Source organism: Panicum hallii, chromosome 9 (assembly GCF_002211085.1).
Source record: "Panicum hallii strain FIL2 chromosome 9, PHallii_v3.1, whole genome shotgun sequence".
Taxonomy (NCBI): domain Eukaryota; kingdom Viridiplantae; phylum Streptophyta; class Magnoliopsida; order Poales; family Poaceae; genus Panicum; species Panicum hallii.
The window spans coordinates 54638276-54761447 of NC_038050.1; the positions used below are offsets into that span (position 1 = coordinate 54638276).

At 46.8% G+C, this 123172-nt stretch overlaps 6 protein-coding genes and 2 non-coding genes across 10 annotated transcripts; 4 read left to right on the forward strand and 4 right to left on the reverse strand.

Annotated features, from left to right (window-relative positions):
* Positions 1 to 47845: 47845 nt before the first annotated feature.
* Positions 47846 to 53060, reverse strand: LOC112878113 (serine/threonine-protein kinase BSK2). Its single transcript, XM_025942517.1, has 10 exons — positions 52788 to 53060; positions 52427 to 52683; positions 52203 to 52338; positions 51740 to 51873; positions 51384 to 51489; positions 50977 to 51062; positions 49776 to 49964; positions 49527 to 49685; positions 48920 to 49033; positions 47846 to 48652 (listed from the first exon to the last, which is right to left on the reverse strand). Exons 1-10 carry the CDS (start codon positions 52870 to 52872, stop codon positions 48401 to 48403), a joined length of 1518 nt encoding a protein of 505 aa, XP_025798302.1. The 5' UTR covers positions 52873 to 53060; the 3' UTR covers positions 47846 to 48400.
* Positions 53061 to 57091: 4031 nt separating this feature from the next.
* Positions 57092 to 61684, reverse strand: LOC112874181 (pyruvate kinase isozyme G, chloroplastic). The gene is made up of 12 exons (XM_025937375.1): positions 61335 to 61684; positions 60419 to 60682; positions 60177 to 60342; positions 59722 to 59856; positions 59536 to 59646; positions 59354 to 59442; positions 58892 to 58954; positions 58584 to 58759; positions 58322 to 58424; positions 57934 to 58109; positions 57655 to 57763; positions 57092 to 57503 (listed from the first exon to the last, which is right to left on the reverse strand). Exons 1-12 carry the CDS (start codon positions 61533 to 61535, stop codon positions 57390 to 57392), a joined length of 1707 nt encoding a protein of 568 aa, XP_025793160.1. The 5' UTR covers positions 61536 to 61684; the 3' UTR covers positions 57092 to 57389.
* Positions 61685 to 62617: 933 nt separating this feature from the next.
* On the reverse strand, positions 62618 to 66962 carry LOC112874182 (NADH dehydrogenase [ubiquinone] 1 alpha subcomplex assembly factor 3-like). Its single transcript, XM_025937376.1, has 6 exons — positions 66765 to 66962; positions 66579 to 66650; positions 63787 to 63903; positions 63568 to 63602; positions 63117 to 63217; positions 62618 to 62952 (listed from the first exon to the last, which is right to left on the reverse strand). Exons 1-6 carry the CDS (start codon positions 66878 to 66880, stop codon positions 62866 to 62868), a joined length of 528 nt encoding a protein of 175 aa, XP_025793161.1. The 5' UTR covers positions 66881 to 66962; the 3' UTR covers positions 62618 to 62865.
* Positions 66963 to 67024: 62 nt separating this feature from the next.
* On the forward strand, positions 67025 to 69109 carry LOC112874183 (tobamovirus multiplication protein 2B). 2 transcript variants are annotated; one of them, XM_025937378.1, is made up of 5 exons: positions 67025 to 67247; positions 67917 to 67982; positions 68054 to 68118; positions 68280 to 68347; positions 68656 to 69109. In XM_025937378.1, the coding sequence occupies exons 1-5, from the start codon at positions 67122 to 67124 to the stop codon at positions 68712 to 68714; spliced, it is 384 nt and encodes a 127-aa protein (XP_025793163.1). In that variant the 5' UTR covers positions 67025 to 67121; the 3' UTR covers positions 68715 to 69109. The 2 variants fall into 2 exon arrangements, with proteins under 2 accessions (XP_025793163.1, XP_025793162.1); XM_025937377.1 differs by lacking the exon at positions 68280 to 68347 and having other exon boundaries at positions 67031 to 67247.
* Positions 69110 to 82091: 12982 nt separating this feature from the next.
* On the forward strand, positions 82092 to 82178 carry LOC112878373. The gene has a single exon (XR_003225703.1). It is a non-coding gene; the product is annotated as a small nucleolar RNA U61 (small nucleolar RNA).
* Positions 82179 to 82333: 155 nt separating this feature from the next.
* LOC112878382 lies at positions 82334 to 82422 on the forward strand. Its single transcript, XR_003225711.1, has one exon. It is a non-coding gene; the product is annotated as a small nucleolar RNA snoR14 (small nucleolar RNA).
* A 7544-nt stretch (positions 82423 to 89966) lies between these two features.
* LOC112873153 lies at positions 89967 to 90752 on the forward strand. Its single transcript, XM_025936171.1, has 2 exons — positions 89967 to 90326; positions 90423 to 90752. The coding sequence occupies exons 1-2, from the start codon at positions 89967 to 89969 to the stop codon at positions 90750 to 90752; spliced, it is 690 nt and encodes a 229-aa protein (XP_025791956.1).
* A 9569-nt stretch (positions 90753 to 100321) lies between these two features.
* Positions 100322 to 103376, reverse strand: LOC112876642 (tobamovirus multiplication protein 2A). Of its 2 annotated transcripts, none has more exons than XM_025940796.1 (7): positions 103192 to 103376; positions 102749 to 103046; positions 102178 to 102277; positions 101758 to 101838; positions 101549 to 101653; positions 100898 to 101110; positions 100322 to 100803 (listed from the first exon to the last, which is right to left on the reverse strand). In XM_025940796.1, exons 2-7 carry the CDS (start codon positions 102976 to 102978, stop codon positions 100696 to 100698), a joined length of 837 nt encoding a protein of 278 aa, XP_025796581.1. In that variant the 5' UTR covers positions 102979 to 103046; positions 103192 to 103376; the 3' UTR covers positions 100322 to 100695. The 2 variants fall into 2 exon arrangements, with proteins under 2 accessions (XP_025796581.1, XP_025796580.1); XM_025940795.1 differs by having other exon boundaries at positions 102749 to 103050.
* Positions 103377 to 123172: the final 19796 nt, after the last annotated feature.

The window sequence follows — 123172 nt, forward strand, 5'->3', positions numbered from 1 at the left end:
ATGATGTGACGACTAATCTTTTGACGAAAACATCTTTTGTGGCCATGCTTATGCAGCTTTGGAATTCAACGAACCCTTCCAACTCTCCAGTGACATCAAGCTAGCTAGAGCGCTGCACACACTGTACTACTGCACCTGTCCTTTGTGGTGCATCTATCGCTTTCTTCCTAGCTAGCATGCACTTTAATAAGAGAACTTTTTTTTTTAATTCGCTCCAACATGAGCAAGCCCTGGTCCATATGGGGCCCAAATGTACTTGTCAGCTGCCACTCTTCACCAAACGCCAAACCTCCCACAACGCAAGGGCAAAGCTTCAGTGCTTCAGTCAAAAACAGAAACCGTCTCCATCTTATCATCACGCTTTGTCACCGTCAGGACTGTAGTTGGTGCTCAACTATCTGCACCTCGCTCTCTCTCGCTTGAGTCTTCACCAAATGCGCGCGAGTGCTTTACCGCGGTGGTTTAGATTCAAACATGGAGCAGAAGAAAAACGCAGCTCCCATGGTTACTTTCTGACTGGGCTTAAGTGTTTAACTGCATGCTTAAGCACACTACGAGGATAATCATTATTCCTCATGTGTTTGTTTCTACTGAATGTTGTGGCTAACAAGATGAACAGTCTATTATTTAGAGTAACTGATTTTAATTTACCGGTTGGCGCAGATATATATAAAAAAACCCAGATGGCAGAATGAAAAAAATTCTTTCAAAAACTTTCAAGAAATTTTTGCTGCTTTTCATTATTTCTGAGAGTTTTGTTTGCTTACCCTAGGTCTCTGTCAGACGTCGTCCATGAGACATGATGCGCAAAGAAACAATTGTCGCCTTTATATTAGGGAACGCACGCACGGATGGCACTCACTAATAATACAATAATATCAAGTAAAGCAACGAGCTAACGAGCTTTCCCGGGTTAGCACTCGTGTCAAGACCAGGAGTGGTTTAAGGGCAGATGACGCAGGCGAGGAGCCCACTCTAATTTCCTAGCCATTTCCAGTTCCAGGTATGAAGTCAAGTGTGAACATGGGTGGGAGCCACTCGAAGACTAGAACTGCTTTATGTGTTCTGAACTGCTTGACTTGGGCAGGCCCGGCTGCATGACCAAGAACACTTTGGGAGGCATCTCTGCACCGTCAGATCCCCATCAGCATGGCACTAAGGCTGGCTACCTCCTGTGCAGCTAAGCCTACTGCTTTTCTGATCTGAAATTATCCTGCCATTGTTAAATCAGTCCAAAGCTAGAAAAATATGGTCTGACAGGACATCAGCATTGGAATTCCAGGGGCTTAGTAGCCTATCAGGTATGAACCCCCACTTTCAGCACCCGGCCATGATGATTTGCCATGCTAGATTATCCTTGTAACTTATTTGTAGTTGCAAATTAAAGAAGATGGAATGATATGGTATGATCAGACAGGGCAGCGTCAGCAGTGGGAAATGCAAGTGCTGGTCCTAGTTTAAAGGTGCCTTAGCCCTCTAGCAAGTGAGCTTACATGATTGGAGGTTCAAGAGGTTAGAAGTGACAAGGGCATCATCTTATCTTGACTGCAAGTCTCTGCAAGGCCTTTAACTGCTGCTATCCCAAAGGATCTCCTGTTTGCATTCAGCGCTGGTCTCTAAAGAGGCTATAAACATTGTAGGGTCATGTGTACCACCCCACATGCAACAAAGACCAAACAGCAGTAGTACCCTTGGTTGATCTCACAATGATTCTGCTGCTAGTTAAGTACACACATAAAAGAGTGCAGCGCCCTCTTGTGGCCTGAAGATTCTGTACAGTGGAGATGAAACAGCACTTTAAGTGACTAGTTGCCTCCTGCTGACACGCTGCTTGGAAAAGTATGGTAGTGCAGTGTGTGTTTTCTTTGAGGTAGCTTCCTTGGTGGCAAAAGGCAAGTGCCCACTGCCCAGTGATAATGTATAGAAGAATGCATGGCATTTCCTTTCAAAAAAAAAGAATGCATGGCATAGCTAGAAAGAAGGCTAGCACAAGAACAATTTAGAGGTCCATCTATCCTAATCAGCAAAGCGAACACTTTGTTGCAAAAACTCAAGAAATAAAAATAAATATAGAAAAGCATGCAGTCAGTGGAGAACCTTCTCTCCTATGTGCCAACAGTCAGCACAAAGGCAATTTATATTGCAAGTGATGAAGAGAATCGACCGCCATAATGCAAGGGAGGAGAGAATGAAGCATGTAGTTACAAGATATACCTTTCCTGTCCTACTGGAATCCTCCTCAAAGTTTTTGCATATTTAACAATAGAAAGGGGATGTTTATGCGCATGATGGCGGTGTAACTGGGCAATCAGGAAAGAGATTCAAAGCTTATGGCGCAAGAGACCAAATAAAAGAGATTCAAAGCTTCGCAAGGGCCACTCAGGAAAGGAATCGCCAAAGAAAGTCCAGTTGTGGGCATTTGCTTGGTTGCTTGCCAATAATTTCAGCAGAGAAAAAAGATTGTATTTCACTCGTCTCTCCACTACTACTAGTTCCATTCTTTTTCTTGTTCTCTTGGGCATCGACAAGGCCTCCAATATAATACATGCCGGACCAACAAAAGCAAGAGAGAATGAGTGTACAGCGTAGCTCCATCTTGGGATCTACCAAGCCATAGACCGTAGACAAACACTCAATTTCTGAATGAATGGATGGACAATAAAATCACACTAAATCAGATTTATGCACTAGTAGTATTTTTCTTCAAAAGGACAGAAAGAGCTCCGCCATAGTATTGTTAGAAGAAGAGAATTGGCTGAACTTAAAAGAAAAAAAAAATCACTAGCTAGTAGCATTTAGTGCTTCCGATTTTGTGACAAATACTTTACCATCACAAATAGACGAATCGTGCCTCTGCCGTCAGCTGATGTGCAACTACAGAGTGGCAGCCCACATCACACACAACTTCACGTGGTACAAAAACATGACGAGCTGTCAGTCAGCAAGCTAGCTAGTTGCACGGTCGCTTGCAGATAGATGGCAACAGGTTTTGGATCGTTGGAGATGGTCGGCAAGAGATAGATTGTCCGGGGCCTCTCAAGTCGCCGCCGGCAGATGGCGATGGTGGAGGACAATAATGGACGGAACGGGATCGCCGTCCCTGGTCCAGCCACCGAGGGATCGGAGGCATATCGTCCGTTCGGTGAGACGGTCGCCTTCCTATCATCACCAGCCAGCGCAACCTGTGTGCTTCCAAACTAAGTAAACGTGCAACTGCCCCCTGCAGTCCCTGTACCTGCCCATCATTTTCGACGGTTGTTTTTGGATGGCCTCATCAGATTCTCACTTTCAGGTAACCTTTTTTTTTGTTGGAGTTGCACTTGTTGATGATGATTGTATCGTGGCAAAAAAAAAGTTGCTGAAAATGCAGAGGAAACGGTTATTGCGTTGCAGTATTTGAAGTCCAGACGCCGACGAGAGGCTTCGATCATACAGGAGGGCAGGCTAAGATCGGATCGGAGAAGACGCTGAGAGGTAGCGCGCGGGGCCAAGTCGCGACGAGCAGCCGCGCATCGCATTCACCCGGCCCGTCCACATCGACGTGGGCGTGAAGGCAGCTGCCAATCGCTGAACGAAAGCAGGGTTTCACATTTGGGTAGCTTAGGGCAGTTCTACTACTAATAAGTAGTTTTTTATAATTATCATGTCACATAGACAACGAAACTACACTCTCTTCAAAGTAAATTGCTATCCAATCATATCTCTTCTCTCTTTTCTCCTCCTATCATCTCTTCTTTTGTCTTGATTTTCGTGTATGAGGCATGGTTTCTTCGTATTTTTTCTTCTCTCCTTATTAACTCTCGCGTCACCTCAGCTTTTTCTTACATGACAACGTATTTAATGTTATAGAAACTAGCTGAGTTAGAGGGTTGGAACTGCCCTTATCATCAGCACCACTAGCGCTCTTGTGAGAAACTGCTAGCTCCTTGGCATAGACCTATATTTGTGGATCTCATGCTCATGCGGTCATGCCGTGCCAGATATCAAAAGAGTGAACGTATACAACGAATCCAAGACTGCCAAAGGTATATTATGCTCCTAACTACTAAGGGTGGTCTCCGACGATGAGTTTCATTCTCATTTGATGAGATGTCACAACTTCTATGACACATGGTTGGAGGGGTTATTTCACGGGAAAATCCAGTTTTGACCTTCCAATTAGCATAATAGTATGATTTTTAAACTTAAACTATAAAGCTGAACTTGCTATTGAAATCGGATAAATTTGGTGCATTAGTGGTTATGAAGGTGATCTTCTTTTAAAAAAAATTAAAGAAATTAGTATAACATAAAAATTTTAATATTATTTTAAATCAGAAAAATATGCAACCGGCATCATCCTATTCTTTTTTTCAAAAAAAATGTATCTTATCTGTTGGTGCACTATTTGGAGTTAATGGATCTTGTTTGTTTATTCCAAATAGAACAAATAAAACAATAAGAACGTGAACAAATTATATCCAAATAACTCCAAATAGAGCACTAACATATAGGGATTACATTTTTTAGAAAAAATAATACCAGTTAAATATTTTTTAAAACAAAATGATTTTTTATAAATTTATAAATTAAATTGGAATATTTTAATTTTAGAAAATGGAAAGCCGCCTTTGAAATCACTTGAAGAATCATATTTGCCCAATTCAACAATTAGATGATCCTTTTGGTGTTCGGTTTTGTAGTCCAAGATTGAAAGTTATGCTTTCATGACCGTTAGATGGTATAAATTAGATTTTCCTTATTTCATTGATCAACTCAGAACACTCTAGATGATGTTAATTCTTGAAAACAAAAAAATAAAATTTTCCATTGAGATTGCTTTAAGAGCTCCAAATTACGGGATATTAAATTTGAACTCCGATTTCCAATGTATTAACTGTGAGAGGAGACCCTCGCTCTCAACTCAAAATTTATCAATGTTGTATGTGCTCTCTCTTTTGCTTGTTTGTTTAAACCTAATCTATGTAACCATAATTGGCCAATCAAGATGGAAAAGCACTGCAACGTAAAAATATACACCAGTACAGTCATCAAGCCACATCATTATCTGTCATCCATGTAATTTGTCCTGCATTTGTTGCCACCCCTATGCGTCCAGCGTATTGCCACCATATATACAACATCATACATTATGTCAACTTCATCTCATACCCCTAAGTCCGCATATGGGTTCCATGCTACTGGCCACACGGCCAACGGTGTAGTCCCACTATACAAAGTTGAGAATGGTGAAATAGTAGGATGAGGCAAGAGAGAGGAGCAGCATTTTATTTTTTGAGAATGGGAGCCCTCAGGAGAAAGCCTCAAAGCCTTCGCAATGTCCATAGTAGTCTTAGTCAAACTTAGTGGCGGAGGCAGATATGCGATACAGGGGGCTCACTCCTCCAACTTCATCTCCACTCGATCTTCTCTTTTCTTCCTTTTCTCCCCTCCCCTTTGCCTCCAATGGAGTTCTTGGACAACAGTGGGCGGTATGGATGATGGTAAACGTAGTGCTTATGTGACATGCAAGCATATAATCTTCTGTTTCTAGGCTAACCTAGACATAACTATATAAACCGATCCATAAAATTCATTGTGTCTTCTTGCACCTCTGTTGTCATGCTTTCAGCAAGTGTGCCGGTCTTTTATGAAATGTTGAACAGAAAATATTGGTGGGCGAATTTGTTCAGAAAATAAATATTTCTTTATGAAACAGGAAGGGCCATCCAATAAATGTCAACAACAAATGAATTAAAAAAAAAGAGAGGGAGGACTGTGGAGGCAAGGCGCCTGCTGTGTTCTCCCGAGGGCAACGGCCATGCACATATCCTCAATATATGTTCTTAATAAACTTTTGTTTGTTTACTGCATTTTATGGAAGAAATTAAATGATTTGGATTGCGATGACATGAAAAACAGATCGATCATCATCTGTGATAAATTGAGCCATGCCCTTTGCATGCATTTGGGAATTATGGAAAGAGCTCGAGGAATGCCATAATTTTTCAGCATCAAGCGCCCTTTGCAGCCTCTATGCGTGCTGGCACAGATGATCAAGGAGGAAAGCTGGCCAGAATGTGGGTACTAGCCGGAGCGCCTCACTTGGCACGCACCACAATAGCGCCATTGATTTCAGGAGGATGCATGATTCGTCAGTATGCTTCCCATCTTTGGGTTTAATTTCTCCTAGTTGGTTGTAAAACTCTTCTGCTGTATTCATTGAAGCTTGCACAATTTTATGTGGGTTCGTACATAATTTCCATGAATATGCATGATATGATAAAATAGAGATTAATTACTGCTTGAGATTTTCTAGATCATCAATCCAACATTTTGCTCAATGCCATACACTTGGCTAACCTTTTTTCACGCTTGTGCTTCATTCTCTAGCCCGCTGGCTGCTGCTCCGGCTGACCACGGTAAACCATTACTACTTCGTCATGCGCTGCACCTTCATTCTGGTAGCTGCTGTCAATCACTCGACTCTTCTTCTTTCCCCTTAGTGCATGCCATGCCATAAAGTTTCCATCTGCATAGACGGCTCTCTGCTGGCTTCTTTCTCAGCAGTCAATACCGCATCCTCTGGTTTGGTCCTACTGTCCTAACCTCATGTCTTCTGCAAATTCAGACTATCTTGGTCTCGATATAATAAACACATGGTCGAAATAAGTTCTATCAGATTGAGAGTTCACGAGGTGCACGACCGGAGAAAACACCAAGAGTTTGACTGTTTGAGAATGGAAGGCATTGGGAGAAATCCTCTAAAGATTGCCATATGCACAAGTGAAAGCATCTAGGCTCCTAAATGGTGTTTTGATAGTTAATGACAACTATAAGTGGACTAAGTGGACTAACTATTTCATTGAGTTTTATGAGAGTAGGATAGTCCACAAGTAAATAGTTGAAAAGGAGCATATGACGCAACAATCTAAGAAGAGACTCAAAATGGATAGCTCAAGGCAAAGGTATAACATAGGGATTTCATTTTTTCCGGTCCAAAGAAGAGTAGAGAAGAACTCGACCGGATTTTAGGCTAAATAGCCGTACTATTAAGAGGGGCCGATATTCGTTTGCTTGGAAGTTTGCTAAGTGCCTTATGATCGAGTCTTTGCATTGCATACCTTGAGAAATATGGCATATGAGAGAAAAGATGCACACATAATGAGGTTTCCTACTTCACGCCTGAACCGGACAGTCCGGTTCGTTAGACCGGACAGTCCGGCACCCCCGGACAGTCCGGTTGCTTACATCGGACAGTCCGGTTTATCTCCAGCTTCTGGGACAGAAAGTTTCGTCCTACCGGACTGTCCGGTCCTATATGGCGGACTGTCCGGTTAGGCTGTAACGGCTAGTTCTAACCACGCCGTTTTTGCAACAGTTGACCGTTGGGGGAGCTGGCGGACTGTCCGCCAGTAGCTGGCGGACTGTCCGCAAATGTCGCAGAAAACCCACCAACTCCTCCAAACGGCTAGTTTGTGTTGGTAGGCTATATATACTCACCCCTTGACTGCATGAGAGCTCTCTTGGCACTTGAAAAAGACACTAGAACATCTTTGAGCTCTCATTCACTCATCTCTCACTCACCATTGCTTAGTGATTGCATTCCTATGAGTTAGAGAGTGTTTAGTGCATTGCATCAAAGAGGTTGATCATTGAGGCACTAGTGGGATTCCAAGCAAGCGTCGTTGGCTTGTTACTCTTGGAGGTTGCTGCCTCCTAGACGGCTTGGAGATCGTGTGAGCCACCGAGCACTTAAAAGGAGATTGTGAAGGTGCCGTGGCCAAATTTGTGGGAGGTTGAGCTCACCTCACCGGAGCGGTGAAGAGCATCCTAGTGGAACCGAGGTTTGGAGAGATTCTTTGATCGATTGGCTCAAGGACTAAGTGAAGACTTGGTAGAGAAGCAATCGATTTCATTGAATCCACCTCAACGTGGATTAGGGGTGACCGGCAAGTCATCGATACCACGGGATAAATTCTTGTGTCTTGAGAATTGGTTCTTACCTTGCAATTCTTTATCACATCTACTCTTGTGCAAATTTACATTTCTAGATTCTAGCTTTGCTTGATCACCCTAGGTTGCAAACCCAACTTAGCTCGACTTAGGCTAGAAATTTAAATCTCTTGTTGTACTAATTAAATTTCCCCTAAGTGATTTGTTTTTAGTTAAAACCGTCTATTCACCCCCCCTCTAGCCGGTGTTCTTGATCCTACGAGTGGTAAAAGAGCCGTGGACTCCAATTTATAAGGATTTAATCATCCCGGAGTAGGACAAATGGCTCTAGAGGGAATAATCATATGGGGAAACCTCCATTCTTTGATGGGAACAATTATGATTATTGGAAGACTAGGATGACGGCTCGTCTTAAGGCAATGGGAAGGAAAATATGAAAAATTGTGATTGAAGGTTATGTGATCTTAGATGATAAGAACATGACTAGGCAAGATGAGGAGAATGAGCTATTAAATGATCAAGCTGTGAATGTGTTGTACGGTGCTCTTGATATTGAGGAATTTAACCGAGTCAAAGGACTTGAAAGTTCTCATGGGATATGGGAGAAACTCAAGGAAATTCATGAAGGCTCAAACACCGTCAAAGAGGCAAAATTGTACATCTTCAAGGGCAAGTTTAGTGAGTTTGCTATGAATAGGGATGAAGATGTGCCTACAATGTTCAACGGTTAAATGATATCGTGAATGAGCTGAAGTGGCTTGGATTCGTTGTTCCGGATGAAGAATTCTCTCAAAAATTCCTAAGATCACTCCCGGAGAAGTATGACACAATCGTCACATTGCTTGTGAGATCCGGATTGAAGACCATGACACCCACACAAATATGATAAATTAAATGTGATAAATTAAAATGTGCTTCATGTTGTCCTAGTACATCTAACTTCTCTTGTAGCACAAGTATTAGTTCTTGCACAAGTGATGCATCTCTTATCTTGGAGAATGAATCTTTGAAGAAGGAAGTTGATTGTTTGTCCAAGGATCTAGCTAAATGGTTTGGTAGCCATGCCAAATTCAACTATTGTTGGACAAGTCAAAAATTCACTCTTAACCGCAATGGTATTGATTATGAGCCCAAGAAAGGGAAATCGGCTTTCATCCCTAAGAAAACCATCTTTGAGAAATCTCAAATCAAATATAATGAGGAAGACAAGATGAAGACTTGCTTTATTTGCAAGAAAAAGGTGGAAGCCCATCACATGTGCAAGAACAAGAAAACCATATTCTTTGATGCATCCTATGTGCTTAGAAAGAATGCTAATGGGAGTGTCTATGCTAAATTTGTTGGTGTACCTATTAGTGGCAGTAAAAGAAAATCAATTTGGGTGCCCAAAGCTTTGGTAACTAACATTAAAGGATCCAAGCAAGTTTGGGTACCTAAACAAAAGTAATTCATCTTTGTAGGTGGATTATAAAGCCGGTGGAAGACATTGGGTGATTGATAGTGGTTGCACTAATCACATGACCGGTGATAAGAAAATATTCTCTTATATCGACTATGGTATCTCCGGCTTTGAAAACATCACCTTTGGAGATGATAGCAAGGGAGAGGTAAAAGATTTGGGTAACATAGCTCTCTCTAATGATCTCACTCTTTCTAATGTGCTACTTGTTGATTCTCTAAATTTCAACTTACTTTCAATTGCTCAATTATGTGATAATGGATATAGATGTTCTTTTACTAGTAATGAATTTGAGGTTACTTCTCTAGATGGTAAAACCAACATCTTTAAAGGTTTTAGGCATGAAAGCTTATATCTTGTTGATTTTGCTCCTAAGAAAGCAAGCCTAACCACATATTTGTTTTCTAAGTCATCTATGGGTTGGTTATGGCATAGAAGATCAGGACATGTTGGCATGAAACAATTAAATAGGCTTATCAAGCATGATCTTGTTGTTGGATTGAAAGATGTCAAGTTCGATAAGGATAAATTGTGTAGCGCTTGTCAAGCCGGCAAACAAGTCTCAAGCTCACATCCATCCAAGAGTAGCATGTCAACCACAAGACCTCTTGAGTTGCTTCATATGGATTTATTTGGACCTACTACTTATAGAAGCATTGGTGGAAATAGTTATTGTCTTGTGGTAGTGGATGACTATTCTAGATATACTTGGGTATTCTTTCTTCATGACAAGGCCGATGTTGGTGATATTTTCAAGAGATTTGTCACAAGAGCGGAAAATGAATTTGAGAACAAATTGAAGAAAGTGAGAAGTGACAATGGAAGTGAATTTAAGAATTCAAGAATTGAAAACTTTTGTGATGAGAAGGGTATTAAACATGAATTTTCAACCACATATACACCAGAGCAAAATGGATTGGTTGAGAGGAAAAATAGGACTCTAATTGATATGGCAAGATCAATGCTCTCAGAATATGATGTATCTCATTCTTTTTGGGCCAAGGCAATCAATACCGCTTGTCATGCTTCAAATAGACTCTATTGTCATAGGTTCTTCAATAAGACTCCCTATGAGCTTCTTATTGGTAGAAAATCCAATATTTATTATTTTTAGATTTTCGGTTGCAAGTGTTATATATTAAGAAAAGGTATACGGTTATCAAAATTTCAAGGCAAGTGTGATGAAGGATTTCTTCTTGGGTACTCATCTTGTAGCAAAGCTTATAGAGTATATAACAAGACTAAGGGCATTGTTGAAGAAGCTTATGATATTGAGTTTGATGAAAAAAATGACTCTCAAGAAGAAAAAGATAATCTTGAAGACGTTAGAGATGAAGGCTTGGCAAATGCCTTGAAGACTATGTCAATTGGAGACATTAGACCAAGACAAGAAGAAGATGAAGATGTCGGTGCATCGTGCTCTCTAAGGGGGAATCCACCCTCTTCAACGAATAATAATGATCAAGATCAACCCTCTAATGATATCATTCAAGAAAACGTTCCTCAAGATAACTCTCAACTATTGTCACCATACCCTCCATCTTCATCAACCCAAGAACCAAGTGCACAACCTGGGATTCATCATAATGTTGCAAAAGATCACCCCATTGATCAAATTATGGGTGATATTAGTAAGGGTGTTCAAACTCGATCTCGCATTGCTTCCTTTTGTCAACATTATTCTTTTGTTTCTTCTATTGAACCTAACTGTATAGCTGAAGCATTACAAGATCCGGATTGGGTGAATGCTATGCATGAAGAACTAAATAACTTTACCCGCAATAAAGTTTGGGAATTGGTTGAGAGGCCCAAGAATTACAATGTTATTGGTACCAAATGGGTCTTTCGTAACAAGCAAAATGAAGATGGAATTGTTGTAAGAAACAAGGCAAGACTAGTGGCTCAAGGCTACACTCAAGTTGAAGGTTTGGAACTCGGTGAAACTTTTGGTCCTGTAGCTAGATTAGAAGCTATTAGAATCTTACTTGATTATGCTTGTTCTCATAATATTAAACTATATCAAATGGATGTCAAAAGTGCTTTCTTAAATGGTAAAATAAATGAGCTAGTTTTTGTAGAACAACCTCCCGGTTTGAGGATTCTATGAAGCCGAACCATGTGTTTAAACTTTCTAAGGCTCTCTATGGGTTGAAACAAGCACCTCGTGCTTGGTACGAGAGGCTTAGAGATTTTCTCACTTCTAGAGGCTTCAAAATTGGGAAAGCTGATACAACCTTATTTACTAAGAAGATTGGTCATGATATCTTTATTTGTCAAATATATGTTGATGACATTATCTTTGGTTCTACTAATGAAAGTTTTTGTTAAGAATTTGGAAAGATGATGTCTAGGGAGTTTGAAATGTCAATGATTGGTGATTAAGCTTCTTACTTGGTCTTCAAATCAAACAATTGAAAGAAGGCATATTTGTTTGTCAATCTAAATATGTCAAGAATATATTGAAGAAATTTGGTATAGAAGAGGCTAAACCAATTAAAACACCTATTGCAACAAATGGTCATCTTGATCTTGATGAGGAAGGTACACCGGTAGAATTCAAACTCTATAGATCAATAATTGGTAGTTTGCTTTACCTTACCGCATCTAGGTCCGACATTATGTTTAGTGTTTGCATGTGTGCACGATTTCAAGCTGCACCTAATGAATGTCACTTGACGGCCATAAAGCGAATTAAGAGATACTTGTCACCTAAAGTATACTCCAAATATTGATCTTTGGTATCCGAAGGGAGCTCAATTTGAATTGGTTGGTTATTTGGATTCCGATTATGCCGGTTGCAATATTGATAGAAAGAGCACTTCCGGTGGATGCCAACTTCTTGGTTGTTCTCTTGTTTCATGGTCTTCTAAGAAACAAAACTCCGTGGCTCTCTCTACCGCCGAAGCGGAATATATTTCGGCGGGGAGCTGCTGCGCTCAATTATTATGGATGAAATAAACTTTTCTTGACTATGGTATTGATTTAAAGGATATTCTCTTATTATGTGATAATGAAAGTGCTATCAAGATTGCCAACAATCCTGTACAACACTAAAGAACCAAGCATATTGATATTCGGCATCATTTTCTTAGAGATCATGTTAGCAAGAGAGATATCAAGATTGAAGGAATCGGCACTAATGATCAATTGGCCTATATCTTCACCAAGCCGTCTGATGAATCACGTTTTTGCAAGCTTCGCAATGAACTCAATGTCATTAACTTCTCTAATGTGGCTTGAGACTTGATACATATTTCACATTCATGCTTTTTACCTTTATGAGTAAACTTATCTTAATGCATTTCATACATGTCCCATACTCCATGCATGAGGTCTCAAAATTCTCAAGTTTAAGCAATCTCCTTATGGCCAAATCTTCAACAAATTGGTTATTGGATATCGTGGATTCATCATGAACTTTGAATTTTGTGGTATTGGAAGATTTTGGATTAACATCAGCAAGTTGGACAAGGAATTTGGACTATGACTAGTCAAACTGGACTGTCCGCGAGATTGGAGTTTTCACACAGAAACTTTCTTCAAACCGGACTGTCTGCCATTGGTAAACCGGACTGTCCGCCTATGGCGGACTGTCCTGTCGGGTTTTATCCGGCTGCCCACCAAGGGGTATACCCAAGGTGGTAGGTTTTAGGTTGGGATGCGCCGAGATCAGGAACTCGAAGGTGCAGACAACACAAGATTTAGACAGGTTTAGGCCGCAATATGCGTAATGCCCTACGTCCTGTATGATGGTTTGTATTGCCTTGATGTTGATATGGTGATCTTATGTTTTGAGAGGGGTCCCTGCCCGCCCTTATATATCCGGGGGGACAGGGTTACATGAATCCTAGCCTGATACTAGCTTAGGAATCGTACTCAAGTACAACTCGAGTAGTTTCCTTCTATATCGACTAGTTCTACTCCGCATGCGAGTAGAATACAACATAAATGAGGTACAGGACATGTCCTATCCCTTAGTCCAATACGGACTCCTTAATGTACACAGCCCCGTGGCCCCGGGTCTGACAAGCCCCCGAGCTCTTCGTAGCTGAGTACTACAGGCTCTTCGAGTACTTCTGAAGTAGTCTTCGACTTCTTTCGCAACTCTATGTTGAAATCTTTCTTCGAGTACTCCTTTGGCTGCATCGAAGCTATGAGGTGCTCATGCCCCGAATTCCTTCTTTTATATGGGGTGCGATAATCGCACTCCATATGGAGTAGCCCCCGAGCCTTAGGTTGAATCAAAGAATCAGGCTGAGGGTCAAATTAGTCTTGAGTCTTCTTTTCTTCTTATCCTTCGAGTACTTTCGAAAAATAAGTAGTTGACGCCACGTGTCCCACAGCCCCCGAGCCTTGAATCCAAATCTTTTGAAAAAAAAAGGATCCCAAAGGTCGTGGCAAAAATGTTCCCTTCTGGTAAAATATAATCTAAGAGGATGTAATCAGCAGAAATTGAACTCGAAACTCAAAAAACCTCTTTTTTCGGGACAATTAACCCTGAAAAAATGATTAGTCAAGTACCGGCCCGAAAAATCCACCAAAAAATTACCCATATCCAATTAATCCCATTACGCGACGCTTCATCGTTCACACAGTAAACCGCTGCCTGAACGCTGGTTATTTAACCCCGCAGTCAATTAGGGTTTTTCCTGTGCCTTCAGATCTAACGCCGCCACCAGAAAAAGCAAAACCCCAACTAGGGCTTGTCCTGCCGTCGCCCTTCCGCCACCCTGCGTAGTCGAAAAACTTCGAGCCCACCACCGTAGCCCCCGAGCGTTGTGCGGACAACTCGTGGCGGAAAAGGGGTGGAAATGGCGCCGAAGAAGATCAACCAAAAAGACTTGAAGAAAGCGCAGGCGGCGACCAGCGAATGGTCAATTAGTAAGTGCTCTCGCCAAAATCTTGCAAGGTTGGTGCTGGGAGGTCTGCTTCAAGAGAGGGATCTCATTAATTGGCGCCTTCCTTTCCGTGATCCCTTCCCCATGGAAAGCGTCGATGAGATTGTTTCTTTCTGCTCTTTTTCCGAACGGGGATTCGCCCTCCCCACTTGCTCATTCTTCCGCGGTCTTCTATACTACTACGGGATCGAGCTGCAACACCTCAACCCCAACTCGATATGCCATATCTCCATCTTCATTCACTTCTGTGAAGCCTTCCTCGGAATTGAGCCCCATTGGGCGCTTTTCCGCTATCTCTTCCGCATGAAGCCCCAACCCACCTCAAAAAATCCTTCTACAATTGGGGGTGCTGGAATCCAGCTTCGGCAACATGCTAGCGACAAATACATTTCTTACAAATTTCCTTCCAATGTCCCTGGGTGGAAACACCAATGGTTCTACATTACGAACCATGCCCCCCAACTCCCTGTGCGGTCCGGCAGGCCTCCAGTTCAACGCAGCGAGTGGACATTGGAGCCCAGTGAAGCCGAGATGGACCAAGTAAAAGAGCTGCTTGAGTTGATTGCCGCACACAAAGAGATGGGGGTAACCGGGGCGTCTGTGATGTTATCATTCTTCAAACGTCGAATTCAACCCATCCAACAGCGCCATACCTTAGGATTCGAGTACATGGGTACTGAAGACCCATCCCGTATGTGCGCAAAAGAGCTTGGAGATGATGCTGCGCTTGTTCGTGTGAAGCGAATTCTGCTGGATGTGGATGCCGTCCCGTATGTTCCAGCGGGATTTACAGCCCAGAATCGACCACCAGCAGTAAGTGTTCGACTTCTCGACTTCTTCCCTTGATCTGAAGAGTTGATACTAACGGATTGTCTATTTGTCTTAATACAGGAATCATCAGCACTGTATCGGAGTTACCCGCCACACCCCGATCTGCCCCGGCCTTACCATACGCTGCCCAGTGCCGCCAAAGCACAGAAAGAACAAATTGTAGGCAGCGAATCAGCCACGGGCAGCCGAGCGGCTGGGGAGAGGGTACAAGCCGACGACTCCTCCGGATCATCCGTGGACTGGTCGGACGACGCACCTCTCGTTCCCCGGCGACGTCGGGACATGAGGAAACGCAAAGCCAGCGCCACTGACCTTGCCGGGTAAGTGTTTGTCGAACTATAAAAACTGTCGAGTTGTTTTGCTGAACACTGACGACTACCCTGTCTTGCAGCCCCTCGTCTTCCTTGCTCAGCCCCCAGCGTCAAAGGGTAGCTGAAACGCCCGCCATCGGAAGTGAGGCTCCGGATGCCAGACCTACAAAAGCCGATAGGATAAACCCGGCACCGTCTCATGTCGATGAGGTAACGATCGCCGTGTCGGGCCCTGCCTCAAGAGAACTCGTGCTCTCGACTGAGGCGGCCCTAACATCACCAGTAGAGGCCGCAGCCGCTACCACGCCGACACTGCCAGCCTCATCAACTGGCACGCCTGCCCCTCCAGCCACGAGCACAATGGCGAAGAAACCCTTGAAGCTGATGTTGAGGAAGCCGACAATGACGCGATCCCAGATGTAAGTAATGCCTTGGACCTTGCCCTTAGCCATGTGTAAAGATCGCAGTAAAAATGTTGTACTTTTGTCGTAAGCAGATCAACAGCTGAGGTGACGCCAGAACTCGAGTTGGCGCCACCAGCCCCCGAGCTGTCGCCTGGGCAACCCGACACGCAGGAGCCAGCAGGGAGGGCAGATGTAATCATGCTTGATTCACCACTACCCGAGCTCCAGCACACAGAACCCGAAGCCCCCGGCAAAGAGCAAGTCGAGGCTACCACTGCCGCTCCCGCCGACGGTGCAGGTAAATGATCCCACTGCCTTGTGCCACAATCATTGCTACTTTAACACTTGTCCTTTGCAGGGACCTCGCAGCCGTCAACTTTGGAGGGTGCAGGTGCTTTTTGCGAGGTACCCGAGTTGCGGACCCCTGTAGGAGAAAACACCAATATGCTCCAAGAGGTGCACCTCCCAGGGGATGATCTGAGCCGCCTGCGCCAAATGATCAAGGCGATCGACTCATTTGCTCTGGTGAGTATTGACTGGACCACTGGTAACTGTAATCGATATCCTCTGACGCCCAAAAACATGTAGGACATGAACCAAAAGACTTCAACGAAGCTGGAAAAGTCCACCAGGCGTATCGATGAGCTGCTGCAGGAGCGAGCCGGCTTCGAGCAGAACATCATCGAGCTCCAAGGCCGACTCAAGGAACAGCGAAAAGCCCATCAAGGTATGTTGAACTCAATTCTCGGAGTCATACCCGTAGTCGATAATTTCATGATCTGAAACCTGCTTATCATCGCAGAACTTAAGCAGCTATTAAATTATAAGGAGGAATTGCTTACTGATTTGAAGAACATGCTATATCGCCGCGCAGATGAAGTCGAAGGTCTGCGGAAGGTGATGGCCGACACAGAGAAGCAACTAGTCGACTGCCTCCGGCAGATCAAGACTTTGGGCGAAGAAAAAGAGCAGCGCCAGAAGGAACTCGATGATTTGAAGGTGGCAGCTCAAGAACTCGTAGAGATGGTAGATCCCCAGGAAGACGGTGCGGAAGATGGGCAACCACTACTTGATCGTCTTCGCGGGGCGCCACAAAAGATCCTTAATTTCGTCACCGAGGCTGCCACATCGTACGTGGGCCATGCCCTAGGCCTTGTAAAGTCCTTCTGGCCAAAGGCTCGGCTAAAAGTACTCGCGGAGGGTGCAGCTGCAGATTGTTCTGATGAAAACTTCCGCGAGTATTTGCTAGAGGTCCGGCCTGTAGCGGAAAAAATTGTAGGAAACATGGTCCAGGATTGAACCGTTAGTACTTAAGACTTTTGTAATATAAGAAACCACCTTTGTTCCTTTGTAGCCTTATGTGCAGACTAAAAGCCCCAACTGCTTTGAAGCATAGGCGCGCTACCTCTGAGTGCAGCGACTCAGAGAGTAGTCGATTTAGCCCTTCGCGAGAGCTCACCGGGTGAGCTAGATAAGATCCTGCCAAAAAGGATCCACTCGGACCCGGAACGCGCAGCCTGAGGCGCGACGACTAGGATGCTCATGGCAAACAGTCGAAAACTACCCTTAGGTGTAACCACCGCAGGAGTAGCCGAACGGGTTAGATAGAACCCGAACCGGACGGGCCTAACCAGTTTGAAAGAAACACGATTAGCATCGCGACGACCCATGTGCCGCTGGCAAGTAGTCGATTTTATAAAATTGAAGCGTGGCCAACAGCCGCCACCGTTGTATTCAAGAATTTACATTTCGGGTTGTGTGGCACAAAGCCGCCAAATCGACCCAGAAAAGTAAAACTTGCCATTGACGCATACAGAAATTGGACACGGGTCTGCTTAGGGGTAAAACCGTCGCAGGTGCTGGATGTTCCACGAGTTGGGTACATCCTGACCATCGGTGTGCCGAAGTTGATAAGATCCCGGTCTTGTAACCCTCTTGACGATGAACGGTCCTTCCCATCTTGAGTTAAGCTTGTGCAAACCCGACTCATCCTGAACGCGACGAAGGACGAGGTCGCCAATGCTAAATGACCTTTCCTTAATGTTGCGGTCATGATATCGCCGGATTCCCTGTAGGTAACGGGCTGACTGAACGAGAGCAGAGCAGCGAGCCTCTTCAACAGAGTCCAACTCCAGCTGTCGTGCTTCATCCGCCTCGCCTTCTTTATACATCTCAACCCTTGGGGATTTCCACATGATATCTGCAGGAAGAATCGCCTCGGAGCCGTAGACAAGGAAGAACGGAGTCTGCCCTGTGGCCTTGGAAGGTTGAGTCCTGAGCCCCCAGATGACATGTGGCAACTCGTGAATCCACTTCCCGCCCTTCTTGCTGTTGGCATCGTAGAGTCTCTTCTTGAGACCATCAATGATCAAGCCATTTGCCCGCTCGACTTGCCCGTTTGCCCTTGGGTGTGCCACCGAAACGTACTTGACCTCGATGGACGAGTTTTCACAGAATTCCCAGAATTGGTTGGCCGTGAAATTTGAACCCAAATCAGTGATAATAGTGTTGGGGAAGCCGAAACGATGTAAGATGTCGGAGATGAAGTCGACCACCCTGTCTGGAGTAAGCTTGGCGATCGGCTTGAACTCGATCCACTTGGTGAACTTATCGATAGCCACCAGAACGTGAGTAAAACCTCCCGGCGCCGTTGTGAAGGGCCCAATCATGTCGAGGCTCCAGCAAGCGAACGGCCAGGAAGGTGGTATGGTGATGAGGGTGTGGGCCGGGACATGAGTTTGCTTACCGAAAAACTGGCAGTTCTGACATCGACGTACCAGATCTTCGGCGTCGGACACGGCGGTAGGCCACCAGAAACCGGCTCTGTATGCTTTGCCAACCAGTGACCTTGAGGCGGCATGGTTACCACACACGCCCTCGTGTATTTCTCGCAATATGTCCAGACCATCTTCTGTTGTGACGCATTTCATGAGTACTCCGGATCGTGCGCCACGCCGATAAAGTTTGTCTTCGACTAGGACAAACCCCTTGCTCCGTCGCATGAGGCGGGCGGCAGCAGCGCTTTTGGGGTCCATCCCGGTCGGTAAGATGAGATCTCGGATGAAGTCGATGAAAGGTCCTCTCCAGTCCTCACCGACCAGCAGCACCTCCCGTTCTGGTTGTACGGAGCCAGTGGTGGTGGAAACCGGTGGTGAAGGGCTGATGGACGGATGCGTCAGCTCCTGAACAAATACCCCTGCCGGGACTTGAGCTCGGGTTGATCCCAGCTTGGATAAGGCATCGGCAGCAACATTGTGTTCCCGCAGCACATGATGAACCTCTATGCCAGAAAATTTGTTTTCTAGCTTGCGGACCTCTTGTACATAGGCTTCCATGGTCTCCTTGTTGCAGTCCCACTCCTTGTTGACTTGCTGAACGACCAAAAGTGAATCGCCGTATACGAGTAGCCGCTTGATCCCTAGTGATATCGCCAAACGAAGCCCGTGAAGCAAGGCTTCATACTCGGCTTCATTATTGGATACCTCCCAGAGAATTTGGAGGACGTACTTGAGTTGTTCACCTCGTGGGGAAATGAATAAAACTCCGGCGCCGCCGCCATCGAGCCTGAGGGAGCCATCGAAATACATGGTCCAATGTTCTGGCTTGTCAACCGGTCTTGGAACTTGATTCTCCCTCCACTCTGCCATGAAGTCGACTAGAGCTTGGGACTTGATTGCAGTGCGTGGCTTGAAGTCGATCGACAAAGCCCCCAGTTCTACTGCCCACTTTGAAATACGCCCCGTGGCGTCCTGGTTATGTAGGATATCCGCCAGCGGGTAGTCTGTGATAACGGTGATCTGGTACTCATCGAAGTAGTGACGTAATTTCCTTGAGGTGATCAATATGCCATAGAGAAGCTTCTGGACCGCCGGGTACCGCACCTTAGACTCCGAGAGTACCTCACTGACGAAGTACACAGGCCTCTGCACGCCAAAAGCATGGCCTTCCTCGGAACGTTCGACAACAATGGCACTACTGATAACATGGGTAGTTGCCGCAATGTAGAGTAAAAGGGTCTCACCCGGTAGTGGAGCCGTGAGGATTGGGGGTGACTGTAGGTGTTGCTTGAGATTCTGCAAAGCCTGCTCGGCTTCCTCTGTCCAGTGAAACTTGTCCTGACGCTTTAAGAGTTTGAAAAAAGGTAATCCTCTCTCCCCGAGCCGGGAGATGAATCTGTTGAGAGCTGCCATGCACCCTGTAAGTTTCTGTACATCTTTGATTGTGGCAGGTGCCTCCATATCAGTGATGGCGGTAATCTTTTCAGGGTTGGCTTCAATGCCCCGGTTACTAACTATGAACCCGAGCAGTTTTCCTGACGGAACACCAAAAACGCACTTAGTCGGATTAAGCTTCCATCGGTACTTCCTTAGGCTGGCGAAAGTTTCCTCCAGATCCGCAATGAGGCCCTCGGGGATTCGAGTTTTCACAACCACGTCGTCCACGTAGGCCTCCACGTTCCGGTGTAGCTGATCAGCAAAGCACATCTGAATTGCCCGCTGATAGGTGGCGCCAGCATTCTTCAACCCGAAAGACATCATCTTGTAGGCATAAGTCCCAAACGGGGTGATGAACGCGGTCTTGATCTGGTCTTCTTCCTTGAGAGCGATCTGGTGGTAACCTGAGTAACAATCAAGGAAACATAACAATACGCAACCTGCGGTTGAGTCGACTACCTGATCGATGCGAGGGAGCCCAAAGTGATCCTTTGGGCAATGCTTGTTGAGATCGGTATAGTCGACACACATTCTCCATTCTTTGTTCTTTTTTAATACAAGGACGGGGTTAGCTACCCACTCTGGGTGGATTACTTCTTTAATGAATCCAGCCGCGAGGAGTTTAGCTATTTCCCGTTTGATAGCCTCCCGTTTATCGGGGGCAAAACGACGAAGTCGTTGCTTCTTTGGTACAGCCTGTGGGTATACATTAAGACTATGCTCGATCAGCTCCTTGGGCACCCCTGGCATATCCGATGGTTTCCATGCGAATATGTCTCGGTTGGCCCGCAGGAAACTGATGAGCGCGAGTTCCTATTTGTCGTCCAAGCCTGCGCCAATAATGGCTGTCTTGGATGAGTCCCCTTCTTGGAGCTGGATCGTCTTGAGAGCCACATCGCCTGTCGACTTGACGCTCGATTGGCTCGCCTTCTTTGTCGGAATTTCCAGCTCGGCTTGAGAAAGTTGCTGTGCGGCCGCGAGTACTTCGTCGGAAGCATCTGGCACGCGGGAAGTCGATGCAAACTGGATGGCTTCTTGGTTGCAATCATAAGACTTCTTCAAGTCACCCCGGAGCGTGAGCACGCCGCTGCGTCCTGGCATCTTGAGAAGTAAGTAGACATAATGTGGCACCGCCATGAATTTGGCGAGCGCCGGCCTTCCCAGTATAGCATGGTAAGAAGATTCAAAGCTGGCCACCTCGAACTTGATGAACTCGGTACGATAGTTCTCCCTCGTCCCAAAAGTGACTGGGAGAACGACTGTTCCAAGCGGGTGCGCGGCATTGCCGGGGACAATACCGTAAAAAGGAGCTTTGCTCGGAGTGAGCTTGTTGGTAAGGTCCAGACCCATCTTCTTCAGCGTGCTAGCGAAGATAAGATTGAGTCCACTCCCACCATCGATAAGAACCCGAGTAAGCTTGACTTCTGCGACCACGGGATCCAGCACCAGTGGGAACTTCCCAGGCTCGGAGAAGCTAGTCCATTGATCGTCACGGGAAAATGATATGGGGACCTCCGACCATCGGAGTGGTCGTGGTACCGCTGGTTCAACTGACAGGATCTCTCGTAGCAGCAACTTCTGTTCCCGCTTGGAGCAAAAATCTTCGTCACCGCCAAAGATAACATTGACGGTCTTGGAGGCATCCTGGAACTTAGGCGTCTCAGATTTGTCCTCCTGTTCCTCGTCTTCGGGCTCTTTGCCCGTCGACTTGTTTTTCTTGCCGTTTCCAGGAGAGCCGAAAGTACGCTTGAGCTGAAAGCAGTCGATCGCTGCGTGTTTAGAGTTGACACACCACGGGCACTTCTTCTGCAGAAGCTTTTCAAACTGCTCCTGCGTGGTCGACTTCTTGCCACGCGAAGGGCGTTCCACAGCCGCGACGAGATCGTCTGGCTTGCGTTTACGGGACGAACCCGAAAAGTCCTGCCGGCCTTTGTCAATCCGGTTGTCGTTGTTGCGCTTCTGGTTGAGGTCGGTGCGTCTTGGGAACCTCTCGCGCATCTTTTCTTCTTGTTCGGACCAGTCGTGCATCATGTCGCGTAGTCCTGCAACTGTCTTTGGCCTGTTACGCCCAAAATCACGATATATACCTGGGTCAGTGAGGCCGTTGTAGAAGCAGTCGATGATGTCCTCTTCTGAGATGTTGGCGATGGTGGCCCGCACATCGAAGAAACGGCGGGTGTAGGATCGGAGGAGTTCATTACGCTCCTGCTTGCACTGAGCAAGGTCATGCCGTGTTCCTGCTCGAGATATGGCCCCCTGGAAGTTATCAATGAAGACCTTCTTGAGGCCTTCCCAGGAGTCGATGGAATCGCTGGGGAGACTTTCCAGCCAAGTCAACGGTGCAGGTTCCAAAGCCATCGGAAAGTAGACGACCTTGGTAGTGTTGGAGCCGCCAGCCACCTCAATGGCAGTAGAATAACAACGGAGCCATTGCTGGGGGCCTGCTTGCCGTCATACTTGGTAATGCCAATTGGCTTGAAACCCTCCGGGTACTTATAGTTGTTGAATCTCACAGTGAACGCGGGGAAACGATCGCTGCAGTCAGCATCGTCTCGCTCGACTACCTCGCGCTCCCGTCGTCTCGAGTCGAGGACTGATCGGGCATCGCGCCCCTCATTGATCTTCTGACGAAGATCAGGTTGGTGACGTGGAGGATTGGGCTGCCTCGGGTTGTTTGCCGGAGGTGGCTGTCGCCCCCCACCGGTGATCTGGCTTCCACCCACGCCATCATTGTTGTTGCTGCGTTGGGGTCGCGGGCGATGACCCGTTGTTCGACTTGGGGCCTGGCTTCGGCTGTCTCCGACGTGTTCGCCCCTGACGAGCGATGCCGGAGCCTGCTGGTCCAACTGGACCCACGCCCGTTGGGCGTAGATGAGTGCTTGTCGGACGTTGGGGTCGTTGCTTCGCTCGAGTAGTGCTGTTACCCGAGCAATGTTGGCCACAGGAGTCCTGAAACCACGTTCATCTGCCGCGGAGAATTCGGCGTCGAGTTCGCGCTGTGCAGAACGTATGCGCTCGTTGGCGCGCCTTCTGCGAACCGCACGAGCTCTGTTCCTTGCACGTCGCGCGTCGCGCTCGGCATCGTTCTCGTTCTCGGCTTCTGCGGTGTCTTCATCTTCCGATATGCCGTCAAGTGCACCAATGGGGATGAGGGCGTCGTCGTCCCCTTCTTCCGCCATCAGGACTTGGCGAGTTGCGAGTTCTTCGGAAGGGGCTTCGACTAGCTCAGTCGAGCCCTCGGATATGGCAGCCAACGCCCTGCCCTCTTGAAAAGGCAAAGGCTCCAGATGGGCTACCAATCGGTCTTCATGTCCGAATGGGTCGGACAAGTTCATCCCCCTCCAATGAACAATTCGTCCTTCGGAGGTGGTGGTGATCATCAGCCCGCAAGCAGCCAGGTGATCCTCAGCCTCCCGACATGCGGTGGCCTCGGAGCCTCCAGCCTGGAGCAAAGAGTCCAAGTCCTTCTCCAACGTGGAAAAAGGAACAGTAGAGACAGACGCTGCCTCGGTTTCCCTGGCAGAGTCAGAAAATGGCAACTCGTCGAGATTATCGACAAAGTCGTCGAGCCTTGCGGCAAGTGTTTTTAGCTTGAAGGTGTCGTCGACGGCGTGCCGACGGAAACCGCCTGCGCCGTTAGCGACGCAGACCCACGAGCCAAAAACGAAGGTTGTGCCCTCAAGGAGCACAGGACTGGGGAACTTAAAAATCGCCATCGAGTTCTCCAGCGGATCTCTGATGCGCACCCCTACCTGGCGCGCCAGCTGTCGGGTTTTATCCGGCTGCCCACCAAGGGGTATACCCAAGGTGGTAGGTTTTAGGTTGGGATGCGCCGAGATCAGGAACTCGAAGGTGCAGACAACACAAGATTTAGACAGATTCAGGCCGCAATATGCGTAATGCCCTACGTCCTGTATGATGGTTTGTATTGCCTTGATGTTGATCTGGTGATCTTATGTTTTGAGAGGGGTCCCTGCCCGCCCTTATATATCCGGGGGGACAGGGTTACATGAATCCTAGCCTGATACTAGCTTAGGAATCGTACTCAAGTACAACTCGAGTAGTTTTCTTCTATATCGACTAGTTCTACTCCGCATGCGAGTAGAATACAACATAAATGAGGTACAGGACATGTCCTATCCCTTAGTCCAATACGGACTCCTTAATGTACACAGCCCCGTGGCCCCGGGTCTGACATGTCCGCCTGTTGTTGATCGGACTGTCCGTGAAATTGTAACTTTTCACATAGAAACTTTCTTCAAACCGGACAGTCCGCCGGTAGTAACCGGACTGTCCGGTCGGGTCGATCTTTGCCCTGTAACCCTAGCGCCGGGCACATAATACCTCCTCACCTCTTCATTTGTTCCCATCCACCCCGAATAACCTCTCCTCTCTCTTTTCCTGACCTCACACCACAAGATCCCCTCCTCCAAAAGTCGATTTTTGGCCGGATTCGCGGACCCTCCACTTCAATTCCCGGACACTCCACGATCCCCTCATGTCTTCTCGGTATCCCCTCGTCATGTCCTCTCGGTATTGAATCAAACCCCCCTCTATTTCCTCCGGATTTCTCTCTTTTTCTTAGGGTTTGAGTTGGAGGATCTCTCATTCTATCACACATTTGGATGTATGCTTTAGGACCCTTGTTTTTTATGTTGAGAGCATCGTTTGCCTATGATTTGAGGATTTTCTCACGGTTAAATTTAGAGATCGGGCTAAGTGATTTGAAGAACCCTAAATGGTGAATCATAGGGTTATGGCTGCTCATACTTGTTATCTATGGTCTCTAATTTGTGAAAACTCATTTTGTGACTGTAGTGGAGGGGTCAAGAAAAGTGCAACAAAGGAGGACAATGCTCCCAAGAGGCAACACGTTCGTGATCCTTCTTCTTCCTCCGAGTCTGAGGATGAGGAATATGTTCCTCCTAGCAATACTCCTGTGGATGATCCTTTCGAAGACTATGAAGATGAGGGTGAGGATGATGTCTTGATCAATGAGAAGGCCAACACTGCCCCTAGAGTTTGGACTGCTGCAGCCTATTCATCGGAAAGACGTCCCTATCAATATGGTCTTGAGCGAAACACTAACAATCTTTATTTCCACACAAAAGTGCAAGAAGAGGCATTCTTTGGTCATCTTGTGAACAAGACAGTCTTTACACATCAGACCATTGATCTAAATTATATATCTTCTCAGCCAGTCATATGTGATTTGATCCTGATGCTTCAACGCATCGAATTAAGAGAGTTTCTTACTCACAGGTGTGACTGGAATAATACCATCATCCGACAGTTCTATGCCACAGTTGAACTTGATTTTGCAAATGAGCGAATTGAATGGATGACTGGGAAGACCAAGTATGAAGCCTTTTTTGCTGATTTTGCCAGAGCCATCAAAATCAACTATCAGTTCACCACAGGTCCTGACATTATCAGCCTACAAGACGACCCTGAAATGAGAGATGATGAAATTATAAGCTACTATGAGCCAAATAGAACAGGAATTGACCGTCTCTATGGGCGCATCACCGGTCTTAAGCATTGGCCTGTAGTTTTGAACAAAATCTCTAGGTGCACGCTAGTTCCTAAGAGCGGATATCGAGAAAAATTTCTTGGATATTCAAGGAACTTTGTAGATCATGTGCTCAGGGGTGAGAAGATGGATGTTGTGAGGACAATCATGCATCAAATTCAACATAAGAAGAAAAATCTTGAGGTCAACATCTACTTTGCTCCCTATATCATGTCTTTCATTATTCAGGAGACAAATTATGATGGTCCAAGGCCAGAAAAGCACACACCCTACAAGCCATTCTCTAATGACAGAGATTTTCATCAGAGAGCTCTCACTCCCATTAATGAGGTTGATGATCCACATGCTCCATTCAATCCTCATGCCGGTCAACAAGCTCCTACTCAAGAAGCTGCTCAAGATATGCCTCCTTCTCCTTAACCCGGTCAGCAATTTTGGGAGCCTCCTGCAGGGTACTTTGATCCTTACTTCACTACTCTCCAAAACAATATCAATGTTAGTTTCTCTTCTCATTTTGAGAGTTATGGGGAGCAAGTTAATCAAAGGCTTAACACTATGGAGCAAAACTTATATGGCTATGGGGACAATCGCCTGAATACTTTTGGCCAACACATTCACGATACTATGTATAACCCAATCATGACTAGACTTGAGCAAGTGCACACTGGGTTACACACTGACATTGAGGATCTTGATGCTCGGTTTAATGATATGAATGTGAGTGGAAGTCATAGTGGAGCACATGGTGATTCTTCCTCGAGTTACTCAGATATTGAGGCACGGCAGCAGCGCATCGAAGAAGACATTCACAACATCAATGCAAGTCTCACGGGTTTCTCGGATCATTTCTATTCCTTATTCCCGGCTCCGACTCCTCCGCCATCATTCTATCCTTTTCATCCATATTTTCCTCCACCGCCTCCACCACAAGATGATTGATTTGGGTAAATTGGTGAAGGCCTCTCTTTTTGGTATTTGATGCCAAAGGGGGAGAAGAAGAGAAAGGAGTGGATAGTCTTACAGGGATCTTACTCTTGGTGAAGATGAAGACCCTCTTGCATTTACATGCATGAACTATGAACTTTTGAACTTTTTGCATTTCATGTTTATTTGCTCCGCATGAACTATTTGCTATTTGGGCTTGTAATACTTATGTGTGTGCTTGGACCCCTTTAAAATCGGTTGTGATGAACTAGTTGTGCTTAATATTTATTTACTTATCTATCTTTGGATGTGGTTGATGAGGCTAACAAATTTTTGAATATTGGATATGTATATTCTCTTGCCTCGCTTCCATTTTGTAGGGGAAATTCCGCCAAAATTTTTATATCAAGACATATGTGTGGAATTCAATAAAAAAATTATAGGCACATATGTAGAGGAGTTATTCTTCTACTCTTAGAATTTTAAAGAAGTCTTACTCTACCTTACTATACTCAAATTGAATATGAGTAAGTCTTTCAAAATTCTTTCTCAAGTCTATCTAATACCTAGTGTATGAAATAGGCTTGAAAAACTCATTTATATCACTCCTTTGCTTAGTTGTCATCAATTACCAAAAAGGGAGAGATTGAAAGCATCTAGGCCCCTAAATTGTGTTTTGGTAGTTAATGACAACTATAAGTGGACTAACTGTTTCATTGAGTTTTATGAGAGTAGGATGGTCCACAAATGAATAGTTGAAAAGGAGCATATGGCGCAACAATCTAAGAAGAGACTCAAAATGGACAGCTCAAGGCAAAGGTATAACATAGAGATTTCATTTTTGCCGGTCCAAAAAAGAGTAGAGAAGAACTCGACCGGGTTTTAGGCTAAATAGCCGTACTATTAAAAGGGGCCGATATTCGTTTGCTCGGAAGTTTGCTAAGTGCCTTATGATCGAGTCTTTGCATTGCATACCTTAAGAAACATGGCACATGAGAGAAAAGATTCACACATAACGAGGTTTCCTGCACTTCACGCCTGAACCGGACAGTCCGGTTCGTTAGACCGGACAGTCCGGCACCCCCGGACAATCCGGTTGCTTACATCGGACAGTCCGGTTTATCTCCAGCTTCTGGGACAGAAAGTTTCGTCCAACCGGACTATCCGGTCCTGTATGGCGGACTGTCCGGTTAGGCTGTAATGGCTAGTTCTTACCACGCCGTTTTTGCAACAGTTGACCGTTGGGGGAGCTGGCGGACTGTCCGCCAGTAGCTGGCGGACTGTCCGCAAATGTCGCAGAAAACCCACCAACTCCTCCAAACGGCTAGTTTGTGTTGGTAGGCTATATATACTCACCCCTTGACTGCATGAGAGCTCTCTTGGCACTTGAAAAAGACACTAGAACATCTTTGAGCTCTCATTCACTCATCTCTCACTCACCATTGCTTAGTGATTGCATTCCTGTGAGTTAGAGACTGTTTAGTGCATTGCATCAAAGAAGTTGATCATTGAGGCACTAGTGGGATTCCAAGCAAGCGTCGTTGTCTTGTTACTCTTGGAGGTTGCCACCTCCTAGACGGCTTGGAGATCGTGTGAGCCACCGAGCACTTAAAAGGAGATTGTGAAGGTGCCGTGGCCAAATTTGTGGGAGGTTGAGCTCACCTCGCCGGAGCGGTGAAGAGCATCCTGGTGGAACCGAGGTTTGGAGAGGTTCTTTGATCGATTGGCTCAAGGACTAAGTGAAGACTTGGTAGAGGAGCAATCGAGTTCATTGAATCCACCTCAACGTGGATTAGGGGTGACCGGCAAGTTATCGACACCACGGGATAAATTCTTGTATCTTGAGAATTGGTTCTTACCTTGCAATTCTTTATCGCATCTACTCTTGTGCAAATTTACATTCCTAGATTCTAGCTTTGCTTGATCACCCTAGGTTGGAAACCCAACTTAGCTCGACTTAGGCTAGAAATTTAAATCTCTTGTTGTACTAATTAAATTTCCCCTAAGTGATTTGTTTTTAATTAAAACCGTCTATTCACCCCCCTCTAGCCGGTGTCCTTGATCCTACAACAAGTAGTCGTGAGCCAAGTGTGATGATCCTAGGCGAGAGAGGTGGGTGCCGGCGTCACGTGAGGCCGTGAGGTCGGCGGCACTGCCTCGAGCAAGGTTGGGGAAAGGAGGAAGAAGCCGATGTAGCTAGGTCTGATTCGTTACCCTAATCTGGGTTCCAGCACGAGTACACAGAGTCAGGCTTACGGCCCATAAGGATACACGGGCTCCCGGCCCATCGCGGCACGCAGGCCTCCATAAAGCTATTACATGGTCTCACGCCCACGATGATCCTGACATTTCCCCCTCCTTAAGTCGCAGCTTGCCCTCAAGGTGCGGTTGCACGGCGTCTGTTCTACAGGATGAACATATTCTCCCAAGTTGCCCATTCTGGTGGCCAATCCTTCCACTGCATCGGAGCATACGGTGTAACAGAACTGCCAATCTTTTTGAGGCAGACATCCATTACCTATATGGGGGCCGAGGAGATCTCAAGAGTGAGACATTGCAGCTGCTCATCCGTAGATACTTCAGTTTCAGGTGGTGGTGCCTTCTTCAGTTGTGGCACATGCACGATGGGATGAACTTGAGAAAATGTAGGAAATTGCAATTTGTAGGCCACCTTGCCCACCTTCTGTAGAATGAGGTAGGATCCGAAGTACTTGAAACTTAACTTGTGGTTGGCTCAGTGATGAATAGTTTGCTGTACATGAGGCTGAAGCTTCAGATACACCCAATCACCCACTGCAAATTCTCTTTCAACTTTGTGTTTGTCTGCTTGAGCTTTCATTCTTTGTTGGGCACGAAGGAGGTTCTGTTGTATGGCTTGTGTCATGGCAGATCATGTAGGTGTTTTACCAGCTGCCCACCGAGGGGTATACCCGAGGTGGTAAGTTTAGGTTGGGAGACGCCGAGATCAGGAACTCGAAGGTGTAAGGAACACAAGGTTTAGACAGGTTCGAGCCGCGATGTGCGTAATACCCTACATCCTGTATGGTGGTTTGTATTGCCTCGGGTGTTGATGTTCTCTGCCTATCTAGGTATCCCTGCCCTCCTTTATATATCCTAGGGGATGGGGTTCCTAGTAGGATTACAAGGTTGGACGCCGGATTATGCTGATCCAACTGGATCCAAGCCCTCTGCGCAAAGAGGAGTGCTTGACGTACCTCCGGGTCGTGGCTGCGCTCGAGGATGGCCGTGACCCTGGCAATGTTGGCCACCGGGGTCCTGAAGCCCCGCTCGCTGACGGCAGCAAACTCGGGGTCAAGCTCGCGATGCATAGATCGCCTACGCTCGTTAGCTCTCCTCCGCCGGATTGTTCGGGCCCTGTTACTGGCCCTCCGCGCCTCACGATCGGCGTCATTCTCGTTACCGGCATTGGCCGTGATCTCATCGTCGGAGATCACGTCAAAGTTATCGATGGGGAGATCCCCACCGTCCTCGCCTTCTTCGGCCATCAGCACCTGGCGGGAGGAAAGTTCATGAGAACTTTCGTCGACTAGCTCCGTCGACTCCTCCGCCGCGGTGGCCAATGGCCTACCTTCCTGGAAAGGCAATGGCTCGAGGTGAGCCACGAGCCGGCTCTCTGCCTCGAGTAGATTGGAGAACTTCATGCCCTTCCAATGCACGATGTGCCCCTTTGGCGAGGAGGCGATCACCAAATCACCGGGGCCAGAACAACCCGAAGCCTCCCGACACACGGTGGCTTCAGGGTTTCCGTCCCGGAGCAGCAGGTCCAGATCCTTCTCTAACATGAAGAGGGATCCAGGCGCGTTAGCCTCCTGAAGATCAGTGGCCGATTCGCACAAGCCGGGTTGAGTCCGACCATGCGAATCCCTAGATTGGAACAAGTCCAAACCAAGAGAAGTTGTCGCGACACCAGAGGAAGTCGAGCTTGGAACAGATTCCATCTCGACCTGTGCCGCGGAAGCGTGGAGCGACAAGTTATCGAGCTCGTCGACAAGCTTGTCGAGGCCGCTGCGAAGATCCGCAGCGACGGTTTTTGGCGTCATGTCGACGAGGAATCGCCGAAAGTTGCCCGCACCATCTGCGATGCAAACCCACGAGCCAAAAACAAGCGTCGTACCCTGAGAGGGAACTGACCTGATGAATTTAAAAGATGCCATCGAGCTCGCCGGTGGATCTTCAACGCGCTCCCCTACCTGGTGCGCCAGCTGTCGGTGTTTAACCGGCTACCCACCGAGGGATATACCCAAGGTGGTAAGTTTCGGGTGAGGGAACGCCGAGATCAGGAACTCGAAGGTGCAAAGAACACAAGACTTTAGACAGGTTCGGGCCGCACGGAGCGTAACACCCTACGTCCTGTATGGTGGTTTGTATTCTCTTTGGTGTAGAATGACCTAATGATCCTCTGTTTTGAGGGGGGTCCCTGACCTCCCTTATATATCCGAGGGGTCAGGGTTACAAAGATGCTAACCAACCCCCTCCGAGGGATCACACCAGAACTGGTCTCGAATAGATCCTCTCCGTGTTGGTTAGCTCTATCTCCTATTTAAACGGGATAAACAAGAGATAAACAAAATGAATAAGAGATAAGACGGGCTTAATCTCTTAAACTCCGTAACATGCCCAGCCCGGTGGCCCCGGGTCTGACAAGAAGTCCTAGTAGGATTACAAGGTATGAATCCTAATAGGATTACAGTGGAATCCTAGTAGGAATCAGATTTATTTTTCCTCACGGGTAGCTTCCTTACACCCAGGGGATCTATCCCTCACAAGCCCCCGAGCTCTTCATAGCCGAGTACTGCAGGCATTTCGAGTACTTTCGAAGTAGTCTTCAGCTTCTTCTGAAACTCCGTCTTGAAGGTCTTCTTTGAGTATTTCCTTGGTTGCATCGAGGCTATGAGGTGCTCATGCCCCGAATAGCTTCAAGTCTTCTTTTGTATGGGATGCATTGGAAAATCGCACTCCATATGGAGTAGCTCCCGAGTCTTAGGTTTAATCGAAGAATCAAGCTAAGGGTCAAATTAGTCTTGAATCTTCTTTTCTTATCCTTCGAGTACATTCGAAAAATAAGTAGTCGATGACACGTATCCTGCAGCCCCCGAGCCTTGAATCCAAAACCCTTAGGTTCGGAAAAAAGGTCCAAGAATCGTGGCATTAGTGTTACTCTGCAATCCCGAGAAAAACTCTTCGCCTTCTGCACAGTGAAATTGAGCCTCCCGCTGGTTTATTTAACCTCGCGGTTACTTAGGGTTTCTTCTGCACTCTCAGTCTTCATATGAGTCGTCTTCGAGTAGTTTTGCGGCGTCCAGCCCCCGAGCTTACGAGCCAGGAGAGCCGAAGGAGCCATGTCGAATAGTGTGCATCGCCCAGCCCCCGAGCCTGGGAACTAGCGGAACTGTAATGGCACGCCGTACTGCCTGGAGGGTTGTTGCCAAAGCTTGATCTGAAAAAAGATAATGCATACATTATGTAGCATAATGCGAAGATACCGAGTAGTACTCAGTGATAATGTGAAGACACCAAAATTTATTCGGTGTAAAAGTTGCTGTGTCGAGCTCTTTTTTAGGCCATTTAAATCTCCCGAGTAGTCCACCCTTTACCTAAACCCGGCCCTAGTTTAGCCTTCGCCAAAAGCATGTACAAGTCGCTTAGGTCTCTAGCCTTCGCTCATACAGGACGGGTCACTTAGGTCATGACTGGAGACCCGAGGTTTCACGGATCAAGTCATTTGCTACTCGAGTAGATTAGCGACCGTTAAGAGGAGACAACGAGCAGAAAGTAGTCATCATGCGACAAAGAGGATGCGCAGTGCGCAAAAGGTAGTCGACGAAGTGTAGCTCTGGAAGGTTGCAATGCCCATCGAGAGTCGTACACGGATAAGTAGTCGGCGAAGTGTAGCTCTGGAGGGTTTCATGCCCATCGAGAGATGTACACGGATAAGTAGTCGGCAAAGTGTAGCTCTGGAGGGTTTCAATGCCCGTTGAGAGACGTACACAGATAGGTAGTCGATCATGGTGTAGCCCCCAGGGTTTCATGCCCGTCGAGAGGCGTACCCAAAAAGATAGCCGATCTTGAGAAGAACAAGTCGGAAAAGGTATAAGTCACTTAGCTTGACTCGTGGACGAATGTCGACGAAGCCGTCGAGCTCGTTGATGGAGCTGCAACGGTTTGTTGATGAAGCTCGACTAGTCAGAGTCGATTCCGACTAGTTTTCAAGTCGAGACGAGTAGTTGATGTAGTCGTTGCTATGAGGCTCGCCCTCGACTAGTTTCTAGTCGATACGAGTAGTCAAAGTAGTCGTCAGCGGGCCGCCGATCATCCTCGCGAAGTTGAAGTGATCGCCGGCGGGCCGCCAAGCCTTCTCGTGAAGTCGATGTAGTCGCTAGCGGGCCGCCGAGCCTCCTCGCGAAGTCGAAGTAGTCAAACTCGTCACTGCTGCGCGGACATTGCGGCACAAGCCGAAGTTGAACCAGGTCGACGAGGTCGGCGACTGCAGTGCATCGACGTTGCAGCGCGAGGTAAAGTCGAGCCGAGTAGTCGAGGTCGATGTAGCCGTTCGCTGAAGGATCCAATCTCGAACTCGATGAATCGATCCGCCGATGCATATGTACGAAGTAGCAATCCGCCACCTTGAGTGGATTGATGTTGATGAAGAGGTCCTTCAAATTCACCCAATGATCACGACGATCAGCCCCTACCTGGCACGCCAGCTGTCGGTGTTTTACCGGCTGCCCACCGAGGGGTATACCCGAGGTGGTAAGTTTAGGTTGGGAGACGCCGAGATCAGAAAGTCGAAGGTGCAAGGAACACAAGGTTTAGACAGGTTCGGGCCGCGATGTGCGTAATACCCTACGTCCTGTATGATGGTTTGTATTGCCTCGGGTGTTGATGTTCTCTGCCTATTTAGGTATCCCTGCCCTCCTTTATATATATCCTAGGGGACGGGGTTCCTAGTAGGATTAGGAGGTAGGAGTCCTAGTAGGATTACAAGGTATGAGTTCTAGTAGGATTACAGTGGAATTCTAGTAGGAATCAGACTTCTTTTTTCTCACGGGTAGCGTCCTTGCGGTACCCAGGGGATCTATCCCTGACAGATCGCTCATTGAGCCATTCTTGCAAGTCAGTGATAGAAGAAGCGTCGGCTGGTACAATACCGAAGTGCCTAGGTGGATGCCCATATAATACCTCAAAAGGAGTTTTGCCCAGAGCTGAGTCGTGTTGTACCAATATTCTGCTAGCGAGAGCCACTGTGACCATTTGGACGGACAAGCTTGAACCAGACATCTCAAATAAGTTTCTAAACATTGATTGAGTCTCTTTGTTTGACCATCTATCTAGGGGTGGTAGAAGGAGCTCATGTTCAGTGTTGTGTCTGTAAGCTTGAACAGCTCTTTCCATAGTGTGCTAGCGAATATTTTGCCTCTATCAGATATAATGAAGCTAGGCAGGCCATACAACTTATACACATTGTTGAGAAAGACTTGAGCAACTGACAGTGTTGTATAGGGATGTGAAAGAGGAATGAAATGGCCATACTTGGAAAATTTGTCAATTACCACCAATATTGTATCCCAGGAGTTGGACTTGGGTAAGCCTTCAATGAAATCCAAGCTTATAGTGTGTCATGCCTGAGATGGCACAGGGAGTGGTTGTAGAAGAACGGGAAGCCGACAATGTTCAGTTTTGGCCTGACAACACACTTAGCATTTGGAAATGTATTGTTGGATATCTTGTTTCATGTTTGGCCAAGAAAACAGTGATTTCACTTTGTGTATGTTGCAGCAATACCACTGTGCCCCCCTCCCCCAAGCCACTTGAGTGTAATGTTAACATGACAGCCTGATGAGCCTCTGAATGATTGCCCAGCCATATCTTCCCTTTGTGCCTGATTAGACCATCCACTAAAGCAAAGCCCTTGTCATTGGCGCCAGTGATGCTCAATTCAGTTAGGAGTTGCCTGGTTTGTGGATCCTGATGATACCCTTCCACTATTATTTCCAGCCATCTTGATGTGCTTGCAGACATAGCATTTAGATCAGCAAAGGTGGATTGCCTTGATAAGGCATCAGCTGCCTTGTTGTCCAAGCCCTTTTTGTATACCAGTTTGTATTGGAGCCCCAAGAGTTTGATGAATGCTTTCTGTTGCATGCTCTGGTGGATCTTTTGCTCTCCCAAATGCAGTAGACTCCTGTGGTCAGTCAGAATAGTGAATTCTTTGTGTTGCAAGTAGGTTTCCATTTGGTTACTGCCATGATCACTGCCAAGCACTCTTTTTCATAAGTGGATAGGGCTTGTGCTTTGGGCCCCGGTGCTTTGCTCAAGTATACTACAGGGTGGTTATCTTGCATTAAGATAGCTCCAATTCCGGTTGCTAATGCATTAGTTTCCACTGTAAAGCCTTTTGTGAAATCTAGAAGTGCCAAGACAGGTGCTGAGATTAGTGCTTGTTTCAAAGTACCAAAGCACTGTTGGTGTTGAGGAGTCCACAGAAAAATAGTGTTCTTCTTGAGGAGGTCAGTGAGAGGTCTGCTAATGACTACATAGTGTTTAATGAATTTTCTATAGTAACCAGAGAGGCCCAAGAAACCTCTTAGTTTGTTCAAATCTATTGGGACAGGCCAATCAGTTACTGCTTGGATTTTGGCAGGGTCAGTGGATACTCCTGCTGCACCGATTATATAGCCTAGGTGCTCCAATGACTGCTGGGCAAATGAACATTTAGAGTGTTTGAGCAAAAATTAATTCTGTTATAAGATGCTGAACACTTGCTGTAACTGAGTGACATGGTCCTCCAGAGTTGGGCTATACACCAAGATGTCATCCACAAATACTAAGACACACTTACTGAGCCATGGGGCAAATATGGTGTTCATAATTTGTTGGAATGTTGCTGGTGCATTTGTGAGGCCAAATGGCATTACTTTGATCTCCCAATGCCCATGGTGGGTCTTGAATGCTGTCTTGTGCTCATCCTCTGGCAGCATTCTGACTTGGTGATATCCTAACCTCATGTCCAATTTTGTGAACCACTTGGCACCTTTTGGCTCATCTACTATGGGAAGGGGGTATTTGTTTTTCACTGTAATAGAATTTAGCTGCCTATAATCAATGCAGAACCTCCATGTTCCATCTTTTTTCTTGACTAAGCCCCTAAGCTTTCTCACCTTTATTTTTGTGCACTTGGATACACAATCTTTAATTACAGTCAGTGCAATTCTCTTTTCTTTGTGAGTGAATCTCATCTTCTTCCTCTTCCAATGGACCCACATGGGACTGTGTTTCTCCAACTAGTCCATGCCCAGCACTATGTCATAATATTGGAGGTCAAGTACTCTGGCCTTTGTGGTAAAAGCGTGTCCTTGAACCCACCAAGTCAGATCTAGGACAGTCGTGTTACTGACCAATTTGTTACCATTGGCTACCGTTACTTGCACCTCTGTGGCCTCAACTAGGTGGAAGTTCAGTTTCTGGACAGTAGCAGAGTTGATGAATGTGCTGGAAATACACGAATTGACTAGAATGAGGACTTCCTGACTGCCAATCAACCCTTGCAGTTTCATTATCCTTCTGTTAGTGATTCCTTCAATTGCAGCCAGAGATAAAGCTAGAATTTCTTCCTCACTGGATTCATCCTCTTGCTCTAGTTATTCTCCATCCATGTCCTCAATGTTCATAACCTCCAAGATTTCCTCTAGAATGTGCAAAGGTATCTGATTTGGGCATTTATGATTTTTGTTCCACTTAGCACCATATTTCATGCACAAACCTTGTGCTCTCCTTTGAGCTCTGAGGGTAGTTAGCTTGTCTTCCCATCTAGGTTTCTAAGTTGCGCTTGGTGTTGATGATGGTGTTTGTTCAGTTGGAGTGGAACCCAAAACACCAGCTAGGTGAGCTTGCTGGCAGAGATCTTGGACTAAACTTGCCTGCCTCCTATGGAGATCTTGAGTGATACCTCTTAGAAGAGGCTTCCAGCAGATCCTCCTGCATGAGAGCCAAGGACAGAGTGCCATCAAGGAGTGTTATAACGTTGCTTATGTTATATCTCAACCCATCCAAAAACTTCTGAACAAAGAAAACATCATCGATGTTGGGGTTATGAACTAAGACTTTGTGCTTGGCCTGTTCAAATCTCTCAGCATACTCTACAACTGTTTTGGTTTGTCTAATGGCAAGAAGTTCTCTCATGTAATTCCGGTATAAGTCTCGGATAAATTTGGCTTCTACTGCTACACAAAGATCAGGCCAGCTCTCAACAGAGTGTTGTGCCTCATAGGTTTGAAGCCAAAGGGCAGCATTGCCACTAAAATTGATGGTGGCAAAAGGTGCCCATGGATGCACAGGGACAGCATACATAGCAAGTACTTCTCACACTTTTCTCCCCAAATCTTAGGGTGTTCACCAACAAATTTAGGGAAATCTATCTTAGGCAACTTATACTCTCTGGGCTGATTGTAATGGGAACTTTGGCGCTTCTCATTGGTCTCTGGAACATCTAACACAACTGTATGTTGGGATTGGTTGGCAGACTCACTCTTGACCAGGGTTGATTAGATCTAGAGGTCGATTAGAGGGGGGTGAATAGTCAAAACTGAAAAATTACAACACTTAAAATAATTCTGTCAGTAACTTTTGGAGTCTCCGGATATTTTTCTAGAATCTCCGCAACTTCCGGATATTCCGAAGAAATGTCCAGACACTCCGGATAAACTTGCTGAAATCAAACTCGGCCAACCAAACCTCAACCAAAAGTAGATCAAAGTAATTTCCAAGGTTTATAGGCTTATTTCTACCCTTTTGCTCCTACTGCCTGCAGTCAAAATCTTTCCAATAAATAAACAAACCCTAGAATTCTAGTTCAAAACAAGAATAACAACAAGATACAAAGTAAATGCACAAAGACTCAAGGATTTGTATTTCAAAGTTCAGCTCCCCACAAGAAGCCTACGTCTCCGTTGAGGAACCCAAGAAGAACACTTACTTCTTGAGCTATGAAGCCTCCACTAAGGTCACTTACTATGTCGAGGTGGTCATACAAACTTCCCGGGGCACACCACAAGCTTGGGTGCTTGACGGGCGACGCCTAGCCGACTAGAAGCTTGAAGCTCCAAGAGTAATAAACATGAAATCCACCGGCTCGATGAAGAACCAAGTGCTCAAGAGATGGGAAATCAGCTCACTAGCACTCTCACTTGCTCTCCCTTCAATTTCCCCTCGATCCCTCACCAAATCTTGCTTGGAAGTCAAAGGAGGGAGGGAGTAGGGCTCTTGAATGCTCAAGAATGAGGCAGGTGAGTTTTAGGTCGGAGAGAGTTAATGTGGAGGAGGTGAAGAAGTATTTATACCCCAGCCCCCAACAATAGTCGTTGGCAGGTTAAGTTCCGGAGACTTCGAACAATTCTTCGAAGATTCAGGATAACACCACCGGAGACACCGAAAATGTACGGAGACTCCGCACATGTCCGAACTCTGGACACTCCGCAGAAATCCCATGTCCGGAGACTCCAGAAAAAACTTCGAAAACTCCGGACTTTTCTGCAGGATCACTCTAAGGATAACCCATGTGTTGTGTGAGTGCAAAGGTGTCTCTCATAGGTTTTTTAGATCATCTTGAGCACCTTTTTCTACGCAAAGCGAGTACATTTCTTGTCCCTCTTGATAGTGCGGCATCCCCACACTCAATTTCAAAATATAAACAAATTAAATCTTCATGAATCTTTGCTTTGCAACTTTCATTTCCTTTTTGGTAGTCATATCCTTTCATTGATTCATCTATCATATGTAGTACCTGCTCATCACGCTCATAGATTGCATTAGTCCCACAAGCGTATGTCATTAATCAACTAAAACCTACTAAGCGGGTCTAGATGTTCTTTTCAAGGGTGTGATGGAGAAAGATGGACTTCTCATCGGCACCCTGGTGAATTTGTGCAACGTGGTGGCCGTTGGCCCACCCCCTCTTCCTCGCGTGGCGGGGCTGGTGGCGGAGAAGCAGATGTGGCTTCCTCCAACGCCTTCATGTGCGATGTGAGATTGATGATAGACTTGTTGAGGTTGGCAGCGATCTTGTCGGCGGCGATGCTCCAAGTGTTGATGGCGTCGACGGTGTTGGCCAACTTGAGTTGTCCCGCTTGGAGTGCCTTGACCTCTGTGAGCAGAAGATCGAGCTTTTCTTCCGCTGTGGTCATCCTTGAGGTAAGGGTTGGTGGCTTCTTCTCACGGTGTCTAGGTTTGGGAGGTGGTGGTGGTGGGGTCGGGGTTGGTGAATTGTGTGGTGGTAGGCTTGTGGAGGTGGATGAGATCACCAGCGTCAACAATTCCGGCAGGACGAGGTCGCCATGTCTGGGAATTATAGAATTTGATGGCGAATTGGAAGAAAAATTTTTCTCGAATCGCCCCCAAATTGCACACCGCTCTGGTGGGACTCGGGTCACAACTTAATGGAATTACAGCTCTAGTACCAAATGTGACGATCCTAGGCGAGAGAGGTGGGTGCCGGCGTCACGCGCGGCGGTGAGGTCGGCGGCGCTGCCTCAAGCAAGGTCAGGGAAAGGAGGAAGAAACCGATGTAGCTAGATCTAGTTCGCTATCCTCATCTGAATTCCAGCACGAGTACATAGAGTCAGGCTCACGGCCTATATAAGGATACACAGGCTCCCGGCCCATCGCGGCATGCAGACCTCCATAAAGCTATTACATGGCCTCGGACCCATGATGATCCTGACACCAAGTCAGGTGCCCTTCGCGGACAGATGTTCTGTGTGATATTTGTAGTACAATTCTGGAATGTGTGGCTCACCCGATGCTACGGGTTTGTTAGGTATACCTACGGAGTGTCTAGATTAATTGTATCATGGGTTGGTTCTGGAGTCATCCGATGTAAAAACCGAGCCTACGAATGAATTTGTTTGGTTTTGAGAGCTATGCCAACTCCTCAGCAGCACCGCGCCTTGTGTGATCCCTCAAACCAAACCAAACACGCTGTTATTGTCTCCCATTCATTGCCGGAATGTACGTATTTAGCCATACGCTAGAACAATGCAAACTTTATTAATCTCGCTTGGCGAAGAGGAAGACGTGGGGAGCTTCTTTCGGCATGGAGCTTATTAATCTTTGACAGAAGAGTGGCAACAAGCAGTGGCACATCGTAGTCAAAGGTCCTCCCAACCAATCCACGTTGAGTCATCGACATAGGCGTGAAGGCAGCTATCGATCAATGAGCGAAAGCAAGCAAGGATTTCACATTCGCTAGCTGATCGGCACCACCACTCACGCGCATGCAAGAGACTAATTTACTCCCTCTATTCTAAAAATTTATTAGATTTTATTTATTTAGAGTCAAATAATTATGTAATTTTGAGTAAGTTACACCAATATCTATGTAATCAAATTAGTTTCATTAAATCTGCAATGAAATATTTCTTCATGGTGTATTTATTTTGTATTATAGATGTTATATACTTTTTAATAATCTCGATGAATATTAGAGAAGTTTGAATTTGAATAAAACTAAAGTATCTTACATTTTGAAATGGAGGGAGCAGTAAGTCTAACCTAGATGCAGAACAAACACACTGTCATCAGCTCATAAACATATGTTGCCAACCCTGTCATTTATCTCCCTGCCCATATATACAGACTTACCTCGCCGCCCCTGTTTCATTTCGTTTTCCCTTTTAGTCTACATACTCCAACTTCTTGTTTCAGTCCCGCTAACCACAACTGAAGAGAATGGCAGAACAGAATGAGGTAGGAGAGGACGGGCGGATGTTATTTGAGAATGGAGGGCATAGGGAGGAAGCTTTAGAGCCATGTTAATGATCCAAGTAGTACATTCCGAGAACTATGTGTCTTTCTTGAAAGAAACGGTGTTGTTGATGGCAATGGGCGTACGCGCGCGTACCTCTTCTTATGTTACTGTCTTCTCAACCACATAGAGAGCATCTTACCTGATCATATGTCGTCAGCACCAGCAGCAGTATATGCCTGATATCTCATCCGTACTAGCTGCAAGCAAAGTCATTGGTCTAGCAGCCCCTTTTCTCTAAAATGTTACAAATCTCAAGTAAAAGTAAATTAAAACAAGATGTTATGGAAAAGAAACTATGTTGGGCCAGAGGTAAATTCGGGCATACACTACTACAAATTAATTTTCACTGCTAGAACTAAATCTATTTTCACCGCCAGTTTACGTGCCGGTGGTGAAATATCGGCAGTGAAAATACTCATTTTCACCGTCGGTCCGTAACATAGGCCAGCGATGATAACCCATTTTCACCGCCGGTCCATGTTACGGACCGGCAGCGATAATCCTTCCAAGGCAATATTCTTTTCAGCTCAATTTTCACAATAAAAGTACATTTCAAAGATATAATATGATTCACATGTACTGACATCAAATACAAATCAATCTCACAAAGTAAAATATATCAAATGTTATTACAAGTGTCACATGTTCATACATCGAATAAAATCACAAGTCCATTCTAGACGTCTGGCAAGTTCTATAGGAGTTAATGCACACCTCTGACAAGTTCCATGACATACTGCAGATCTCGAACTCTAGCTGTTTGTCATACATGTGGTTGAGAGCTAACACATCTCTCGTTTCTCCAAACTACATTAGCTTATGAGTGCCAAGGAGCAGAGAACGAGCTCAATCTTCAGAGCTGGGACAATAATTATTGAGGCCTCAAAGAGCATCTCGAGCAGCAATCCTGCACACAATTGCATCGGGCATTGCAGATACCATAGTTCTTGGGGAGGTATCTTGTAATGCTGCCAGTAGAAGGAAAGCCAGTTAGAATGGATAGTTGTTATAAGAACTATACGGTCCATAACATAGGATCAAGTTCATTAACAAACCTTCAGGAACTAGGGGAGCATGCATAGCCAGATTCAAAGTTGCATACAACAGTACCTTATTTAGAGAGCACTTCAACTACAGTCCCATTTGCCAGCTCATGATCACAAAATTATGAAGCATGAACCAAAGTACCAAACACATTGTCAATGCCAACTATTACAAGTTTGTTTCAGGATTGGGTACAGCTTCCAACGACCAACGGGTTCTAAGTTCTAAATTATCATAGCAGCATGCAACTGATGGGTGTGCAAACTTCAGTAAGTTAATACTTTCATCCTAAATCATACCTCCTCATCTGAAGCATCAAAACGAGCTGGAAGGACGTACGTCGTGTCATCGGAGATCCCGCATGGTTGATGCGGCCAGCACAATTGAAATCGTTGATGTTAAATGTTGAGGTGATCCATTAATTCAACAAAATAGTTTAGTAAGATTGGCCTGCATCACGTCAGTTAGCCATCATACGCAGCAGCTGATTCCAAGCTGTAAGAAGAAACATGCCATTGTTTCTCCTTTTGTTTCTAATGTAATGGAACAGAGCACTTCATTCACTTAGAGAACTAGCTGAAGACCAAGGGCGTGTTTGGTTCTCCCAGACATTTCATCAAACAGCATGCATGCATACCTCAGCTCACTTTGGCGTCCTGCGGCCGTGTGCGAGGGAAATGCTGCCTCGGTCCTCGCCGCGGGTGGGGAAGGTTCTGCCAGGCTGTGTGGCGGCCAGGCTGCGCGACGGGCTGTGGCATGGCGTTGGGGCGGAGGCCATCGACCGGGTGCCGCAATCGGGCGCAGTCCCCGCAGCGTCGGACGCAGTAGGACGACGAGAAATTGTGGTTCCGCGGCGGGGTTGGGCATCGATTCGCTGAGGCGGACGCTGCGGCGGCGGTGCCGCTTGCTGTAGGGCGCCGCTGGCGCCTGCGCCCCACCGGCGGCGGCTGCCTCGTCCACGGCCGGTGCTGCATTGCAACATCAAAAATACACATTTGCAACATCAAAAATCAATATTTGCAACATCAAAAAAATACATTTACAACATCAAAAATCAATATTTGCAACATCAAAAAACACGTACTAAAATGCATCAAACATCTGGATGTAAAGAACCACCGCAACATCATATCTCTGTTTCATACAACATCTATTCAAATTTACGCAATATTAAAATAAAACTAATGCAACATCAAATTTATACAGGTGCAACATGGAAAAAAACTGTCTCCACGAAATCAACCAGCAAGAAGAATACCTCTATGCCAATATGAATTTCGACCTCAACATCTTGAATTAACCATTGCAATATTTAAAAAATTCTACTGCAACATCAAGGGGTTCGCCGCCCACGGATCTCTCACCGCCGGCCTGGAGCTCGCCGCCGGGCACGCTGCCGACCTCGTGCATAGCCGCCTCGGAGATCCCACCACTGCCTTTTCGCGCCGCCACCCACGCGGGCGAGGTCCTCCTCGACGGCGTCGGCGTCGACCTCCTCCGTTACGCGCGACACCACGTCGTTGGTGACCACGTGGCCCACGCTCTCGAACAGCGCCGCCAGCTCCGACCGCGAGATCCGACGTCGTCGTTCGCCTCGAACTTGCGGAACACGCGCTCCATCTCGTCCTTCATCTCCACTAGCGCTGGGGTCACCGGCGCCGAAGAAGACGACGGCGCCTTCCTCGGCGATAGGGACGACGGCATGCTGCACGCTGAGGAGGAGGACGGCGAGGATGAGAGGGCGCCAAGCTTGTCGTCGCCGGCCTCATGCGGCGGTCGCGGAGCAAGGGGAGTAAGGGGAGAGGGGGCTGCGCTTGCAAAATGAATGGTTGCAGCGTGGAGAAGCGGCGTGCGGAAAAGGATGATTGGTTTCTTTAATTGGAGGTGCTTTTGACGGTCGACGTGCCGGCTAATTCTAGCTACTCCATCGAACGCCCTGACTATAGCATTCCTAAAGTTATTTTAGCTAGGCACGGGTGGACGCGAGCCATTATGGAAAGGCCTTTCACCGCCGGCCCAAAATATAACCAACTTTGGTAGTGAAAATAATTATCACTGTTGGTCCGTAGTTGGAGCCGGTGGTGATAGTCAATTCTATTTTCACCGTCGGCCCGTGCCACGGACCGGCATAAAAATTATTTTCACCAACAGTTCCAATTGAAGCCGGTGGTGAAAATAGCGGTGGTGAAAATAGTGGTGGTGAAATTAGTTTCTGCAGTAATGATATTGATTTTCGTGGTTGAGCAACAATAAAAGATGTCTCCTTAGGGAGCTACATACGAAGGTCAGTATTGATCTACATTAATTAAGTTATATTAACACTCCATGGCAAAAGAATTGTGCAAGTTGCTACTTTAGTTAGATATAAATTTATTATACTTGACTAAAACATCTGTAAGACTCAATTTTTCATATAGAGCGTTCATCTTGAGCACTGTACACTGGAATGTCTATTTATGTCATTTCGGTAGTAACTAAGAGTGCAATCAAGGTCCTAAAATACAAATTCTTAAAAAGAGATATCGAGAATAGAATGTACAATACCTGGGTTTTTAATTTAACTTGTGGGGGTAAAATCATGCTCTCATCTAGACATGTTGCAGCTCACTTTTCATGGCCATAAATTCGGATGAGAAGAGATGAGAACATGGTTATTTTAGCGGAGGAGTTGGAACTTCACGTTCTTTATTATTTGCGAACTTCTTTTATCAAGTTCGCAGGTGTCATGTTAGATCATGTTAGTGAATTTATATCACATTAGTATTATTTATTTATATATATAAAAAAATTCTTTCTACACGCACAGTACACAATACACAATGTAAGAGTTACATATATCGTTATTGTTTTTCAAGCCTTATCACACATTTGTCGTGTTACACCATGTTAGGCCTATTAGATGATCTAATAGGTTGATTTTTCTCTAGTTGTGATATTTTCTAAAATAAAAATAAAGATAATATATTCATCTATTACCTCCTAGGAGGTAATAATTGGCTATCATAATCTAAATGACAGAGTAAACACGAGCATTTCGATTAGCTGTGACCCTAAATTAATATACAAACTTCTAATAGTTATGCACTTAAAATGCTAACCCGTATAGGAGCACAAATGATTAAACGTTACTTGTGCTTTTTTGTCTGGTTGTTTTTTATTTATTTAAACCTAACTAATGAGTCCAACCTAGCAGTACCAGAGCAACGCACTGTCATGAGCCCATAAACATCTGATGCCAACCCTGCTATTTATGTTGCTGCCCATAGGCACGACTCACCTCACCGGCCGCCCCTAGTTTCATCTGGCTTCCCCTTTCCACGCTGCTGTTTCGGCCCCGCTTAACCGTGGCTGAAGAGTGTGGCAGAACATATTGAGGTAGGAGAGGACGAACCGATCGACGTTATTTGAGAATGGAGGGCATAGGGGTGGAGCTTGAGGGCATGGTAGGAGACTCTAGTAGTCCGCATCCAATACGTGATGTCCTTTTTTGAAACAAACGGTGTTGTGATGGTAATGGACCTATTACGACATTCTTTTAGCTCGTGTCACGGGACATTCTTGTATATCGTCTTTCTCAATCATAGTGTAAAGTTGGTTGGTTGGTTGGTATTAAACTCCTACTTTGCCTAACATGTTACTCACTCCCATCCCAAATTATAGGTAGTTTTGGCTTTTTTTTTTAATACATAGCCTTTAAGATGATGTATCATTTGGAATTGACGGAGCATGACTATTAGCTAAAATAAATAAAATAAAATGCTATGAATCTGAAAGGAACTTAGTGTTGGGGGCAAATAAAAAAACTCACTCTTCAAAAATGTGCTATCAGACGCGCGCGCATCCAAGCCACGGGGAGCAGCCTGTCCGCATCATCCGCGAATCGCCACAACACTCGCATCGCACGCCTCCGAATTAACCAGCGATCACATCATCCTTCAATTTGGTCTCGGCTCTCCCAACTCAATTTTGGCCGCACATATGGTCTAGGTGGCCCAAACAAGTTCAGATTGAGATGGTGAGTCACACGAATTTTGGAGAACAAAATGCACGGCAGGTTGATGCAATCGTGAACGAGCCTTGTCATCGCCGAGGAAACAAATGACCAAGAGAAATTGAGAACGGAACACATCGTGAGAAATCCTCAAACAATTCACAAGGAGTAGTCGGTAGTGACCAAATTGCCAGTCCTCCTTCGCAAAGAAATTATCTCCAGCGCGATGTTGTTGTACAGATCCACCGCGGTCCGCGGATGTGTAGCTCGCCGAATGATACCGGTACGTTGTGATGTTGTTGGTGTGTTTTGGTATCTGTCATCATCATTAGTCATATTGTTATCTGTCGTCCATATGCTTACTATCCATGTGGTTACTCATTAGAATTTGGCATCTAGCTACAATAACATTAACATGTCCCTCCTTCATTTGTTGCCAGCCCTTAAGGATGTAAGTGGGTACCCAATAGTATTTTTTAGGTCAGCTAATTAATTATGACGTTATGCTACTCTAGTTAATTTCTTCTCCCAAATTATTTACGCAGAAGATCATTCTAATTTATTTTATTAAATATTTGGATTGACTCAATGACTCAAAATATATATAACTTGCATCCCTACGAGCTCTGCACATTAGCATGCTGCTATCTATGATATATCTCCAATATACCATGTCGTCTCAGGTTCGTTTCATCGCTCCTGATTCCGCGTCCACGCTGCTGGGCAATGGTTTAGTACCAATATACAAAGTTAAAGGATGAAATAGTAGAATGAGGCTAGACACAGAGGACGACCAACATTCTCTTTTAAGAATGGGAGTCGTCAGGAGAAAGACTCGAGGCCTTGCCAAAATTGTTAGCACTCTGAAACCTTGGTTGACTTTTGTAGAAAGAAACGGAATCGCTGAGATGTACTGTTTCAGAAATGGCATATTTCATTACATTCTCATGCGCATTTTTTTGCTTGGTTTGATGAATGAAATAAGTTGATCACAAGCACATATTTAGTTTAATAACGAGGAATGCTTCATCTCACCAAAATTTATGGAATGTCCAACCACCATAAATGGACTACTTATTCCTTCTTTTTGGAGGGTGAACATTCCATTCTAAATGAAGTGATTCATCAAATCAAACAATTAACGAGACTTAGGGGCCGTTCGGAGGGTATTTCCCGAATGGATTTATAGATAAAGTCAAAATTGGTGAAGTAAAAAGAAATTAAAAAAATAACTGATTTCATCTAGCTTCTAGTTCATCTTGATCTTAGTTTGTGAAATGGCTTCGCGCTACTGTAGCTCCTTTTGCGCAAAATAGGTGAAGTCCAAGCTGATATAACTCGTCCCAAACAAACCCTTATTGCCCAGGAAGTAGTAAATGACCAAGAGTTTGAGAATGGAAGGCATCCTGAGAAATCCCCAGACGATTATCAAGGAGTCGTGAGCCAAATTTCAACCTTTTTCTTGGAAAGAAATGCATCCAGCGTGACATTAGTTGCACAGATGAACATTGAATGTGCTGCTCGCAGGATGCTACATCCATATCTAAGCATTGTTGTCTACAATGGAGTGAACAAATTCCATTTTTAAGCACTTCTTATTTGGAAAATGAACCTTGTGCGCTTTTCAGACCAGCTCCTTCATTATTGCCTTATTGGTAACACCTTAGCAAAAATAGTAGTAAAGTAGACTACTGTGCCTTTAAGAATCAAAATGCGGCAGTAATTATATTTCTGCATAAACTGAACACTTTTATATGATATTCCTGTGATGATTCCACACAAGAAATGAATCGTTCAATAGGGCACAAAGTCGTCGATCAGCCACTAATGGTCGGTGGACAAGTCTGCAAAAGTTACATATCCTGAGAATAGACCAACTGGGATGAGCAGCCAAACGGCAAGGGAAAGGGTATTTAGCGGTTTTGAAAAATAGAGTAGGTCACTTTCTGGTGCTGCGCTTTCGGCAAGCAGACCTTTCTGAAAATGTTTCCTTTGTTATTTAGATGCCAGTTAGTGCACACGAAACAAACAAAATAGGTCTTGCAGGAACCATCCAGTTGAATCGTGAGGGGACGGGGACCCATGCATCTCTCTCAAGTCTCAATCACTTTGTTTTTCTGACCCTTTTTTTTGTACTTTTCCTCGCCAAGTGACGACAAATAGTTTATTGGGAGCTTTTTCATACAACGCAGTCGTCAGGATCTGCTGTTCTTGAAGAATAAATGAAATAGCGCAAATTGTTGCCCTGATAATTCTATATTGAGCCGTAATTTTAAAATGCAATTTCATAGTGATCATTGTGTCGGAATAGAACCGTATCAACATACAAATTTTGGGTGGTAAAAATTCTGCAGCGGGTTCCTATGGCAGCCAGCGCCTCCAGATGACACATCATACTTGGAAACACGTGCAGTTGTGAAATGGTAAACAGCCCAAGAAGTCTATAGAAGGCAAATAGCAACTATCTGAATTAGCACGATTGATCAAATAAGCAGCACATTTTTTTGCGCAGAATGGCAGCACGTCACAACAGTTCAAGAAGAGAAAGCAGCACATAAAAATATGGTCGAAATGAATGGAATTCAGATGGCTCTAGTTTATTCTCCTTAGCTAATCACAAGGTACCCGCCTTTTTGCACACCACTCATGTCGTCTGGGGCCCGAAGATTCCAATGGAAACGAAACGGAGAAGAAATTGTTAGCAAGCATCCCCTCTTAATTACAACAATCTTCCCTCTAGAGCACTGCAATTGCAACGATCAGCAGATCCTCTTGCCATCACTCAGTAACACAAAGCGCTAACTCAGAGAGAGAATATGCATTGCAAGCTTTTGCCTTTATCTTCCCTTCAAGGCCACAACATCGCCACTCGTTATCGACACTCGGGTGGAGATTGCACGAAGCACGATAAAACAGTGCACTTCAATCCCACTCCTAGCGGTTTAACAGATGCCCAAGTGAACGATTTGGAGGACACCCATTGTACCTTTTTGTTTCAGAAGGCAATGGTATGGGGAAGCCGCGACTTTAATCCCTAACTCCGCCAGCTGTTTTGCTTCTTAGCCTCAAATGTGGCTCCATCATTGAGCATGTCCTGCGCATCAGTTTCCATGCCGAGCTTTGACAGAGCAAGGGCTTGAAGATAGAAGGCTGTAGGCCACTCAGGCATGCAGACCTGGGCCTGCATAGCATCCCGGAGGGCAAGTTCTGCTTGCTCATTCATCAAGTAGGAAAAACTGCGCCTAGCAAAAACTGTGGCTGAGGGTGCTGACATCATTGCAACTAGCTGCATTACAGAAAACAGAATTGTCATAATTCAGGAGATCCAGATGCAGAAACGCATGATAAGTTATAAATACAATGTTGTGGGGGATATTGAGCAAGAGTGAGGAAGTAAAATTATGTCACAAGTGTTGTTAAATCCTTGAGCTAACAGGACGAGGGCCCAACCACTTAAGAATATTACTTCTGACCAGTTTACATGAGTTGGTTCTTTCTGTGATAGTCTCCTACCATAATTACAAACAAATGAAGAGAACAGGGATGTTGATACCTTGGAGTAGTAATCAATTGCAGTCTTAAAATCCTTGTCTCTAAATGCAATGTCACCAAACTTCTTTGTGTTCAGCATCTCTTGAACTTGCTGGGTCCATTCTTGAAAGGATAACTTCAGTTTTTTAACATGCACGAGACAAAATAGGCATATCTTAAAAAGCAAACAGGTATGGCTTCATAATTTCTAAAGACTTGTGCAAGTGTAAACGCAAAGAAAAAGATTTGGAAGTACATATCAGATTATGCCACAAAATGAAATGTGAAAAATACGTCCAAAGACTGCCAGCAGTACAATCTCCTAAATCTAACACTGATAAAAAAAATGCATGGTTACTCATGCAAAAATATTTGGCTTTTGGAATACAACAAGATATGATGCATTTTATATAAGTCAACTTTTCTCCACATAGCCAAGAGAAAACGTCACAAAAGTTCAGACTGGAAGGAACAGGGAGCTTTAAAACAATTTCAACAAAATAAATCTTGATGAACAAGATATCCTTAAGTCAAAGAGGAAACAAAAAATGAAGTGGTCGAGGATAGTGAGGAAACTTCATCACAAATTGATAGCATAAGTCATTCATCACTATTTCACAGTCAGTTACCTCATTTTCTGCACCCTCATCATCTTTATAACCTGTTTTAAGCAATATATCATGCACTGCTGTAAGATCCATAACAGAGCAGGCCTTCCCAAGTGGAGAAAGAATAGCTGGCAATACTGATGCGGCTTTTGTAATACCCATTAAAACATGTGATGCTACCTAAATTTGGAATCATGTCAGGAACGGATGATGTTACTAGAAGCATTAAAGGGGAAGAATACTTGGAAATAAATTGTTCGAGCTACTCACCTCCTTTTGCTTCTGAAGAGGACCAACAGAAGACAATAGATACTTTATGTTTGGTCTATCCCTAGCTTCAAATTGCAGACACTTTGACGCAAGATCGACCAATTTCGAAGCATCTTCATTAGCATACTGCCCTTCTAAGGAGGAATCCATCAGCAACAGTATATTCTTTCCCCTTATCAAATCTAGTGCCTGGAATTCCAAAAAAAATCAAATGAAACGAGAAATCCTTTGTCATAAATTACAGATATATCACAATAAAACACCTAACGAAGTCTCTTTATCATCCCATTATGTCATAGGAGTAGCACTGTTCAGTGGCGCAGGAAATCAAGTACCTAGCAATAGCTGTCAGTTCATGGTTCAAAGCTCACACCAATGCATCAATCAAGGGCTTTGCTTCAATACTCCGATTACCTCCCAGGAGGTAAGAGCTCAAAAAGGATCACAACCGCCGATCGAATAGATGAATCATTTAAATAATCAGGAAAAAGGAAAATCCCTTTCCTTATTCACTCACCATATCTCCACGCACTCAATCAATGAAAATTTAGCCAGGCCTGCCATATCTCCTTGCAGATTTATAGCAACAGAGTTAGAGAGGGGGAGAGTGAGGGAGAGGGGGGGGGGGGGGGGAGGCCAGTACGCTAAAAGCTAGAATCACGGAGGCAACATGAGCTGCCGCATGCAGGCGTCACGGCCTCATGGGCGACCAGCAACGGTAGCTGGAGCCATACACTTACGGGAAACCAGCACATTAATACACTAAATCCTGAATTTCCCAAGTTGTCACATGTGTTTGCTATTGTTCATGTAAAAAACCGTTACATAAAAGGTCACGCATTTGCATACAAATATCTACATGTCACCCAAAAAAAAGGTTATAAGAAAAAGTCAAATTAGGATCCTAATCGTATATGCATGTTAGATACAACATACACTTCTACAAATGCCTGATATTTTGCCTATTTTTCCTATCTTCAAATAAAAAATTATAGAAATATATACTTCTCCCATTACCTTCTAGGAGGTAATATGTGGTAATGACCACCTAGATCTATCTAAATAAACGGTTCACTGTTACTTCAGAGTACCGTAGCAAAACCTATCAATAAAACATTGTACCAAAAAGCAATGGGATGCAAGGGAATTGCTAAAAGATATTTCTGAAATCTATTCTTGAGAAAAAGCAAATGGAGCATACATGACTAGGAGGGATGTGCTTCCCGCTCAAAAGATCCAACAGGACAGTTCCATAGCTATATATCACACTCTCCGGAATTACTCTGCCTGTCATTCAAGATTCAAGCACAAAATATTCAGTGCAACCCAAAGTAGCGTAGTGTATGTAGTAGGGACCATATAGAAGATAAAGCAATTGACAAAAGGTATTCATTCAATGACAATCAGGAAACAAAAAAGTTCTACAGTTGTATTCTCAAGAGACATAGGTCATTAGACGTCCATTATTTAATTTCATAGATATCATAAATCAGCTAACATACAGCAATTCAGCTTCTAATAAGTTAACAAGTTGGTCTGCAGCCACCACCATCAGTGTCAGTTAATCATGAATGGGATAGCATCTATTAGAGAAAAGGTATTTCTTACCTGTTCGTAGAAACTCTGGTGGAGTGTAAGCCAGGTTGGTACTATAACTTTTTCCATCACGGCTGTTCTTCATCAGTCCAAAACTTGACAAGCGAGGATCACCTTCCTGATAGGAAATAGAAACTGATTACAACAGGTAAACAATTCCATAGGAAGCTACAGAAATCAATTACGAACAGGTTAAAAATTCAATAGGCAAAGGCAGCTACAGAGGACAGTAAAATTTCCAAAGTACACCTTTCAGATCAAAATATGATTTTTCACATAAGGAGAAAATGTAGCTACAATGCAAAAGCCAGCAAGAAAAAAAAAGGTACAATGCAAAAGTGATCAGCAGGAAAAGAATGTAGTTAAACCTCGTCAAAAAGTACTCTATAAGCATTCAAGTCATGATAGATCTTCCGGTTCTCTGCATTGCAATGGTCGAGTGCTTGCGCGATGAAATATGCTACCCTCAACCGCATTTCCCATGGCAATGGCTGCTTATCCCCTGCACAAAAAGGTAGGCCACAGCACAGTCAATCAAGGGAGAAAAAGCAGACAGGGCACAATCACCTACTCCGGGCAAACCACATTTTCGCATGATCTGCACAGGTCAAATGCAGCAATGGTGAAGGACATAAGGTGCATTAAGTCATTGAGTTAATGCAGAGGAGTTTGAGATTCACGGTTGGTGCGATCCACCCCCGATGATCATCATGAAGTACGTCACCACAGACGACACCACACCAGACCGCAAGGCCCGTAACAGAAAAGGCTGGAGTACCAATACCAAGCGGATATGGCTAAGGATACGGAGGGGCTGGGGAGAGAGCGTACAGTGGAAGAGATGCTTGGAGAGGGTGTCGTTTGGCATGTACTCGGCGACAAGCAGCCTCTCGTCACCCTCGGCGCAGCAGCCAATAAGGTTGACGAGGCGCTTGTGGCGCACCTTCCCCACGCCCGCCGCCTCCGCCTGCAACGGCAGCCACACTGCATCACATTGCGAGATCCAGGCGGGGGGTCAAATCGAGCGAAAACAAGCAACCAATGCAAAATCGTACGAGGAACTGCTGCGGGTCAGGCCAGGAGAGGCGCGAGAAGCGCTTGACGGCGATGAGGCGGCCGCCGTCGAGGCGGCCGCGGTAGACGACGTTGGGCGCCTTCTCGCCGCTCTCGGAGACGATAAGGTCGGCGCTGAATCCCTTGGTGGCGGCGCGCAGCTCGGCCAGCGCGAACTCCCTGAACACAGGCACCGCGCGCTTCAACGCCTCCTTGTCGTCGGCGGCGTCGCCGCCATCCGCGCCGCCGTTCGCCGCCTCTGCCATTCGAACGGACGCAAGCGGCGCGCCGCAGATTAGACGGATTCGAGGGGGGTTAGGGTTTAGCGGCGGGCGGCAGCGGCTGGGGGAGCGTGTCGCTTACCGGGATCTGCCGGGTTGTCGGCGGGGAGCGCGGCGGCGTCGTTGGGCGGCAGGGGCCCCGCCACCTTGGACTGGAAGCACCCCATGGCGCGGAGTGGAGATCTCGGGGATTTGCTTAGCGAAGGCGAGTGGCGATGTGGTCGGTGGGAATGCGAGTGCGGGGAGCGTGCGCTCAACTCGACTCCAGTGCGGAGGAGTGCGGAGTGGAGCAGAGCAGAGCGAGCTCGTGAAGGTGTGGGGGGAGGCAGGGCTCCGCGAGAAGCGCGGCAGCACACTGGGGTGGGGTGGGGGGGGGGGGGGGGGGGCGGGGGGATGTTTGGGTTTGGGGGGGGGGGGGATCCGGTAGGTGCGCCCGCAGTACCATGCATCCCCACCGCTGGTGTTTAAAAAAAACCCGAATCTCGTGCTACTTTTTCCTTTAAAAAAAATACAATTCGTATAATTTAAGGTGGTGTGTTCTTCTCTTGTTTTGATACTGAGTTTTTTTAATCTTCTTTAGAGAAATCAGACGGTTTCCCATGGCCAATCGGAGAGTATAATGTTTCGATTTTCGAAAGGATGGGCAAATGGAAAAGAGAGACCAAGGGGATGCATGCAGCTTTGGACTCAAATTCAATGAAGATGCTTCAGTTTTTGGTATGAATTTAAGATGCTTCAATTTTAGCTCATATCTAATAGTGCATATAGATTAAGTTATTTTTAATCCTTCTGTCTCTTAGACTATTTCTAGTGGAATGAAGAATACCTAATTGATGGATGAAGTAGCTCACGCAAGACATTATTTGATTTTGTTGTTTCATAGACAATACATGTACTCCCTCCGGATCCTTTTCTTGGGTGTATTTCTATTTTGGAATACGGCCGTTTTGTTGCGAAGAAAATTAATTCACTAGATTAATACTCCAGTTTACGTATACATCGCGGAGTCCGATTTGTTGACGCCTCTGTTTATTTAATAATAGTCCGCTGCACCACGAGTCCATGACAATTCAAATTCCAAATTTCTCCGCTAATGTTTTTTCATCCTCCAAATTCCTCTGCTCCTCTTGCTTTCCCAATGGCCAGTGCTCCCAGCGGCTAATTAAACGGCGATCAACGATGACGGTTCTAATGGAATCAACAACCACAGTTTGGTTCAATTCGTCAACTACGCCGCGGGCTCTGTCGATGGAACTCATGGAAGTGTAAAGGATGACGACGTCGGCCAGGTCGTGGAGTCATGCCAGTATGACCGTGATAAGAAGCTCCGAGAGAAAGTATGCATGGGTATGGAGTTTGGCATGGTGCAGCCGCCGGAAAGAGGCTCAACAGACGGTGCAAGCTCCCAATAAACCTCCATATGACGTTGTCCCTCCCGAAGTATCATGCTAGCAATCATCTTCACCCACTGGATCATTGAGATCAACTTCCAGAAGTGGCACAGCTTTATTCAAATTAAAGTCCCCATGTGGTTGGGGAGCTGCCATGGCTTAGGAGCATGAGGGGAAGAGCAGTGGAGATGAGGCCACCAGTGCTGGGCGACAATTTATAGACCCCACGTCCTTCTGTTGGCGCTGAGCGAAAAATTTACAATGCAATTCAAATTTCCGACCAAAAAAAATTTGGAGTGAGAAGAGATGGAATAAGAGTGGCAGGTAGATTGCCTTTGGAAAGCTATGGAATACGAGGAGAATTTGGCATGGGTGGATTACGTTTTTGACCGTTAGATTAAGCGTGGGCGTGGGAAGATTGCAGGAAAAATGTTTGGTGTAGGAAAATAGGAAGAGAGGAGTATGCACGTTGCATGCAGGCAGTTTTTAGGTTTAATTGACGAGATTTGCATGCTAGGTATCGAAGCGATGCGCTCCATGCATACCTGCACGGGAGCAACGGAATCGGCTTAGAGTTAAACCAGCCTCGCTATATGCACTCCTCCACCCAGCGTCTTAGAACATGGTTAATAATAGAGGCAGGTGCTTGGCTATAAGTTAAGATACAAGAGCCAAGTTATACAACAATATTTTTTTTATCTACGAGATATTATTTAATTCATACCTTACAGTCTCTTTCCTATTCACCCTCACATCTACTCTTATTTGGATCCACCTCTATCTAGAAGCTCATGCTTAGCTTGTTGCTCGCAAGAGAGATAAGCTACCCCCTCTTTCCTTTCTCTCCTCCACGTTAGAAAAATGATGACTGATCTGGCTATAAGCCTATTATTATATTGTACTGCTCTTAAAAAAGGATCAGGAGGGATTAATAAGAGACAAGCTACTTGAAAAAAGTGCATACGTGATTTTCATTTGAATGAGATGTATTCCATCTCTCTACTCATTAAATATTGCTATATATTTAAAATGATGGCGTGATATCTTATCTAGTGTGTATAAAACTTTTATAAAATATATACCGGGACTAGACTTAAACAACTAAATCCAAGTTTCTATTTTTTTAAACTGTTGACTGCCACAGACGTGGAGGGGGCGACCCTTCACCCTTGGCAAATCGTTTCAAGACACAAAATCTTCATGAAGGATCTATGAATCTATGGTTCACGTGCAATTGCAGTACCAAAGTCTCGATCCTAGTTATAAAAAAAAAAGTCTCCATCCTGACTCGTCCGTTCTTTTCCCACTGGAGATGCGATGCAACCTTAGCTAAGGTACTGTCCAAGGGCAAATAGCAAAAGGATAAATGGTAAATTTTTGCTCCTGTCACATCAAATGTTTGGACGCTAATTAGAAGTATTAAATATAGTTTAATTAAAAAACTAATTACATAGATGAGGACTAAATGACGAAACGAATCTATTAAGCCTAATTAATCCATAATTAGCAAAATTACGGTAGCATTTACCCTTTTGCACTTTTAAGGTGTTTGGATCCAAAAGTACAAAAAAGAGTGCAAAAGAGCAAAATTTTTACACTTTCTCTTCCCATTCCATCCGAACAGGCCCTAGTAATCGGCAGCAAAGCAAGCTTGCTAGCCTGGAAGTCTGAAACAGTACGCGCCCGCACACGAGCGTGCCGTGGGCAGGGGCGCAGCCGCGTGCAGACAGCCTCCACGACTGCCCGCGCCCGGGTTCGCCAGCCAGCGGCCGCGGCGCGGGGACCACGCCGGCGTCGACGTCGCTGTCGCAGGCTCGACACGTGGGCTTGCAGCCTCGCCGCGCTGTTCTCCGTGTCCGCCCGGGCCCGCCGCTGCGCTTCCGCTCCCCCTCGCCTCGTCCCGCTCCGGCAGGGATGCCTTTCCGGGCCCGCCCGTCAGGGGGCTCGACGTGACGCCACTAGCGGTGGGCCCCACGCCGCCTGCGGCCGCACCGCATCCACCAAGTCAACTCGATGTCCACACTAGCACCCACCACTGACTGGGTCGGCTCTGATACACTGGCTAGTGTGGCTGGTCTGGTCCCCTTGGTGGCTGCTGGCTAGCGAGAGCCTTTTTCGCTAGGCTAATTGCCTACTCCATCCGGTGATTCCGAGTCACAGGGCAGCAAATACCGTTAGTATTACGTAGGCCTACGCGGCCTAAATCACTAGGCTTCACTTGGATTATTTCTGGCTAGGTACCGGTACTAGTGCCTCACTAATTGCGCCTCCGGGTTTTAGGAGGAGTACTATCATTTGGTCAGGATTGGGGCCTGCTTTGATTCCCAACTTTTGGCCAATGCCGGATTTGTTTATTCGGAGTCCCTCCCTCGGTTTGTTTTAAATTGTAAATCGTTTTAACAAATTTCTGCTCCAAACTTTTCAAACTGTACCGTCAATATTAGGTTTTGCCACATTTGCGTAATCAGTGGATGCCGTTAGTACCACAAGAAGTCTAACCAAAAGAGACATCGCTATAAATTTGCCAAACAGACTGTTAACATTAGTGTGGAGTCTTGGAGGCAAGCTTGGAACATGAGAAGCTGAAGATCGTCGATATTAAGCTTTGTGACCACGTAAGTTGGGCATTTCTTTTTCTTCGGAAGAACATCAAGGCGCGAGTTTGCAGCCTTGCAGGGGGATCCTATCCTAGGTGATAGCAGCGCGAGGCTAGCAGCTTGCACATCACCACGGTTCACGCACTTTGCCAGTGGCGATGGTACGAGAGCTACATCAGGCGGGGTCCCGTGCCCAATCAGCTGGGGCGCCACATCCGCTGCCGTGGTTATCACCTCGACATGATGTGAGGCAGCAAAGGCTAGCAGGCATCATGCCACAACAATGACCATGACCCCCTGTCTCGGCAGAAAAAGAGTTCAGGATTCAGGCCCATGCAAGCATTGTCTTGCACGGTATCATGTAATCATGACAACAGCACCACTTTTAACTCGACCAGTTCTCGGAGTAAAAGAGGCTCCGTTTTACAAATTTACCATTACCACCCCGTTAGCTCCTTTTGAACAAGAAACTAAAATCAAGGTCCACAAGGAAGGAAGAATAGTGAAGGCGAAAAAAGATGTGATAATTAACGAATACAGAGTTAAAAGATTCAGAGTCTGCATGTGACTTCAACACAAAAGGTAACTTGTCGTAGCAATTTCCTCGTAAAATATTAAATATTACTTGTACTACGATGATAACACTTCTGGGCGGCGCTATCAAAATTTCTCCGAGGACCAATCCCGACCGGCACTTCAGCCCTGAACTTTCCTCACTTGGATGTGGTGAGTGGATTCATCTCTCCAGATTGAAGTCACTCCGCTCTGGACAAGGGTGACGTAGTCCCCCTTCTTCACATGTTGCGCTTTCTGTTCAACATTCAGACGATGAATCAGCAAAATTAAAATAAAGGAGATAAAATTCAATTAAAACAGAGATGTGTAGCATTAACGACAAGATTGTCTGATGTATTATAACCACAAAAGATCAGCAGTGGAACTTCCTAGCACATGGCCTTACCAGCAAGCTGCTAATTGCTCTGGAGAAAGTTTCTTCTGCATCGTCAGAGAACTGCATGTGAATAGGGATGACCCCCTGATAGAGTGCCAGCCGTTGCTTCACCCGTTCCCTGCAACAGTAGTTTCCTCCAAATGTCAGTGTACTCCAGAGCATCTTTGCCTCTTTCAATAATTTGATTCAAGAAGGCTATGGATTGGATTCGATCCACAGCAAGCTCCAAAGGTCTCATTAAAGGAAAGATTATGGTATTGAGCGAAGGCGAATCACAAAACAACTTACTCATTCGTAAATGCAAATATCGTAGATGAGGGCCGATAGTGGCTCAGAAGGACAGCCATGGAGCCTGTCTGTGTAAATACAATGATCGGTGTATGAAGGGTGTTTGCCATCATGGTTGAATGAGATCCAAACATTTTACTAAGCTGGCTTGGGGAAAACTCCTCACTGTATAGAGCCTGCCAATGGAATAATAACACATAAGGAAACAAGAGATCAAAATAAAATGACATAAATTTTGAAACCAAAATACTAATGAAAGCAAATGGTATCTTAGCATTAAAAAAACTAGCTAGCCATGATTAAGTAGTGAACATTGAACAATGCTAAGGTCATGTGCTGAATTTGAAGGAGCCAAAAGGATGGGGAATCAAGAAGGACCTATTCATACCTGTGCAGGTGCAACAAGACCAGGGGAGGTAGTTGAGTTATAAAGGCTGGATTCTGTTCTAAGTGCCACAGTGTGCATCACCTTGACTGCCTTTAGTGGGTACCTGAACACAGAAATATGCACAAAACAATTGAGTTGCAATAGACATGAACAAGCTATTGGATGCTCAAGCTGCCACATAACAGAAAAGTTCCAGGTCCACTAAATGGGTTTAGATACAACTAGAAGGGAATTTAAACTGTAACACATGGTGAAACCTTACTTTCCATGTGCAGTTTCGCCAGATAACATGATGGCGTCAGCTCCTTCCCTGACTGCGATAGCTATGTCAGAAACTTCTGCCCTAGTTGGAGTAGGATGGTTGATCATGCTTTCCAACATATTTGTAGCGACAATGACTGGTTTCTCCATGCTTCGACATGTCTGGACAATCTCTGCCTGAAAAAGGAAAACAGTCAAAATGTATATCACGCTGCTGCTTTGTTGCATTTTTACACAGGATTCTTTCCTAGATACAGGAATAATTGACTGATTTGGTCCTCCGAGAACTGTACTGCAATATAATCTCACCTGCAGCAAAGGAACATCCTCAATTGGAAGTTCAGCACCAAGGTCTCCACGAGCCACCATTGCCTGAAAAGATTTCAAGAAGTTCAGCGTCTAGCAGACTAGCACTATAATTAAGTTAGTACATGACAGCGGATTTTTCCCCTTTTTGGTTATCAGACCTAGACCCAACATGCATTACATACAGTATACATGCAGCCAGAGGAGTAGTGCTTTTATGCTACATAGAAGCAACTCAAGGGAGAGAGAAAATAGGCAAGAATAATGTAGATCGAATAAGTTTCTCAAACACAGATTGCTTCATCCACTTATCTTTCCAAATTCCAAAGTATATTTACATTTTGCCAATATACAAGTCCTTTCTCTTTCTATTTACATTTTTCCAATTTACAAGTCCTTTCTCTTTCTGTCAATTTACTTCTTTTTTGGTATCAAATGATTATACAGTCGATTCAATGGTCTTACCCCGTCTGAAGCAGCAATAATGGACTGCAGATTTGGTATTGAATCTGCACTTTCAATTTTTGGAATGACATGTATATCCGCATTAGCACCTGGATACGAAAAAAAGCACAAAAACATCAATCAGGTTCCCGTTTCCCAGCATAGATAACCACGACTACCATAGATGACAGAAATCACATTACCTTTAAGGTAGTCCTTTAGTTCATGAATAACTTTGGCATCTTTCACAAAGGAAACCGCATAGAAATCAACACCATTTTCGACACCAAATTTTATGTCTTCCCAATCCTTTTCTGTTGGAACAGAAGCACATTAGGATTTTGGATGCAACTATGTGACAGCTAGACCAGTCAAGAGGATAAACTAACCTGTGATAGATGGCAAAGTGGCACTCTTTCCACGGACATTTAGATGGCGCCTTGATTTCAGTTCTCCACCATCAACTACTTCACACTTGACTGTATCAGCTGATTTAGCCTTCACAGCAAGCGACATCATTCCTCCTGTAGCACACAAACAGTAGAATGAATGACCAGCTAATGAAACATAATATTGTATTTAGTGTTTTAATTGCAAACAAGCGCATCAACTTATGGAACAAGACAACGAAAGAATCTGACAATATCATTATAGGAATTTAGTAATACAAAATCAACATAATCAAATTACTAAAAATAATGAAATAAGGTTGCACAAGGAACATGATTGTAGGGATAACTTGAATATATCACCAGGCCACAGCATGAACAAGATTTTGCTTCAACAAGGAACTCATCATTCAGGCGCATTCAAAGTAGAATATGACAATGAGAGTTTAGCTCACCATCCACCAACAGTATGTCGCCAACTTCAACATCATTTATGAAGTCATCATAATTCACGCTCACGGTGTCTACGGTGCTCACCCCTCTTTTAATCGTGAAGTTGAACTCTTGACCTTCATTGAGCATGATTGGCTCTGGAACATCCCCACTTCTAACTTCAGGACCCTGCACTCCTCAAATTCAGTCATAAGAACTTATGTTTCTGAAGCATTTGAATTTAACATATTGAGCCAAGATATACCTTGGTGTCCAGCATGATGGCGATAACATTGCCATCTGTATTCTGTGCATTGTACTCCTTGACCAAATCAATAACCCTCTGGTGTGACTGATGGTCACCATGGGACATATTAAGGCGTGCAACATTCATTCCAGTCTCTGCAAGCTTCCAGATCATCTCACGAGTGTTGGTTGAGGGGCCTATAGTGCAGACTATCTTTGTCTTCCTCCTAGAATTCGCAGTAACCGCCAGTGAAGTGATTTCAGTAGTAGCCTCGCTATTCATCTGCATTCGGGCATGACAAATTTATCACCACATGCAGCAACCACTTTAAAGCGATTAGCTATCCTATCGTTTATAGTTCATACCAAAAGCAATTTTTGGCTAGAAAGTCTAAAATAAGCTAAACATTGGTTACAAACTTCAGATAGAGGTAGAAATAGTGTCGAAATCTTAAACCATCTTCTGGAGTCAGGTGGTCAACATAGGGGAGCCAGCATGGTCACCAAATCAGATCAAGTAAAAAGAACATACAGTTATGTGCTCGTAGTTAAAATGTCCTGAAAATGAACATACAGTTAAAATGAACATCTAATGCACTATGCCGCAGCTTTTTTTCAGTATTGAAATGTCAATCATCAAATCTCTGAGCCTGGCGCTCGGGATCAGACGATCAACAGCTATTCTCTAACCAGCTTGCAGCAACGACTACATTACGATCACCAAGGCGGCTCAGCGCTCGGGATCCAAATCGCCAAACACAAAACATGCGCGCAGGGGCTAATCCGACGCAAGGCCGAAATGACCAAAGCAAAAACCTGTGACTAATCTCCTCCGAACCCAATCACCAAGCACAAACGCACTCAGAAACAGAAAGTAGCAGTCCAGTGTAGTGCCAAGCGCTGTGCAAGGAGGAGGGCAAAAGGACGCCACTCACCTGAGCATGCAGCGCGCCGTTGGTCCCGCCGGCGAGATCCGCCGTCAGCGTCTCGGCGGCGACCGTCCGCAGCGACCGCGCCGCCACGGCCCTCCTGGGCTGCGGTGGCGCCGGAGCCGCCGTCGGGGCGGGGGGCGCAGCCGGCCTGAGCGCCGGCGCCGCCATTCTCGTCGCCGCGAAACCCCCGATCTCCGCCGCCATTTTGCTGCCCCTTGCTCCGCGACGCGCTCGAGGGAGTGGTACACGAGCGAAAGTCGTGGAGGCGGCTGCGGCCTGCGGGGGACCTGCGACGCGCGTGTGTGGGAGAGCGCTCTCCGCCGCGAGGGTTTTCGTATGATATTCCGGCGAGGGCGAGGCGGTGTCCGTGGGCCGCGTCTTTATACGCCGCAGAGGGAGAGGAGATGGGGGGAGGGAGGAGGCGGGCCCCGGCGCCAGGTGTGTACGGGGGGCGCGGTCCACACGATGGATCCAATCCTCGGTTCCACCGCCCGAGAGAACCGGAGGAGCTTGGGAGGCCTGGCAGGCTGGCAAGTTTACATTACTGGTGGGCCGCTGCTCTGCCCGGGGCCCAATCGTCAGTGGCAGCGCGTGCTCATATGGGCCCGCACGTCAGGACCCGGACACTTGCATTGCATCTCTGGGTTTCCCTGGAGAAAATACTTGCATCTCCGGGTCCGAGAGGAATATGCCACGAGGAGGAAAGAGACTAGGAGATGGCGATGCCAAGTGGAGACAGGGGCGCCGGCTGACATGTGGGGCCGGGATAACAGGGGCGGAGATGGCGAGGCGGGGCATAGTTGTTAGACGGTTGCGTCGAGGCGCCAAGGCGAAAGCGATGCTCTCGAGCTCTTCTTCTCCAGCGTCGCAGAAAAAAGCTCTGGTGTTCTGGCGTTACGATCGCGTCACGTCACGTGCGATTTTATTTTGTCTGGGAGGTTACGGGTCACACCTGCTACACAAACAGATGTCTGCCCCAAGCTGCGGAGCGAATCTTCATCGCCTGGTCCATGGTATAGGCTGTTCCTGCTCCTCCCTCCCTGTTCGTGTCTGGTTCTAACCAGGACGACCAACACAGCAGGCAATTAGGCAAAGACAACCGGCCAACCGGGTCCGGGGCCCTAGCCAGGCGGCTGCATATATGGCTGTCACCATCCAAGTAGCTGAGAAACAAGTACAGGTACTTAGTACGATTGTATCCTCAGCCACCAAAGCAGAGTCTGTGCTTTTGTAGGAACTTGGAAAGTAGCAGGAGAAACAAACTTTAGTTTGGACATGAAACAGGATTTCCAAGAACGCCACGAACGAAACAAAGCGCTGTGACAGGAACCGCCACCCTTATTCTGGTGTATACTTCGTGAATGTTCTGTTAGTCCAAGATTACGAGGAGAACAATATGCTACAAAACCAAGGTGGCCTTTCCCAGGCAACAAAACAGCATTGTCGATGGTACAGACAGATACACGACATTTCAGCTCAATCGGTTATCGATCAGAAAGAGAGAACGCCTGGCCAACTGGTGCAAGGTAAAACATTAACAAGTGACTCCGTATGGAAGAACTGCAGCTGCCACCGGTCTGCCCTCCTCGTTCAGGATATTATATGTCGAAGCCGCATTCCTCTGCAAAAAATGGAAGCATCGGATTCTCTATAAGCAGAGGAACAGCACAAGTGTTTCCTTCCTCTTTGAATCTTTAACCTTTGTTTTGGGAAAACAAGAAAATGATAACACAGTGCAAGAGAAAAGGGAGGGGGGATCTGCCATCTGGTCACTAGAATGCTTACCGAATCGACGGCTTCCAGTTTCATTCCAGTCGATCGAATGAATTTCCGCAGCTCAGGACTGACCGGATGGATGTGTCTTCCACAACCAAGAATCAGGATCTCTGGATAAGAATGGCATATCGAATGGTGTCAACAACACTAATTTTCTACCTATGTGGAGGATTGAAAATACACACAAAAAACAGTTTACAACAGGATTTGGAGCACTATCTTGAGCCCCACCATGAGAAAATGTTTGCACATCAGCGATGTGTATAACTAAGGACTGCCTATTGACTAAACAAACATAAACATGAAATCTCCGACCATGCAAAATCATAATTTTTCTAGCTTTCCTAATGGGGCAGCACCAACACCATTGGTAAAAACAACGAATAAGGCCCATGGAAAACATCAGATGATGCCATTAGCACAAAAACTGTGAAGGTTAACTGAGTATCCACAACCTTACCTGGGATAGGGTGCGCAACTTTGAAGATTGATAAACTGCATTATTGAGGCAAGGAAAAAGTGTCACTACGAAACATATAATAGGAACATTATCACCACCACAAATGCAAACAAAAAGTAGCAGACATAGGAGTTCTAAAGTATCAAAGCATCAATATTCATATATACAACGGAGTATACAACACTTGCACCAAGCTCTAACTTCAAGTGTGAGTCCTACCTTTCAGCAGTTATCTCTGAAAACGTTTTGGGTGCCCATGTCATTATCTTGTTCTCTACAATCAATAAGCTGCCTTCGTATTTTACATTGTTAATCTTGAATCCAGTGTCATCGTACCTGCAAACAACAAAAGACACATGATTAAATGTTCCGGTCCAAACTGAAGCACAGAACAAAGTCGTGCAGCTTATGGGCATTTCTTTGATTAAAAAACAAATAGAAAACACAACACCAAAAACATAACAGAGAACTCCAGTCCTCCAAGATATGGAGAAATTCAAGCACAAAATAGTCACTTGGTTTTCATATTTGTGTGTTAGTCTTACGAATGGCATATCAGTGAGGCTGACAAGTTGATCAAGGAAAGATCGCCAAAATTTGCAAATGAAATGTAGGAAATATGAGAAATTCAGAACATTTTGTCCTACACAAAACTCATGCCTGTAATAGCAAATGGATTTTCTTATAGAGGAAAAGGGAATATGAGAAATTCAGAATACTTTGTCCTACACACCACTCATACCTGTCTTGCTGAATGGATTTGTTAGAAGAACAGCTAGAGATTTTCGAATTCCGTATTGACACTAAATACAGTTCAATATACAATAATTATCTCAATGTCCCTCTTATATGTCTAAGAAAATTTTTACTTCAGTTTATAATGGAGGCTTTCTTGACTGCTAGTTGGTGCATTTGGAAGCAAACAGTTTTTTTCCTAGTCATAGACTGCACTCCCAAACAAGAAGTAGATTATCCTACATTCACAAAGGATAAGAAACAGGTCTACATTCGCATGATTTAGAATGGAGTGACACCATTTTGTAAAATCTGGTATCTATCATTTCTTACTCTTGGGGATGTTTTATTGTTGTAGCATCCACTCAAGGATTTTTTTTCTCCACTAGTACATATTTCACGTGTTTCATTTTAGTAGAAACCCACTGAACTAAAACACAAAAAATATAACAGGACAACTCTAAAACTCCATGATGCATGTATGTTCAGTAGATCTTTTTTCCATTTGTGTTACTCTGCAAATTGCATATCAGTGAGGCTGACAAGTCGATCCCATGTAAAAAGCAGCAAAATCAGTGAAGCATATGGAAAATAGAAATGCAGCACAATTCAGCACATTTAGTCCTACATCCCACTCATGCCGGTAGTGTAAATTAATTCTTTTAGAGGAACAGGCAAAGATACCAATGTCTTATCAAAACAAAAAGTAGTTTAGTACAAGGATGCAATATTACAATAAGGTTAACAGGGAAAAAGGATGCAATATTTAACATACTATGCCAACCTTCACTCACCAGTACATTACAATAAGGTTGCTCAGAATCAATTGAAAGCTCTGAGGCATGCAGTACCAGACGGCCAAACCCAATAAAAGAAAGAGAAGGGTCACTCCTTGTTTTTCAAGGAAGCAATAACAAGGGCCAACCGGCCATATAACTTCCAACTTGCTGGATGGTCACGCTCTTTCTTATCATTCAGAACAACAGAATCCTAGGTTTATCTAGTTTTCCCAATACCAATTGAATCAAGGCAAATAACCATATTAGTGAAGCATATGTATTTCACAGATAATGATGACTTACTAAAAAAAAGCTATGCAAGGAAAGATTTGAATCATCACCCTAGCAGAAAGAGGTTACTTTGGGCATGTTAGGTGAATTCCAAGACCAACATGACCAGAACAGAAGGTAAAACAAGACACCATCAAGTGTCCCTCCATGTTCTGATGTATAGTAGATAAATTGTAAATCTGCTACTAGAAGAGAATATACTATACGGTTAAGATGTTTTTTCTATGGAAAGTTGAAAACAAAAGAGAAGATAACAAGCACAGCAACACATTTGGTCATCCATGTTTTCCTATTGTTCAGCCTGAAACGAATCGGTCAACTTTTTTGAAAAACTAGTTATTGACAGATGTACAGAACAATTAGTTCCAATTCATCTCCCTAGAAACTAAAAGAACATGATATTGGCTCTGGGAATAAAGTGAAAAAGTACAGATGGCCCTCATGCCTCGAATCAATATTAGTTTCAATACAGGCTCTGCCATACGCTCACAGGCATTTATTTGCTAAAAAAAGATCATCAAGTAATATATCCTCCCTGTAACATGTGGTAGATAAATGCCATAATTCTGTGGCTAGAAGAGAATATAACACACAACCAAGAAGTATTTTCATAGGGGAAAAAAAAAGAGGACAACAAAAGCAAAAATATTTGCCCATACATGTTGTCTCCCTCTATGTTCAACCAGAAAGGGATTGCTTCACTTTTGTCATTGTCAGATATGTACAACTGCTCATGGATATTCAAGTTCCAATTCATGTCTCCAGAAGCTGAACGATCATGACATTGCCTTGGCAATAAAAATGAACAGGGACAGATGATGTTCATGTTTCAATCCTCTACCAGTTTTAAAAATGCTGCAAGACAGCCTCCGCATTTTATATCCGAGCAATATGATCAATTTCTGAACTTCTGGCTTACATTGAGATGACTACTTCCACCAAATCACATGTCTGGAACACAAATAATCCGTGAGAGAAATAAAACACTGTTTCTACATTTATGTACCATGCATAATGGTTCTTCCAAAATACTTCAATCCCACGCCTTAACTACAAAAGCAGATTATTTATACGCCTAGCATATACATAGACAATCATATCTCAAAATTAGGAAACAGTGAGTACATCTAGCCCTTAAAAATTATTGCGGTTCAACAACAAAAACGAAAATAATGAGCCGAAAGGATGCTAGTAGAGGTTGCTTACGACTGGAATCGGAGCTGGTCTTCGGGGACGCTGTCGATGAGGTTGATCTGGTCGTACAGAGAGAAGGTCCGCCTGCTCGCGCCCGCATCCCAGTCAAATCAGATCCAATCAAGCACCAACAAGCACACGGGAAGAACAACAGCAGCAACTTGCATTTCCTCGGCCCAGCAGGAATCCGCCGTGTACCTGAGAGAAGGGAGGCGCCTGAGCCGTGCGCCGCCGGAGACGGGTTCGCTTCGCAGCGATTTCACCAGCTGCGGCAGCGCCCCCAGCGCCTTCTGCCCCCGCGCCGCCCCTGCCATCGCCTCCCTCCGCTTCGCCGGCCGGTGGGTTCCTCGGTGGGCGCTCGTTCTAGAGGGGTCGGGGGATTTTGCATCTAAGACCTTGTAAAATTGTTTCGAAATTCGAACGAGTCCTCATTTGACGCTACTAGACGGTTTGGAGGACATTTGGCCCATGTTGCTATGAGTTGGGCTGGGCAGTTGCACATTCTCACAGCCCGTACCGGGCGTCGTGCGACTGCGAGCTGCCAGCGTGGCGGGGATGGCTGCGGCGGCCGGCGGCGGCGGAGGAGGCGGAGCTAAAGCGGCGGTGGCAGAGCAGATAGCGCAGGCGGTGCGATCCACCTCCAACCTCCTCCAGCTCATGGAGCAGTCCTCCCCCGCGCAGGTCTCTGGCCCCCTGTCTGTCCCTATCTCGTCCCTTCAACCTTGTTGTATGTTCCAAATTTGTATGATTTTATACCGGTTTGGTGATTAGAAGAAATAGTTTGCAAATTACTCATAGTTGGATGGAAATATGGGCCAATTTTTCTGACTTCTGTCTTCAGAACTAATGAGGTTAGAAATCTTATGATGGATTTGTTCATTGTTGAACTTGCGCTTAGGGCTTGGATCTCAACTGATTGCCCAATTCTTATGAAGAGGGGTTGAATGTTACCATTCTGCGTCTTACTACGTTCTACATTCAACTGGCATCAAATGAGCAGCGTGTGCTTTGATTGGCATTGAGAAACTTCCAGAACTGCTCTGAACTGTCCCTTCAGATGAAGCATCGTATATAGTGATAGATGGTTCGATTGCTTTCCTTCTAGTCCATCCATCATGAAGTAGAACCACTAGTCCACTTAACCCGGAATTGTTTCAGAGTTCTTCCGGATCCTGATCTTCTTGTGTGCCAACATATCTCGAGAAAAAAAAACTCTGGTGTTTGATTCATGCTGAATTCAAGAGCTTCAATAAATTTAAGAGATACTCATTGCTGTCAAGGTACAGGCAACGAGTTTCTCAAGCGGGATGATCATCATTAACGACTAACGAGGTATAATTTTGGTCTCAGGTTCACTTGGCCAAACTTCCCAAGAATCTCTTGGCAAAAGCATCATTTGCAAAGAACACAGAGCAGGTAAGAAGTGTAGCATTGGATGCCAAACTACTTGCTGTAAGTTAGCCAGTAACATTTTTGTCCTATTCTAGGTGCTACACCAACTTCCTCAAGTAATTTCTTCCTTGGATGCTTATATGGATAGGAGTTTGCAAAGGTGAGCTTCCCCACTTTATGGTGTATGCATATTATTCATTCTCTGCTCATTATAAATTTCACAATTTTATCTAAATTAGTCATGGAGCTTTTTTGTGCTGTATTTTATCATGTACAGATTGCAACCAATTAAGTTGAAGTTTATTTCTTCCTCTTTGTTAGGCCTCAGAAAGGGGTCACTTCACTTTTGCTCACAGCAATACAAGTTCCAAAAATCATTCCCCTAGAAGGTCAAGGATCATGCTGCAAGACAGGATGATGCAAATTTATTTGTGAACAAGAATATTGATTTCCAAGCTTCCAGCTTGCATCGAAATGACCGCACCAAAACACATTGGTCTAGGACACATCCCTCAGAAAACTTAAATCAAGTTTGTACGTTTCTGTAACACACATAATGGTTCTTCCAATATCCATCAATCTAAGCCTGAACTACAAAGAAGAGTTACACACATTGTTTAGATTCCAACCAACTAGGTTGAAGTTAATTTTGTTCCATATCACCTCTGATAAACTCCATTTTTTAAAAAAAATGCAGTGCATCGCAAATTAAGACTGTCACACAGCTCTTGTCCAACATGGAGAACACTCAGCTGAGATCCATCTTGCCTTCCTCTCAGATGAAGAAAGGTATCAAGAATACTGAACCTGAAGAACTCAGGGTTGAATGACATGTTCGCGGAGACGTAACCGGAGCCTTGTTTTCTCTGTCATTCTGATGAAGTTTGGGTACCTCGTTTTGGAGGTGACTTTAGAAGTAACTGGCAAAAGGATACATTGCCGCTTACTGTTTGTTCATTTGCTCAATTCGGCTCAGCAATGGTGTAACTACTCTTCAGGTGCCATGTGTTTGCTGCGCTTTCTGGGTCTCTAGGCTGTAGCAATCATGTTTTCATGTAATTGTATTAATTGCTTTTAGCAGAAAATTAAGTTGTATATTGAACTCCCCTTTCAGGATTAAGAAATTAAGCGATGAAATGTTTACTGTGGCACTGCTCTCTGAAGCATTATTGGATTTACCACGTGATGTAGCTACCTACCCTGCGTTAGATACCGTAACGCTTCGACCCCTCTCTATAAAAGGGGAGGGCAGGTCCCAATGACCCAATCATTTTCCATTCTCCTAGTGTCATGATGCTACTCTCGGCTTCAGTAGTAAGCTGCAGCAGGTAGAAATCAAGAAAGGAGCACCGATATAGATTCAGGAACGAGAGGCAACTGGGAAGAAGCGATGATCAACGTAGGGGTCGGCTAAGCACGATCAACGGATTGGATTGTTATAACCAAACTGCTATTGAATATGAGAATTCATCTCCTTTTTATTTTGAAACCTTTGTCTTAACAAGTTTGATGGTAGAGAATGTGCACCGTTCAACGTTGCACTTGAAAACTGCTAGAATACTGAGAATAATGATTATCTTTCAAAAATCAATTGTCCAATTAGCTCCTGTCGGTGTTTTACCGCCATACCTGGCGAGGGATACCCCCGAGGTGGTGAGTTTGCATGTAGTGTGCTGCCGAGATCAGGAACTCGAAGGCGCAAGGAACACAAGATTTAAACAGATTCGAGCCACCGAAAGTGTAATACCCTACATCCTGTGTGGTTTGTATTTCCTTAGGTGGTGATCTACTAGGTGATTCCCCGCTTGAAGGGGGTGTCAGATCCGGGCACACGGGACTGTGCATGTGGCGTAATTTTCTTAGGATAAGGAATGGGACATGGCACGCACCTTACATCTGTTGTAACTACTTATAGTCTAGTAGAACTACTACTACAGTAGTCAAACTAGTCGGATACAGTAGGGAACTAACAGAAAAGTATTCGGGTAGGACTCTAGGGCATGTATCCGACTAGAACTTCCATATAAACCTGTCCCCCCAGACTATATAAGGGTGGATAGGACCCCTCCAAAGAGAAATCACCTAGGAGATCACCGAGAGATACCCCGAGGTGGTGAGTTTGTAGGTAGGGTGTCGCCGAGATTAGAAAATTAAAGGTGCAAAGGAACACAAGATTTAGACAGGTTCGGACCACCGAGAGCATAATACCCTACTTTTCTGTATGGTTTATATTGCCTTTGATGGTGATTGTTCCCGAGGGGGTCCCTATCCGCCCTTATATAGTCTGGGGGACATGTTTACATTGAAGTTCTGGTCGGATACAAACCCAGAAATCCTACCCGAGTACTTCTCGGATAATTTCCTACCGTGTCCGACTAGTTTCACTAGTGTACGAGTAGTCCTATTGCATTACGAGTAGTTATAACAGATGTAGGGCGTGGGCCATGTCCCATCCTGTATCCTAAGAGAGCTGTGCCACGTGGACAGTTCCTTGCGCCCGGGTCTGACAAGCCCCTGAGCTCTTCGTAGCCGAGTACAGCAGGTGTTCGAGTACTTCTAAAGGCATCTTCGAGTTCTCCCGAACTTTGTCTTGAAGTTGTCCTTCGAGTACTTCCTTGGCTGCGTCTAGGCTGTGAGGTGCTCATGCCCCGAGTAGTTGTCCGGTCTTCATTATATGGGGTGCGATTAAACTCGCACTGCATATGGAGTAGCCCTCGAGTCTTAGGTTGGCTCGTAGAATTAGGCTGAGAGTTAATTTAATCTTAGGTCTCTTGTCCTTATCTTGTAGCACATTTGAAAAATAATTTAAAAAATAAGTCGCTGATAATACGTGTGCCGCAGCCCTCGAACCTTGAATCCAAATCCCCAAGTTTTGGATTAAAGAATTCAAAGAATCGTGGCATGCAGACGATAAAGATTTAATGGTGAAAATAAGCAAATTGGTGTAGTAAATTTAAAAACCTCTTTTTTGGGATGAATTTCCTGAAAATATGGTTAAACAAATAACATCCTAAAAACACCCAAAATTACTTCTCAAATCAATTTTTGTGCCCTAAGTCAATGACTAAATAAGTCCTCTAAGTAATAATTTGAAAAATTCCTTATTTCAGAATAAAATCCCTGAAATAATGATTAACATTAACCATATACCCAAAATAAATCTTAAAAAATCTCTTGAATCGGGTGTTATCGAGTAGTTGTACAGCGTCCAGCACGTAAACATGAGAGCTGTCCCTTGAGACACGCTGAGTGTCTTGTCCCATCAAGCCCCCGAGCCAGGAGCCAGACAATGAGTATAAAGTAGACATAGCAGAACGTTGGCACTAGCCCCAGAGCCCAGGCATTGGCCAAGTAGCCGCTGAGTCTTGAATAGTCGATGAAGCTATCTAGTCGGAATCGATCCCGACTATAATTGTAGTTAAGATGAGTAGTTGAAGTAGTCGAACAGATGTAGAACTAGTCATAAACTAGTAAACCTCTTGCCGTGAGAGCGAAGCCCCTTCACTAACACAGTGTAATAGTTAAAAACAAGCAATATGTTACTGGAAATAAGGGGGCGAGGCCCATTCAGCCAACTTGCGTGTAGTACTAGTCGTAAACTAGTAGAACGACGTTTTATTGGAAGTATGAAAGCATCTAGACCCCTAATTTAAGTTTTGGTAATTAATGACAACGGTTTGTGGATTAACAATTTTTTTTGAGATAATGAGTATAGGTTGATCCACGGATGAATGGGATTTAATTGTGAACATGTGGATTTTTGGAAGACAATGAGCAAAGCTTGGGCTCAAGGCAAAAGTATAAAATAGGTTCTTTTGAATTTTACCGGTCACAAGGTGTTTAGTGGATGAAAATTGACCGGATTTGTTGGATAGATAGCCGTACTATCAAGAGGGGTCATGCACTCGTGCTTGAAGTGTCTTTAGTGCCATTTTGCTCAAATTGTCTAGGTGCATGCATGAGGGCTAACAACGCTTTGTCATGTTTTGAAAAAGAACAAGTTAGAGAGCTGACTGCTCAAGGGCGGACGGTCCGCTACCGTTACAGAAGGTCTGGTGAAAATCTCATGTGGTTGGCGGACGGTCCGGCCCACGTGGGCGGACGGTCCGCCACTCTAACTCTCTTTATTCCAGAAAGGGTGTTCTCTGGTCGGGCTTATGATCTGCTCCGTGGACGGTCCGCCCTTGGGGCGCGGACGGTCCGCAGGCTATTTGATAAATTGAACCAGAGACATTGCTATCTCTGCTTGGTTTCAAGGATGGACTGCGGACGGTCCGCTCCTTGGGAGCGGACGGTCCGCTGGCTAATTTCTATGTTGTACCAGAGACTGGTTCGTCTCTGGTGTTGTGGAACTTTTAACTGCGGACGGTCCGCCGCTGGGGCACGGACGGTCCGCCAGGTCTGTAACGGCTAGTTCTGACATGCATTTAATGCACTCTATCTCTATGGCGTATAACGGCGGACGGTCCAGTTTTTGAAATCGGACGGTCCGCGATCTCGCAGAAAAGAGTGTAATGGCTAGTTTTTAATGGGATGTCTATATATACCCAATGCCCGGCCATTGGGTCACTCTCTTGGCCATTTGGACTGCATTCTTGATACAATAGAGCTAAGACATCCCTCTCTCACACACACTTGCTAAGGATTTGCATTTTTGAGAGTGTGAGTGCTTCCTAGTGCATTGCATCAAGAGTTTGAACTTTGTGGCACTAGGGAATCTTCAAACAAGGATCATTGGCTTGTTACTCTTGGGAGTTGCCGCTCCCTAGACGGCCTGGAGAAGGTGATTTCGTGGAGCTTCTTGAAGGAGATTGTTGAGGAGCCCCGATTTCGGTTGTGAAAGGTCTTGTGCTCACCTTGCCGGAGTGGTGAAGAGCAACTCTAGTGGAATCGAGGTGTGGAGCGGTTCCTTGGTTCAAGCCGGCTCAAGATCAAGAGGTTTTTGATAGAGGAGCGGTTGATTCTTGGAATCCACCTCAACGTGGATTAGGGGTGACCGGCAAGTCATCGACACCACGGGATAAATTTGTATGTCAAGCTTGGTTATCGCTCTTGCTCACTTTAATTGTTGTTTTACTTTGAGCAATTTACTCTATTAGAGCTTGAATTATATCTTATCACCCTAGGTTGCAAACCTTTCTAGAGGTAGTAGTAGCATGACATAGGGCTTTTTTTTTGTTACTAATTAAATTTCTCTAGTGTTGTTGGTTTTAGTTTTAAACCGCCTATTCACCCCCACTCTAGTCGGTGTTCTTGATCCTACAAAGTATAAGAGCAAGGCTCCTTCAGTAACCCAAGATACTAGTCGGAAACTAGTATTAGTTACTGGAAGTATGTAAGCAAGGCCCCTTCATTAACCCAGGATACTAGTTAGAAACTAGTAATTAATTACTGGAAGTATGGGAGCGAGGCCTCTTCGGCCAATTTGCGCGTGATACCAGTCATAAACTAGTAAAACGGAGCTGTACTGGAAGTATCAATCTCCAGGCACCAATAGAAGATGTCCCCAGTTGATCAAGGAAGAAAATGACCTTGATGCTCAATATTCCAAGAATTTAGTACCTCTTGGCCATCAAGGTACTGTAAGCGATAAGATCCAGAGCGATAAGATCTAGACCTGTAACCTTATGCACAATGAAAGGTCCTTCCCATCGTGAGCTAAACTTGTGTAGCCTGATATCATTCTGGATTCATCGAAGAATCATATCTCTAGCGTTGAAAGAGTATCGTTGAACGTTCCTGTCATGGTAACAATGAACTTCTTGTAAGTAGCGGGCCATATGGAATAATATATTGCATCGGATTTTCTTAGCTGAGTCAAGCTTGAGATATCTTGCAGTGTCAGCCTCGCCTTCTTTAAACATCTCCAGTCGTGGAAACTTCCACATCATGTCAGCTGGTAATATAGCTTCAGACCTGTATATGAGAAAGAAAGGTGATTGTCCTGTGGCTTTGCTTGGTTGTGTGCGAAGCCCCAAACTAATGATGAGATCTCATTGATCCACTTGCCTCCCTTTTTGCTGTTCTCATCATAGAGTCTTTTCTTCAATCCATCAAGCAAGTCGTTGGCGCGCTCAACCTGGCTATTGGCCTGCGGGTGAGCCACTGAAACATATTTAACTTTAATGGAACTGCGTTCACAGAAATCTCAAAACTGATGCGAGTGGAAATTGGATCCCAGATGTGTAACGATGGTGTTGGGGAAGACAAAACGATATAAGATGTCGCAGATAAAAGTAACCACTCGATCCGCCGAGAGCGTTGCGATTGGTTTATACTCGATCCACTTGGTAAACTTGTCGATGCCACTAACACGTGTGTGAAACCTTCTGCAGTTGTTAAGGTCCCTATCATGTCCAGGTCCCAGCATGCAAACGGCCATGAAGGTGGTACAGTGATGAGGTTATAAGCTGGAATATGAGGCTGTTTGCCAAAAAAATTGGCAGTTGGTACACCGGCGAACGAGTGCTTTGGCATCTGCCAAAGCAGTCGGCCAGTAGAAACCAGATCGAAACATCTTGCCGACTAGTGTGCGAGAACCCGCGTGATTCCCGCACACGCCTTCGTGAATCTCCTGGAGTATTTCATTGCCCTCCTCCATGCTGACACACTTCATGAGTATGCCTGATGCTGATCCACGCTTTGTACAGGTTACCCCTGACTAAAACATACCCTTTGCTGCGCCGTAGGATGCGAGTAGCTTCAGCGCTTTTTGGATCGACGCTGGGGGTAGTTTGTGCTTCTAGATGTAGTCGATGAAGGCCATCCTCCAGTCGACCTTGATTATCAAGACCTCTCGGTCGGGTTCCTTGATACCCTGAGCGATGGAACTTGAGTCTGGTGCCCTGATGGAAGGGTGATGCAGCTCGTGAATGAAAATTCTCGGTGGGAAAGTAGCTCGATCAGAACCCAGTTTGGAGAGCACATCCACGCCCACATTGTTGTCGCGAATCACATGGTGAATTTCCAACCCTGAGAACTTATTCTCGAGCTTGCGTATTTCCGTAACGTAGGCGTCCATGGTGTCCTTGGTGATGTCCCACTCCTTATTGATTTGTTGAACCACCAGTAAGGAGTCACCATAGACGAGTAGTCGCTTGATGCCCAGGGAGACTGCCAGGTGTAATCCGTACAATAATGCCTCGTATTCCGTTTCGTTGTTGGAGACCTCGAATAGTATTTGAAACACGTACTTGATCTGTTCTCCTCTCGGACTGATCAAAAGTACTCTCGCATCCCCACCACCGCCACTATTACAACAGATGTAGAGCGTGCACCATATTCTATCAATTATCCTAAAAAAAATATACTACGTGCACGGTACCGTGTACCCGGATCTGACAGCTCCTGCTCCTAAAAAAGACTGCAAGCTGTTGGCTACCTACACGAACTACATAATTCTACAAATTATCACCATATCTTGATTGCTTGAGCACTGGTTGCATGACAGATTTTTTTTGAAAGAAGTTGCATGACTGAGTCTCGTCCGAGTGCTCACCCCACGCACGGCGCCAGCCAGACCCTGGGGAAACGGAGAAAATTGGCGTACCCCGTGAGCCAGGCCTGAGGGCGCTATTTGCACCGTGTGTGCCAGGCCCATTTGCATCTCCTGGCAACCAATCACACGGAAACTACACGCGGAGGGCCTAGCTGCGGCAGAACCAGGGAACCCATCGCGCCTAGAAGTCCCCAGCCAATTGACCGAAGCACATGATTGAGGAACTTTCTATCCGTAAAAGGGGGCAATCTGACTAGCAGATCAAAACCCTTTTCCGCGACAAACCGTGTGTAATAATAACCCATTATGCACTAGTATTTTGGATAATCAAAATGCACCTTATATTTGAGAATTTAGGAGTACACTAACACCAGTGGCTCAAGGCAAACAGCCGACATGAAATTGACTTAGTACGCTGCGCAACAATTTGAAAATGTTTACTCCGCCGCCTCTTTTGCTTGATCCTATGTGCCTGTGGCCAAATCGAGGTCAATTTAATTAGGGACTTCCACAGTAAGAGAAGTACTTCCAATACAAAATGTAGAAATTTGACCCATTCCATTTCATAACCTCTGACTCAAATAACACTTCTTCTGTCTTTCAGAACACTGTAGGACCAAGTAACTGAAAGTAATAGAATGTAGTACTTCTTTATATATATATATATATATATATATATATATATATATATATATATAATCTGCGTCCAATGGAACACAATAGCTGCTCGTTGCAAGGCAAACTGCTCATTGTAAGAAGTACTACATTCTATTACTTTCAGTTACTTGGTCCTATAGTTCCTTTTGTACCAAAATACGAAGTAAATTAAATTGGAACATTAGAGTGCAATAAGAAAGTACTTTTTGTATGAGCCTAAGTAAGTATACATGCCGGTGCGCTGCTAGAGGTTATACTTGCACGAGCACCTAACTTTTCTGATAATTTTATTTGCTTCGGAATCAATTTTGGTAGTTGGATTTCTATTTCTAGTTAGACGGACTGATCCCTTTCATGTACCTGAAATAATTTGAGTCTGGGAGCGATACATGGCAAGATCCACATGTCGAGATAGACCAAAAGTCAAAAATAAATGAAAGATATGGTTCTCTCTTTAGAAATAAGAAATAAGTAAAGATGAAGAGATTTGGCCGGTTGCATTTAATGATCTACTCATTCAAATAATAGGTGCATAGCCCATCTCTATATATGATTCATGCACCAAGAGAGGGCAAGGGAGCCTAGCCACATCGCCGGCCGATCGGACGGTCTAGATGGTGCATATCCTCGTCATTTTGTAAAAAAGTCTTCAAACTTTAGAGAAATCAACCTGCAGTCCGATGACCTCTCTTATCTAATTTTGCGAAAAAATCTGTAACTTTTCTCAAAATAAACCTGTAGTCCAACCTTCTCGATTCAGAAAAAATTGCAAAGAAAAACTTAAATTTTAATAAAATCAACCCGCCTTCCTGGTCCTCTCTCAGGGGATTTTTTGAAAATCCCTTAGATTTTAATTAAATCAAACCACAACGCATTCCCGTTACTTCTACATAAGCAACATTATACACCAAAACACGTTGAAATCAAAAGTTGATCAATATAGAATTTGAAAAAAAATCAAAACTACAACTTCATTATAGAGCAAATGCTTTCGCAATTCATTTACACAAATGCTTGCATGTGATCTATCGTACCTACAATATGCACACCAAAACATCTTCAAATTAAAAAGCGTTCAATACAAAAGTTGCTTAGAATTTCAAAATCAACAATTGTATTATATAGTAGAATTTTAAATTCAAAGTGCTTTTACAATTCATCCGCATAAATGTTTACGAAAGATCCATTCTACCTACGATTTGGACACTGAAACATCTTTACGTCAAAAAGTTTTGAATACGAAAATTGCTCAAAATTTCAAAATCTAAAGCTTTTCTACACAACAAATTTTTAAAATTAATGATAACCAAAAACACTAAATATAAGAAAAAGGATAGTTCCATTTCCATACCAAAAATAATATCCTACTTAAATAGTACCATTATGACAATAAAGAGTCCAAAATATATACAATTATAGCAATGGGCTGCAGACCATAATACCTACACATATAATAATTATTACTTTGTACATGAACTACTTAAGTTTGTATCAACTAGAATCCAGCAACACGAAATACGGACCCTGCGCAGGCAAAGTCGCGCGCTTTTCTAGTTTTTAGGGATTGACCGCGTCCTAAGTGAGGTGAATTAGGGCTTATGAAACTAGTTCCTCCTGAAACATCACACGATAAATCTATATCATTTTCTATCTAAACGTTAGAAGTGTTTAAGACAAGCTCATTAACTTCTATTTATGATCTGTAAATTATGGAAACTTGATTGATTGCCTTCAATAACCTTTGAAACAGTATCTACCCCTTTCAAGCTCAAATAAACCGCTTTTGCGCATATAATCAACTCCGTACTTGTACTACTCACTGCCAGTGCTTCATACTTTAAGCTGTATCATTGGTATACCACGTGACAAAGAAATAATTTATGGTGCAATAATAAAAGTACTCTTGAACTCTTTACGTCAGCGGGTCAGCCCCCTATAACATCAGCATCGTACATTGAATGCGGAGAGATTCTTACCTGTCCCTCGGGATCCAGCTGGCCAGGCAAAGGCAACTTAATATCTTACTACCCGGACCTAAGATTAGGAAGGATTGCAATTCTTGGGAAGAAACTTACCAAAGATTTTTACTTGCCCCAAGTTTGTGCTACTCTATACATTGGAAAAATAAAATTCATAGAATTCAAAAGAAAAGCATGTAGTAAGTTACTCTCTACTAGAACATTGCTACTTCCTGACATTCTTTTAGTACTTCACTAAGCAGCTTCACGACACCTAAAATCATTGTTGATCAGCACAAAACAAAATTTTATTACCTACAGTACCATATGTATGCTTCTAGAAATATATTGTTCACTTTTAAATTTATTACCCTTCAGTATCAATGCACTAATTATCCTAGGAAGCTACATGTAAATTTTATTGCAATTATTTATAGAACCCCATGCACAGCATATACATACAAAATCGAGAGTTCTACCTTACAAGTTATGGCATGGTGAAAGGAAGTCAACTTTGAACATGGAACGGGAGTTTTTTTCTTTTCTATATGAATTTAAAACGATGCAAGTAGTCTTACAGGTACAAGTCAGTAGTCTATATGCGACGCAATTGCAGGGTTCCCTAGTTAACGTTGCATTTGGAGGCTATAAATAACACCTAGTAGCAACAACGAATGCGTCAGCCATACCATAGAGCACCACCAGTTGAAAAGCTTTCCCACCTCAGTAGATCAGATCCACCTCTTGTCTACTCTCCAACACCAAATACTATGGCTTTCAGCAGTGCCACTGCTCTTAAGGCCACTGTTGCTGCCATATTCATGGTCGTGGCTATGTCCTCGATGGGGAAGCCAGCAGCAGCAGCAGGGACATCTTGCCGCGAACGCCATTGCATCTCAGAGTGCCCTTCCAAGTGTCAAGCGAAAGCTGATAGCAGCTGCTCGGGATTGAAGTACGGCGGCTCTCAATATTGCCTCATGAGCTGCTTGGACGTCTGCAAAAGTTCATGCAAGTCCGCGTGCAATAGCGGCGATCCTATGTGCCCTTCTGGAGGGACAGAGGCATGCGATCCCACCTGCACAACTAAATGTGACAATCACTGCAATGACCAGGAGAGACCTAATTACCGGCCTTGCCTTTCAGCAGTCTTCCAAGGGTGCAAGAACAGCTGCGAAGAAGGCTGCAAGGGTGGAAACTAAATCACGGGCTGAACTAATGCATGCTTCTATAGTGGATGGGCTTATGGATACGCCTCTACTCTCTACTAGTAATTGATGTGTGTGTTTTGTTAATCTTCCTTCGGCATTGCATTTGGTAGCAGTCGTCAAGCATGTTTACTTTTCGCCGTCCTTGCATGCATCTATGTTGGGTTCACTTGTTACCATGTAAGAGTCCCGCGTGCCATATGGCATGTGGCCATGTTGTCGTTGTAAGCTTGCACGTTTTGCTTTTACGTCAAAACAAACACACCAGAAAAAAAAACGACGCACACCAAAGGTTGGTTGTGGCGTCGCCAAACACCGATCCTATCTTAGTTCCAAGAGTGGCTGTGTACACCTTTTTGGGTGTTTTTGTGTGTATAAAGTGTTGGTGATTTCAATTCTTGGCTCTAGTGCTATAGCTGTTGGACTATGGGCGAGCTTTTGGATACAAGAGAGAATAATTTGATCAAAAACGGAGGGATGGCTATAAGTTAACTTGCCATTTTATTTCATTTCTCTCCCCTAAATTAATTAAGTGATATGTTACAGTTGGTTTTAGCAAATTTTTGATCAACCATTACCTGAAATACATATATACGGTATCAGTACTTAGCCTCCATGATCCTACAGGCACCTAGTGATGATTCTCAACGTGAATACATGAGACCACTTCGACTACCCCAGAAGATAGTGAGTCGAGGTTGCTACTGGTCTAGCCCAGGACTCAGATTCGCATCCGGTCAAGATCTGTGGTGCGTCAATGCACGTGGTGGTGAGGCCCAGTGGAGAGCGAGCTAATCCGGCCAGACACGGTTATTTGAACCGGATGGCTCAAGCGCCGAGGGCACGGTGTCCACCCGTAGCCCTGCTTCATTTGAAATGCACGTAAGCAAATTTGCCTAATTTAGCGAATTGAGCGTATTTCAGCTGGTAAGATTTTTTTAGCGGAACCCGCCAATTCAAATTTAAGTCCTCAGTTTGGCACGATGCTCATATTTTTTCTATATTTACTTTAGGATTTAACCGTGTTATTTTTTCCGTGGTCAATCTCAAGATTGGCCAACTCATTCGTTTAGAAGTGCTCATTGGAGTAGTGCTATATACGTGTATCCATAGAGATGACTATGCTTGCGTTTATATAAGGGCATTTGTGTTCTTATCCCTACTTTGAAGTGTAATTGTGATTTTGCCTTTATTTTTTTAACTTTGTAATTTTACCCTTTACTATTCACAAGTCAATGCGATTTTAACCCTAGTCAAGGATCAAAACAGGGGCAAATACACAAAAATCAAGAGCAAAATCGCAAAGACTTGTGAAAAATAAAGAGCAAAATCACACAGTTGAAAAATGAGGGTAAAACTGTAATTGCATTTCAAAGCAGGAGCAAGAACCCAAAAGAAACCTTTATTTAAACGTATGCGCATGTACTATGTTATTACTAAACCTTTATTTAAGTGTTAGGTGCAGTTTTACTTACACGTCTTAGTAACCCCATGTGAGATGCCTTCCATAAATACAAAGTTTACATGCTCACTTGGTGTTGCGTGGCTCCATAAAAATAAGCAAATGCCGCCTTCACAGTTTTGCTTTAGGAAGAGACTCTAGTTCCCTTTTATGCAGCTGTGCACCAGCATCCGTCATCCATATCAACCTCAGACGAGAACCACAATATGACAGATGGGGAAAAATGGATGGCGTCATGAAAATCGAGGGATAGTAAAATGGTCGGTGGCACGGAAATGGGCGGTGTCGAGGAAGAAGCATCAACTGCTGCTTTCTTAAGGGTGCGCCTGAGCTCGGGAGGATACAGATTTCATTGGGCCAACCCAACAACCCAATACCCAATCTGTCAAAAATAGCGTAATTATCCTATAGAGCCATGTAGCCAACCCACTGTCTTGTTGCCATGCCAGCTTGGGTTTATGCTTTGGGTAATTGGGTAACCCAAAATTTCTCTACGCTTCCCGTAAGGGCACGCGTCTCCGTCAGCTTCCTCCACTGGTGTGCGTTTCTCGCAGCTCACCGATGGTCTCGACTTTAGCTGTAGCCGCATAGGCCGAGCTTGGGGTCAGTGGACTGGCCGAAGCGTCGTCGCCGCGTTAGAGACCGCCGCATGGAGCTCCGCCAGATCGCACAGTTCAGACTTTTGCTTGGTTACTTAGTTTTTGAGCGCCCTTCCAATTCATGGTTGCCAGATTTTGATTCCTTGTATCATTCTCATCATTCTCCTGCTGCGCGATTTACCACTGATTTGGGCCAATTTGCTTCTTGTTGATGTGCCATAACTTCTTGTTCCTCGTACCAGTTAACTTGTTGTCCCTCGATTCCTCGACTTGACGTGATTGTTTCATGCATCTTGATTTCGATGAGACTATGCAGCCTTTATTTGTTCACGGAACACAGATTTCTGTACTCTCTCTCTCTGTTTTCTCGATGTGTCGCATGCGGCGACGCCTCCAAGCACCTGCTTCATCCCGTCGAGGAGGCCGCCGACCCTGATGAGCAGCAACTAGGGTCCTCGGATTTGGTCTGAAATGTTGGGCCTCTTTGGCCCGGTCCACGGACGTGCTCCGATTGGGCCTGGGCCTTCAAGCCCATGATGTCATCTAGGGTTTCGTTTCCCACCGTTCTGGTCTGTCTATAAAGCGAAGGGCGCAGTCAATCTCTTCCCTCACCGCCGTCGCGCACGCGGTCCCTTCCCTTCCGGTGCTGATCTCGCTTCTTCCTCCTCGTCCTCCTTGCTTTCTTTTCTCCTTGTTTTTGTTTGGTTTTCGATTTGAGCCCTGTTATCAGGGGATGATGAGAGGAAAGGTATCTTGGCGATGAGGAAAGAAAACCGTGTGCCGGAGGCGTCCGCCGGACGCCGGTGTCGGTTGCACAAATCCTCTAAGAAGTTCTGAGCCACTTGTTTTACCCTTTATCTTCTCCCCTCAGATCTAGATTTGCTTCATCGTTTTCGTCCCCTCCCTTGTTTTTACTTGCTATTGACTCGGTTTTGTTCTTGGCTATGTTCTTCTTGGATCTTGTTTTCGTGGGGCGTGCTCTGGTTAAATGTTGATGCGAGGTGATGATGCATGTATGAAAGTCTGTCAATCCCCTGATGTCACAAAGTGATGACTCCTCATACATCCCGACAGGCTCTGATCGCATCTGCTTCCACTCTGCATGCTGGTCTCTTTCTGAATTTGGATCTGATTCATTCGTTCGCTGTTTAACTGCTTGGGCTTTCTACCTCGGATTTGATTTCATGATTGTACCTTTTTAATCAGCTGAGCATTCTGATTGTTTTTAATTCTCTTGTGAACGTGGTTATGATGATTCCAATGTCTGTTCAGATTTAACCTTTTTTCTTCTTAAGTTCGAAATCATTGTGATGCATGCAAATCTCGGTAACCGGAGGCTGTTTGCGGCCTCGGTTCATTTTGGTGCACTATAAATACTGTATGAACAATGTTAACAAATTCTGCGGGACAGAAATGGCCTTGCTGGACCCGAGAGAATCCGTTAGCATATATTGCGTGTTCTTAAACTTGTTAGCACCACTGGCGGAGTTCCAAGCAGGCGTCAACCAGGGATGAACTGAATGATATGAGAACACTGACCAGGTCGGCTTGTTCTCCCGTTGCCCCCCAAACCTAAACAATTCAGATGCCTTATTTTATTGCAGAAAAATTCAACAGTCTGATCTTTCAAGAAACATTGTTGTCGAGGACTGTAAACTAATGATTCTCATCACGGTGACTGGGTGAAGCGAGCCTATTTGAGTTATAAGAGCCCTAGTGCAGCTTAGAAAACGATCGAGTTCTCAAAGTAGAGTCAATGCGAAGCGATGAAAGAAACCTACACACTCTCAGGAGAAGCACTAGCTGCTGTATTACATGAATTGAAACATGAAGAAGTATCATCCTGGACCTAATTGGCCCATGGCAAATAAGCACATCGAAGTCAGACAGTTCTACAAGAGCAGGACATGAACCAATTAATGGGTTAATATAGCAGCGTATATACAGACAGATTTAAGATCCCTGATAGCTTGTCATGAGAAAAGTTGCTTTTGAGTAGACATTGTTCTCAAAAGGGTAATTGTGAATCATAATTAGCAGGCCCCTGATCTCATCGAAAGATTATCAGCGAAATGGCAATCACTTTGTTCTCCGGATGAAATGCCTTCCATTTTGTTTATGTTGAAACATAATAATATATAGTACCAGAAGTGCTGATGCCGTCAAATACATTCTATTTAAGCTTGACCTTAAAAGGTTCAACTGAAGTATCACTCTTTTATAACATTAACTACAATTGAATATCCAAATAACCAAGACACGCCGTTTCACATATGCACATTCTAATATGAAGCAACATGTCGCATAGTCTGTAATAGTACTAACTGAATTGTCCATACTTCATACCAAACCACAATACTAAGTACATGTGTTGTCCATACCAATATCAATTACAAAATGGATGGTAGCGACAAGAGACACAAATAGATGGAATACTTGTCATATGATGGGAATGAGAAGCACATGGAAAGAAGCAAACGACTTTCCACTCTAATTAATTGGGAGGTGAAGCTTGCCAAGCGTGCGAGCAACCTGAAGTACATGTGGTTCTAGTTTGGATATCTCTAGTCCATGGGGAAGAAGGATGGGCAAGCATCGACCTGACTGAGCGAATGGAAAGACTAGGGGGCTGTTTGGAGTGCCGCCTAACCCGCCACAACGTGCCTAACTTGTGGCGCTCAAAACGGCCGCCACACCTGTGGCGGAAAAAGTGTGGCGCGCCGTGGCGGGTTAGGCGGCATTTCCAATGATCGTAGGCACTTGTAGGCAGAAGCAAAATGCATGCTAAGGGCACTTCTATATGGTTCCCTACCTAGCTATCCCTAAACAAAGTGAGCAAAGTCAGTCTTGCGCGAGAAGGCTTCAAACTTCATGCTGTGGTAAGCACTGGACTCACGGATGGACGCAATGCAACTCAACGCTGGTGACATTCGAATGTTGCCGCCGCTGCACCGGCAAAGTTGAGAGACTGATCAGATTCGGGCGTCTTGCGGAAATCAACAGGACTACACCTCCAAGGCTTGGCCATGTAATCTAGAAGCAAATTTATGATATCGTACCTGTAGCAAAATTTGTGTTACCGAGGGAAACGGACGCTTGTATCAGATAACAACATTACATTCTGATACTTACTTATGTGGTCATAGCATTGGTCATTCTTTCACCAACTGAATGCTTCTATCGATCAGAACCAAAAGCTCTCACCCTACACGGCCAGCAGGTGGAATACTACGCTAGTACCGTTGAGCAACATGACCTCTCCTCTCCACCTCCTGTAAATCTGAGGCACGTGTCACTACTCATACTGTCAACCGTTAAAAATGAGGCTATGTGTATGTTAACTCAGATGTTTTAGATTTCCTCTCCTTTTCATTTTATTTTTCAAAATGTAGACAACCTCAGGCAGAATGCCCTAAGTTTGAAGCATATTCTTGCCTTGCTAAATTACTACGGCCTCAGTTACAGTAGTAGTACTCACAAAACCCAACAATTTTTTTTCCTATAACTTGTTTTGGTTCAAACTTGAAACATAATAAGCATGTATCGTTATGAAAAAATATTAACAGTGTCAAATGTCAACATCTGTTTGTAAGTTCCATCAAAAACACTTTTAAGGATATGAGTATACAAATTCTCAATAATTCAACCATACACTAGAAACCAGAAAGTCACCCGCTTTAATAGTAGCATCGAGTAACCGGAAATATTAAGGGGCATTTGTATTCCTATCCCTACTTTGAAGAGTAATTGTGAAAAGTAAGGGGCAAAATCATAAAATAAAAAAATAAGGGCAAAACCACAATTACACTTTAAAGTAGGGGCAAGAACAAAAAAAAAAAATCAAAGTCCCAGCTAACCACCACATATATCTCCTTACGTGCGTAGGGCATCGAGCAACAGGGTCGAGCAAGGCGCTTTGTCAATTCACTTTCACCACATTTCGCAGTCCATATCAAAACCCATACAACAATGGAAAAGGCTGATATAGGAGGTAATCCTAGGTGCTAGAGGAGCATAATATTGGATGATTGGGAGTAGGAGGCGCCTGGGAAGATCAGACAACTTTAGATGGACCATCCGCTGCCTTGTATCTTGATTGTTGAAGAGACGACAGGCGACGGTTTCCCATGTGGTGTATCCTGAAGAGGACGACATGCTAATGTTTGACTGTGACTGAACTAAGTTGCCATGCATGGTACTCAATGTGCTAGACAAAACCGATATTGAGCAAGAAATCGATATGCATTGTCTGTAATGCTGTGAGCAAGGTAGCGATGCAGACTAAAATATATAGAATGCGACAATGATATGAACTATATTGCTTCAATGCTATAAATGACAACTAGGAGTAAACTGATTTTAAAAACTCATCCTTTTGTAATTTATTACTGTGTACCAGTATGTAGGTACTAAATTCAAATAATTTTCATGTTTATCTTCTGAAGACAAATGGTTGTAAGGATGTAAAGACTATAAGCATGATTATGCCTAAGGCTGGAACTAGTTCAATTTTTCTTTCAAAAAAAAGGGAAAAACTTGTATGATTCTCTATCTTTGAACTATGTGAGCCAGCAAAACTTTTGAACATGGTAATTTCCTACGGCAAATCAACCAACTGCTGGATGATGGATGGATGCACCGCCTTTTGCTGGTGATGGCTTGATCTGAAGGTTGTGGCCCCTGTTGACAATGGGCCTTGGCTTCATGAGGCTGTCCTCTGTAGTAACCAGGTTAAACTCAGCAAAGGAAACAAATTGCAGCGCACCTCTATACATGTACACTGTCTGTGTTTTACCGCCATGCCCACCGAGGGATACCCCCGAGGTGGTGAGTTTGTAGGTATGGTATCGCCGAGATCAGGAACTCGAAAGTGCAAAGGAACACAAGATTTAGACTGGTTTGGGCCGCCGAGAGCGTAATATCCTACGTCCTGTGTGGTTTGTATTGACTTTGATGATGATTCCTCCTAAGAGGGTCACTGTCCACCCTTATATAGTCTGGGAGGATAGGTTTACATGGAAGTCCTAGTCGGGTACAAGTCCAGGAGTCCTACCCGAGTACTTCTCGGGTAGTTTCCTATCGTATCCGACTAGTTTCACTATTATACGAGTAATCCTACTGCATTATGAGTAGTTACAACAGATGTAGGGCTTGGACCATATCCCATCCGTATTCTAAGAGAGGTGTGCCACGTGGACAATCCTGTGTGTCCGGGTCTAACATACACCACTTTTGCAAATTTTTTAGTGAGATTTCTATGTGTGCGAGAGCTTAAGATGTTCTAGGTTTGTCTTTTTTCTAAACCCTAGAACCAATTATCCTCATGCACCACAGAAACCTACTCCCTCCTTTTTTTACATGTCACATTAGCTTTGTTCTAAATCAAACTTATCCAACATTGACCAAGTTTATAGAAAAATATAACAGCATCTACAATACCAAAATTGTTTTATTGAATCCGTTATGAAATATGTTTTATAGTGCATATATTTGGTATGTTGCTACATTTTTCTATAAATTTGGTTAAAGTTGGATACATTTGACTTAGGTCAAACTTAATGTGACATATAAAAAAAATAGAGAGAGTAAATATGAAATATTAGTAAGCATGCAGTGTATCTCCTTTTGATTCAGTTTTGTTGGAACACGAGTATCAAGAAGTACAATGCACTCAAATCTCAGCAACCTTTTTTAAGCTCAATCAAAACACATTGATTATATTGTACACCTCCCAAAACCTCACTCTTTTATGATACCGGGTGGCCATGAATGAATGCCAAACTAAACTCGACACAAGTCTCACCGATAAGGCACTATATACAAGGTTGCAGATTGTACATACCAATATCAAAAAGATATATAGCGATGGCAAAAATATTACATGATGATAATAGAGAAACACCTGGCACACAGGCTTAGGTTTGGGAGACACCAGAAGATCATGTGACAATTGGTTGCTCTTGACATCTTCGGCAACCGGAGAAGTACTAGCCGGTGACGAATTGCTCTTCTGATCTCACCTTGGAGCAGCAGCTGCAATGATGAAACAAGCCTGCGTTGCACGCCTAGAGTTTGCACCACATGTTTTGATTTGTTAATATGCGAGGATGAAGAAGCAACCACTTCACATCATATTCCTAAATTTATATCAACAAGTAGCATGTCACGGCAGCAAACAACAAACAAAAATGGACGGAGACAAAACATACGGAGGCGGCGAGGAATAATTAACTAGCATAGGCACGTCTGAAAATCATTTTTTACCAAAAAAGATAAATATATGTTCAAGCGGATTAAAACGCTTTTTTACAGTTGAAAATAAATCTGCCACTGGAGTGATATATAAGAGTCCAATTTTGACTCGTAGATCTTAATTGGAGCTGACATGCCTCTTAGAGGCTTGAGTACGTTGAGGATCTTTGATTACAAAAGAAAAATGGAATGGTTAACCCGCTGGTTTGGTTTCTGGAGTATAGTTCGTGTGAGACCTTTGGGGAGGGGGCAGGAGTTTGCTAAAACGTTGCACTCTCGCTCTGTTACCTACAGTCCTGGAGAAAAAGAGTCTGATTTTGGTTACACAATTAATGGATAAATATAACTAGTACCCTGTTTCGCATGTATAAAAATGACATATCAGTCCAACTTGTAGTGCAGAGGGCACGCTGTTAATAGTGGCCACACATATGAAAGCAATGGAATGCAGTAATGATTAGTATCATCAGAACATAGTGCTGGAGGCTTTCTTTCAACAAAAAAAAAGTCCGGGCAGTCGGCATGGGAGACTTCAGGAAAGCAGCAGCCCACCGTTTACCTCTTCTATCCCTTCTAGCAATCTAGCTGATGCCCTATTTGTTTGAGCTTGTATTACTACCTTTTGGAATATCCAAAAATCATATGCTCTCGGAAACTAAAAGCAAAAAAGCTCATAGCAGGATGATTCTGCCTTTTGCCTTTTGAGATAATTTGACTTTTGGAAGTCCCAAAAGCTAATGATTCAAAAATATCTAGAAGCGCAAATAAACAAGACCTCAAGCAGATCCGTTGTACATGTATACATCATTTGTCATGATATTAGTGAGACTTGTGTATGTTCAGATGTTCGTGATTTGGGCCTTGCTAGGGTACTCCATTACCTCCTAAGACCAACTCCATCAGTGTTACCTTTCCGGCTGCCCATTTTGAGGGAAAAGGACGTGGGACCCACCTCATGTCTCCCAGGCGCTCGCATCCCTCCCCCATCTGTTGCTCTCCCGCCACCCCGACGAGCACCGCCACCCCGACGAGCAGTAGCAGCAGCAGCTCCGCGGCGCCGGTCCTCTTCCCCGGCCCGCGTCGTCCTCCTCCTCCGACGAGCAGTAGCAGTAGCAGCCGCGGCTCCGTGGCCCGCGTCCTCTTCCTCCTCCGACGAGCAGCAGCAACAGCAGCCGCGGCTAGATCCGGCACTCGCTCGACCTCGGCCACCCCGACGCGCCCCTCATCCTCGCCGACCTTGCTCCAGATCCGGCGACCTCGCTTCAGATCCGGCGACCTCGCCATGTACTGCCTCCTCCCTAAGCTCCTCCGCGCGCCATACCGCGTCGTCCTCCTCGTCCTCGGCTGGCTCCAACGGCAAGCGGGACCCGCTTCCGCGTGTCGCTACGGGATTGGGCAGCCGCGGATGGGGGAGAGGGAGGGCACCCGTAGGAATGGGGGAGACGTTGGGGGATCTGCTGGAGAGGTGAATAGGACCAAAAGTCCTATATTTTGGGGTAAAGTGTGGGATAGGGGACATTGCTGGAGTTGGTCTAAGGAGGTAATACCTCAAAAGAATCACAGACGTCGATTTTTAAAGCAGATTAGATATTTAAATAATAAAAATAATATGAAAAGAGAAAATTACGTCGATCTGGTTCTTCCCCGAATGGGCGCTGAGTCGCCGGCAAATGCGACCGCCCCGCAGGGCCACCCGTCGCCCACCGGTGTCCACAAGCGCTACGACGCCTGCTCCATCTGGACTTTCCCTAAACAGAAAAGAAAGGAACAGGAAAGGGTCAGAGAAGGAATTGACCTAGATCACTCAGATGGTGATGAAGAAGATTCTGACGATGGAAATGAGGTTATTGTGCTGCAGCCAACAAGAGTATCTCAGTCTAATACCTCTAGAGCTGTAGCAGGTGATGTCACAGTTGAGAAATTCTACAAGGCTTGTACTATAGAAGAATCTGTTCAAAGGGGATCTAATGTGAGCCAAAAAGTTCAAACAAAGCTAACAACTCAGAAAAGAGAAGAGAGGAGGGATAGAGCTTGTGAGTATATATGCCAATTTTTCTATGAAGCTAGTATTTGTTAGATATATATGTATAGCCGGCTGTACATTGCCTTGTATAGGTGATTGATAAACTTTCTAGTTTAGGAAATTGCATCCTTGTACACAGAGCCTCTTGGCTATATATATGAAAGGTCACCACCTCCATTGGGTACGTGGTGTTTTCCTATTCTATCTCTCTACATGGTATCACGAGTCTGGGTTTTCCTTGATTCTCTCCACCTTCCGCTCAACTCCTGACCGCGCCGTGTGCTCCCCGCACAGGCGCCCACCCACCGGCGCCGCCATCTCTCTGGCCGCGCATCCCTTCCCTCCCGCGCCATCATGTCGACGGACTCAACCCAGTCCTCGACGACCTCTCCTCCCATCGGCGCGACCTCCCCTGCTTCTGGCTTCGCGACTAGCGGCGCCATCTTCATCAACCCCTATGCCTCTGTCTCCGTCAAAGCCCACGTGCCGATCACCCTCGAGTTGAAGAACCCTAACTTCACTAGGTGGTCCGCCTACTTCCACGACATGTGCAGGAAATTTGGTCTTCTGCGGCACCTCGACGGCCCCTCCCCCATTGCCAGTCAGCCCGTTGATCCCGCCTGGGAAGAGGCAGATTGCTGCGTCCGTAGCTGGATCTACGGATCCGTTGCGGAGGCCGTCCTCGACATGACCATGGATGGCATCACCAAGACGGCCCGCACGCTGTGAACCGCCATCGTCGCCCTGTTCCAGGCGAACAAGGCACCACGGGCCATCTTCCTGAGTCATGAATTCCATTCGTTGACTCAGGGGGACTCCACAATCGACGACTACTGCCACCGCGTGAAGACCACCGCCGACAAGCTGCGCGACGTCGACCAGCCCGTCTCCGAGTCGACCCTTGTCTTCAATCTGCTCCGCGGATTGAACAAGGAATTCTCCAACACCGCCGACAACATCGCCGCCAACAACCTCTCCTTCTCCTACGCTCGCGACCAGCTCCTCCTCAAGGAACTGCGCCTCGCGAACGAGATCAAGGTTGCGGCGGCCACGGCACTGGTCGCTGGCTCTACTCCCTCCTGTGGCACCTCTGGCTGCCGCTCCTCCTCCTCCTCGAGTGGCGGACAGCAGCAGCAGTAGCCACAGCGCCCACGCAACAACAGGAAGGGCAGCAAGAAATCCGGCGGCGGCTACGGCGGCGGCGGCGGCGGCCGGCGGCAACAACCACTACGGCAGCGGTGGCGGCCAGCAACAGCGCGGCCCAGCACTCCTGCCCGAGCCTTGGGTCTGCAAGTCCTCGGGCGGGCAGTTCTGGAACATCTCCCCCGGCGGTAACACTGGCGGCGGGCATCCCTAGGGCTCCCAGCAAGGCATCCTGGGCTCGGCTCCTCCGCAGCAGGCCCACACCGCCTTTGCCCCGCTGCACGTCTCGCCCCCGCCACTGCACAACCCGTCGCCAACTCCCTCTTGGGATCATGCCGGGCTGATCGCCGCCCTCCAGCAGATGTCGATGCAAGGCGGCTCTCCATGGGTGGTGGACTCAGGAGCTTCCTCCCACATGTCTTCATCGGATGGTATATTGCTCCAACACCTTCCCAGATCTATTTCTTCAGTTTTGGTAGGCAATGGTTCTAGTACCCTAGTAACTCCATTTTATCCACCAAAATGTCAAACTTTGCTCTCAATAATGTCCTTGTCATCCCTTCCATAGTTCAGAATTTACTTTCTGTTCGTCAATTCACCCGCGACAATCATTGCTCTATAGAGTTTGACGCTCTCGGTTTTTCTGTAAGGACCTTTCGACGGGGCGCGTGATGCTTCGCTGCAATAGCACTGGAGATCTCTACACCTTGCCACAGTCCAACACCAGCCCATCTACACTTCTGGCTGCCTCTTCCTCCCTGTGGCACCAACGTCTTGGACATCCAGCACCTGCAGCTTTAGATTGCTTGAATAAGAACAATTCTATTTCCTGTACTAAAGTAGCAAATTGTATTTGTCATGCCTGTCAACTCGGCAAGCATACACGTCTACCTTTTAGTTCATCTACTACTCAAACTGCTGCACCTTTTGAGTTACTTCACTGTGATGTTTGGACCTCACCTATCAATAGCATCTCTGGTTTCTCCTACTATCTTGTGATTTTGGACAACTACTCACACTTTTGCTGGACCTTTCCTCTCCGACGCAAGTCTGAGGTCCACCAGCACATAGTTGAGTTTGTGGCCTATGCACGCACCCAGTTCGGTCTTCCTGTGAAGTGTCTCCAAGCTGACAACGGCACGGAGTTTGTTAACAATGCCACCTCCACCTTCCTGGCGGCCCATGGCATTCTGTTGCGTCTTTCATGCCCATACACCTCAGCACAGAATGGCAAGGCCGAGCGCACCCTTCGTACACTCAACAATTCTGTACGGACACTCCTCCTTCATGCGTCCATGCCACCATTGTATTGGGCAGAAGCACTTGCGGCTGCCTGTTACCTGCTGAATAGGCGCCCCTCCTCATCTATTCACAGTGAAGTTCCCTACACACGCCTCTTTCGTGAGCAGCCTACTTATGATCACATTCGGGTATTTGGGTGCTTATGCTACCCTAACCTCCAGGCCACGTCTGCACATAAGCTCGCTTCTCGCTCCATGGCGTGCGTATTTCTTGGGTACCCTTCCTCTCACAAAGGTTATCGCTGCCTCGACTTGTCCACTCGGCGCATAATCATCTCTCGACACGTCATTTTTGACGAGTCTCGGTTTCCCTTTGCAGATGGCTCACCCGCTCCCGATTCTTCCCTCCTTGATTTCCTGGTTGATGACACTATGGATACTATGCCTTGCTCTACTAACCCTGCAGCTTCCCCGCTATCGGCTAGGCCTTCTCCGGCGGCACCAGCGGCCGCTCCGTTCCCAGAGGACATTGAGCAGCCGCCCTCTCCTCCACTGCATGCTGGACCGGGCGGGCGTGGTCCCGTGCCCCCTCCAGGTCCCGCAGCATCTACGGCTTTGGGCGGGCGTGGTCTTGTGCCCCTGCCAGGACTTCAGCAGGCGCGCCCAGCGGCTCCACGGGATCCCGCTGGCCTCATCCCTGCCCTACTGCACGTCTATGTGCATCGCCCACTAGCGCCGACTTCTCCGCCGGTCCCTGTACCTGCTGCCGCCTCTGAGTCCTCCTGGCCTGTCACTCGTACACAGTCCAGGGTGATTCCACTTGTGCAGTACAGGGGCCTCACCGCCACGACTCCATCGCCCATTCTGGCTAACTACCGCAGTGGGCTGGCTGACCCAAACTGGCATGCGACCATAGCCGATGAGTACAAGGCCCTGATGGACAACGGCACCTGGCGACTAGTTCCACGTCCGCCTGGTGCCAACGTCGTATCGGGCAAGTGGATCTTCAAGCACAAGTACCACTCTGATGGCACTCTCGCTCGCCACAAGGCACGCTGGGTCGTCCGCGGCTTCTCCCAGCAGCACGGCATCGACTACGATGAGACGTTCCACCCAGTTGTTAAACCGCCGACAATTCGGGCTGTTCTGAGCATCGCTGCTTCCCGCTCGTGGCCTATTCGCTAGCTGGACGTGAAGAACATGTTTCTTCACGGACATCTTGAGGAGACTGTCTACTGCCAGCAGCCACCTGGCTTCGTCGATCCTACCGCCCCTGACCATATTTGTCTTCTACAGCGCTCACTCTATGGTCTGAAGCAGGCTCCGCGGGCGTGGTACCAGCGTTTTGCCACGTACATCCGCCAGCTTGGGTTCACTCCGTCGGCCTCCGACGTCTCCCTTTTTGTGTACAAAGAGGGTGGATGTCTTGCCTACCTACTGCTGTACGTCGATGACATCATCCTCACCGCCTCCTCGCCGGCCCTCCTTAAGCGCATCATCAATCGGCTCCACTCCGAGTTCGCCATGACAGATCTTGGGGATCTCCATCACTTCCTCAACATCTCTGTCGAGCGCTCCTCTGACGGACTGTTCCTGTCCCAGCGACAGTATGCAGTCGAGCTTCTTCAGTGGGCTGGCATGTCCGAGTGTCACTCTACGGTGACCCCTGTTGACACTCGGACCAAGCTCTCTGCGACCGATGGTGCTCCCGCTGCTGATCCTTCCGAGTACAGGAGCATCGCTGGTGCCCTTCAGTACCTCACGCTGACTCGTACTGACTTGGCGTATGCAGTACAGCAGGTGTGCCTATTCATGCATGATCCTCGTGAGCCTCACCTGGCGGTACTCAAGAGGATCCTTCGCTACGTAAAGGGCACACTCTCCTTCAGTCTTCACCTGGGCGTTGATCCTGTCCAGTCCCTCACTGCATACTCGGATGCGGATTGGGCTGGCTGCCCCGACTCTCGACGCTCCACCTCCGGCTTTTGCGTCTACCTCGGCGACAATCTCATCTCTTGGTCTTCCAAGAGACAGACCACCGTCTCCCGCTCCAGTGCGGAGGCGGAGTACCGAGCTGTGGCTCATGTTGTCGCCGAGTGTTGCTGGTTGCGGCAGCTTCTTCAGGAGCTTCACGTCTCGATTGCTTCGGCAACAGTTGTCTATTGTGACAACGTCAGTGCTGTCTATATGGCAGCCAACCCAATTCATCATCGCCGCACGAAGCATATTGAGATTGACATTCATTTCGTCCGCGAGAAGGTGGCTTTGGGACACATTCAGGTACTACATGTCCCCTCCTCTCACCAGTTCGCGGACATCATGACCAAAGGCTCTGTGTACAAGGAGATTGTTCACTGAGTTTAGGTCCAGTCTTTGCGTCCGAGACTCTCCCGCTGCGACTGCAGGCGGGTGTTAGATATATATGTATAGCCGGCTGTACATTGCCTTGTATAGGTGATTGATAAACTTCCTAGTTTAGGAGATTGTATCCTTGTACACAGAGCCTCTTGGCTATATATATGAAAGGTCACCACCTCCATTGGGTACGTGGTGTTTTCCATTCTATCTCTCAGCAGTATTCCACACAACACAGTCAACCTTCCTAGCTTTGCCCACATGCTCGAGGCAATTGGATCTTTTGGTAAAGGTTTGAGAGGGCCTAGTGCATATGAAATGAGTGTACCATTCTTGAAGAAAAGGAAGCAAATAGTGTTGGCTACATTCAAGAACCATCAGGAATCATGGTAACACACGGGTTGCACAGTTATGACAGATGCATGGACAGATGGAAAGGGCAGGGAGTAATGATTTGGTTGTGCATAGTGCTCATGGTGTCTGTTTCTTAGATTCTGTTGAATGCTCATCTGCTAGAAAAGATGGCAAATACATATTTGACCTTGTGGATAAATGCACTGAAGATATAGGGGAGGAAAGTGTTGTCCAAGTAGTCACTGACAATGCTAGTGTCAATACAGCAGCAGCAAGTTTTTTGGCAGCAAAAAGACCCTCCATATTTTGGAATATGGATGCGCTGCTCACTGCTTAGATCTCATGCTAGAGGATATTGGGAAGCATGTGCCAGTTGAGGAAACCATTGCTAGTGCAAGACAAGTGACTACATTCTTGTATGCTCGTACAAGGGTGTTGGATTTGATGAGGAAATTTCTTGGCAAAGACTTGGTGCGTTCTGTGATCACTCGATTTGCTACTGCTTATTTAAATTTGAAAAGTGTGCAAGACAATAAGAAGGAGTTGACATGGCTCTTCAGATCGGATGAGCTCAACGAATTGGGTTACTTGAAAAAAGCAAAAGGGAAGAAAGCCAATAAAGTGGTGCGATCTGAAGCCTTTTGGAAGAATGTTGACACTGCTATAAATTTTTTTGAGCCATTGGCTAATGTGCTTAGGAGGATGGACAGTGATATACCAGCAATGGGATTCTTCCATGGAAGTATGCTTGAGGCAAAGAAAGAAATATCTGAAAGGTTTAACAATGATGAGAGTAAATTCAAAGTTGCTTGGGATATTGTTGACAAAAGGTGGACAGCAAGCTCAAGACTCCACTTCACTTGGCTGGGTACTATTTGAACCCCTATTATTATTATCCAAAAAAGTAAGAGATTGAGCATGCTGGCACATTTAGAGCAGCTGTAATTGACTGTGTTAAAAAGTTAGGTGATGATGAACAAACTCAAGACAATATCATTGAAGAAATCAAAATTTATCAGGAACAAAAAGAGTCATTTGGACATGAAATTGCCATAAGGCAGAGGAGAAACAAAAACTTCAATCCAGGTGAATAAGTGAATCTAATATGATTGGTGAATATCATATTTTTTCTGTAAACACCATTTTACTCTAAACTTCTTTATGCAGCAAGATGGTGGCTCAATCATGGCACAGGTGCACCAATTCTCAGGATATTGGCGATGAGGATTTTAAGTTTGACATGCAGCTCCTCAGCTTGTGAGAGGAACTGGTCAGTATTTGAACAGGTATGAAAAATATTCTTCTGTTCCATTGAATTATAGCTAAACCAGTAACTCACATTATTTTTACTGAAACAAGTTACTTTTGTTCACCTACACACAGGTTCACACAAAGCGGCGCAACAGACTAGGACATGATAGGATGAGAGATCTTGTATTTATTAAATTTAACTCTAAACTGCAGCAAAAGAGAGAATAAGAGTAGAGATCCAATAGAGAAGGAAATAGATGATGTTCTTCCACACAAGAGCAATAAGTTCATCACTGGATTTATACCAGCAAACGAAGAAGAAAAAGAAGTTCCTGAAAGTGCAAATGGAGCTAGAACATCACAGTCACAGGGAGTTTCAATATTACAACCTCAAGCCAAAAGAAAGAGACATATGCCTGTGTGCCCTAGGAAAAAGAAGCTCAGGAGCCTCAAATCTCTTATGTCTGATGATTCAGAGAAGGCTGCAGCTTCTGCTTTTTGTGATGAATCAGAAACTGACCAAGATGGTGACATTTCAATGGAGTGAACACTTCTGATTCTGTTGGTGATGGTTGGTGATGATTAGATGGGTAGAAACTGACCAAAATTTTGTGTTTGTCCAATCTTTATTATATACTGAACATCTAAACCTTTTGCTTATTTGAGGACGTGATAAACTTTGTGACATGTATCAGTTTGATTTGATGTTCTGAATATCTAGATTCTGAATTTAATTACTTAATTTGCAAAACAGCTAAATGAGGTTATCTGGGAGTATAGCCTGCTATTGCTTTGGTTAAGCCTTTGAAAGCCTAACTCCTAAGGGTTCTTAGCCTGCTATTTTAATGCTATTTTAAACATTGGCTGCGCCGCCAGCAATTGCGAGCACCTGCACAAGCGATCCCGCCGGTCGCCGTCGTCCACGGTTGCATAGATCCGGAGAACAACGATGTCTTCCGCCCGCGGCCCGTCCACGCAACGAGTCAGGCACACGCCGAGCGTGCACCACCGCCATGCCGCACCTGGCACGTTTACGTTAAAAAACGAAAATACTGAAAGCACCTGCCGCTCGATGCCACGGCTGAACAAGGCATCACGATCCAGGAACCCATTCACTAAAAAATGAAAATAATGACAATAAATAACCATCATGCACAACAAATAGCGTCACGCTCGCATTACAGTACACTCTTTATCTGTCACGTTAGATTTTTTTCTCTAATTTTAGAATTAAATATATATAAATACTATCACCTCCTATGAGGTAATGCTTCATTTTAATCATCAAGATCTACGGTCCACAGTTATTCTGAAGTACCGTAGCAAAGCCCTCTTGATTTTCTCTTCTTTCCTTTTTTTTCTTCAAAAACACTGGAACGAGCTCTACTAATTATTACAAGTTAAAGCGAATACTCTAACTTTGAAGACATGTTCACAAAATTGCTGCTGGCTCAATAACAGAGTAGTACTCAAAATCTAATTGGCGTCCAGGAAAGCTTACTTTTTTTCTATTAAACATAACAAAAATGTAGCATTACGAATAAATATTCCCAGCGTCAATTCCAAATATCATTTTGCATGTTAAACCAATACATTCAGAAAGATATGAGTTGAAAAGTTTTTCTAAAAAAAATACATGTGTAGTACTGAGTAACTAGCTAGTAGGAACTTTAATGTCCCAGCAAGTTTTCACGTACGTCTGCCTATTTATACGGGGTATATATTGAAGTTTTGGATTGAGCAACAACCTCCGTCACTACAATATCTCACAGTCCGGGTGAAAAAAGCTAGGAGCCTAACACTAATGAGAAAAGTTGGATGATACTAGATGGGGATAACAGAGATTGTGTGCTGGTGGTGTGTGTTTTTTTTTGGGGGGTGGGGGGCATGCGAGGCGTCTGGGAAGATCACGAAACGTACCACATGGACCGCTGGTTGAGCCTCGGAAGCAGACCGTGTGGACATCATCAACGAAGCTGTATTGCGCGGGGTACGGCATCGTAGCGACGCGTAGGACTCCATGCTTGCGCCAGCTCCCTCTTGGCTTCTCTGCTCGCTCTGCAGGCCTCGTACAACGTAGCGACTTCCAGCACAAGGTCGCCAAGGCCGTCAAGGACTTTGTTCCCGCGCTCGCCTTGTGAAAGACGACGGAACATATGCTCCTTTCCTTCCAGATCATCACCTACTAGCCATGCGCTCGTGCTCTGCCTACTCTCCTCTTTTATTAACAGAAGCAGGCAGGTTTACTGCCGGTCTATGTATTGATAGAGAGTATAAAATATAGACAAAACAACAACTACAATACATACATAACAACTAAACTCAACCAAAACCGGATGAAAGTAATGCACAATGAACACCACTTGATTAGAAAACCACTAGCCATAACACAGGCACCAAGAGGCTTCCTCCGCATGGCTGCAACAACCACCCAGGGTTACCATAGATGTCTCCAAGAGGGAAACGATATCCACAGACGCCGCCAACACCAACCAAGAATCCGGCCCAAGATTTATTAACCATAACCTTTAAGGTGAGGAGAGGAACATCGCACAACAATGCTACCAACAAGGGATGCAGCACCAAAGACGTCGCCATTATCAACCTCACACTACTACAGTTTTATTTCCACCATCGGCCTCAAACCCCTCGTCACCACCAGTTTAGATGTCGGTGGTGAGTCACCGCCAACACACTGTTGCGACTGAATTGAGCAAGCCACGAGCATGCCTAACTTGTCGATAAGACGCCAGCCACCACGAGCCGCCGCTAACATACCTAACACCAACCGCCACGAGTCACCGTACCAAGTTACTACACCAAGGCAAAGGTCTCTCCACTACCGCATAGCTATCACCCAACAAGCTTTAGGCCTCATTTGGAAACTGCTGGATTTTCAGAATCCATAATCTAGAATCTGCTCCAGCTTCCAAACAGAGCGGCAGATTTTAGAGTGGATTTGTAGTAAAAAATTTTGGATTCTTAGAATTCTGGAGCCAGCAAGCTTCCCGCAGGAAGCTTACTGCCTACTAAAATTACCATTTGACCTCGTTCATTCTGCAAAGATTAAGAGAATTTACTACTTCTAGGTTCCTCCACCTTCCAAACGCCGATCCAATCCCGTCGCCCCTAGCTTCCGCCCGTCGCCGAGAAAATTGCAAATGTGGGATCAGAAACATGATGCTTCGCAGTTTTATCATTATTCTCAAAAATAGAACTCCAAATATGTGCAACTTGATTCTACTATCATTGGATGTATTTCCTCTCTTTTATATTTTCTTTTTCATGTATTTGCGATATTGACCTGGTTATTTTATTTTTGTTTTTTTGCACCACAATCCATCGCCTGCCTGGTTGCATGCGCCTGCTCCCCTGACACGCCTTGCTCCCTTGCCACCGCCGGCAGGCAGGCAGGCAGCTGACCGCCGGCGCCCTTGGCAGGCAGGCAAGGCTGCAAGCCGCCTCCGCCTGGGCAGGCTGGCTGGCAGGCCCCTGCCGCCGCCGCCGCCGCCGCCTGGGCAAAAATAAAATAAAATTGTGGCCTCTAGATCGACGAGAAGAAGCCTGGAGCCGAGAGAGGGACCGTCGCCTGGAGCCGAACGAGAGTAGGCACTTCCCGCTCTGCTCTACTGCGCCCAGGTCCTAGCTTGGCCAGGGGCCGGCGGCGGCCAGGGGCGTGGCGCAAGCGGCCTCTAGGAGCGCGGCGCAAGCGGCGGCCGAGGCCGGGGTTGCCTCGTCGGGCGGATGTATGGTGCCGGCGCCGGCCCCAGGTCACGAGAGAAAGCCGCACATATATATGAAATATGAAAAGAAAATAGAAAAGAGAGTAAATAGGTAGTAGAATCAAGTTGTATATTTGGAGTCCTATTTTTACGAAATCAATGTTAATAATGCAAAACTGTGAAGCGCTATATTTCGAATTCCAAAATTACAATTTTCTCCCCGTCACAACGAAGTTTGAAGCTGAAGTTAGCAAAGCAACAAAATAAAACAGATTTTTTTTCTACAAATCCTATGAAAACTTGCATAGCTAAAACCAAGGTCTTGTTTAGATTGCAAAAAATTTGCAATAGTAACACTGTAGCACTTTCGTTTGTATTTGACAAATTTTATCTAATCATGGACTAATTAGGCTCAAAAGATTCGTCTCGTGATGTACAATTAAACTGTGCAATTAGTTATTTTTTTTTACATACATTTACTGCTCCATACATGTGTCCCAAAATTGATGTGATGGAGAGAGAGTGTAAAAATTATAACATTTGGGGTGCATCTAAACAGGCCCCAAATCTATTTTCGAAGATCCAAACAACCACAACCAATCGCTTCTGAATGACAATGAAAACTGAATTGAACTCATTTCCATAACACTCAGATTTCTTCTACCCCATCTTACTTCACGGCACAACCAAACCGTACAAACTTGAGTACAACATCTAAATTAAACAGAGCTTCTCGACAATCTGGAAATGGATTTGGAAGCGTGAAAAGGGGGGGAAATGCAGACAAGAAACAACCCCCGATAAGGAGATGTCAATGGCTAACAGTTCCTCACTCACAAGAATGTTACAGGTGCATAGAGCATTTGCAGAGAGAAGATGTATCATGAAGGATGAACGTTCTGGTAGCGGCTCTCTAACCCATACACCACTCAGAACAACACGGTAACACCAAACTACACAAGCTGAGATAGCCCGTTCAAGAAAATTCATTATCTCAGGACCTCATGAAAGGATTCTTCACATTATGGTGCAACGACTCCTTTCTTCAGCCTGAGGCGCACCATTCTGCTGATACCTGCTTGGGTCTGAAGGGTTGTAGGTGAATTGGCTCGTGTCAAGACCATACTGCATTAGGAACAAATATAATGATCGTGAGAATTGACTAAGAATTGCACATATTTGACCAATGATACTGAAAACGATCCAACAAGCAAAGTACCTTCTCTCGCATCCTTTGGCTCCACGCATCGTTTCTGCTTGCACGTTGATCAAGTGTTGGGACAGGAACACCAGTGGCAGGAACATTTTGTGCATGCATCAATGGCTGCCGCATGGTCGGGCTTCGGCCAATTGCAATGATTTCATCATCACTGTCATACTCAGCAGGTTTGTTCATAGCCCTGACAACCAGAGCTAACAGGAAAAGCACTGCCTGTTGCATATCAGTCAGCATCAGTTTTAGTTACCGTGGCTACATACAACCCGTACTTGAAACTAAAAAAAATAAGGAAAACACAACGGCAGATTTTAAAATTGGCTAAAATATGTAAATAATCAGCTGATTACAACAAACACAACGGCAGAGCAGATCAGCATTGGACAAACATCTAAGCATCTTAAATTCTCAACACAGAAAGCAATCCTACTTTATTACCAGATTGAGCAAAACGTATAGATTGGGATGATAAGAAATTAGAAAGGGGAAATGGGGTTTAGTGGTGGAAAGCATTTACATGAATATTAGGGCAATAACCTATGGATTCAAAGTTCAAGAAACAAATACCTAGTGGCAGTGGAAAAAAATTAAGGAAACATGAGCATCTTTAAATTTACTTAATATCAAAAGATGCGGATAAGTCTCATCACCCACCTCAAAAACAACAACGCCGAGAGCAACCCATCTTGCAATCTCCCAGTTGTCCTTCAGAAAGCCATACATAACATCGAAGTTACGTGTCTTGTCCTTTGGGATTACCTGGAAAAGAAGTTTACGGATAACTACAGCAACTCTAGGAAATGATAAAACAGTTACTTTTTATTAGTATAGTTCCCAAACTAACACCCAATCAAAATACTCACATCTTTCCAGCTATGGTCAAAGAAGATGAACGCGGCAGCTCCAGCCTCAGCAAGGATCAACAATAAGACCAAGAAAGCATACTTTTTAGAAGTCAAAGGAAACAAGCATATTGAAGTATTGATTCCTATGACCTTATCAGTATAAATGGGCAAGTTACTGTTTTGGATGAAACATCATGGGCTGCAGAATCATTAAAAACTTAATGCCTTCTGCTACTGCAGTTTTATAAGATTGGTGTTCAGAGTAGTACAGAAATAAATTTTGTTGGTTTAGCATGTTTGGTGATTATTAATAGCTTGTGCGGAATTTGACACTGAACATAATTCCAAGTGCTTTTTTAGTATCTTGTGCATAGCAAATGGCATCTTCTTCAAAAAGGAGAACAGAGTGATGCCTAAGAGGCACACTAAAGAGGATACGAAACACAAGCAGCAGGTGTTTCTTGTCCCTGCTCCGATGCAGCCAAACAGAGACACGAGGAAGACAACAGCACCAACACCAATGAACAAATAAATAAACCTGCAGGGAACAGAGACGATTCCATGTCAAACACACCCATCCTGGCAGTAAAAATATATAAAGAACAAACTCATGATTGCCAAGCTAGCTAAAGAGTAAAGAGTCAACGGAAAGGTGGAAGGACTCTAATCCAGACAGGATTACCCGCTGCCTACCAGGCTCGTCAATCTAAAGGCATGCAACAGATACTTCATGAAACTGCAGTTTGTAACTTCGAATTTTGGCCACCATGGCGTGCAGGTTTTCACATTCGCGTCTCAGGCCATACATGAAACAGAAAATCAGAGTAACGCTCGTCCCATTTACAATCCCAATTGCCGCCCCTACTCAACAAACCTTAAAGTTCCTCTGAATCCTAAATCATAATCACTAGGGTAGTCACAGGGACGAAAGGAATAGTGCCATCGATTTATCAGACATCATTGAAGACAGAAAAGAGAAAATTGGTTCATGCGCATGCAACCATCTTACCATGCTTTGGGTAACTTGTCGAGGAAGCTGTCACCGAGCGCGACGGCCCCGAGCAACGGCCGGCCGAGGACGAGCACCTGCGCCGGCGACCCCCCGCCGCCGCCCCCGGATATCTTCATCCACTCGACGAGCAGGTAGATCCCGTACCCGACCATGGCGAGGCCGGCGACGGTGAGGAAGAAGTTGAGCAGCCTGAGCAGGCACTCGAAGAATCCCCGGCACGCCGCCATCTCCCCGCCTCCTCCCGGCCTCCCCCTTCCCCCGCCTCCGATCGACCAATCGATCGCCCAATACCAATCTATCTACCAGTCAAAAAAAGCTCCGATTCTCAGGGGAGCTCCAACGAATCCCGCCCGAATCGGGCCGAATTCTCGCGCGGCGGGTGAGGAGGGGAGGAGAGACGGAAGGACGCGGACAAGAGGACGAGGAGGGTGATTGATTACCTGGCGATGCTTCGGGTGCAGTTCTTCTCCTTCTTCTCCCGTTTCCAATTCCTTTTCTTTCTTTCTTTTTTGCGCGCGCATAAAATTATCTCTGTTGGATTGGGGAAAGCAGGCGGCGGAGCGGAGTGGACATGGGACCCACCAAGTGGCGCGGGGAGGGCCGTCGGCGGCCGCGATCGACGGCCCGGATCGGTTGGGCCTGCTGGATTCGGAGTTCGGGCTCGGATTTTATTTTATTTTTCATCCCGTCGGCTGACGGTGTACTACGCGGGGACGGGGTGCGCTGGCGCCTAGTGCCCGCCATTATCCCCGCGCTCAGAGGATATGCGCTGGCGGTCGGGGGCCACGGGAAAGGTCGGAACTGCCCCCCGGGGGTTCGTTCCGTTGAGCCAGTCGGTCAGCCTAGCTGCGTGGGCAGGGTCAGGATATGGCTAAACAAATTGGCGAGGATGACGGCATGTTTGGGGGGCTGATTAGTGTGTGATTAGGAAGGGCTTGGCTTGACGCGGACGCGGACGCGGCGACGGCTTGGTTTGGCTTGGCGCAGATTGTTTGGGCTCTGGCTGGAACTTGATCGGATAGATGGAAGAAACCGGAAGGAATACAGTTGCTCTTTCTGAGTCGCCAAGATTGATTTCGAGTCCTATTCTGCCTATTAGATGGAAATATAGTTTGTTACGGACTCTTTCTTATTTAGAGAGAGCTGCGCGCTCTCTGCCGTGATTCACGACGTATTGGTTGTGGATTACAATCCCAACCGTGTACATTTTCAACTCTTCTGTAACCTCGTACATGAGCAATATATATACACCAGCCGTGACCCCAGAGGACACTGAGCCAAGTCAATTAACATTGCTCCTCTGCAAATTTCAGGATTACAAGAACGTACGGTATGAGAACTTGGGAAAGATACATTTGTTTGTTTTCTTTCTCCGCTTGTTTCCAGAAAGAAAGGAAGGAAGGAAGGGAGAGGCCATGGCCACGAGCCCATGACCCACGCACGTGGAGCATGAACTCTGCCTCTATGCATCGGTTGATTCACCAAAAACAGTGATGAAAAACATGACGACAACCGGGAGGCGAAGGTGCCCTTTGAAAACTACTGATATGATCACCGGATTTAACGTAACAATTGCACGCGCACGCGAATCTACGGTTCAGCTAGGATGTACAGTGTTCCTAGCTGCCTTGTTCTACTTCACCGAGGATCTCGGAAGCACAAGCTGTTCCACGTTATTATTCTCCCGAGTCCCGAGCACGTAAGCCGCTGCCCTAGCTTGTTCCGCGTGCCCGGAGTGGGAAAAAGAGCTCAATCTGACGCGAGACTCAGGGTAAGTACATAAAACGACGGTTCAATACGATGACATATTATCTTAATACAATTTAAAATATAATATGTATAATAGGTTGCTATTGTGCTATCTTTTTATCACATAATAGCATTATATATCTTAATTTGTCGAATGAAAAAAGAAATACTGTGAGTAGTATGACAACGTCACCTCGTACAATGGTGAAAAAATAGTCTCATAGTTCTTAATTTAATTTTTAATCAATCATCCCGTTCTCTCTCGTCCCTCTTTCTCTCCTTTGTATCATTAAAAATTCTACATAAAACTACATAACACAACGTCGTTAACAGTATCAATGTAATTTCCTCGTGATCACGGCTTGAAGAGACTGTCATTGGGCATGGAGGTTTCCGGAGTATGTGTTGCGTGTGGATGCTGTATTCTGCGACATGAGTAGTGCCATGTAGATTCTTTAAAAAAGAATATATTGCAACGTGTGGAGCCGATTGGTTGGCTTTCAATGTTTGCCGAATCAAAGTTAAAGCATGCCAATAAAATTTAGCTATCAATTGATTCATATGTAAAAATAGATCACTTCAACATTTGGGACCAAAATTATAGTAAGTTAGTAGAAATTTCTTAAACCTTACAAGTAAGAAGGAGGAATAGTGGTTGTCATATTTTAGCGCTAAACTAAATGAGTACCTAATTTTTAAAACTTTTTGCCCACAATTTAGCAATGCTCACAATTTAGCATGCCCATAATTTAGCTTGCTATGATTTTAGCTTAGCAAAACTTGGCATCCAACGAATCAGGCTATTGAGTCGTGATGCAACACAAGTCACCCGAGCTCTAGCTCCATTCTCTCTGTACGCGCGTGCCGGGCTGTCTTTCTCTCGTGCAGGTGGAGACAGAAACGAACCTGCTAACTATTAACTATTACCAGCCTGTTTTCAGGTGATTTCAAACAATCACCTACTACATCCATTCCAAAATATAACAATTTTTATATTCAATCAAAATCAAATATTTTCATCTTTGAACAATAATATCTTCAAAAATAATTACTTTTCAATAGAGAATATTACATATATTATAATAGCTTGGTTATTACATATATTATAATAGCTTGGTTCATGTGAATAAACTAATATCATTTTTATGTTGTCAATTTTTATGATATTTTTATCATCTATGGTTAAAGTTTAAAAGGTTTGACTTGTAAAAAATCTAAAAATAGTAATATTCTAAGAGTACTAACTGTCAGCCAGCTAACACTTGGCAGGTGTATTTTTCTTTGTGTGTACTAGTACTCGATGCATGTATAAAAGACTCAATAGAGGTCGCAACTGTGCAGCCAAATAATTCTTAGAAGAATTAAGATTTGCTATATATTATGATGAATACAAGCGTAGGATTGATGTAGAGCCTGATCGCTAATAATAGGGGTCGCGTGCGCGGGTGGAATCCTGCGCGTCACAGAAAGCATCCCGCCGGCCCAAATTATGCATGCTCATGGCCCATGAAGGGATGCAATGTTATTGGCTGGTTGCTTCTCTTATTTTTCTTTATTCATTTATTGGAACAATTATTCCAGAAGGTGGAATATTATTTTATTGTGATGGAACAATTATTCCAAGAGGCGGAACATTTTTTTATCATGTTTGAATAATTGTTCCAACTTAAAAAAATTGTTTCGCATTAAAAATGTTCTGCTAAAAAATCATCCAAACGTATTCAAGTATGATCTTGTTTCGAAGATTTCGTTGCAAAAAATACAGTGGTATAGTCGGATTTTGATTTGAATATACGATTTGAAAAATATAAATTTTTATTTGATTTTTTTTGGACCATGTGCCCAGCCTATTACTAGCTGTGTGATAGCTTAACTACCTAGCAGCCCCGAGCGCGTCGAATTTTCTTACGACGAGGCGAGGAGCAGGATCGGCCCCTGTCGAATTTTCTCATCGGATGGCACCGACCGACATAGATAGGGCACGTCAATGGGCCATGGCGCTCTTGTGTTTTTAGGCCGAAAGTTCGGTGAGCAGTTGGTTTGGGCCTCTTCGCGGCCTTCTGCAGTGGGTTTGTGCCACTTCGGGGCCTTTTTCAGTGCAGTTTGTTTGGGCTCTGGAAATCGGAATTTAATGACCTACTCACACTCTACTCTCCGATCTCAGCTAGCTTGCGAGCTCCTTCAAAACTAGGGATGTCAATGGGTACCCGTTACCTGTTACCCGACGGGTAAAAATACCATTAGGGCATGGGTATGGAAAAATTTTAAACCCATGGGTATAAAAATGGGTATGAAGTTGTACCCAATGGGTACGATGGGTATGGGTACGGGAACCAGGTACCCATACCCGTTTACCCATCCACCCATTTATTTTTAGCCTACATGTTAATTTAGCCCAACAAGCCCAACAAATAAAAAAAACTGGCCCAACAAGCCCGAATATAAAAAGAAAAACTAAACACTAACCCTCACTCCCCCTAATCCCTGACCCACCCAATCCCTGCGGGCCTGCCCCCTGGCGGCTGGCGGCTGGCGTTGTGCCCTCGCCGGTCGCCGCCCTCGCCGTGCCGCCCAGCGCCGCCTACCGCCCAGCGGCCGCCGCCCTCGCCGCCCAGCGCCGCCCGCCGCCCCGCGGCCCTCGCCGCCCGCGCCCAGCGGCCGCCGCCCGCGCCGCCCAGCGGCCGCCGCCCTCGCCGCCCGCCACCCTCGCTGCCCTTGCCCTCGCTGCCCGCCGCCCTTACCGCCCCCGCGGCGCCGCAGCCCATGGATTTGAACCTTGAGAACAGTGATGCCATGGATTCAAGCAATTCGCATATTCGATTCGACGAGGATTACAGCCACAGGTAGTAGCCTTCAACTTAATATCTTCTTTGTTATTGTCTAACCTATCTAACACCATCATTCGCGTAGTCTCACACTAACACCTGGGAACGCGAACCTGAACCAACCACCACCTACAACTGACAATCTTGCTGTTGTACCATCAACTGGTGATGGTGGTAGACCTCATCCCATTGCATCTGCATATAGACCACCTCCACCTCCAGTTGGTACAGGTTTTACGATGTATGTTTCGTTATAATTTGTATTCTGCATTCATGTGTTAGTATTTCAGTTGGAAACTTATTAGTTTCAAATTTCAGTTTCACCACGACGGAGAGTAGTAGCCTTCCTGAATCACATGAGCCTATCCAAGTTGATGATGAAGGCACCGATGAAGATGTAGAGGCTGCAGATGAGAATTGCAGAAAAGCAAAGAGGAAATGTACTTCTGTTGTTTGGAAGGAGTTTAAAGAGGTAGAAGTTCGAGGTGTATCAATGGCCCAATGTACCTACTTGTCGGAGGAATTCTCCAGCCGGGTGGCGGAAAGCACCCGCCTAATCCTAGTTAAGGATGGGTTTGGAGGAGACTTAGGAGCGCTCGATCGGGGGACAGATGAACACAGGAAGGACATGAAGATTTAGAGTGGTTCGGGCCGCCGGAGCGTAATACCCTACGTCCACTTTGGTGTTGTATTGGCTGTGTTTCTGATTGTTAAACCTTGTATTCTAACGAGTACACTCTCCCTTTTATAGTGCAAGGGGAGTGCTTACACCGTGCGGGACCCCGACAGGTGGGCCCGGCCAATAGGAGCTGTTCTACGAGAGATATAGAGGTCATCTCCTCGAGCTCCTCTCCGTAGTCCTCTCGATCGAGAAGTTGATGTGCGTATCTACAGCCAGGATATGGCCGTGTACAGCCTTGTCTTGTACAGTGTCCGGCGTCAGCGTTACCCAACAGTGAAGCCGTGCTGTTACTGTTGGGATGGGACCTTCGGTCAGAGGGCGAGACGGGGCTGTCCTGTGGCGCGCGCACTGTTACAGCGCACGCCTTGGCCCACCTATTACAGGCTATCATCACGCGCGCAGCGCCGTGACGGGACTGCACACAGTCCGCGTACTGTGCGCGGTGATACGACGCGCCGCCTTCAGAACGGGCGGGCTTACCGCGGTGTCAGCTTACCTGCCCTGTGTGTCAGTGGCAGGCCGCACCTTTTGACTTTGGCGCGCCCGACTCAGCTATCGCATTGAATGCGGGTAGGTGAGGAGGCGACCCGTAAGGGGCCTCAGGCCGCAGGCACGCGGCGGGGCCATCCCCGCTCCTCCCGCTGGGCAACACGTGGTGGCGCCGGACCCCTAATCAGGGAAAGGGGGCCCGGGGCCGCCGAGACCGGTTGGAACGGGCTGGTCTGTGATGGTCCGGCCATCACACGTGGCGGCCCCGGACCTCCCAGGGGAGGCCGGGTCCGCAGGGGCTACCCGTGAGCTCTCCCCCTCACCTGGGTGTGCAGAGGCCCCGGGCCTCATGGAGCCCGGGGGAGGGTCCGAAGGCCACGGCCCCAGCTGTCAGGCCCGGAGGCCGTATGCCACGTGGCCCAGAGGCGAGGGGGAGTATGGATTATGGGAATCCGAAGGCCTGGACACCCTAGCGGGAGGTACCCCTATCTGTATGTACCGACAGAGGCCCCCGGGCCCACCTTGGGAGAGGGATGAACCCGCAGGTGGGGCCAAATCCCAGCATCGCGCCGGGTGGACAGCTCGTTCCCGCCGGGCAAGGGCATAGGTGTCCTTTCGCCCGCTGCGGGATCCCCGAGGGGCCCGCCCTCCGCGCGCACCGCGCGCATCAGACGGTTCAGATTCTTGTCTTATTCGAGCCCGTCGCGCGGCTCGGGCGGTTCGGATTCCGCCCTTCCCACGACCCTCCAGCACCCATGCCAATGACAGGTGGGCCCGAACCCACTGGTCATAGAGTGTGAGGGATGGGAAGGCGGAACTGGCGACCGCTCGGCTTCTCTTCGGTCGCCGCGGGACGCTAAGGGGGGAGCAGCCTTTTGCATAAAAGGTAAGCGCCGAAAGGAACGGCTACCTTTTCGCACTTGCCAACAACAGACGCCGTAGCGCCCCTTCGTCTCCACATCCCTTCTCGCGATCGGCTCCCTTACGCCCGGCTCCTCTTTCTTCCTTGTTCCTTCGCAATCCTTGCCCAACAATCTCCATGGCTTCACTTCCTTTCCCGCGCCGCTTCCAGACCCGGGAACAGCTGGACGCGGTGCGGCGCCTTCTGGGGTGGACCGCGCCGGCAAACGCCGGGAAGGTTAGGGCCGGCGAGATTCCCCTCCGCGACCTTGCCGCGGGGGAATTCGTCCTTTTCAATTCGTACATTATGTGCGGGTTGGTTCCTCCGATCTCCTCCTTCTTCCTCCTACTCCTGGAGGAGTTCGGCCTCCAACTTCATCATCTCACCCCCACTCCGTCCTCCTCGCGGCGGTCTTCGCCCATTTCATGGAGATGTTCATGGGGGTGCGTCCCTGCACCACCATCTTCAAACATTTGTACTCCCTGGTTGGGACCGGGAAGAAGCGCGGCGAGATTGGCGCTTACTACTTCCAGCTCCGGCACGGGATGGCGGGCTCCTACATCGCCGCTTTCTCCAGCTCCAAGTGGGAGGAGTGGCGTGAAGGCTGGGTCATCGTGGCTGACGAGCCTCATGACCGCCTGGAGCTGCCAACGGAGGGCCCCCAGAGCGACCGGAGCACCTGGAAGGCCAGGCCGACAATACCGGCGGAGCTCGACCCAGTGTTGTACCGGATCAAGAAGCTGGCAAGGAGCGGCCTGACTTCTATGATGGTGCTGGGCGACTTCTTGAAGCGGCAAATTGCGCCCCTGCAGCAGCGGTCCCGGATGGCCTACGTGTACACGGGGCTGAACGACTGCTGCAGGATCGCACGCGGGCCCGGCGGCGACTTCACCAGGGCGGAGCTGGAGGCAGCGGTCCGGGCGATGACCGGCGAGGCGTTCATCCCGGAGTCCCTGGTCCTCCCGAGCGGGGTTAAGGCCCTGTGCGAGGACCAGGCATTGCGGTCATCGGTCCTGTCGTTGATGCCGACCCTGGACGAGGGCGGCCTGGCGGTCCGACAACTGGGGGGCGACCCCAACCGCGGGCTCCAGATCCCTGGCGCCTCTCCGGACCGCCAGCATCGTCCCAGCGAAGGTGCTGGGGAGCCGGGACCCAGAGGTCCGGCCCCCAGCGGGAAAGGAAAGGAGAAAGTGCCGGCGCCAGAGCGCCGGCAGAAAGATAGTGCGGGTGCTGCCCCGGCCCAAAGGAGCGACGAGGCTCAGGGGGCGGCATCTGAGCGGCGCAGCCAAGCCGAAGGGAGCAAGTCCCGGAGGCTCCAGCGCGGCGACGGTTCCCTGGTCGGGGAACCGGCGCCGAAACGCCAGAAGACGGCGGGGGCAGAGGAGCAGAGCAGAGCTCCTCCACCCGCGCCACAACGCCAGCAGCCGGAGAGGGGTCCGGAGGAGACACGTCAGCCTCCTCCGCCACCGCCACCAGAACGGCGTCCGGCGACGCCACCACCACCGCCCGAGGCCAATCTACTGCCCTCATCACTGCCACCAGCAACTCCGCTGGCGAGGGACACCCACCAAAGGTCCGGGGGTCTTCGGCTGGGAGGAAAGTCCCCCCCCCCCCCCGCAGCCCGGGGCAGATGGGAGTGGTCCGACTTCCCGTAAGTGGTTTTGTCATGGTTTTTCATTTTCTTTCTTGGCTTCCGGTCCTTAACCATACAGGTGATACGGCAGGCCGCAGTCTTCGGATTCTCCCACTGGGGGATCCGGCCCCCAGCCAGCATCGGGGCCCTCGGCACCGCTCCCAGCAGGGCCCCCGCCTGGAACAGCTCCAGAAGCCCCCGGACCTATGGGCCCGGAGCCGGAGGCCACCACACCGCCACGACCCGAAGCTGCCCCCCAGGAGGAGGGCACCAGGTCGGCTGCGATGACCGAGGCACCGGCGACAGCGCCGGGTGTTGAGGTCGGGCCCTCACCAGCTGAGCTAGCAGCAGAGGGGGCCACTGCCACGGCGGAGGCTGCTGCGCCAGAGGCAGCGGAGGTGGTGGAGGTCGCGGCACCAGAGGCAGCAGAGGCGGCTGCACCGGAGGCGACAGAGGCGACGGCTCCAGAGCCAGCAGAGGCAGCGGCTCCGGAGGTCGCCGAAGTTGCCAGCAGCACCCACCCACCGGCAGAGGAGGAGGAACCGGAGGTGGTGCTGGGAAGGTACCTCCTCCCGAGCACAGCGGAGGTCCCGCTCCCCCGGCTCATAGCCAAATGCCAGCAAGCTCAACTGGAGCTAGAGGCTGGCATGCACCGGGAGTGGGAGAAGCTGGAGGCGGAGCGCCAGCGGCTCTCCGACTGGGAGGTCCGCCTGGGGGACCGCATCAACTCTGTCTCCGCCCGCTACGCCGAGGAGCGCGCCAAACTCGTGGCGGGGCGCGAGCTCCTGCGGGAGGAGCTGGAGCAGGCGCGCGACCGGGAGGAAGCAGCGCGCCAGCGGGAGTTGGCGGCCACACGGCGGGAAGCAGAGGCTCTCCAGGGGCTGATTGCCGTGGAGAGGCAGAAAGAGGCGGCGGCGGAGATGGAGCGGGCCGCCCGGGAGCTGATAGGCGCGGCGAGGGAAGCGTTTGCCATGGCCGAGGCGCATCAGGCCGCCCTCGCGGATCGGGCGGCGGCAGCAGCGAAGAAAGAAGAAGAGCTGGCCGCCCGAGAAGTAGAGGAGGTGGTCCGGCAGCAGGAGCTCCAGAAGCGGGAAGAGGCCGTGGAGGAGGAGCTGGCAGCCGGGAACCGGAGGCTCCAGGAGCGCGAGGCAGCGCTTCAGGAGAGGGAGGCCAAGGTAGAGGGGCTCCTGGCAGAGCAGCGCGCCGGCGCCAACCGATTAACAAGATGGGTTGGTGCGGTGAACCCTCTGCTAGAAGCGCTCGGAGCCAACCCCATCTGGGTACCAGAGGCTCCTTCACCATTTGGTGCCGCACTCCAACTGCTGGACTCCACCGCCAGGCGGCTACAGGATGCGGAGGCCGGCCTTCAGGACCTCCTGGAGGCAGAGGGACGAGTAGTTGCCCGGGGGATGGCGGAGTACATCCTCACCAGCTTCCGAAGCCATGATCCTGCCGTCCAGCTGACTCCCGTCCTGGTCGGACCCCTCCGGGCAACGGCAGCCGCTGCGCGGGAAGGAGTCCAGGAGGCAGTGGACCTGGTCGCGGCCCGCCTCCGGCGACGTCCTGAACCTGCAGAGAGTGGGAGTGCCTCCGGACCACCAGAGCAGTAGTGCTAGTATCTTTTTGTTATTTCTTTTGTAATACAACTTTTGTTCTTGTAAGATAACTTTATAATGTTGTGCACATTTTCAGCAATGTGTTTAAGTATTCCATGTGTCTACTTTTTGCGAAAAACTTATCTGTTTTCCTGGTTGTCGATCCGGAAAGTGTTCTCGAGTACACCGAGGTCCCCTGGCCCCCTGGGAGGTAGTCGCGATAAGTCGGGACTATCTGCCATAGAACCGAGGTCCTGCACATGACTTAGGATCGACGTTTAGTAGACGTCCCCACAGGTTCCCGGTCTGGCCAGCGGAGGCCTCCTAAGTTGCGTAGCAAGTCAGAGCTCCAGGACCCATGTTCGAGGGCTAAAAGGGGTCCCGGTCCCCTGATACATGGTTTGGGGAACAACGGCGCTCACCCTAGGAGGGCAGGGCGTGTAAGCTTAGGGTACGGAACCAGGCTAAGCGGCTACACGACCCTGGACCCCAGCAAAGGGCGAGCGCATCTCCCTGAAGCCAGTTCACAGGGGTCCGGTCCCTTTTCCCCTGTGAAACAAGGGTCTCGGGCAGAGATGTGGCATAGCAACTTAAGAAGAGCCTTGGGCATAACACAGATGCAGAAAACATGCAAGGGGTTAGCACAACAAGAAGCGAAGAAAATATAGAATCGCATAGGTTTCAAGGACGCCTTTGAGAACAAATTTTCCCTTAATAAATCGGTACAGAAGAGTTGTGCGATGTACGCCAGGGGCCGGGTTTACGAGGGCGGACCTCGACCGCCCTGGACCGCACGGTGATGCTACCAATTACAAAGAGAAAATTCCCACTCAAACGGGTCCTAGGGATAGAACTTACGGAGGTGCTCAATGTTCCATGGATTGGGCAGTTGCATTCCATCCTCCGCAGCCAATCGAACAGATCCGGGTCGGCACACCTTTGTCACCTTGAAGGGCCCCTCCCAGCTGGGGGAGAGCTTGTGCATGCCCTCCCGGTTTAGGATCCGCCTTAGGACTAGGTCCCCGACCCGGAGCTCCCTACTACGCACGAAGCGTTGGTGGTAGCGCCGGAGCGCTTGGTTGTAACGTGCGTTTCGGACTGCTGCTCGCCATCTGCGCTCGTCGACAAGGTCCACATCTTGGCGACGCTCCTGTTCCTGCATTTTCTCATCAAAGGACCGGACTCGTAGGGAGCCCATGGTGATCTCCGGGGGAAGGCACGCTTCTGCCCCGTAAACCAAGAAGAAAGGTGTTTCCCCTGTTGCACGGCTGGGTGTGGTCCGGTTCCCCCATAACACACTCGGAAGCTCTTCAATCCATCTTGCGCCATGCTTCTCAACGTCACAGTAGGTTCGGATCTTGAGCCCTCTGAGGATTTCGGCATTGGCCCGCTCAACTTGGCCATTGCTCCTGGGATGGGCCACCGAGCCGAAACAGAGCTGGATGCCCATATCCTCACAGTACTCCTGGAAGTACTGGCTCGTGAACTGAGTCCCATTGTCAGTAATGACCCGGTTCGGGACCCCGAACCGGCACACAATTGACCTGAGAAAAGCAGTTGCTGACGCCTTGGTGATGTTGACCACTGGGGCTGCCTCTGGCCACTTAGTGAATTTGTCAATGGCAACATAGAGGTACCGGTACCCGCCAACGGCCCTAGGGAAAGGTCCCAAAATATCCAACCCCCACACGGCAAAGGGCCAAGAGGGAGGAATCATCTGCAGTGCCTGAGCTGGAGTGTGTATTTGCTTTGCGTGGAACTGACACGCTTTGCAGGACCTTACCAACTCAGCTGCATCCTGGAGTGCTGTCGGCCAGTAAAAGCCATGCCGGAAAGCTTTACCAACCAGCGTGCGGGATGAAGAATGACTTCCGCACTCGCCTCCATGGATCTCCGCAAGCAAGTCGCAGCCCTCTTCCTGGGTGATGCACCGCATGAGGACGCCGTTGGCGCCACGGCGGTAGAGATCCCCTTCTACCACTGTGTACCGCTTAGCCATCCGGACAATGCGCTCAGCAGATGCTTGATCTTCAGGAAGGTAATTTTCCTTCAGGTAGTCCCGGACCTTAGAGATCCATGCATCGGGACCTTCCTGAGAAACTGGGCGTGCCCCCCTGAGGTCTTCGGGACCCTCAAGGGAGCACACGACCCTTGGTGGGCTCCACGGATGGAGCTCCGCCGGAACCGCCAGCTTCGAGGTGCTAGTCCGACCCCCTTCGCCCAGGTCGGCAGGCTGGGCGGAAGGCTTCAGCAGGCGTCTCTGGAAGATGCCCTCAGGCACGGGTGCCTGGGTCGATGCGCTCGCGGAGAGTGCATCAGCTGCTGTGTTGCCTTCGCGTGGAACATGTTGCAGTTCCAGCACATCAAAGTCCTTCTCGAGACTCTTCACATGAATGAGGTAGGCTGCGAGCTGGGGGTTGTTGCAGCAACACTCCCCCCGGACTTGCCTGATGATGAGTTGGGAGTCCCCTTTGACCAGGAGCTCCCGGACCCCGAGGGACAGAGCCGCCGTGAGCCCAAAGATCAAGGCCTCATACTCTGCCATGTTGTTGGTGGCCTCAAAATCGAGGTGCACCATGTACTTTAACTGCTTGCCACGTGGGTCGATGAGGACCACGCCCGCCCTGGCCCTCTTGCTGCGGGCGGACCCGTCAAAGAAAAGGGTCCAGTGAGGTCCGGTGAAGACCGGAGCCCTGACCTCCGGACGTGGGGGGTCCGTGCCTTGGTCCGGACCCCCGGAGACGCTTGGTGCGGGCGTCCATTCTGCGATGAAGTCAGCAAGGATCTGACTCTTAATGGCATGACGCGGCTGGAAGTCGAGCTGGAACCCAGCGAGCTCCGCTGCCCACTTGGCGATGTTGCCCGTGGCGTTGGAGTTGTGGAGGATGGCCCTCAATGGGTAGGAGGTCACCACCACAACCTTGTGGGCCTGAAAGTAGTGGCGGAGCTTCCTGGACGCAACAAGTATAGCATAAAGGAGCTTATGTGTCTCAGGATACCTGGCCTTTGCCTCATGAAGGACCTCACTGACGTAGTAGACCGGCTTCTGGACGGTCCTGACTCTGCCAGTTGGACTGGATCCTTCAACTTGAGCTGGGGTCCCGTCGGCCCCCAAGCTGCTTAACACTTCTCCAGGTCGGGACCCGGCCGGACCCTCCGAAATAGGGCCGGTTGCTGGAGTGGGGGAGGCCGGACCTCCCCCTTCTGCAGGAGGGTCCACGGAGGTCCCCCGCGGGAGAAGCTCGGACCTCTCGGCGACCAGCACCATGCTGATCACTTCGGTCGTTGCTGCAAGGTAAAGAAACAGTGTCTCACCTGGGTCCGGTGCGACCAGGACCGGCAAGGAGGTAAGGTACTGCTTCATCTCTTGGAAGGCACGTTCTGCCTCTTCGGTCCATACGAATGGGCCGGACCCCCTCATCAACTTGAAGAAGGGAAGCGCCCTCTCCGCCAGCCTCGAAATGAAGCGGCTGAGGGCTGCAAGGGATCCCGTCAACCTCTGCACATCCTTGAGGCGCACCGGGGGTCTCATTGCCTTGATCGCCCGGACCTTATCCGGGTTGGCCTCGATCCCCTGGTGGGAGACCAGGAATCCAAGGAGCTTTCCCGCCGATACGCCGAAGACGCACTTCTCGGGGTTTAACTTGGTAGAGGTCGCGCGTAGCTTGTTGAAGACTTGAGCTAGATTTTCTAAGAGGGAACCCGACTCCCTAGTCTTGACAACGATGTCATCGACATATACCTCAACTATATCTCTAACCAAATCACCTAGAGTGATGTTCATTGCACGAGCAAAGGTGGGTAGAGCATTAAGTAATCCATAAGGCATCACTATATAACAATAAAGACCATCCACTGTTACAAAAGCTGTGTGCTTCCTATCATCACTAGCCATCTTGATTTGGTGAAAACCAGAATAGGCATCCATGAAGGACAGCAAATCACACCCAGAGGTGGAGTCCACAATCTGGTCTATACGCGGAAGTGGATAAGGGTCTTTTGGACATGCCTTGTTTAGATTGGTGTAGTCGATGCACATCCGAAGCTTCCCGTTGGCCTTTGGGACTACGACCAGGTTGGCCAACCATACAGGATGGTAGACCTCCTCGATGAAGCCAGCCTGCAGCAGCTTGCGGACCTCTTCACGGATGAAGTTTTGCCGCTCGGTGGACTGCTTGCGTGGCTTTTGCCGGACCGGCTTGGCGTCGGGGTAGATCTTCAGATGATGCTCAATCACCTCCCTAGGGATCCCGGGCATCTGTGACGGTTCCCAGGCGAACACGTCGACATTTGCCTGGAGGAAGGCGACGAGCGCGCTTTCCTATTTCTCCCCCAGGTTGCCACCGATGCGGGTGGTCTGGGAGGCCTCTGCTCCGACCTGGACGGTCTTCACGGGAACATCGTCCGTGTCGGACGGACGGACCTTCGGTGCCTTGGCCTGAGCCTTGGCACGTGAGGTCGAGGGGTCGGACCCCTGGGCGCCGGCTGCAGGGGTAAGCCCCGTGGCCAGCGCATGGAGCTTTTCGACCGCCACAACACCCGCGGCACGATCGCTCTGGACAGTGAGGACGCCTGCCGGAGAGGGCATCTTCAGGACCAGGTACCCGTAGTGGGCGACGGCCATAAACCGGTACAGGGCCGGTCTGCCGATGATGGCGTTGAAGGGGAGGTTAACTTCCGCGACCTCGAACTGTACGTTCTTGGTACGGAAATTGTCCTCCGTCCCGAATGTAACCGGTAAGGTGATGGTGCCCACCGGGTACACGGGATCCGGGCCCACTCCTGAGAATGGGCGTGATGGAGCCAGCTTGGACTCCGGAATCTGCAGGTGCTTGAACGCTGCATAGCTGATGACGCTGAGGCCGGCTCCTCCGTCGATCAGCACATGGTGAAGGCGAACATTGGCGATGGTGGGTGCCGTGATGAGCGGCAGCACCCCCGCGCCCGCCATGTTCTCTGGGCAATCGGATGGCCCGAAGGAGACGGTGGTGCCTTTCCACCGCTGATGGGCGCCGCCTTCGGCTCCCCTGGCTTCACCGAGAGGACCTCCCGGCGAAGGGCCTTGACGTCCCGCCGGGAGACGAGCTCCGAACTGCCTCCGTACATAACGTACAGCTTCTTGCGGCGCTCATCCCCGCCGGATTCAGAATCGGACTGCTGGAAAAGTCCCTTGAGGTCTTTGTTGGGGGCTTGATACCCCAACTCTCTCTCCGTCGCGGCTGCGTCGGCATCGGAGGCTTTCTCCTTACCGGACTGGCGCGGTGGGGAGGAGCCCTCCTTGGAGGCTTGATCTCGCCTCTTGCTGAGGCGCTCCGCGAGCTTCTGGATCTCGCGGCACTCGGTGGCGCTGTGGCGAGCCCCCGGATGAACAGGGCACGACCCGGGGTCGGTGCGCTGCTGTCGCGGGCGCTTGCCACGGGAGTTCTGGCCCCCGGTCGTCGCAGCTGCAACGGCCGGACCCCCAATCCGTGACTTGTCAAAGCCACGGGCCTTCTTGTTTTTCTTCTTGCCGCTGCCGGGGCAGCGTCGCTGGGTCCGCTCGTCTGAGCGGGTCCTGCCTGGGTTGCAGAGTGCCATGCACGACCTTCTGCAGCCCGGGCGCATTTGTCCGCCAGAGCGAACAGGGTGGTGACGGCTTCCACTTGGTGGGTCGCCAGCTTCTCTAGCATCTTCTCATCTCGGACCCCCTGTCGGAAGGCCGTGATAATAGACGCATCGGAGATACGCGGGATAGTTCCACGTACCTTGGTGAAGCGGGAGATGAAGGCCCGGAGGGTTTCCCCGGGTTGCTGCCTCACGGCGTGGAGTTGGGCCTCCACGCCATGCTGCTGGTACGCGCTGGCGAAGTTCGCAGTGAACTGCGCGCAGAGCTCACCCCAGGACTGATGGTTCCTGGGGTAAGATTCATGAGCCAGGTCCGGGCTGGCCCGGTCAAGGCTACATGAAAGTAACTTTCCATGACGGCTTCGTTACCTCCGGCCGCCGTGATGGCGGTGATGTAGACCTGCAGGAACTCTGACGGGTTGGAGGACCCGTCATATTTTCCGGCAGGTGAGGCCGAAACTTGGACGGCCAGGCGACTGCGCGGAGGTGGCCTGCGAGCGCTGCGCAGCCCACGCCCGACACCGGTGCCTGGGGGAGTCCCTGCGACCTGGCCGCTGCCGCATCGAGCTCGGGCGCAAGGTTCCGACCCTCAATATTGAGTCGCCGGTTGCGCGCCCGCTCGATGGAGACCCTGGCGTCCTCTCCCGCATGCCTGCGGTTGAGCTCCGCCCGGAGGTCTTCGGTCCGTGCACTCCTCACGGATGGTGAGTGCACAGAACCGGATGCACCGCCCTGGCGACGGCGCTGCCTGGAAACAGACCCCCCCCCCCCCCCCCCCCCCCGCAGAGCCTGGGGAAGCCTGTGCCAGGTTGAGGAGACGGTCGACGTCGTCACGCCATTGTCTGTGCGCGTCTGGCGACGCTGCCTCGCCCGGGGGGTTGCGGAGCAACTCCCTGGCTGCCATGAGGGGCCCGCTCGGTGGGAGCACCGATTGGGCCACAGAGGCCCGTCCGCTGCACACGGTGGAGCAACACGCGGGGCCACTCTGGAGGCGGGATGGCGCGAGGCGTGTGGCGCCGTTGACGCCACTTCTTCACCGATCAGGAGGTCATGGTGACCATTTTCCTGCGCCATTGAGGTCGCGAAGGTCGACCGAGCGCAAACTAAACCTAAGCCCCTACCTGGCGCGCCAAATGTCGGAGGAATTCTCCAGCGGGTGGCGGAAAGCACCTGCCTAATCCTAGTTAAGGATGGGTTTGGAGGAGACTTAGGAGCGCTCGATCGGGGGACAGATGAACACAGGAAGGATACGAAGATTTAGAGTGGTTCGGGCCGCCGGAGCGTAATACCCTACGTCCACTTTGGTGTTGTATTGGCCTGTGTTTCTGATTGTTGAACCTTGTATTCTAACGAGTACACTCTCCCTTTTATAGTGCAAGGGGAGTGCTTACACCGTGCGGGACCCCGACAGGTGGGCCCGGCCAATAGGAGCTGTTCTACGAGAGATATAGAGGTCATCTCCTCGAGCTCCTCTCCGTAGTCCTCTCGATCGAGAAGTTGATGTGCGTATCTACAGCCAGGATATGGCCGTGTACAGCCTTGTCTTGTACAGTGTCCGGCGTCAGCGTTACCCAACAGTGAAGCCGTGCTGTTACTGTTGCGATGGGACCTTCGGTCAGAGGGCGAGACGGGGCTGTCCTGTGGCGCGCGCACTGTTACAGCGCACGCCTTGGCCCACCTATACAGGCCATCATCACGCGCGCAGCGCCGTGACGGGACTGCACACAGTCCGCGTACTGTGCGCGGTGATACGACGCGCCGCCTTCAGAACGGGCGGGCTTACCGCGGTGTCAGCTTACCTGCCCTGTGTGTCAGTGGCAGGCCGCACCTTTTGACTTTGGCGCGCCCGACTCAGCTACCGCATTGAATGCGGGTAGGTGAGGAGGCGACCCGTAAGGGCCTCAGGCCGCAGGCACGCGCGGGGCCAGCCCCGCTCCTCCCGCTGGGCAACACGTGGTGGCGCCGGACCCCTAATCAGGGAAAGGGGGCCTGGGGCCGCCGAGACCGGTTGGAACGGCTGGTCTGTGATGGTCCGGCCATCACACGTGGCGGCCTGGACCTCCCAGGGGAGGCCGGGTCCGCAGGGCTACCCGTGAGCTCTCCCCTCACCTGGGTGTGCAGAGGCCCGGGCCTCATGGAGCTCGGGGGAGGGTCCGGAGGCCGCGGCCCCAGCTATCAGGCCCGGAGGCCGTATGCCACGTGGCCCAGAGGCGAGGGGGAGTATGGATTATGGGAATCCGAAGGCCTGGACACCCTAGCGGGAGGTACCCCTATCTGTATGTACCGACACTACTGTAAAAAAAAATTGAGTGCTAAAGGAGGTAGTGGAACAAACCATCTCCATGCCCATCTGAGGACATGCACCATGAGGAAGATCAAGTTGGGTGGCTGAAAACAAACAAGACCTTAACACAATCGTCTCTAAGGATGAAATCTGAAGGAGGAAAAATGTCTATAGAACACTACACATTTGATCAAGATGTAGCTAGAAAAGCACTTGCTTCTATGATGGTACTCCATGAATATCCTTTGTGTCTTGTTGATCACATTGGCTTTAGAAGATTTGTAAGTGCACTACAGCCATTGTTCAAGATGATGACTAGGAACACTATTAGGTAAAAACAGCCATTCTTTGTTTTAATTAGTCACAACTTACTTTATTTCTTGTTTATGCATTATTTGACTCTTTATACTGCTAATATAGGAAGGATATAATGGATGCATACAAGGAGGAAAAAAGAAAGGCATTGCAATATATGATTGGAGCAAAATCAAGAGTGGCTATTACTACAGATATGTGGACATCTGATAACCAAAGAAGAGGTTATATGGCTATCACAGCTCATTTTATTGACGATTCTTGGACTTTAAGAAAAATCATTATGAGGTGATTGCATATCTGAATTCAATTCTTTAGTTCAATCAAATTCAAATAATTATGAGGCGATTGCATAACTGAATTGCATTTTTTGATGGGAACATGCAGTTCATATATGTCCCTGCTCCACATACTGCTGAAGTGATTTGTGAGCAGCTATATGAAGCTTTGGTGGAATGGAATCTTGATGAGAAGATCTCAACTGTCACTCTAGGACAATGCACTACAAATGATGCGGTAATTCCTAATCTTATTAGGAATATTAGTGCAACTAAACTTTTGTTGGAGGGAAAGTTATTTCATATGCGTTGTGCTGCCCATATTCTAAACTTAATAGTAAAGGATGGTTTAGAGGTAATACAGCCTGCTATTGCCAAAATTCGTGAAAGTATTGCTTTTTGGACAGCTACACCTAAAAGAGTAGAAAAATTTGAGGAAATTGCCAAGTACCTTAGAGTTTCTATGGAACATAAGTTAGCTCTTGATTGCAAAAACAAGGTGGAATTCTACATACCAAATGCTAAGTATTGCTCTTCCTTATGAGGCTGTTTTTAATCATGCAACACGTGTTGAGAAACTTTATATTGTGCTCCAAGTAGAGAAGAATGGGCTTTTGCTAGAGATGTGGTTCAAAGGCTCAAGATATTCAATGATATAACGGCTGTTTTTTCTGGAACTAACTATGTCACTGCAAATGCTCAACTCCTCAAAATTTGTGAGGCTAAGATGAAATTAAGGATTGGTCCTCTTGTGGCCATTCCATTATAGAAAGCATGTCAGAAAAGATGATTCAGAAGTTTGATAAGTATTGGAAGGATATTCATTGGACCAATGGGTATAGCCACTATTCTTGATCCTCATTTTTAAAACTGATTATCTTCTTGGTTTCTTTGAGACACTTTGTTGTGAACCTACTGAAATGTGTATGGATAGAGTTCATGAAGTTAAAAACACACTATATGAGTTGATGAGTGAGTATCAAGTGGAAGAGGATCAAGATCTAGGTAACACAGAATCAACAGCTCCTCCACTTGATAATTCTGGATTTTTGTCCTCAATTAGTGCGTGTTGCAATAAGACGGCCAACAGTCATGAGAGCTAATTGTGGGCTACAAAGGTACTTAGAGGATGAGTTGATTCCAGTTGAACGGAGAATTTTCAGATCCTTGATTGGTGGAAGGTGGCTGGAACAAGGTATCCTACACTGAGGAAGGTAGCACGTGATATATTGCTATTCCAGTTAGCACTGTTGCTTCTGAATCCGCCTTTAGCACTAGTGGTAGAATTCTTATGAGCACCGCAGCCGGCTTACTCCAGACATATTGGAGGCGCTCATGTGTTCTCAAGCTTGGCTGCGAAACAAGTATCAAGGTATAATTTATTCTTTAATTTTGTAAAGACTCTTCTATTCAACTTTCAATTTTATTGTCTTATTACCTTTTGTAGATATTGAGAATGGTGAAAGACCTGAATCATTTTGGACTTGCCTTCAAGAGATCCAGGACAAAGTTGAGGTGATGTTCTACAAGATCAAACATCAATTAAGGATTAATAGTTTATCACCAACTTGCTTATGTTTATTTTGCTCCTTTTGTAGGGACTTACACTTTGCTGAGGGAGAGGGACAATCAACATTCAACAATTTTCCTTTTTGCTCAATTAATATTGTTGTTGTTGGTGTCGACACTAGACATGTGGCTGTTTTATTGTAACTTATTATATGGTTATTGGTTGGACATGTGGACATGTTTGATTGATGAATTCTTTATCTTTTAGTATGATTTAAGACTTGCTAGTTGCTACAATATGTATACTATTGCTCGCTGTTGTTGAATTATTTGCTGTCGTTGAAAGTTAAATTTGGCGGGTATGGAATACCCATGGGTACCCGTTACCCAGATGGGTAAGGGTATGGGTAGGTTTTTCTACCCGCAGCAGGGTATGGGTACGGATATGGGTATGAGTTTTCCAGATGGGTATGGGTTTGGTTTAGTGGTACCCATGGGTTTTATACCCGTTGACATCCCTATTCAAAACTGCATCTGCACGGCTAGCCGCCAATCAG

Bases quoted from the DNA above. Each gene is read 5' to 3' on its own strand.
- LOC112878113 (XM_025942517.1), bottom strand. From the start codon at position 52,872: ATGGGGTGCTTCCAGTCCAAGGTGGCGGGGCCCCTGCCGCCCAACGAC. The intron at 49,686-49,775 runs GTGAGTAGCTCG...TTCCAAATTTAG, and splicing joins CTCTTCAGAAGCAAAAGGAG to GTAGCATCACATGTTTTAAT. The intron at 49,034-49,526 runs GTAACTGACTGT...AAAAAACTGAAG, and splicing joins ATGAGGGTGCAGAAAATGAG to TTATCCTTTCAAGAATGGAC.
- LOC112874181 (XM_025937375.1), bottom strand. From the start codon at position 61,535: ATGGCGGCGGAGATCGGGGGTTTCGCGGCGACGAGAATGGCGGCGCCG. The intron at 59,857-60,176 runs GTGAGCTAAACT...TGTGTGCTACAG, and splicing joins CGACATACTGTTGGTGGATG to GAGGAATGATGTCGCTTGCT. The intron at 58,760-58,891 runs GTGAGATTATAT...TTCCTTTTTCAG, and splicing joins AGGATGTTCCTTTGCTGCAG to GCAGAGATTGTCCAGACATG.
- LOC112874182 (XM_025937376.1), bottom strand. From the start codon at position 66,880: ATGGCAGGGGCGGCGCGGGGGCAGAAGGCGCTGGGGGCGCTGCCGCAG. The intron at 66,651-66,764 runs GTACACGGCGGA...GGGCGCGAGCAG, and splicing joins AGGCGCCTCCCTTCTCTCAG to GCGGACCTTCTCTCTGTACG. The intron at 63,603-63,786 runs GTAGGACTCACA...TCAATAATGCAG, and splicing joins TCAGAGATAACTGCTGAAAG to TTTATCAATCTTCAAAGTTG.
- LOC112874183 (XM_025937377.1), top strand. From the start codon at position 67,122: ATGGCTGCGGCGGCCGGCGGCGGCGGAGGAGGCGGAGCTAAAGCGGCG. The intron at 67,248-67,916 runs GTCTCTGGCCCC...TTTTGGTCTCAG, and splicing joins AGCAGTCCTCCCCCGCGCAG to GTTCACTTGGCCAAACTTCC. The intron at 67,983-68,053 runs GTAAGAAGTGTA...GTCCTATTCTAG, and splicing joins TTGCAAAGAACACAGAGCAG to GTGCTACACCAACTTCCTCA.
- LOC112873153 (XM_025936171.1), top strand. From the start codon at position 89,967: ATGTCGACGGACTCAACCCAGTCCTCGACGACCTCTCCTCCCATCGGC. The intron at 90,327-90,422 runs GCCCGCACGCTG...TCGTTGACTCAG, and splicing joins TGGATGGCATCACCAAGACG to GGGGACTCCACAATCGACGA.
- LOC112876642 (XM_025940795.1), bottom strand. From the start codon at position 103,272: ATGCGCGCGCAAAAAAGAAAGAAAGAAAAGGAATTGGAAACGGGAGAA. The intron at 101,839-102,177 runs GTATCCTCTTTA...ACTTCTAAAAAG, and splicing joins ACACCTGCTGCTTGTGTTTC to TATGCTTTCTTGGTCTTATT. The intron at 101,111-101,548 runs GTGGGTGATGAG...GATATGCAACAG, and splicing joins TCGGCGTTGTTGTTTTTGAG to GCAGTGCTTTTCCTGTTAGC.